The sequence below is a fragment of the Salmo trutta genome, chromosome 16, assembly GCF_901001165.1.
Source record: "Salmo trutta chromosome 16, fSalTru1.1, whole genome shotgun sequence".
NCBI classification, from domain to species: domain Eukaryota; kingdom Metazoa; phylum Chordata; class Actinopteri; order Salmoniformes; family Salmonidae; genus Salmo; species Salmo trutta.
In genome coordinates, this window is record NC_042972.1 from 9,123,947 (window position 1) to 9,266,789 (window position 142,843).

Here is a 142,843-nt window from a genome sequence, read left to right on the forward strand (position 1 = left end):
CAAACTAACCCTGATTCAGATGACCATCCTACCCATACTAGATTATGGAGACATAATTTATAGATCGGCAGGTAAGGGTGCTCTCGAGCGGCTAGATGTTCTTTACCATTCGGCCATCAGATTTGCTACCAATGCTCCTTATAGGACACATCACTGCACTCTATACTCCTCTGTTAACTGGTCATCTCTGTATACCCATCGACCCACTGGTTGACGCTTATTTATAAAACCCTCTTAGGCCTCACTCCCCCCTATCTGAGATATCTACTGCAGCCCCCATCCTCCACATACAACACCTGTTCTACCAGTCACATTTTGTTAAAGGTCCCCAAAGCACACACATCCCTGGGTTGCTCGTCTTTTCAGTTCGCTGCAGCTAGTGACTGGAACGAGCTGCAACAAACACTCAAACTGGACAGTTTTATCTCCATCTCTTCATTCAAAGACTCAATCATGGACACTCTTACTGACAGTTGTGGCTGCTTTGCGTGATGTATTGTTGTCTCTACCTTCTTGCCCTTTGTGCTGTTGTCTGTGCCCAATAATGTTTGTACCATGTTTTGTGCTGCTACCATGTTGTTGTCATGTTGTGCTGCTACCATGTTGTTGTCATGTTGTGTTGCTACCATGTTGTTGTCATGTTGTGTTGCTACCATGCTGTTGTCATGTTGTGTTGCTACCATGTTGTGTTGCTACCATGTTGTTGTCATGTTGTGTTGCTACCATGCTGTTGTCATGTTGTGTTTCTACCATGTTGTGTTGTTGTCATGTTGTGTTGCTACCATGCTGTTGTCATGTTGTGATGCTACCATGTTGTTGTCATGTTGTGTTGCTACCATGCTGTTGTCATGTTGTGTTGCTACCATGCTGTGTTTCCATGTGTTGCTGCCTGCTATGTTGTTGTCTTTAGGTCTCTCTTTATGTAGTGTTGTCTCTCTTGTCATGATGTGTGTTTTGTCCTAATTTTTATATACGACGGCCTACCAAAAGGCAAAAGGCCTCCTGCGGGGAAGGGGGCGGGGATAATTAAAAAAAAAATACATATATTTTTATCCCCGCCCCCTTCCCCGCAGGAGGCCTTTTGCCTTTTGGTAGGCCGTCATTGTAAATAAGAATGTGTTCTTAACTGACTTGTCTGGTTAAATAAAGGTTAAATAAATAAATAATAAATAAAACCAGCAAACAAAACCTTGTTGACATTGTTTCTTATCATCTATTGGGCCAATCAGCTGACATTGTCAAGCCATCTTCAACCAATGAGCTGACATCATCAAGCCATCACCAACAAATCAGATGGTGTGTTCAAGCCATCGCCAAAAAGACATGAATATTCAGATTCAAGAACACATGCTTCCAGAACGGGGAGTTTACTTTTATAGTAAACACTAGATGGTGCTAATGTAGCATTTTACAATATCACAAAGGCTGTAAGCAGTCCTACCAAAGGAACATTTCCCAAACGTTTATTTTCTATATATTACATGATACATAAATCCAAAACAGTGAAAGATGAATGAAAACTAATATGAGTTTAAAAAAACAAAATTTCGCACAAAAAGTTGTGGGAAAAAACTAGAAATCATGTTCCATTTATAAATCGAAATAACAAATCTTCTAATCTCGTCTCCAGCCATCTCCCTCTCTTTCTGTCGTAGCAATGGAGCCTGGGGACAAGGTCAGTACACTTCTAATAGAAATAACACACACAAAACTTGATGACACTCAAAGATGCGATATTACTTCATCAATAACATCGACATTTTAACGACACTGAGCCACACTTATCGCAGTGTAGCTTTCAAGTGGATAGAGACAACACTGCACGAGCAATACATCGGAGCAGCCCACATAGACCTACTGCTGATTTCTCAGACCAATGCTATGTATTGGCCATTGAGAGGTTTTGAAGCCTTCGGGATGCCATGCTGGTAATCCCCAGTAAGAGCAGTCCTCCACAGGAATGAATGGAATTCTACAGTACTTCAATTAAATGTTTCAAGGACAAAATTACATTTTAAAGTAATTTTTGTTGTTGTAGTGGGGACAGTAACATTAGTAATCTCTAAATAGTATGTTTTATTTATATATATATATTATGTTTAGCTCACATAATATAATTTATAACGAATGTAGACATTAATAAATGGATTTATATAGCTTCCCAAAAAATGTTTTACAATGGAGGAGTACCAAGATGGCTGCACATTGGCGTCATTACAATGGAGGAGGAGTACCAAGACGGAGGCACGGAGACTTCAACACAGCGCCCCCTATCAGTCATTTAGTGTATATATAAATAATTGGTTCTCCTATTCTCTGAACTTTCCTCTGTCGTGTTCATTAGGGAACGCAACGGAAAATGTTTTAAAACATCCTGCAACGGAATATGAAAATGTGTGTTTCTTATTGGACAAGTCAAGTAGTCCCTCCCTGATTCAGCCAATTTTCTTCCGTTTGATGCCTAATGAACACAACCCTGGCGAGGTCAACCCGCCAATACAGAATTTAAAACACATAGTGGCTATCTGCTTGTTTAGTCATGCGAAATACAACAAACGAGGAGGGGACAGCATTAGTTTAGTAGCCTATCCCTACAATATAAGATCTTACTATTTTTGGAAGCTAAACCCCCCCCCCCCCCCCACACACACACAAAACAGTTTTAGCTTGTGTTACTGAGTTAAGCGTTTCAAATACTTATAGGCCAAGCACAGTGTAGGCTATGGGCGATGTGTGCCAGCATGCCTGCTTGGTGATATTGTTTCCTTTCTGTAAAATAAGCTGACCTCAAGCTGACTGTGCACTAAAAACATATCCCACCATTTTGAAGCAGTGGCAATACTGTCAGGCAGAGAAGATATATAGTTCACATTTAAATGACAGAATGTCATTAACGCCACAGAAGAAATTATAGCAGCATGACTTCAAATTACATTCATATTTACAGGCCTTCACTTCTAGTTAATAGCCCAAAACAATATTAGCTGTGCTTATAATCAGATAATTCAGTGTGATATATATATAACTATAACTGAAAGCATTTTAAATACTGCCAGCCTCCCTCTGTTGTTTGGCAGTCTGGTTGCCAGATGTGCTTGTGCTTTAGCCAACCCCTTGTTTGTTACCATGCCACAGCAGCCAGAGATCAGTTTACTAAAGCAATCAGATCCGGCAACCAAACAAGTTATTTTGTTGACTTATTCTTGATTGTACGGAGGCTGGGAGTAATGGATGCCTCCAAATTATTGTGTGATTTCGAACTAAGATCAGTGTGAACTGACCAAGATGCAGAGCAGCCATTCCAACTTTACATAATACAGAATAGCTAGCATATAGCGTTTAAGTCTGCATTCAACATGTTAAATACAATATCCTAACTTCAACAGTTCCACTACGAACATTCATACTCATAATAGAGGGATATCTCCTCTATTCACTCAGATTGGATATTCTAACATTCAATGTTTCAACATTCTGAAAAGTCCCTGTAGCTGTACAGTGTTTAGTAATAGATGTGAATCATGCTTAGTTGACAAAAAAAGGAAAGCAGAGTAGATGATCAAGTCCATATCATATAATCATATAATCATAGTCAATAGATAAAACATCTAAGTAGCTTAAAGAAGTTGTTTCTTCTGATTAATTTACTTCGTGTGTGTGTTTCTAATTTGACAGCCGATGCATTCACAAGTTTCACAACACTGATGTTTTTTTTGCTTCTTCATCATGAGTTCTCTTTCTAGCCTAGTCCGACTCCCAGATCCGTTTGTGCCGTCTTTACCAAGCCAAATGCGTCAATGACTATAGAAGTCGGCAAGACAGCACAAACAGATCTGGATCCAGGCTACCTTTTTTTCCATCCTCCTTCACTTTTCTTCTTCTCTTTACTAAAGGTGTGTGTCCTCTTCCATATTATCCTCTTCCTTCCCTCCAGGTTTGTTGACCAGGACCTGCCAGCCACTGCTCCCTCCCTCCCCCCCGGCCATCCCCCCAGACCCGGTTCCAGCCGTCAGTCCGTTAGCATGATGGTAATGGTGGTGTTTCTTCTCCTGCATCTCTGGCTGCCCTCCGTCACTCGTCACGTCCAGGGTGGGGTTGTCATGGCAGCCGTTCTCCACAAAATGGAGCTCCTCACCTCGAGTCTTCGGAGAGACCAGGAGAAAAAAAAAAATGTTTTAATAACATCAATAATATAAAATGACTTAAACATGAACAAACTGGTATGCAAGTCTTTTGTTGCATTGGTAAAACTAGTCAAATCAAATCCAAATCTAATCAAAGTTAATTGGTCGAGTACACAGTTTAGCAGATGTTATAGCGGTGCAGCGAAATCCTCGTTATGCTAATAGCTCCTAACAGTGTATTCAAATGTCACACAAGTACACAAATAATCCAAAACTAGAAACGAGAAATCAAGAATGTCAGAAGGAATATCCAATTAACAAACCAAATAACACTGGCAGTAATCCAAATATAATGTATGAGTATGTACACCAACAATATGTACTAAGAATGATATGTACAGCAGGAAATATATTACAGTGAACTATATAAATATATGGTGTATTTAAATAGTGTAACAAAATGCCACGTACATTAGTAGATATATTAGAATAAACGATGTGAATAATCCACTATATGAATGCACACAGTGTGAAAAACTGTATTAAATAAATGGGAAGTGTCCAGTGTTTAATGTCTCTACGTATATACAGTACATGAGACAGGAGCGGAGCGTTGGCTGTGCAAGTGGGTTTGTGAGTATGGGAGTTTGCGTATGTGTGTGTGTTTGTGTGTGTTTTGTGTGTGTAGTATACAGCATGCACAACACACCAATAACTCCTCTACAATGCATTCCTTCCTAACAAAACAATGACTAGCACTTTCCAAGTTATCAAGCTGGTCTTACCCTAGTCTCTAGCTTAGGCAGTTATCAAGCTGGTCTTACCATAGTCTTCAGGTTAGGCAGTTATCAAGCTGGTCTTATCCTAGTCTTCAGCTTAGGCAGTCATCAGGCTGGTCTTATCCTAGTCTTCAGCTTAGGCAGTTACCAAGCTGGTCTAACCCTAGTCTCTAGTTTAGGAAGTTATCGAGCTGGTCTTACCCTAGTCTTCAGCTTAGGCAGTTATCAAGCTGGTCTTACCCTAGTCTTTAGTTTAGGCAGATATCAAGCTGGTCTTACCCTAGTCTCTAGCTTAAGCAGTTATCAAGCTGGTCTTACCCTAGTCTTTAGTTTAGGCAGATATCAAGCTGGTCTTATCCTAGTCTCTAGCTTAGGCATTTATCAAGCTGGTCTTACCCTAGTCTTCTGTTTAGGCAGTTATCAAGCTGGTCTTCCCTATAGTCTTCAGCTTTGGCAGATATCAAGCTGGTCTTACCCTAGTCTTCAGTTTAGGCAGTTATCAAGCTGGTCTTATCCTAGTCTTCAGCTTAGGCAGTTATCAAGCTGGTCTTATCCTAGTCTTCAGTTTAGGCAGTTATCAAGCTGACACGGCCTGCTACCAAAACCTGCAGGCTCTCCTTCACCGCATCCAACATGAGTAAAATATTTAAATGAGTTAACCCTCGCAAGGCTGCCGGCCCAGACGGCATACCTAACCGCGTCCTCAGAGCATGTGCAGACCAGCTGGCTGGTGTGTTTACGGACATATTCAATCAATCCCTATCCCAGTCTGCTCTTCCCACAAGCTTCAAGAGGGCCACCATTGTTCCTGTTCCCAAGAAAGCTAAGGTAACTGAACTAAATGACTATCGCCCCGTAGCACTCACTTCCTTCATCATGAAGTGCCTCAAATTTCTTACCCTAGTCTTCAGCTTAGGCAGGCGTCTCTGCCAGCAGATATAGATTAGACCAGATGCGATGATGACCAGACAGACAGAACCTATGATCACCAGGACCACAAACAGCTTCCCGTAGTCACTACGCGTCTGACTGGGTCTGGAGTGACAGGTGCTAGCACTGCTGTAGCTCTGGATGCCAATCTGGAACCAGAACCAGACATATGGAAAAGTTCAGTTTCATCCAGACAGATTCATTAGTAGCCTGGTTCAGACAGATGAATATACAGTGCCTTGCAAAAGTATTCACCCCCTTGCCGTTTTTCCTATTTTGTTGCATTACGACCTGTAATTTAAATAGATTTTTATTTGGATTTCATGTAATGGACACACAAAATTGTCCAAATTAGTGAAGTGAAATGAAAAAAAATTACTTCTTTCAAAAAATTAAAAAAATGTTTTAATGGGAAAGTGGTGAGTGCATATGTATTCACTCCCTTTGCTATGAAGCCCCTAAATAAGATATGGTGCAACGAATTACCTTCAGAAGCCACATAATTAGTTAAATAAAGTCCACCTGTGTGCAATCTAAGTGTCACATGATCTGTCACATGATCTCAGTATATATACACCTGTTCTGAAAGGCCCCAGAGTCTGCAACACCACTAAACAAGGGACACCACCAAGCAAGTGGCACCATGAAGACCAAGGAGCTCTCCAAACAGGTCAGGGACAAAGTTGTGGAGAAGTACAGATCAGGGTTGAGTTATAAATAAATATCCGAAACGTTGAACATCCCACGGAGCACCATTAAATCCATTATTAACAAATGGAAAGAATATGGCACTACAATAAACCTGCCAAGAGAGGGCCGCCCACCAAAACTCACAGACCAGGCAAAGAGGGCATTAATCAGAGAGGAAACAAAGAGACCAAAGATAACTCTGAAGGAGCTCCACAGCGGAGATTAGAGTATTTATCCATAGGACCACGTTAAGCCATACACTCCACAGAGCTGGGCTTTATGGAAGTGGCCAGAAAAAAAACATTGCTTAAAGAAAAAAATAAGCAAACACATTCGGTGTTTGCCAAAAGGCATGTGGGAGACTACCCAAACATATGGAAGAAGATACTCTGGTCAGATGAGACTAAAACTGAGCTTTTTGGCCATCAAGGAAAACGCTGTGTCTGGCACAAACCCAACACCTCTCATCACCCCGAGAACACCATATCCCCACAGTGAAGCATGGTGGTGGCAGCATCATGCCTAGTGGTTAGAGCGTTGAACTAGTAACCGAAAGGTTGCAAGATCGAATCCCTGAGCTGACAAGGTAAAAATCTGTCGCTCTGCCCCTGAACAAGGCAGTTAACCCACTGTTCCTAGGCCGTCATTGCAAATAAGAATTTGTTCATAACTGACTTGCCTAGTTAAATTAAAAAAAAACAAATGCTGTGGGGATGTTTTTCATCGTCAGGGTCTGGGAAACTGGTCAGAATTGAAGGAATGATGGCGCTAAATACAGGGAAATTCTTGAGGGAAACCTGTTTCAGTCTTCCAGAGATTTGAGACTGGGACGGAGGTTCAACTTCCAGCAGGACAATGGCCCTAAGCATACTGCTAAAGCAACACTCGAGTGGTTTAAGGGGAAACATTTAAATGTCTTGGAATGGCCTAGTCAAAGCCCAGACCTCAATCCAACCAAATGAGAATCTGTGGTATGACTTAAAGATTGCTGTACACTCCAAAAGGGTTCTTCGTCTATCCCCATTGGAGAACCCTTACTGGTTCCAGGTAGAAACCTTTTGGTTCCATGTTGTACCCTATGTGAAATGATTCTACGTGGAACCCAAAAGAGTTCTACCTGGAACCAAAATGGTTCTACATGGAACCAAAAAGGGTTCTTCAGTGTTATTTTATGGGGACAGCCGAAGAACCCTTTTTGGTTCTAGATTGTGTCTAGAATCTAAAAGGGTTCTTCGGCTGTCTCCATAGGAAAACAATTTGAAGAACCCTTTTTGTTCCAGGTAGAACCTCATGTAGAGCCCTTTTTACAGAGGGGTCTACATGGAACCCAAAAATGGTTCTACCTGGAACCAAAAAGGGTTCTCCTATGGGGACAGCTGAACTTTTGGAACCCTTTTGGAACCCTTTTTTCTAACAGTGTAGCTCCAGGAGCCGGTCCCCACTCTCCACACGGATCTCATCCTGATAACAACAACAGGAGAGGTCAAAGGTCACGGTCACAGTGAAAACAGGTGAACCAGGTAGCCTGGTTGTTGTCAGATCAGTTTGCTTTGTGCTTTTAACCAACTCCTATGAAGTTAAGGAACTAGCAGAAACAAAAACAGATCTGGGGCCTGAGGATAGGGTAGAGTAAACAGACAGACAGACAAACAGGAACCCATCCAACTTGAAGGAGCTGGAGCAGTTTTGCCTTCAAGAATGGGCAAAAATCCCAGTGGCTAGATGTGCGAAGTTTATAGAGACATATTCCAAGAGACTTGCAGCTATAATTGCTGCAAAAGGTGGCTCTACAAAGTATTGACTTTGTGGGGGTGAATAGTTATGCACGCTCAAGTTTTCAGTGTTTTTGTCTTATTTCTTGTTTGTTTTACAAGAAAAAATATTTTGCATCTTCAAAGTGGTAGGCATGTTGTGTAAATCAAATGATACAAACCCCCCAAAAATCTATTTTAATTCCAGGTTGTAAGGCAAAAATATAGGAAAAATGCCAAGGGGGGTGAATACTTTTGCAAGGCACTGTACTAGCTTGGTCCAGACAGATGAATTACTAGCCTGGTCCAGACAGATGAATTACTAGCCTGGTCCCAGAGGTGCTGTTTGTGCTCAGTCTACTCCTACTATGTGGATCAGACTAACAAACTACTATACAGCTGTAACATATATAAGGTTGTAAATTCCAAGGAACAAAAGCATCTTACCTCGTGTAAACTTTTCCTTATCTCCCCTAACATCGACAGCACATCCTTGGTGGCAATAACTCCTAAAAGACAGGTAGATTTCAGAAATAAATAAATAATATGCACAAGCCCAAGTAAGCAAGTTTTGTACTCCACTCCAGAAAAACTTGACTCAAAATTTACATTTTAGTCATTTAGCAGACACTCTTATCCAGAGCTACTTACAGTAGTGAATGCATTTCATACATGTTTTTGTTCTTTTTTTTTCATACTGGTCCCCCGTGGGAATCGAACCCACAACCCTGGCGTTGCAAACACCATGCTCTACCAACTGAGCCACACGGGACCACATTCCCTAATGATCTCCAGTAGAAACATGCTCATAAGTAGGCCTGGAACTTGAGTGAAGGGAGAAAGTGAACCAGAGCTGGGTCCTACACACAGCCATAGGTCCTACCCAATGATGTTATACAGTATGTCTGTGGACGTCCTCTTACCGTGTTCGCTGGCCAGTGTGATGAGCAGCTGGTGGTCCTGCATGGTGGGTTTAGAGAGAGAGATGAGCCAGGAGCCCTGAGGACTGTCCATCTTCCTAGAGAAGGCTGTTTCTAGTAGCTCCAGGAGCCGGTCCCCACTCTTCATACGGAACACATCCTGAGATGTCACAGGGTTAGGGCAAAGTTAGTTAGTTAGAGAAGGCTGTCTCTACACTTAAAAGCTACACTCCAAAAGGGTTCTTCGGTTGTCCCCATAGGAGAACCCTTTTTGGTTCCAGGTAGAACCCTTTTGGGTTCCATGTTGTACCCTATGTAAAATGATTCTACATGGAACCCAAAATAGTTCTACCTGGAACCAAAATGGTTCTACGTGGAACCAAAAAGGGTTCTTCAAAGTGTTATTTAATGTATGTAGGTTTAGGTTCTAGAATGTATCTAGAACCTAAAAGGGTTCTTCGGCTTTCCCCATAAGAGAACAGTTTGAAGAACCCTTTTTGTTCCAGGTAGAACCCCATGTAGAGCCCTTTTTACAGAGGGGTCTACATGGAACCCAAAAGGGTTCTCCTATGGGGACAGCTGAAGAACCCTTTTGGAACCCTTTTTTCTAACAGTGTAGCTCCAGGAGCCAGTCCCCACTCTCCACACGGATCTCATCCTGATAACAACAACAGGAGAGGTCAAAGGTCACGGTCACAGTGAAAACAGGTGAACCAGGTAGCCTGGTTGTTGTCAGATCAGTTTGCTTTGTGCTTTTAACCAACTCCTATGAAGTTAAGGAACTAGCAGAAACAAAAAAGATCTGGGGACTGAGGATAGGGTAACGTAAACAAACAGACAGACAAACAAATACACAACTGTTTAACAGTGGAGGATAAAAGAGAAGGCCAGGTGGTGATGTTGTCTGTTGTTGTCATTGCATGCATGTTTTAATAAATCAATATACTGCCAAGTATGGTGTTGAATTAATCACACTCCTGTGTAGGAGCTGCTGTTTCCAAAACAAAACATGTCGTTCTGTGGATCTGAGAGTTTCTATCTTCCTCCCTGCTGGGTACTACTGGTTACTCTGCAGCGGTTGGCGTGACAACCCAAAAGGTCACATTGATTATAATCGCATTGCTTTGTGCTGTTTCCATGGTGACCGAAGACTCTTGGGTGATGGAGGGGGTGTGACGGATGGCGAGGAGGATGTTGTGTTTAAGGACCAACTGTCAGAGGACAGAAAGGGCTGTTAGCTCCTGTTTGTCTCACAGTGAAGGACAACAATGGAGCTAATCTGAATCAATTGGCTAGCCTGGTTAAAATCAGACTGAACACTACACTCACTACAGTTTAACCAGGCTACCATCTGATGGCATCCCATCATGCCATATTGATTCAATTATAGATTCAACTAGTAGGCATGAAATTATTGTAGGGAATTGTCTAAGAAACAGCAACAATATAGTGCTGCATTACTATGGTCCTATAAAATCGGTATGATGTAAACTCAGCACAAAAAGAAACGTCCCTTTTTCAGGACCCTGTCTTTCAAAGATAATTCGTAAAAATCCAAATAACTTCACAGCATCATCGGACTGAGCTTTTTGTCATTGCAGACAATCTCAACGCTGTGCGTTACAGGGAAGACATCCTCCTCCCTCATGTGGTACCCTTCCTGCAGACTCATCCTGACATGACACTCCAGCATGACAATGCCACCAGCCATACTGCTCGTTCTGTGCGTGATTTCCTGCAAGACAGGAATGTCAGTGTTCTGCCATGGCCAGCGAAGAGCCCGGATCTCAATCCGTTTGAGCACGTCTTGGACCTGTTGGATCGGAGGGTGAGGGCCAGGGCCATTCCCCCAGAAATGTCCGGGAACTTGCAGGTGCCTTGGTGGAAGAGTGGGGTAACATCTCACAGCAAGAACTGGCAAATCTGGTGCAGTCCATGAGGAATGGATGCACTGCAGTACTTAATGCAGCTGGTGGCCACACCAGATACTGACTGTTACTTTTGATTTGACCCCCCCTTTGTTCAGGGACACAATATTTCATTTCTGTTAGTCACATGTCTGTGGAACTTGTTCAGTTTATGTCTCAGTTGTTGAATCTTGATATGGTCATACCAATATTTACACATGTTAAGTTTGCTAAAAATAAACGCAGTTGACAGTGAGAGGACGTTTATTTTTTTGCTGAGTTTAGTTAGTCACGTTATGGTCCTCAACGTTGTGGTACTCACACAGTCAACGCTGTCTGACATGTTGAGGATGATGTAGCCCTTCCCAGCCAGATCGCTCCAGTCCACACAGATCACCTTGTGGTTACACGAAGAGAGGAGTTAATATGAGCAAGTATGAGGTTGTTAAACCAATCACAACCCTCAAAATATACAGTTCAATAGTGTGACAGAGTGGGTTCAAACTAGAGTCTCCTTAGTGTTAACCCGCTGAACTAAAGCTTGGGCATTACCTTAAGGAGCTAACAGAGTCTTCAGGTCTCAGGTTACTCATCATATGATCATAGTTTACTGAACTAGATGAGAACTAGATGAGAGATACTACTGAACCGTTACCTGAACCTGAACCTGTACCTGAACCTGTACCTGAACCTGTACCCGTACCTGAACCCGTACCTGTACCTGAACCCGTACCTGTACCTGAACCCGTACCTGAACCTGAACCCGTACCCATACCTGAACCTGAACCTGTACCTGAACCCGTACCTGTACCCATACCCATACCTGAACCTGAACCCGTACCTGTACCTGAACCTGAACCCGTACCTGTACCTGAACCCGTACCTGAACCTGAACCCGTACCCAAACCCGTACCCGTACCTGAACCTGAACCTGAACCTATACCTGAACCTATACCTGAACCAGTACCTGAACCTGTACCTCAACCTGAACCTATACCTGAAACTGAACCTGTACCTGAACTTGAACCTGTACCTGAACCCATACCTGTACCCATACCTGAACCCGTACCCAAACCCGTACCTGAACCTGTACCTGAACCTATACCTATACCTGTACCTGAACCTGTACCTGAACCTATACCTATACCTGTACCTGCTGTATCTCCTGTGAGACGTGTGCACCGTGGAGGAGCTCTGTCTCTGTTAACTGCTCTGTTCCTCCATGTTTGACCTCCTGCTCCTCCTGCCTCCTCTCCTCCTCCTCCTCCTGGCCCTCCCTCCCAGGGAACACCCAGGAGTCCTCTGTGAAGCCGACTGTGGGGGCCAAAGAAGCAGAGGGGGCCGTGGTCAGGGGAGAGATGGCCCCTCCTCTCCCTCCTCTTCCCCTGTCACTCCCAGGTCCTCCAAGGACCACTGTCTCCTCTTCCTCTTCATCCTCCAACACCTCCTCCCGGTCTTCTGTATGAGTGTTGTCTGGCTGGAGGGGCCCAAAGCTGGGGAAGACACCCACCTCTGGGAGGGTGGGTCTGGAGGTGGCAATGGAGATGTCAGGCTCAGTGGTGGGACTCTCCCTCTTCATCTCCCCATCCATCTCATCTTCCTCCTCTACCTCCACTGTGTCCCCAGGAGGTGAGTCCTGGCCCCCGTGTACTGGGACATATTGTGGGTCTAAAGTGGTGGAGTCTACAGGAAACACCGGGTCAGCAACAGGGATGGTGGTGGTGGTAGACAGGCCCAGGTTCTGGGCATAGCCAAGCTCTACGGGGAGGCCGCTGGACTCTCTCTCCATCTCCCATAACTCCCGCTCCAGGTTCTCCATCGCAGTCATGAAAGGAGAAGTGTGGTTCCCCTGTCTGGGTTCCTCCATAGGAGAGGTGGAGGACTGGGAGAGGGTTTGACTGTAACCTGAGAAAATCAAGAAGAGATGGTAGTACTTGATTTTACAGTACAGAGATGACCAGGTATTTACTAGTACACACAGTAATAACCTATGAATTACTTGTTGTTTTATTTGGAATGTGGTAACAGATTAGGTTTAACTCAGAAAGGCTCTTTAACTCTGTGATGTGACATGTGTGTCAGTGTGACTGGGACAGATGTTTTATCCACAACACAGACAGGAATGTCAATCCCTATTGAAAAAGTTTGGCATGAGCCCTCAAATCCTCAAAAGAGTTATACAGCTGCACCATTGAGAGCATCTTGACTGGCTGCGTCACTACTTGGTATGGCAACTGCACCGCCTTCGATCGCATGGCGCTACAGAGGGTGGTGCGGACAGTCCAGTATATCACTGGGGCCCGAGCTACCTGTCATCCAGGCGGTGTTAAAGGAAGGCCCAGAAAATTGTTGAAGACTCCAGCCACCCAAGCAATAGACTGTTCTCTCTGCTTCCGAACGGCAAGTCTGACACCAACAGGCTCCTGAACAGCTTCTATCGCCAAGCCATAAGACTGGTGTATAGCTAACAAAAGGGATATACGGACTACATGTATTGACAATTTTTTGGGGGACACTCACAGATCTCTACACACTCATTCACACACACACACACACACACACACACTTAATTTGCTCACATATACACACACACACACACACACTCACATACAATAATTATATACGCTGCTGCTACTCTGTTTACCATATATCCTGATGCCTAGTCCCCTTACCCCTATCGACCTCCACCAGTCCAGTATCCCGTCACATTATCAGCACTGGCCCTAGAACTGAGCCTGTATACCTGCTTACTTCATTTCTCTTCTTATTTCTATTTCTCATGTGTTTTTGTTCTACTTTACTTTATATTAATAATATTTTTTTGTACTGATATTGATTACTGCATTGTTGGGAAAGAGCTTGCAAGAAAGGCATTTCACTGTACTTGCACACATAACAATAAACTTGAAACTTGAAACTAGTGTTGCTTGGATTACAATAGGCTGGGTGGCAGCCCCCCCAGAATTACAGTCAGTCAAATCAAATCAAATCAAAGTCCCATTGAAACATGATGTACATTTAGAAACGATTTGCCAGACACAGATTAAACCTGAGAGTGACAGCATGTCCCACATGGATTCCTTTGTGTCATCTGTTCAGTGATCTCTGAGTTCAGTGGGTTAAAGAGAGAGGCTTAGTACTAAGAAAGAGAGGAGGACTGAGCTAATGCTGAAAGACAACTGGCATAACAATGAGTCTGGTACTGTACAGTAGACACTGTAACTCTTCTATCTCTGTCGAGTCATTCATGTTCGTCATGACGTTGAACGAACAAAGACACAGAGGACCTAGCTAAAACACAAACAGACTCGGTTCCAAAACCATAGCCTGGTCCCAGATCTGTTTGTGCTGTCTTGCCAACTCCTATAGATTGAACCACCAGGCTAAGCTAGGCTACATAACAACAAGAGGCTACAGAGACTAAACTGCTGCTGATGCTTTCTGCCTGAAAGTCGACTCCACCCGATATCTGCAGCGTGGAATCCCATCTGTCACCGCGGTACAGACCGGGTTCAAATAGTAACTGAAATCATTCAGATATTTTAGTGTCTGCTCTAGCCTGCCTGGAGTACCATGTGGGCGGGGATTTGCCGTTTTGGGACTATTCCATTTGTCTTTTAAGATAGGCGAGTTCAATCAGGCACAGATCAAGTATTTGAAATTATTTCAAATATGATTTGAACCCAGGTCTGCCACTTTGGCCTGTGTGTGCCTGTTTGGGCAGTGAAAGATATTCCCATTCCCCCTTCTGCATAATGCAACGAATCAGACTCCACTTTCTCTGCAGTGCTCTGCCTGTGCCCAGCCTACCAAAATAAACAGTACTGAGCCTAACTATACCCATTTCAGCAATACCATTCTCACTTCTACAGCGTGTCTAGTGCTGCAGTTTGAGACACGTTACCTGCTGCCATGTATTCCCGCTATCGAGGGTGTTCCCTGTCCTTCTCCTGTCCTTGGCACGAAATAATGGATAAGATGTAGCAGGGGAACTCTGAAGTCTGACAGGAAGGATATACCACTGTCATATACATAGTCTACGTACCTCTGAGGGACTTCCTGTCTAGATCAGTGATGTTGACTTGGTCTCTGACATTGTCCCAGAGATTAACAGAGGACTGGAGAGGCTTGTTGTCTTCACCGTCCTCACTGAAGAACCCTGAGGACTCCTGGGACGTGTCCTGCTGGGAGGTCTCCCGTCCCTGTGATGTTAGGCCTGGTACCGTGGTCGGGCTGCCTGGAACTACAGAGAAAAAAATGATACTTTACTGTCTTGATTTATTATTGTCAATCCACAGACATTTGTATTTTGCTTATAGCTCAACCCCAAAGACACAAACACTCTCCTTGGACCAGTTTCTCAGGGGTTAAATACCTTGCTCAAAGCGACAACGACAGGAGATTGCATCGAGGGTACTGATGCCAGTGAGGCTCTGGTTGCCATGCCCCACCAGATTTTTCAGTCGGATATTGGAAATGAACCAGCAACCCTCTGGTTGCTGGCCCGCTTCTCTAACCTACCGGTCATCATCTCAGGCTGCTCCTCCACGTCTAGGTCCAGGTCAATGAGGGACAGAGGAGAGGGCTGGGAGGTGGACAGCAGGGTGGGTGGTCCATCACTCAACAGGGTGTCACAGGACAACAGGAACAACAGTGTGGAGCCTGGAAAGAAAGAGTGAAGGAAAGAAAGATTTCCACACAGTTCTTAGTTAATACCAGGTAAGTACCAGCTTAAATCAGCTGTGAAATAAACCAAGACAAGATTTTCCCTGTCAACCGTTTTTTGGTAAAATAAATAGCAGTCAAATAGCCTTGCTCTCTGCGATTTTTCTACAGTGTTAAATTGTGGCTACATACTGTCTTATACGGCCCGTGTGCATTTAAAGCAGCTGTCTTATACAGCCCGTGTGTATTTAAAGCAGCTGTCTTATACGACCCGTGTATTTAAAGCAGCTGTCTTATACGACCCGTGTATTTAAAGCAGCTGTCTTATACAGCCCGTGTGCATTTAAAGCAGCTGTCTTATACGGCCCGTGTGCATTTAAAGCAGCTGTCTTATACGACCCGTGTGCACTTAAAGCAGCTGTCTTATACGACCCGTGTGCATTTAAAGCAGCTGTTGTATGTGACTGGCCACAGGATAGGACACTGGCATGGCCGAGACAGATGGACATGAGGTAACTAAGCACTTAACCTGCTAAGACACTTTCTCCTGTCTAGTGCACTCTACTGCCACTTCCCTGCCTCCTTAACCCCAGTCTAGTCAACCCCAGCCTTTCCCCAGCTTATTATTAACCCCAGCCTGTCCACAGCCTATTATTAACCCCAGCCTGTCCACAGCCTGTCCCCAGCCTGTCCACAGCCTAGTCTTAACCCCAGCATTCCGCTGCCTGTCCCCAGCATAGTCTTAACCCCAGCCTGTCCCAGATGGCTTAGTAAGGCCTAGAGTCCAACCAGCTTAGTATCACACTCCACACTGTCTGAACACGCTTACTACACTACGGTGTCACACTGAGCTTAATCACTTGTGTCTCTGTCACCAGGCCAGGCCCAGGTCACTGACCACATGGCAAGAAGTGTCACCAAGAGGCAAGACAGAAATACCAATCGTGGAACATAGAACCAAATATTGTGTGCGCAGGCCAGCTACCTCGATTAAGTTAACAGTCTGTTAAGAGAGACTACCAAAACAGGTTCATTCCATATTCCCCAAACACATTTTCCATCCTAGCTGTGGCTTTCTCTAGCAGAGTCACGGAGTCTTGTAAAACAGGCTTTTTCACCACGCCAGGACACCGGCCCAGCCACATGGCAGAAAGAGTTACCAAGACAAGACAGAGGCTTATTCCTTCAAAACACATTTTCCATTTACCAAGCCGTGGCTTTTATATGCAGAGTCACAGAGGCTTGTAGTTAGATAAGGACAAGCCAGTGGAGCTGGCAGAACTTCTGTCACATTGATAAAAACTCAAACCCATCACTGTTCTCTTCCTGGTGTGGCTCTGTCTGTCTCTGCTGGCTCTTCAAACACATCACTTGTGTGTGTGTGTGTGTGTGTGTGTGTGTGTGTGTGTGTGTGTGTGTGTGTGTGTGTGTGTGTGTGTGTGTGTGTGTGTGTGTGTGTGTGTGTGTGTGTGTGTGTGTGTGTGTGTGAGAAGCAGAGGCTCCTAAGCAAAGCAAAAAATGAGGCTCATGGTACTGTATGTGCCACAAATCTTCAATCCCTCCTAGCCACAAGCTAAAAATCTTCAACCCCTACCAGCCACAAGCTAAAAATCTTCAATCCCTCCCAGCCACAAGATAAAAATCTTCAACCCCTCCTAGCCACCAGCTAAAAAGTTCAATCCCTCCCAGCCACAAGATAAAAATCTTCAACCCCTCCTAGCCACCAGCTAAAAAGTTCAACCCCTACCAGCCACAAGATAAAAATCTTCAAACCCTCCCAGCCACTAGATAAAAATCTTCATTCCTCCCAGCCACCAGCTAAAAAGTTCAATCCCTCCCAGCCACAAGATAAAAATCTTCAATTCCTCCCAGCCACCAGCTAAAAAGTTCCAATCTCTACCAGCTGCAAGCTAAAAATCTTCAATCTCTCCCAGCCACAAGCTAAAAAGCTTCAATTCCTCCCAGCCACAAGCTAAAAAGCTTCAATTCCTCACAGCCACCAGCTAAAAAGTTCCAATCTCTCCCAGCTGCAAGATAAAAAGTTCCAATCTCTCCCAGCTGCAAGATAAAAAAAAACTCCAATCCCCCCCAGCCACCAGCTAAATAGCTCCAATCCCCCCAGCTGCAAGATAAAAAGCTTCACAGAGAAGTAAACATTTAAATCCCTTCACTGATACAGCCAGAGTGGATGTTCAGAAGCAAGTGCCAAGCAGCAAGTGACTTTTCTGGGTCTCTTCCTCTCAGCAGCTAATGCATAAATAAAAGTTAGCAGAAGCGAGAAACCCCCAACCCTCCACTGGCTAACTTGCCAGTCTGCAGGGGCTAAGGGTTAGGGGTACAGGAGCTAGGGGTTTAGGGGCTAGGGGTTTATGTTGGCATCTCTGTTGGTAGGCTACATAGCATGCCTTGGTTTTAGCTCAGTGGGCTAACACTGCTGCTGTGATCAACTGGGTTTGAACCTATGTCTCCTGAACAGTCACACCATACGGCTTGTGTTAGCCCACCGAGCTAAAGGCTAGAACTCAGGGAGCTAACACAAGCCTTCAGGCAGGTCTCAGGCAACGTATGGCATCATGGAAACATGTTCCACTGAACCACATCCATTACACTGGGCTATTGGCCAACTATCATAGTACTGCTCTGGCTCTGTGCTCTCTAAGTTCCCACATGGCTTCGCCTGTGGCTAACCTTGGGTACCTTCCCAATGCCTACATAGTGGCTCTGGTCAAAAGAAGTGCACTATGCAGGGAACAGGGTGCCATTTGGAAAGCAGCTCTTCATCACCGAGGGGCTGACGTGTACAACAGTGCTGTATTCTACATTTAGCTTCAAGGACAAGACTTGAAGGTCACAGGAGAAAGACTATGGCCTAGGTCCAATCAAATCAAGCGTTAACTGGCGATAGCAGACACCCGATTAGCTGATGTTTTGGCAATGTTGGAGGTGGAACAGCGTTGGAAGCCATCTTGCGATCATTGCCACACCCGTCCCACTCACGTTACAAGTTCAGAAGGAAAAAGTGTAGGCTGTATAGAAAATAGAAAAATCATTCAACTAAATAACGAGGGTTTCTATCATTATAAAGGAGGTGTAGATTCCATCTCACATTCCAGTGTTCCTAATGGAGGTGTAGATTCCATCTCACATTCCAGTGTTCCTAATGGAGGTGTAGATTACATCTCACATTCCAGTGTTCCTAATGGAGGTAGATTACATCTCACATTCCAGTGTTCCTAATGGAGGTAGATTACATCTCACATTCCAGTGTTCCTAATGGAGGTGTAGATTCCATCTCACATTCCAGTGTTCCTAATGGAGGTGTAGATTCCATCTCACATTCCAGTGTTCCTAATGGAGGTGTAGATTCCATCTCACATTCCAGTGTTCCTAATGGAGGTAGATTACATCTCACATTCCAGTGTTCCTAATGGAGGTGTAGATTACATCTCACATTCCAGTGTTCCTAATGGAGGTAGATTACATCTCACATTCCAGTGTTCCTAATGGAGGTAGATTACATCTCACATTCCAGTGTTCCTAATGGAGGTGTAGATTACATCTCACATTCCAGTGTTCCTAATGGAGGTGTAGATTACATCTCACATTCCAGTGTTCCTAATGGAGGTGTAGATTACATCTCACATTCCAGTGTTCCTAATGGAGGTGTAGATTACATCTCACATTCCAGTGTTCCTAATGGAGGTGTAGATTACATCTCACATTCCAGTGTTCCTAATGGAGGACACTACTCATAAACAACAGCAACAACAGCAACAATTATAGTCAATGTGGATTAAATCAAATTGATACTCTTGATAATTATTTCTTTACTTGGAACAGGATTTTAGGATGATCCCTGAGTGTGCAAAATCTTTTGCTTCTTCAGTTGATCCAATTCTCTCCTGCCCCTAAATCTCTCTTTGTTGGAGTCAGATTCCCTCTGAATCTCTCTGTTGGAGTCAGATTCCCTCTAAATCTCTCTCTGTTGGAGTCAGATTCCCTCTGTTCACTGGATCAGATAGCAGCCAACTATTCTATTGTTTTATTTAACCTTTATTTAACTAGGCAAGTCAGTTAAGAACAAATTCTTATTTACAATGACGGCCTACCCCGGCCAAACCCGGACAATGCTGGGCCAATTGTGAGCCGCCCTATGGGACTCCCAATCACGGCCGGTTGTGATGCAGCTTGTATTCGAACCAGGGTGTCTGTAGTGACGCCTCAAACACTGAGATGCAGTGTCTTAGACCATTGTGCCACTCGGGAGCCCTTTGTTGCAGGGGAATCATGTGGAGTATCAAATCAAACTTACAGCAGGTATAAAAGTTGTGCGCTAGCTCCCTTAACATTATAGTAGTCAACATTACAGTAGTAGTCAACATTACAGTAGTCAACATTACAGTAGTCAACATTACAGTAGTAGTCAACATTACAGTAGTCAACATTACAGTAGTAGTCAACATTACAGTAGTAGTCAACATTACAGTAGTCAACATTACAGTAGTAGTCAACATTACAGTAGTCAACATTACAGTAGTAGTCAACATTACAGTAGTCGTCAACATTACAGTAGTCAAGATTACAGTAGTCAACATTACAGTAGTAGTCAACATTACAGTAGTCAACATTACAGTAGTCAACATTACAGTAATCAACATTACAGTAGTCAACATTACAGTACAGTAATCAACATTACACTAGTCAACATTACATTACAGTAGTCAACATTACAGTACATAGTCAACATTACAGTAGTCAATATTACAGCACAGTAGTCAACATTACAGTACAGTAATCCACATTACAGAACATAGTCAACATTACAGTAGTCAACATTACAGAACATAGTCAACATTACAGTAATCAACATTGCAGTACAGTAGTCAACATTACAGTAATCAACATTACAGTACAGTAGTCAACATTACAGTAATCAACATTACAGTACAGTAGTCAACATTATAGTACAGTAATCAACATTGCAGTACAGTAGTCAACATTACAGTAATCAACATTACAGTAATCCACATTGCAGTAGAGTAGTCAACATTACAGTAATCCACATTACAGTACAGTAGTCAACATTACAGTAGTCAACATTACAGTAAAGTAGTCAACATTATAGTACAGTAATCAACATTGCAGTACAGTAGTCAACATTACAGTAGTCAACATTACAGTAATCCACATTGCAGTAGAGTAGTCAACATTACAGTAATCCACATTGTAGTACAGTAGTCAACATTACAGTAATCAACATTACAGTAATCCACATTGCAGTAGAGTAGTCAACATTACAGTAATCCACATTACAGTACAGTAGTCAACATTACAGTAGTCAACATTACAGTACAGTAGTCAACATTATAGTACAGTAATCAACATTGCAGTACAGTAGTCAACATTACAGTAGTCAACATTACAGTAATCCACATTGCAGTAGAGTAGTCAACATTACAGTAATCCACATTGTAGTACAGTAGTCAACATTACAGTAATCCACATTGCAGTAGAGTAGTCAACATTACAGTAATCCACATTGCAGTAGAGTAGTCAACATTACAGTAATCCACATTACAGTACAGTAGTCAACATTACAGTACAGCAGTCAACATTACAGTAATCCACATTACAGTACAGTAGTCAACATTACAGTACAGCAGTCAACATTACAGTAATCCACATTGCAGTAGAGTAGTCAACATTACAGTAATCAACATTACAGTACAGTAGTCAACATTATAGTAATCAACATTACAGTAATCAACATTACAGTAGAGTAGTCAACATTACAGTAATCAACATTACAGTACAGTAGTCAACATTACAGTAATCAACATTACAGTACAGTAGTCAACATTATAGTACAGTAATCAACATTGCAGTACAGTAGTCAACATTACAGTAATCAACATTACAGTAATCCACATTGCAGTAGAGTAGTCAACATTACAGTAATCCACATTACAGTACAGTAGTCAACATTACAGTAGTCAACATTACAGTACAGTAGTCAACATTATAGTACAGTAATCAACATTGCAGTACAGTAGTCAACATTACAGTAGTCAACATTACAGTAATCCACATTGCAGTAGAGTAGTCAACATTACAGTAATCCACATTGTAGTACAGTAGTCAACATTACAGTAATCAACATTACAGTAATCCACATTGCAGTAGAGTAGTCAACATTACAGTAATCCACATTACAGTACAGTAGTCAACATTACAGTAGTCAACATTACAGTACAGTAGTCAACATTATAGTACAGTAATCAACATTGCAGTACAGTAGTCAACATTACAGTAGTCAACATTACAGTAATCCACATTGCAGTAGAGTAGTCAACATTACAGTAATCCACATTGTAGTACAGTAGTCAACATTACAGTAATCCACATTGCAGTAGAGTAGTCAACATTACAGTAATCCACATTGCAGTAGAGTAGTCAACATTACAGTAATCCACATTACAGTACAGTAGTCAACATTACAGTACAGCAGTCAACATTACAGTAATCCACATTACAGTACAGTAGTCAACATTACAGTACAGCAGTCAACATTACAGTAATCCACATTGCAGTAGAGTAGTCAACATTACAGTAATCAACATTACAGTACAGTAGTCAACATTATAGTAATCAACATTACAGTAATCAACATTACAGTAGAGTAGTCAACATTACAGTAATCAACATTACAGTACAGTAGTCAACATTATAGTAATCAACATTACAGTAATCCACATTACAGTAGTGATGTCCAGGATAGATTGTCATTTTGACTGACTCCTCTCTGCTCTCCTGATGATCTCTGTAAGGGCCATCTGGAAGTGAACCGTATCCTTCACTTTTTGGACTGTTCTCACAACCAGTGGTCCCACACTACATCCTTCACACGTGCAATCGCTGCTCTGCACCCCACTGGACAATGATTTTGTGTGTGATTCTTCATCTTTAGTTGAAGCCCACACACATGTCTTCGTGAGTGTGTGTGGTGTGTATGTGTGCCTGCATCTGTCTCTGTGTGTGTGTGTGTGTGTGTGTGTGTGTGTGTGTGTGCCTGCATCTGTCTGTCTGTGTGTGTGTGTGTGTGTGTGTGTGTGTGTGCCTGCATCTGTCTGTGTGTGTGTGTGTGTGTGTGTGTGTGTGTGTGTGTGTGTGTGTGTGTGTGTTGTAGAATGACATGTAGTAGAATGACACAGGTTCCAGCTACTTTGTTATCTGTATCACAGGATTTTCACAGGCGTTTCCCCATCATGGTGGTCAATAGCATGATAAATGAATAGTTTTCAATAGTTTCCAGGATCCTGTGTAGGTGCACTCACAATCACTGCACTGCATTGGACATCCTTCATACAGATATATTCAATCTCTCCCTATCCCAGTCTGTTGTCCCCACATGCTTCAAGATGGCCACCATTGTCCCTGTACCTAAGAAAGCAAAGGTAATTGAACTAAATTACTACCCCCCCCCCCGTAGCACTCACCTCTGTCATCATGAAGTGCTTTGTGAGACTAGTCAAGGATCATATCACCTCCACCTTAACTGACACCCTCGACCCACTTCAATTTGCTTACCGCCCCAATAGGTCCACAGACGATGCAATCGCCACCACACTGCACACTGCCCTGTCCCATCTGGACAAGAGACATACCTATGTAAGAATGCTGTTCATTGACTATAACTCAGCATTCAACACCATGGTACCCTCCAAGCTCATTATCAAGCTCGAGGCCCTGGGTCTGAACCCCGCCCTGTGCAACTGGGTCCTGGATTTCCTGACGGGTCGCCCCCCCAGGTGGTGAAGGTAGGAAACAACACCTCCTCTACGCTGATCCTCAACACTGGGGCCCCACAAGGGTGTGTTCTCAGCCCCCTCCTGTACTCCCTGTTCACCCATGACTGTGTGGCCATGCACGCCTACAACTCAATCATCAAGTTTGCAGACGACACAACAGTAGTGGGCTTGATTACCAACAACAATGACACAGCCTACAGGGAGGAGGTGAGGGCTCTGGGAGTGGTGCCAGAAAAATAACCTCTCACTCCACGTCAACAAAACTAAGGAGATGACCGTGGACTTAAGGAAACAGCAGAGGGAGCACCCCCCCATCCACATAGTCGGGACCGCAGTGGTGAAGGTGGAAAGCTTCAAGTTCCTCGGCGTACACATCACTGACAAACTAAAATGGTCCACCCACACAGATAGCTTGGTGAAGAAGGCGCAACAGCTCCTCTTCAACCTCAGGAGGCTGAAGAAATTTGGCTTAACACCTAAAACCCTCACAAACTTTTACAGATGGACAATCGAGAGCATCCTGTCAGGCTGTATCACCGCTTGGTATGGCAACTGCATCAACAACCGCAAAATTGGTGCGGTCTGCCCAACCCATCACCGGGTACAAAGTTTCTGCCCTCCATGACACCTACAGCACCCAATGCCACAGGAAGGCCAAAAAGATCATCAAGGACAACAACCACCCGAGCCACAGCCTGTTCAACCCGCTATCATCCAGAAGGCGAGGTCAATACAGGTGCATCAAAGCTGGGACCGAGAGACTGAAAAATGGCTTCTATCTCAAGGCCATCAGACTGCTAAACAGCCATCGCTAGCATATCAGAGGCAGCTGCCTATAGACATAGAGTAGGAATCACTGGCCACTTTAATAATGTTCCGTATCTTGCATTACTCATCTCATGTGTCTACACTATTCTACGGTATCTAAGTCACTTTTAAATTGTGTTTACATATTGCATCACCCATTTCATATGTATATACTGTATTGTATTCTATACTACACCACTGACTGTTAAACGGCCATCTCCAGCACATCAGAGGCTGCTACCTATAGACATAGATTAGGAATCACTGGCCACTTTAAGGAAATGAAACACTAGCCACTTGAATAATGTCTCTGTATCTGCATTACTCATCTCATATGTGTAAACTGTACTCTATACTATTCTACGGTATCTTAAAACTAAAACTAAATGCATGCTCTTCAACCAATTGGTGCCTGCACCCGCCCGCCCAACTAGCATCACTACTCTGGACGGTTCAGACTTAGAATATATGGACAACTACAAATACCTAGGTGTCTGGCTAGACTGTAAACGCTCCTTCCAGACTCATATTAAGCATCTCCAATCCAAAATGAAATCTAGAATCGGCTTCCTATTTCGCAACAAAGCCTCCTTCACTCATGCTGCCAAACATACCCTCGTAAAACTGACTATCCTACTGATCCTTGACTTCGGCGATGTCATTTACAAAATAGCCTCCAACACTCTACTCAGCAAACTGGATGTAGTCTATCACGTGCCATCCGTTTTGTCACCAAAGCCCCATATACTACTCACCACTGCGACCTGTATGCTCTTGTTGGCTGGCCCTCACTACATATTCGTCGCCAAACCCACTGGCTTCAGGTCATCTATAAGTATTTGCTAGGTAAAGCCCCACCTTATCTATTCTTGTTAGAGCCAGTTTGCGCTGTTCTATGAAGTGAGTAGTACACAGCGTTGTACGAGATCATCAGTTTCTTGCCAATTTCTCGCATGGAATAGCCATCATTTCTCAGAACAAGAATACACTGACGAGTTTCAGAAGAAAGGTCTTTGTTTCTAGACATTTGGATCCTGTATTCGAACGCACAAATGCTGATGCTCCAGATACCTAACTAGTCTAAAGGCCAGATTTATTGCTTCTTAATCAGAACAACAATTTTCAGCTGTGCTAACATAATTGCAAAAGGGTTTTCTAATGATCAATTAGTCTTTTAAAATTATAAACTTGGATTAGCTAACACAATGTGCCATTGGAACACAGGAGTGATGGTTGCTGATAATGGGCCTCTGTACGCCTATGTAGATATTCCATTAAAAATCAGACGTTTCCAGCTACAATAGTCATTTACAACATTAACAATGTCTACACTGTATTTCTGATTAATTTATGTTATTTTAATGGACAAAAAATGTGCTTTCCTTTCAGAAACAAGGACATATGAAAGTGACCCCAAACTTTTGAACGGTAGTGTATATTCTTAATCCATTACTTACTTAGATTTGTGTGTATTGAGTGTATGTTGTGAAACTGTTATATATTACATATTAGATATTACTTCACCGTCGGAGCAAGGAACACAAGCATTTCGCTACACCCGCAATAACATCTGCTCAACGAGTGTATGTGACCAATAAAATTGTATTTGATTTGATATCCTTTACAATCACTGCATCACATTGGACATCCTTCATATCCTTTACAATCACTGCATCACATTGGACATCCTTCATATCCTTTACAATCACTGCATCACATTGGACATCCTTCATATCCTTTACAATCACTGCATCACATTGGACATCCTTCATATCCTTTACAATCACTGCATCACATTGGACATCCTTCATATCCTTTACAATCACTGCATCACATTGGACATCCTTCATATCCTTTACAATCACTGCATCACATTGGACATCCTTCATATCCTTTACAAGGATGAAGTAGCGAAACCACACGGTCAGTGTCAGTGTGCATGTGAATGGTTCGGGTCATTATACTGTTATCTCCATCAGTAATCAATCAGTTATCTGTCCTAAAATGTGCATTGATGAGGGTGAATAGCATGATTAATGACTATTCTACCTGCTCTGCATGGGTTCCAGGATGCTGGCTGCTTGCTGTAGGAGGACGGCTGGGCTGCAGACAGACAGAGGCTGACTTTGCAGCACTGCGTAGGCTGCTAGGTAGCTTTAACTGTGGGTAGTAGTAAGATTTATAGTCCCTGGTCTCTTGGCATGGCTGCCAGCAGTGCACATTGCTCACAGCAGAAAACTGTGAGCTGGTGGGAAAGTGGACAGAGACTCATACACAAAGGTGCATATGAGTCTGACTCAGGATAGGTCTGATATGAGTCTGACTCAGGATAGGTCTGATATGAGTCTGACTCGGGATAGGTCAGATATGAGTCTGACTCGGGATAGGTCTGATATGAGTCTGACTCAGGATATGTCTGATATGAGTCTGACTCAGGATAGGTCAGATATCTGTCTGACTCAGAATAGGTCTGATATCTGTCTTATTCAGGATAGGTCTGATATCTGTCTTATTCAGGATAGGTCTGATATCTGTCTGCCTCAGGATAGGTCTGATATCTGTCTGACTCAGGATAGGTCTGATATCTGTCTTATTCAGGATAGGTCTGATATCTGTCTTATTCAGGATAGGTCTGATATCTGTCTTATTCAGGATAGGTCTGATATCTGTCTTATTCAGGATAGGTCTGATATCTGTCTGCCTCAGGATAGGTCTGATTTCTGTCTTATTCAGGATAGGTCTGATATCTGTCTTATTCAGGATAGGTCTGATATCTGTCTTATTCAGGATAGGTCTGATATCTGTCTTATTCAGGATAGGTCTGATATCTGTCTGACTCAGGATAGGTCTGATATCTGTCTTATTCAGGATAGGTTTGATATCTGTCTTATTCAGGATAGGTCTGATATCTGTCTTATTCAGGATAGGTGTGATATCTGTCTGGATGTCAGAGGTAGAAGAGAACCCTATCCTGGTTCCTTCTGAAGCAGTCAGTGAAATGCAGGATGGAGAAGCATAAACAGCTACACATCTCTATCAGCATAGTAAATAACCATGTAATAAGACTTAATATCTCTATCAGCACAGTAAATAACCATGTAACAAGACTTAATCTCTCTATTAGCATAGTAAATAACCATGGAATAAGGCTTAATATCTCTATCAGCATAGTAAATAACCATGGAATAAGGCTTAATATCTCTATCAGCATAGTAAATAACCATGGAATAAGGCTTAATATCTCTATCAGCATAGTAAATAACCATGGAATAAGGCTTAATATCTCTGTCCCTCCATAGCCAGCTTCTTGTATAAAAGTAGCATTCAGTCAAGGTTATTGCAATTTGGGGGAACATCGGCGTTACAGTATTTTGGATATTGAATCATTCCTCATGTTGTGAGCCAGTCAGCCAGCCAGCCAGCCAGCCAGTCAGTCAGCTAGCCAGCCAACTAGTCAGCTAGCCAGCCAGCCAGTCAGCCAGCCAGCCAGCCAGCCAACTAGTCATCTAGCCAGCCAGTCAGCCAGCCAACCAGTTAGCCAGTCAGTCAGCCAGCCAACCAGCCAGCCAGCCAACTAGTCAGCTAGCCAGCCAGTCAGCCAGCTAACCAGTTAGCCAGTCAGCCAGTCAGTCAGCCAGCCAGCCAGCCAGCCAACTAGTCAGCTAGCCAGCCAGTCAGCCAGCCAACCAGTTAGCCAGTCAGCCAGTCAGCCAGCCAGCCAGCCAGCCAGCCAACTAGTCAGCTAGCCAGCCAGTCAGCCAGCCAACCAGTTAGCCAGTCAGCCAGTCAGCCAGCCAGCCAGTGCAGAGGAAGGCAATGTGTTGAGGTAAATGCATATCACAGAGCTGGTGAAGCGAGGGAGTTGGAGAGATAGAGGCCTATACTGTACAGAAGTGCTGTCCTTGTTCTGTCTGGGCCTGTGCTAGAACCCAAATGTATTCTACAGTATGTCACAGCACTGGACCAATAGAACAACGGGGTAATATCAGTCTTAGAGAAGAAACGGGGTAATATCAGTCATAGAGAACAAGGGGGTAATATCAGTCATAGAGAACAAGGGGGTAATATCAGTCATAGAGAAGAAACGGGGTAATATCAGTCATAGAGAACAACGGGGTAATATCAGTCATAGAGAATAACGGGGTAATATCAGTCATAGAGAACAACGGGGTAATATCAGTCATAGAGAATAACAGGGTAATATCAGTCATAGAGAACAAGGGGGAAATATCAGTCATAGAGAACAAGGGGGTAATATCAGTCATAGAGAACAAGGGGGTAATATCAGTCATAGAGAACAAGGGGGTAATATCAGTCATAGAGAACAAGGGGGTAATATCAGTCATAGAGAAGAAACGGGGTAATATCAGTCATAGAGAACAACGGGGTAATATCAGTCATAGAGAATAACGGGGTAATATCAGTCATAGAGAACAACGGGGTAATATCAGTCATAGAGAATAACAGGGTAATATCAGTCATAGAGAACAAGGGGGAAATATCAGTCATAGAGAACAAGGGGGTAATATCAGTCATAGAGAACAAGGGGGTAATATCAGTCATAGAGAACAAGGGGGTAATATCAGTCATAGAGAACAAGGGGGTAATATCAGTCATAGAGAAGAAACGGGGTAATATCAGTCATAGAGAACAACGGGGTAATATCAGTCATAGAGAATAACGGGGTAATATCAGTCATAGAGAACAACGGGGTAATATCAGTCATAGAGAATAACGGGGTAATATCAGTCATAGAGAACAAGGGGGTAATATCAGTCATAGAGAACAAGGGGGTAATATCAGTCATAGAGAACAAGGGGGTAATATCAGTCATAGAGAACAACGGGGTAATATCAGTCATAGAGAATAACGGGGTAATATCAGTCATAGAGAAGAAATGGGGTAATATCAGTCATAGAGAACAACGGGGTAATATCAGTCATAGAGAACAACAGGGTAATATCAGTCATATTCTCGTTGGCTATTATGAGAATATGAGAGACAATAATACAAACTATGAAAACTATAAAATTATTCAACTGGATCTGGTGAAGGGATGTTACTTGGTCCCAGATCTGTCGTTGGCATGCCATGACTGTTTACAATGTCTGTTACCTGGTCCCAGATCTGTCGTTGGCATGCCATGACTGTTTACAATGTCTCAAGCAATACATGCCAGATGCCCAACACATTTACATGGTTGGGTGGATTACTTCCCCTTTAAGAGGCATTAGAAGAAGACAAAAAGGATCCATGAAATGCATTTGGTGTGTCATCATAGTGCTCTCTGATTGGTGGTCATCATTTGGTTTGTCATCATAGTGCTCTCTGATTTGTGGTCATCATTTGGTTTGTCATCATAGTGCTCTCTGATTGGTGGTCATCATTTGGTTTATCATCATAGTGCTCTCTGATTAGTGGTCAACATAGTGCTCTCTGATTGGTGGTCATCATTTGGTTTGTCAACATAGTGCTCTCTGATTGGTGGTCATCATTTGGTTTATCATCATAGTGCTCTCTGATTAGTGGTCAACATAGTGCTCTCTGATTGGTGGTCATCATTTGGTTTGTCATCATAGTGCTCTCTGTCTTTTTTCACAGCTGAATTGAAAGTCATTGAAAGAAATAGAAAAGGTGTCATAATGTATTTATTTCGCAAACATCCTTTCTGTAATCAACTGTAATCAGTTACTTGCCAAACCTGCACCATTAGACCTATGTGTTAAAGGGTAAGCCATTTATCTGAGGGAAACTGTGAAGATAATTTGTGTGCTCTCTATTAGTTGGCTCATCCCCAACCAGGTTTGACTGTGCTCATTAATTATGTCTGATCCATTGACCAGGCTGCAAAAGCATAGCCACAATATCAGAATGAATAGCCCTCTCTTGACCTGGACTAGTCTCTAGCACTACTTTATCAACATTAAAGCTTGCTTTCCAGTTGTCTACAGACATGCTTCATTCACAGTTTTGAACAGTAACCATTATACAAAAATATTTAAACCAATAGCGTATTTGATAGGCATACAGGTGAAGCGTGTGATGATTCTAGATTATAATCTGAAGATTGTCGTGATTCTAGATTAACATTTGAAGCATGTTTAATTTTCTTTGTTTTTAACTTGGTCAAATCAGTTAAGAACAAATTCTTATTTACAATGATGGCCTACTGCGGCCAAACCCTAAACCGGACAACGCTGGGCCAATTGTGCGCCACTCAATCACGGCTGGTTGTGATACAGCCTGGAATCGAACCAGGGTCTGTAGTGACGCCTCTAGCACTGAGATGCAGTGCCTTAGACCGCTGCGCCACTCGGGAGCCCATTATTCTAGATGATCATATGAAGCGTGTCATGATTCTAGATGATCATCTGAAGTGTGTCATGATTCTAGATGATCATATGAAGCGTGTCATGATTCTAGATGATCATATGAAGCGTGTCATGATTCTAGATGATCATATGAAGCGTGTCATGATTCTAGATGATCATATAAAGCGTGTCATGATTCTAGATGATCATATGAAGCGTGTCATGATTCTAGATTATGAAAAGGTTAAAGAACTAAATTCAAATTACGATTATTTAATGTTCTTAGAACATTATTGTAAATTCACTAAAATGACACTTCTCTTACTTGGACAGATTTAGGTTTCAAATTCAAACACAGGTCTTCTTGAATTCACTCTATTGCAACAATCTGTGCACTTATAATGAACCTCACTTCAACAAAGCAGTTTGTTGCCAATGATAGATTGAGCCTACATGGATGTTTCTTTCCTTCCATACATGCAGGCCTCTTGGGCATTAGAATGATGTTGACAGTTTTATGCGTCTGTGGATATTGCTTTGGAAAATACGGTAGCAGCCTTATTTATGATCACTATAAATCCTATATGGCAGGGTTTATTATGGCTTCTGTTGATAATCCACAGTCATCATCATGTGAGAATAAACAATTGCAATGATAATTGAAACGATAGATTCATTCAAAATCTTGTATCAGCCAATGTTTCAATAACCAAATGCAACAAATGGAAGAGTAAGACTAAATCGACCGCGTGTCCAATCATGCGACACTGAAATAGCGGAGCAGAACTGCCATAATAAAAAAACAATACTTACTGAATATAAACGTGCGATGCAGGCCAGCCATAACTGCAGCATAAACACTTCCAAAATGTTTCAATTGAGATGTCTGATTGTTGTTTTTCAGCTGCGGTAACGGACAGATGGAAGGCACGTCATAGCAAATAGTCTGGCTGGTTAGGACGTAAAGACCGCTAGGCGTGATAAACGGCTGAACTTGGATGCACCGGTTCACGATTATCTGCAACTGAGCGCTGTGGCTGCGTGGAGACAAGTTTGCTGTGACAGACGCTGCTACCACAGAGTTTCTAATCCCAGAGGCGCAGCATCGCGAGACTTCCGGGAACGCTTACAAGGCAGACCAGACCAAGCAGACCAGGCCGGGGTTTGGGAAGTCAAGGAGACAGGTGGCAAAATAAGCATCTGTCAGACAAGTATTACAAGCTAGGTTTCCATCCATTTTCCATCTTGGTAAGGGGCCGGCGTTCGCCCATTGATCAGCTCATTATAGATTAGTATAACAGAGAAATTGCACAAAAATCTGTAGCCTAATAAATTGCATACTTTCCCAAGTCGTAGTGGGAGCACCACACACCATATCATCGTGTGACTCCAAGTTAACATTGTTATGATGGTTATTATATCAATATTTCGGCATAAAGAAGATTTCACCGGCATTTCTTGCATAATACATGTTACCGACACTATAAGATCCTACCATGTCGAATTATCTGTCGGCATTTATAAACTTGTACCGAAACGTCCTGTTTCCATCACAGCTGTTAAGATTTATATATATATATATATAGTATGACTTTACTGGCATAAAAATTGTGGATGGAAACGTGGTTACAGAATGTCAACAGTGAGACTTCAGAGGGTAACCTTCTGCTCTGATTTACATGCAGACAGTAGCTAGGTTTCCATCCAATAGGCAACAGATGTTCATGCGAATATTCTTAAAACATTTTCCCACCAGGAATGTGTTTCCATCAAATAAAGTCTGTGTGTGATGAAGTAGTTCACGTAAAAAAAAATATGTACCTACTCTGAGGTGCGTTCAGTTCGCTTGAACGTTTGCTACATTATTACCGAACCGGTTGTGCTGAACGACACGTTTCCCCAAAACGTTCTTGTACATTCTTTAATAACAGACTTTGAGGTACGTTTGCTACCGTTTGGTGGGTGTGGCTTGAAGCAATGAGGGATGTATTTAAAAGGGTAGTGGCCATACTGACAGCATTCCCTAACCCACATCCAAACCCCTCACCGTTTCTCAATTGGTCGTTCAGTACAGCACTGTTTCCGTTCTATTGAATGTTCCAGAACATAAAACTTTACTGAACGCAGCCCTGGATTTGGCACGTGCCGCTGTAGGCAACTGTGCTGATAGGCTAGTCTACATGAGATTATGGAGGTGTCATAATACCCCTAAACCTAGCGGTCAAACAGGGAAATGGTTACTATTTGCCATATCTTAATTTTAAGCCTACTAGAACGTGTGTGCACTCAGGCCTGGAAGGAAGCAAAATTTATCCTGCTACCCAAGAATAGTAAAGCCCCCATTACTGTCTCAAATAGCTGACCAATCAGCCTGTTACCAACCCTTAGTAAACTTCTGGAAAAAAGGCTGCTTGACCAGATACAATGCTATTTTACAGTAAACAAATTAACAACAGACTTTCAGCATGCTTATAGGGAAGGGCATTCAACAAGCACAGCATTTACACAAATGACTGATGATTGGCTGAGAGAAATTTATGATAAAAAGATTGCGGGCGCTGTTTTGTTAGACTTCAGTGCAGCTTTTGACATGATCGATCATAGTCTCCTGCTGGAAAAACGTATGTGTTATGGCTTTACACCCCCTGCTATAATGTGGATAAAGAGCTACCTTTCTGACAGAACACAGAGGATGTTCTTTAATTGGGTGGAGGGTGTTCTTTAATTCTTTAATTCTTAAACAAAATCCAGTTAGAATTAGGAATTCCCCAGGGCAGCTGTCTAGGCCCCTTACTTTTTTCAATCTTTACTAACGACATGTCACTGCCTTTGAGTAAAGCCAGTGTGTCTATGTATGTCAGCTACTACAGTGACTGAAATGACTGCAACACTTAACAAAGAGCTGCAGTTAGTTTCAGAATGGGTGGCAAAGTTAGCTCTAAATACTTCCAAAACTAAAAGCATTGTATTTAGGACAAATCATTCACTAAACCCCAGCTAAATCTTGCAATGAATAATGTGGAAATTTAGCAAGTTGAGGTGACTAAACTGCATGGAGTTACCCTGGATTGTAAACTGTCATGGTCAAAACATATTGATAGAACAGTAGCTAAGATGGGGAGAAGTCTGTCCATAATAAAGCGCTACTCTACCTTCTTAGCATCACTATCAACAAGGTAGGTCCTACAGGCTCTAGTTTTGTCGTACCTGGACTACTGTTCAGTAGTGTGGTCAGGTGCCACAAAGATTACAATTGGCTCAGAACAGGGCAGCATAGCTGGCCCTTAAAAGTACACAAGGAGCTAATATTAATGATATGCATGTCAGTCTCTCATGGCTCAAAGTGGAAGAGAGACTGACTTCATCACTACTTGTTTTTGTAAGTGTTGACATGCTGAATGCACCGATCTGTCTGTTTAAACTATTAGCACACAGCTCAGACACCCATGCACACCCCACAAAACATGCCACCTGAGGTCTCTTCACAATCCCCAAGTCCAGAACAGACTATGGGAGGTGCACAGTACTACATAGAGCCATGACTACATGAAACTCTATTCCACATCAGGTTACTGATGCCAGCAGTAGAATCAGATTGAAAAAAAACCCAGATAAAAATACACCTTATGGAACAGCGGAGACTGGAAAGAGACACACACAAAGGTACAGACACATGCATACGAACACAAGCGCTAGCACACACGTACATTGTAATATTGTTGTATGGTGGTATTATACATTTTGTATTGTAGATCTGTAGCGGTGTAATAATGTTATATGATGTACTGTTTTATCTTTTGTTTGATATGTAATGTAAGTGCCTTAATGTGTTTGGACACCAGGAAGAGTAGCAGCTGCCAGGGGGATCTCTAATAAATACAAATAGTTTTCCACCATTCATTTTTCCAATAGGGAATTTCAGAAACACTTCAAATAAGGGCTGTGTTTCGTGTAGGCTTACGTTGGCGTGACGTTTTGATATCCATCTAAATCTCTCTCTGACAAGGTGACTTTTATCAATATATTCGGCTCTATTTACTCTCAAATTCGAAAATGCTAATTAGCATCGAAGTAGACATCATGCAAGACTACAAATCCCTGCAAGCTCCTGCACCTCATCTCCAGCTGACACCTTTGCTAACAGGTATTGTGTCAATTTAAAACTTGCACAAGACAGTTCACAGAATTGTCAATTTAAAGAAATGTAGCCAATTTATGAATTACTACATTTAGCTAACATTAGATAGTTAATCCAGAAATTCTTACATTTTCCTTGATTCGGCAGTCTCGTCCAGATCATCATGGCATTTGTAGTTCTTTATGATAGCCACATTAGCAGGTAATTAGCATTTCATAAAATACTGGTGAATATACACTGCTCAAAAAAATAAAGGGAACACTTAAACAACACAATGTAACTCCAAGTCAATCACACTTCTGTGAAATCAAACTGTCCACTTAGGAAGCAACACTGATTGACAATAAATTTCACATGGTGTTGTGCAAATGGAATAGACAACAGGTGGAAATTATAGGCAATTAGCAAGACACCCCCAATAAAGGAGTGGTTCTGCAGGTGGTAACCACAGACCACTTCTCAGTTCCTATGCTTCCTGGCTGATGTTTTGGTCACTTTTGAATGCTGGCGGTGCTTTCACTCTAGTGGTAGCATGAGACGGAGTCTACAACCCACACAAGTGGCTCAGGTAGTGCAGCTCATCCAGGATGGCACATCAATGCGAGCTGTGGCAAGAAGGTTTGCTGTGTCTGTCAGTGTAGTGTCCAGAGCATGGAGGCGCTACCAGGAGACAGGCCAGTACATCAGGAGACGTGGAGGAGGCCGTAGGAGGGCAACAACCCAGCAGCAGGACCGCTACCTCCGCTTTTGTGCAAGGAGGAGCAGGAGAAGCACTGCCAGAGCCCTGCAAAATGACCTCCAGCAGGCCACAAATTTGCATGTGTCTGCTCAAGCGGTCAGAAACAGACTACATGAGGGTGGTATGAGGGCCCGACGTCCACAGGTGGGGGTTGTGCTTACAGCCAAACACCATGCAGGACGTTTGGCATTTGCCAGAGAACACCAAGATTGGAAAATTCGCCACTGGCGCCCTGTGCTCTTCACAGATGAAAGCAGGTTCACACTGAGCACGTGACAGACGTGACAGAGTCTGGAGACGCCGTGGAGAACGTTCTGCTGCCTGCAACATCCTCCAGCATGACCGGTTTGGCGGTGGGTCAGTCAAAGTGTGGGGTGGCATTTCTTTGGGGGGCCGCACAGCCCTCCATGTGCTCGCCAGTGGTAGCCTGACTGCCATTAGGTACCGAGATGAGATCCTCAGACCCCTTGTGAGACCATATGCTGGTGCAGTTGGCCTTGGGTTCCTCTTAATGCAAGACAATGCTAGACCTCATGTGGCTGGAGTGTGTCAGCAGTTCCTGCAAGAGGAAGGCATTGATGCTATGGACTGGCCCGCCCGTTCCCCAGACCTAAATCCAATTGAGCACATCTGGGACATCATGTCTCGCTCTCAGACCTGGATGCTTTAGTCCAGGTCTGGGAGGAGATCCCTCAGGAGACCATCCGCCACCTCATCAGGAGCATGCCCATGCGTTGTAGGGAGGTCATACAGGCACGTGGAGGCCACACACACTACTGAGCCTCATTTTGACTTGTTTTAAGGACATTACATCAAAGTTGGATCAGCCTGTAGTGTGGTTTTCCACTTTAATTTTGAGTGTGACTCCAAATCCAGACCTCCATGGGTTGATAAATTAGATTTCCCTTGATTATTTTTGTGTGATTTTGTTGTCAGCACATTCAACTATGTAAAGAAAAAAGTATTTAATAAGATTATTTCTTTCATTCAGATCTAGGATGTGTTGTTTAAGTGTTCCCTTTATTTTTTTGAGCAGTATATATAAAAACTGGTGAAAATATTGATAAAAGTTGTCTTGTCCTAGAGTTTTACACGGTTATAAAATGTCACTACAGACACCCTGGTTGAATCCAGGCTGTATCACAACCGGCCGTGATTGGGAGTCCAATAGGGCGGCGCACAATTGGCCCAGCATCGTCCGGCTTTTTCCCGGTGTAGGCTGTCATTGTAAATAAGAATTTGTTCTTAACTGACTTGCCTAGTTAAATAAAGGTTAAGTAATAAAAAAAAAAAATCAGCATAAAACTTTTGGATGGAGAACTGGTTGCAGTGATTTTTAACCAGAAGAAACCGCCTTTATAAATTCTACCAATGGCGAGACTCTAGGCTATAACGATGTGTATTTATTTCTGTCACCCACACATCCATTAATGTTGATTCGCTGATAGAAGAGCTGTACACGCAGCAGGCCACTAGGACTACAGATGTTGATCCTTGCAGTGGCAGCAGGTGACAACCTGTCCACAAAGGAGGACCCAAAGTGTCCTAAGTACACTTTCTGACCATGTCTTCAGTACACATGACAAGCTTCAATAATTGTCATTTATTATCAACAACAGAAAATCCCTGAATTCTAGTCCCAGACCAGAACTGGAAAGCATGGAGGTCAGCATAAACTCATAGGTACAGATGGAGACCATATTAGAACATCAAGAAGACTGTGATAGTCTGCGATTTCAGGTTGGACTATCCACAACACCTTCTCTCACGGACAGACTACGTAAACATATACAGAAAAATATAAAATGCAACATGCAACAATTGTAATATTTTACTGAGTTACAGTTCATTTTAGGAAATACGTCAATTGAAATAAATTCATTAGGCCCTAATCTATACATTTTAGTCATTTTAGCAGACGCTCTTATCCAGAGCGACTTACAGTAGTGAATGCATACATTTTTTTCTCCGTATTGGTCCCCTGTGGGAAACGAACCCACAACCCTGGTGTTGCAAACACCATGCTCTACCAACTGAGCCACACGGGACCCTCTATGGATTTCACATGACTGGGCAGGGTTGCAGCCATGGGTGGGCAAAGGCCCACCCACTTGTTAGTCAGGCCCTCCCACTGGGGGCCAGGCACAGCCAATCAGAATGAGTTGTTTCCTAACAAAGGGGCTTTATTACAGAGATGCTCCTCAGCACCCACCAAAAGTGAAGAAGCCAGATATGGAGGTCCTAGGCTGGCAGGTTACATGTGGTCTACGGTTGTGAGGCCAGTTGGACATACTGCCATATCTCCAAAACAACATTGGAGGCAGCTTATGGTAGAGAAATTAACATTCAATAATACTCACTCTGGCAAGAGCTCTGGTGGACATTCCTGCAATCAGCATGCCAATTGCGCGCTCCTTCAAAACTTGACATCAGTAGTATTGTGGACAAAACAGCACGTTTATGGACCCAACACAAGGTGCACCTGTGTAATGATCATGCCATTTCATCAACTTTGATAATCCATCCACCTGACAGGTGTGGGCTATCTTGGCAAAGGAGAAATGCTCACTAACAGGGGAAAACACATTTTTGCACAAAATGAGATAAATTAGCTTTATGCGCATATGTAAAATTTATGCCATTTTTTTTTTTTTTCAGCTCATGAAACCAACACTTTACATGTTGCGTTTATTTCTTTGCGACATGTACACGGTGCAGTCAAAGAATGATGCAATACTTTTAGTTCTGGGTCGACTGAAATTAACCCTGAACTACTGTAGTTCATCTTTCAAAAAACTAATACAGCTAAACAATTACATTACAAAAACTCTTACATTTGATAACACACAAGCTGTGTTCCAAGATGAGAAAGTTGAAAAGTTCGTAATGAAGAAATATACAGTTTACGTTCACACAAGTCGTACATGAATCCAGACTAATTGTAACATTGATAAGAAACTGGGCCATTTTACAACTTATTAGAATTCTTCCAACAGGGTGACAAACATTTACAATTATTTACACATCCAGACTGAGATCGTGCCCCAAATGGCACCCTATGGGCCCTGGTGCAAAAGTAGTGCACTACATAGGGAATAGGGCGCATTGAGAACGTAGCAGGTAGTCTTTTTCCCCAGGCAACAGCAGATCGACAGATTTAGAACTGCTGTAGGATCAACTTCTTCTTCATGTCGTGAGAGAACTTGTTGGATCGGAACGCCTCGCTGTCATAGAACGCTGACAGGTTGTGGATGCTGATCTGTCTGGCCTGGGGAAGGAGAGAACACAACAATTCAACTATACTGAACAAAAATAAAATACAATTACAAAATATTTTACTGAGTTACAGTTCATTTAAGGAAATCAGTCAATTTAAATAAATTCATTGGGCCCCAATCTATGGATTTCACATGACTGGTAATACAGATATGCATCTGATGGTCACAGATACAACACCCTCCCACCCACCCTCCGCAAAAAAAATGGCCGACAGGCTCTCGTCACGGTATCCCTTTTCATTCAAATTGCCAGGGATAAAATGCAATTGTGTTAGTTGTCCGTAGCTTATGTCTGCCCATTCCATAACCCCAAAGCCACCAGGGGGCACTCGTTTTACAGGAAACTGCTTCCCCACACGATGCCATACATGTTGTCTACGTTGTAAGGCCAGTTGGACATACTGCCAAACTCTGAAATGACTTGAGGTGGCTTATGGTAGAGAAACGAACATTCAATTCTCTGGCTACAGCTCTGGTGGACATTCCTGCAGTCAGCATGCCAATTACACTGTCCCTCAACTTGAGACATCTGAGGCATTGTGTTGTGTGACAAAACCACACATTTTAGAGTGGCCTTTTGTCCCCAGCACAAGGTGCACCTGTGTAATGATCATGCTGTTAAATCAGCTTCTTCATATGCCACATCTTTCAGGTGGATGGATTATATTGGCAAAGAAATGCTCACTAACAGGGATGTACACAAAATTAGAAAAATACGCTTTTTGTGCGTATGGAACATTTCTGGGATCTTTTATTTTCAGCTCATGAAACATGGGACCAACAATTTACATGTTGCGTTTATAATTTTTGATCAGCGTACTGTGCATTCGGAAAGTATTCAGACCCCTCGACAAATTTTCCACATTGTTAGGTTGCCTTATTCGAAAATGGATTAAATATTTTCCCCCCTCCTCAAGCCACACACACACTACCCCATAATGACAAAATGAAAACAGGTTTAGACCGGGGAAGGGTACCAAAAAATGGTCCCCAAGCCTCCATCATTCTTAAATGGAAGAAGTTTGGAACCACCAAGACTCTTCCTAGAGCTGGCTGCTCAGCCAAACTGAGAAATCGGTGTCAGAGTAAGGCCCTAAAAATTGTCAAAGACTCCAGCCACCCTAGTCATAGACTGTTCTATCTGCTACCGCATGACAAGCGGTAACAGAGCACCAAGTCTAGGTCCAAGAGGCTTCTAATCAGCTTCCACCCCCAAGCCATAAGACTCCTGAACACCTAATCAAATGGCTACCCAGACTATTTGCATTGCCCGGCCCCCCCCATCCCCTCCTTCTTTACACCGCTGCTACTCTGTTATCATCAGGGGCGGTAGGTAGCCTAGTGGTTAGAGCATTAGACTAGTAACTGAAAGGTTGCGAGATTGAATCCCAAGCTGACAAGGTAAAAATCTGTCGTTCTGCCCCTGAGCAAGGCAGTTAACCCACTGTTCCCTGGTAGGCTGTCATTGTAAATAAGAATGTTCTTAACTGACTGGCCTAGATATATATATATTTTTTATTTATTTATCTTTTTTTTTTTAATCTATGCATAGTCACTTTAATAACTCATGTACATATTCCCTCAACTGGTGCCCCCGCATATTGTACCGGTACATAGTCTCACTATTGTTATTTTACTGCTGCTCTTTAATTACATGTTACTTTATTTATTATTCGTATTTATTTAAAACACTTAAACTGCATTGTTGGTTAGGGGCTCGTAAGTAAGCATTTCACTGTAAGATCTACACCTGTTGTACTCGACGCGTGTGACTAATACAATTTGATTCGGGGGAGAAGGGCCTAGGTCAGGGAGGTGATCAATAACCTGATGGTCACTGACAGAGCTCCAGGGTTCCTCTGTGGAGATGGGAGAAACTTCCAGAATGACAACCATCTCTCCAGCACTCCACCAATCAGGCCTTTATGGTAGAGTGGCCAGATGGAAGCCACTCCTCAGTACAAGGCACATGACAGCCCGCTTGGAGTTTGCCAAAAGGCACCTAAAGGACTCTCAGACCATGAGAAACAAGGTTCTCTGGTCTGATGAAACCAAGATTGAACTATTTGGCCTAAATGCCAAGCATTACATCTGGAGGAAACCTGGCAACATCCCTAAGGTGAAGCATGGTGGTGGCATCATCATGCTGTGGGGATGTTTTTTTAGACAGCAGTCCCTGGACAACTGGTCAGGATCGAGGGAAAGATGAACGGCGCAAAGTACAGAGATCCTTGATGAAAACCTGCTCCAGAGCGCTCAGGACCTCAGACTGGGGTGAAGGTTCACCTTACAACAGGACCCTAAGCCCACAGCCAAGACAACGCAGGAGTGGCTTCGGGAAAAGTCTCTGAATGTCCTTGAGTGGCCCAGCCAGATCCCAGACTTGAACATCTCTGGAGAGACCAGAAAAATAGCTGTGCAGTGACGCTCCCCATCCAACCTGACAGAGCTTGAGAGGATCTGCAGAGAAGAATGGGAGAAACTCCCAGAAAACAGGTGCCAAACTTGTAGCGTCATACCCAAGAAGACTCGAGGCTGATATCGCTGCCAAAGGTGCAACAATGTACTGAGTAAAGGGTCTGAATACTTATGTAAATGTGATTTAAGTTTTAGATTTTTAATAAATTTGCCAAAAAATCTAAACCGGTTTTCATTTTGTCATTATGGGGATTTGTGTGTAGATTGAGGGAAATAAGCAATTTAATCCATTTTATAATAATGCTGCAACGTAACAAAATGTGGAAATGTCAAGGGGTCTGAATACTTTCCGAATGCTCTGTATAATGATAATGCTCCGTATAATGATAATGCTCCGTATAATGATAATGCTCCGTATAATGATAATGCTCCGTATATGGGGGAAACTATTGAACTTCACAAATAGACCCAAATTATGTTTAATGATATAGAAAGTTGCATTTATATTTTTGTTCAGTGTTTTGTTCAGCATCGACAAATTTAAAACATTTTGCCCGAGGGGAAGAACAGAAATAGAAAGCAACTTCACACTACTTCTCTATACCACCTTTACTCCACACAGAGAAGCGTACAAAGTTCTCCCTCCATTTGGAAAATCTGACCATAATGCTGTCCTCCTGATTCCTGCTTACAAGCACAAGCGAAAGCACCAGCAACTCGCTCAATACGGAAGTGGTCAGATGACGCGGATGCTACAGGAGTGTTCTGCTAGCACAGACAGGAATACGTTACGGGATTCATCCAATGGCATTGAGGAGTATACGACCTCAGTCACTGGCTTCATCAATAAGTGCATCAACGACGTCGTCCCCACAGTGACTGTACGTACATATCCCAACCAGAAGCCAAGGATTACAGGAAACATCTGCACAGAGCTAAAGGCTAGAGCTGCCGCTTCCAAGGAGCGGGACACTTGTATGAAATCCCGCCATGCCCCCAGATGAACCATCAAACAGGCAAAGCTTCAATGCAGGACTAAGACAATCCTACTGCGCTGACGCTGTTAGCATCTTGCTAGAATACAATGAGGGAGAGGAGACCGAGAGGAAACCATCTCAGATTGAGATTGCACCATGGTTAGCAACTTGGTATAGTACATTACAGTAGAAATGTAAGTAATACATTTTACACCATTCATTAAGACACCACCATCATGACTAGCAGCTCATTACCTTGTCCACCAGGTCTTTCTCTGGGATCTCGATGGTGTCCTGCTGTGCTCCGTACCGGTTCCTCTGATACGCCACCTGCTCCGACACCAGCTGCTTCAGGATGAACAGCAGCAACTCATTGTTGTCTTTTCTGAACGCCAGGTAACGGGCAAACGTCTAGAGAGAGGAGGAAACGAGGGATAAGTTAGCAGACCTGCCAACCCTGTCCAATTTTTTTTAGAGTACCAGACACGTGCGGCATATTGATTCAACACGCGCCGAATTGAGATTCCCCCACACGCTCGTGCGTATGCTGTTTGTGAGTCTGATCGCAATTATAGAATTGTACCAAATCAAGTCTATAAAAAGGTTGGAATACTATCTTGGCAGCATTCCATTTACACACATGGTAAAAGTCACTAACCAGATGTAAATAGAAATAACAAAAGGCCTTTATTCGTGGAGATTACATGTACAGTGTAGAATGGAGATGATTATCTAGAACGTTTTTCTAAGCACAAGTTTAGTCTCTATAGTAGAGGAATGCTCGTCACCTCTCAAAACAGGGCCAATCAAAAGTTTTGGTTTTTTAGACACGGTTCCTAATCAACACTAAAAGCAAAATCATTTTGAAAACATAAAAAAAACATTAAAAAAACAAAATAATCGCATCGACAGACCGCAAACTGGCTACACAAAGCTTAACAAGGCTAAGCTTGTTCAGTAGGCTCCCGCAAAGGGAACCTGACCGCTGTTCAGTAGGCTACCGCAAAGGGAACCTGACCGCTGTTCAGTAGGCTCCCGCAAAGGGAACCTGACCGCTGTTCAGTAGGCTCCCGCAAAGGGAACCTGACCGCTGTTCAGTAGGCTCCCGCAAAGGGAACCTGACCGCTGTTCAGTAGGCTCCCGCAAAGGGAACCTGACCGCTGTTCAGTAGGCTACCGCAAAGGGAACCTGACCGCTGTTCAGTAGGCTACCGCAAAGGGAACCTGACCGCTGTTCAGTAGGCTACCGCAAAGGGAACCTGACCGCTGTTCAGTAGGCTACCGCAAAGGGAACCTGACCGCTGTTAAGAGTCCGGTGTTTCAGCCTATGTAAAAGGTGCCCATTGTATTTCTTTGCAGCCCATAAATCATTTCAGATTTTTGAAATTGATACAATCTCAAATCCATTGCCAAGGCATTTTAGAAGCATTGCCTCTATAGCTAATACCGGACACTCGTTCAATCTTCATCGTGCAAACTCCCCACTCCATTTAATGACAAGAGATTTAGATGTATTTTTTATTATACTTTTTGTTACATGGATCATAATTAGTTTATCAGGTTGTGTGATCCTCGTAATGTTAAGTGGAAAATACAACTAACGGGACGCAGAATTAAATGTGTATCACAATCGCACAAATACGACCAGTTATTTTTCGTATTTGCATTTAATTTCCTTCACTAGCAAATGCGAGTGAACTCCTGGTACTTTAGAGCCCACTGAATGTCTTATGTTCGCTAATGTTGAAACAATTAGTGTTTACCTTTCCACAACACACGGAGTGGAAAAGGGCTTTGTCCATGTGTTTATGTACAGCTGACAGTCATCAAACTCAGCATCACAACAACCAGGAGGGGCAGACACGGGGTAGCTACGTCCAATAATGATGTATTCATCTCCATGTCCGTTGACACAAACTCCGTACATGTCTGTGTGTGTTGCAGCTCGAGAATCGGATGTTAGATTTACTCAGTGGATTTGTTTTTTTATTAAAATGTTGTTTTTTTTAAGGAAAAAAAAAGGCATAATTCATTTCTGCATACTTTAAACTCAGCTCTAGACAGAGAATTGCATAGTTGGTGCATGTTCGCAGGTCTGCGTTAGTTTCAGAATAAAAAGCAGCAGCTTGTCGTCTCGCCTGAGCGCCAGGTAACATCTAGAGGATCAAGAACCAGTGTTTGACATACTGGATTCACTGTTGTGACACAGACAGTCCGATCCTTATACATTAATAGTGTATGACCACTAAGTGGAGACAAATCTATGTTGGGCTTTTTCCCTCCTGCACCATATTACCCTTTACAGAACTAGAAGAACACATATTACCCTTTTCCGTTGCAAAACGTTTTGCTACAATTTGCTCTAGTGAACACGACCCACGTATAGTCTAGCACATTCTCTGTGCTTACCTTCTTCATGCTCCTCATGACGCTGAACTTCTGCGTGTCGATGAAGCTCTCCAGCATGACTCTGATGGCCATGTTGACGTCATCCTCCACTACGTAATCTCTGAGGTGCATCCTGGCGTGGGCCTCCGCCATGCGGATCATCGACTCGATGTGACGCACCGTGATGGGGATGCTGCCTGTCGCCTACAGACACAGTCACTTATTGAATTATTATTGGCAGTAGACAGTTTGGACATGTGATGTCACGACACCCCTCAAGGACATAATACAGGTTGAAGTATCCGTTTCAGGTTCGGCATCAACTCAGAAAGGGAATTGAAATATAAATGAAATGTTCTGAGACATGAAATCGACCCATGCCAGCTAAGGGCCTTGCATTATCTCCCCAGGCTTTAGCTCAGCTAGCTAGCTTACAGTCTTACCGGCTGAGGGCTCGAACCACCGGTTGTGACACTCACCATGGACTCTTTGCGCAGGTCGCTGTAGATGTGAGCCACCTTATCCTGGTCCATCTGGTTGAGTTTGGGCCGGACCCTTTCCTTGGAGTACATGATGTATTTCCTCAGCAGCTCCTGGGGGATAGGAGGTACGTCTGTGGTGTTGGGCAGAACCACCTCCTCCAAGCCAGCCATGCCACCCTCCTTGTTGCTGGGATGATGCTTGATGTGGCTGCCCACCACGAAACGAGCCAGCATCTCATCCTGTAAATGGTGGACAAAGACAAGTCAGAAGGTTGCAATATTGCAAAGAACGAGTGTCAATTCATTCAGCGAACTAACAAAACATCCGGTCATATCATCACAGGGATGATGCGAGAACAACAATAGAAAGCTGAGAAGTTGGCCAATAGTCTTTACCTGCACTGGGTCCACAGTATCTCTGACCACACACAGGATGTCAAAACGAGACACGATGGGCTCGGTCAGATCCACGTTCTCAGAGAAGGTCAGAGACGGGTCGTAACGACCACCGATAGGGTTGGCAGCAGCGATGATAGTACAGCGTGCCTGGAGCGAGGTGACGATGCCAGCCTTGGAGATGGAGATGCTCTGTTGTTCCATGGCCTCATGGATACTGGTCCTGTCTGCATCGTTCATCTGGAGAGAAGAGACATGTTCAGCACTGCAGTCTACAGGAGTGTCACAGACAGGAAAAACTACACTTGTTATTCCATGTTATTGTTAGGTCTTCCTGACCTGAAAATACTCATGGCCCTGCACAAGGCACTGAACAGTTTTACATGAACAAATCCTTTACTTTGAATGTTGCTGGGAATATACTATACTTGGTCTCCCTAGTTTAACCTACACCTTAACAACCTCCTCCTCCCCCACACACCTTAACAACCACCCCCCCACACCTTAACAACCCCCTCCCCCCCACACACCTTAACAACCACCCCCCCACACCTTAACAACCCCCTCCCCCCCACACCTTAACAACCCCCCCCTAACAACCCCCCACACCTTAACAACCCCCCCCTAACAACCCCCCACACCTTAACAACCCCCCCCTAACAACCCCACACACCTTAACAACCCCCTTTCCCAACAACCCCCTTTCCCACCCACACCTTAAAGTCGATGAGACAGACCCCTCTGTCCACTAACACCAAGGTCCTAGCCTCTAGTCCACTCCCTTAGTCTAACCCCTCTCTCCCATCATATCAACCCTTTCCCCCTCTCACCTTGTCAAACTCGTCAATAAGACAGACCCCTCTGTCCGCTAAGACCAGTGCTCCAGCCTCTAGAGTCCACTCCCTGGTGACCGGGTGTCTCTGTACGTAGGCGGTCAGGCCCACGGCGGAGGCTCCCTGGCCGGTGGTGAACACCGCTCTGCTGGCCACCTTCTCAACATACTTCAAGAACTGGGACTTGGCCGTACCGGGGTCACCGCACAGGAGCACGTTGAGGTCACCTCGCACCTTGTGCTTCCCACCTGGAGAAAAGAGGGAAAGGTAAGAACCCAGGACAGAAGGAAGGCCAGACGCGACAGAACAGAAGGAAGGCCAGACGCGACAGAACAGAAGGAAGGCCAGACGCGACAGAACAGAAGGAAGGCCAGACGCGACAGAACAGAAGGAAGGCCAGACGCGACAGAACAGAGGAAGGCCAGACGATAGAAGCATCATAACAGAGGACTGTGTAGCCCTCATTCAAGAAAATTACTGAAAATTAATTTTATCAAACAGCCAACTCAGTTTAAAGGAAGGTTGTTCTCCAGAAGGAGCGTTGGCTACCGCTGATGTTGAATGGGTCACCAACCTGGGTTCTTGGGCTCTCCACCAAACAGAGCCAGAGCCAAGCCTCTCTTGATGTCTTCATGGCCGTAGATGGAGGGGCCGATACTGGCAAAGACCTGCAGAGAGAAAGGAGACAGCCCAAGGGATGAACAGGGTGTACCGGTGGGGGGGGACGAACAGGGTGTACCGGTGGGGGGGACGAACAGGGTGTACCGGTGGGGGGGGACGAACAGGGTGTACCGGTGGGGGACGAACAGGGTGTACAGGTGGGGATGAACAGACGAAAGAAAATATGACTAAAAGCCAATCTACGGATATTGACAATTAACATTTGCTATAGACACTGACCAGGTGAAAGCTATGATCCCTTATTGATGTCACCTATCAGTGTAGATGAAGGGGAGGAGACAGGTTAAAGAAGGATTTTTAAGTCTTGAGAGATGAATTGTGTATGTGTCCCATTCAGAGGGTGAATGGACAAAACTAAATATTTAAGTGCATTTCAACAGGGCATGGTAGTAGTTACAACGGTTTGTGACAAGAACTGAAACGCTGCTGGGTTTCACACTCAACAGTTCCCCATGTGTATCAAGAATCGCCCACCACACAAAGGACATGAAGCCAACTTGACAACTGTGGGAAGCATTGGAGTCAAAGTGGGCCAGCATCCCTGTGGAACGCTTTAAACACCATGCCCCGATGAATTGAGGCTGTTCTGAGGGCCAAAAGGAAGAGGGTGCAAATGAATATTAGGAAGGTGTTCCTAATGTTTTGTACATTCAGTCTATATTGTGCCACAAGCCATTAATAATTGTTTCCACAGTACGTCAATGGGCTTGTATCTGTTATTAAATAAACCATACATAAAAGACAGAAAGACTTGTGACCACAGGGTCCTCCGACCGTATCAGCAGGGTCCCTCCTAATTCACCCCCTCTCTGATGTGCTCGTGGTCTGACAGTTTACCAGTAGGTGTTACTAACTCACCCTCTCTGATGTGCTCGTGGTCTGACAGTTTACCAGTAGGTGCTACTAACTCACCCTCTCTCTGATGTGCTCGTGGTCTGACAGTTTACCAGTAGGTGTTACTAATTCACCCTCTCTCTGATGTGCTCGTGGTCTGACAGTTTACCAGTAGGTGCTACTAACTCACCCTCTCTCTGATGTGCTCGTGGTCTGACAGTTTACCAGTAGGTGTTACTAACTCACCCTCTCTGATGTGTACGTGGTCTGACAGTTTACCAGCAGGTGCTACTAACTCACCCTCTCTCCGATGCGCTCGTCCTTGGACAAAGCCACGATGGCCTTGATGTCCTCGTCAGTGAGCTCAGCCACGGCCACTTTGTTGTCTCTACGAGCGATATGATTGGCCATGATGACCGTAGCGAACACTGGGAAGCCGTTGGCCATGTTCAGAGAGCCGTCATAGTTGTTGTTGTAGATCCCTGTCAGTTCCTGGAGGGAAAGAGCAGTTATTATGACTAGGTAGCTAGGTTATTAACAAGTCAACATTCTCTTTGACAACTCCAGACATGTTGCTGGGATGAGAAAATAAAAACAAGTAAAAAAACATGGATGTTCAGAATGGCCTCGTCTTCATCAAGTACCTACTAAAAATCATACTTGATGGAATGACACGTGTCTTTCGTCTCACAGCCCTGTACATCCCACTAGCAGACTATGTCAGTGCCCTACAGTGTTGAGAATTAGAGAGATTAGTTATGTTATGAGTCAAACTCACTATTTCGTCTCCAGGTTTGCATTGGTCCACCAGGTCAGCCAACAGGATGGCATCTTTGGAGCGTGGGAGGCGGCCAGCGGCCATCTTCCCGGGGCTCTCCTGGATGGTGATTCGCTGGTAGTTCTGGTACACAGTCTGACAAAAAAAAAAAAACATGTCTTATTTCTTGCCTTTATCTATTAGTCAGCCCCTCAGCCTTCACACTCTGGTGAAGAATCAGTCCTGGCGCTGAGGGCAGAAGCCTGGCTTCCCTTCCTGGTTCAACCTTATTAGATAGTATTTTTATTGATCTACTCATTTCTATTGGTCGACTGACTCACCAACTCCATATTAATGTCGAAGGGGCCGAAAGACTGGCACTCAGGGCAGGACCCTGGCTTCACTTCCTGGTTCTGGGACTGGAAGAAGGGCCCCTGGATGAAGTTACACTTGTTACAGTTGTACTTGACCATGCCCAGCTGAGGTAGAACACCTGTACAGCAGGTCACCACTCCACTGGTACGGATCAACTGGTTCAGGTGGAGTTGTCTGGAGAGGAGAAAATTAGCATGTTATTGTAAAAGCAATCATATTAATCCTGTGATGCAAGAGGCTCAGTATCAGCCTGTGTGCATGGGAGTTCCCTCAACTCTACTGCAATGTTGTAGCTCTGTGATAACTGTAGAGGAGACTAGCCTCTCGCTCTGTTGTTATTGCAAAAGTTGGCCTGATCTAATGCTAAATTTGTATCGCTGAGTCTACTTTTAAATCATGGAAGGCATGTGATCAGTATTTACCGGAGGGATCTCAGCTCCTCGACGAGGGGCAGGTTGCAGATCCTGACGTGGATCTCGTGAGCGATGCGGTCGTATTTTGGGTACATGGCCAGGACTACCTCCTTGGCTGCCTCGTCAAATATCTTCAGCATCTCAGTAGGCGCCTCCGGCAGGAAGTAGGCCAAGACATGCTCCCTGGCTGCTAGGTCCTCGTAGTTCACCACCAGACTCTCCTTGTTCTCTGGACGGGGTTGGTTTAAATACATCAGTAATAGTCTTTCTTCAAGACCGTGAACCTTTAGACACAGTCAAGGTCAACCCATTTCAAAGATCAGTTCAAGTAAAGCCAGGAGCAGAATCCCTAATGTTGTAGTTCATATAGTTTGTTCTCTATCCTCTTTTTAAATAGTGAGCCAACGTGGTTTTCAGCACTTCCCTGACTGATCAAAACAAGTTCTCGGGCCTCCCGGGTGGCGCAGTGGTCTAATGCACTGCATCGCAGCTGTGCCACCAGAGACTCTGAGTTCGAGCCCAGGTTCTGTCGCAGCCGGGAGGCCCATGGGGCGGCGCACAATTGGCCCAGCGTCGTCCGGGTTAGGGATATCCTTGTCTCATCGTGCACTAGCGACTCCTGTGGCAGTGCACGCTGACCAGGTCGCCGGGTGTACGGTGTTTCCTCCGACACATTGGTGCGGCTGGCTTCCGGGTTGGATGCGTGCTGTGTTAAAAAGCAGTGCGGCTTGGTTGGCTTTCGACCTTCGCCTCTCCTGAGTCCATACGGGAGTTGTAGCGATGAGACAAGACAGCAACTACTAACAATTGGATACCTCGAAATTGGGGGGAAAAAAAGGGGGTAAAAAATAAAAAAATAAATCTATATATTAAAAAAAAAACACTACGTATTATGATATCGTATAGTGAGGTCCCTGGCAATTCCCAGCCCTACTATAGATAGTGAAAATGACAAATCACCTTGTGACTCTGCAGTCCAACTTCAGAACAGACCTAACAAAACTCCTGATACAAATACACTACATGTGGACACCTGCTCGTCGAACATCTCATTCCGACATCATGGACATTAATATGGAGTTGGTCCCCCCTTTGCTGCTCTTCTGGGAAGGCTTTCCACTAGATGTTGGAACATTGCTGAGGGGACTTGCTTCCATTCAGCCACAAGAGCATTAGTGAGGTTGGGCAATGTGGCCTGGCTCGCAGTCGGCGTTCCAATTCATACCAAAGGTGTTTGATTGGGTTGAGGTCAGGGCTCTTTGCAGGCCAGTCAAGTTCTTTCACACTGATCTCAGGAAACCATTTTTGTATGGACCTCACTTTGTGCACGGGGGCATTGTTATGCTGAAACAGGAAAGGGCTTTCTCCAAACTGTTGCCACAAAGTTGGAAACACAGAATCGTCTAGAATGCCATTGTATTTCCCTTCACTGGAACTAAGGGGCCTAGCCCGAACCATAAAAAAATAAAAAAAGACCCAGACCATTATTCCTCCTCCACCAAACTTTACAGTTGGCACTATGCATTCGGGCAGGTGGCGTTCTCCTTGCATCCACCAAACCCAGATTCGTCTGTCAGACTGCCAGATGTGCGTCCACCAAGTGTGATTCATCACTCCAGTGAACGCATTTCCTCTGCTCCAGAGTCCAATGGAAGCGAGATTTACACCATTCCAGTAGACGCTTGGCATTGCACATGGTGATCTTAGGCTTGTGTGCAGCTGCTCGGTCATAGAAACCCATTTCATGACGTTCCCGACAAACCTTTCATGTGCTGACATTGTGTCCAGAGGCAGTTTGGAACTCAGTAGTGAGTATTGCAAGCAAGGACAGACAAATTTTACACACCTCAGCACTCCCGTTCTGTGAGATTGTGCGGCCTACCACTTAGCGGCTGAGCCGTTGTTGCTCCTAGACATTTCCACTTCACAATAACACTTACAGTTGACCGGGGCAGCTCTAGCAGGGAAGCGATTTGACTGACTTGTTGGAAAGGTTGCATCCTATGACGGTGCCACCTTGAAAGTCACTGAGCTCTTCAGTAAGGCCATTCTACTGCCAATTTTTGTCTATGGAGATTGCATGGCTGTGTGCTCGATTTTATACACCTGTCAGCAACGGGTGTGGCTGAAAAAGTCGAATCAACTAATTTGAAGGGGTGTCCACATATTTTTGTATATATAGAGTACCTTTGCACATGTCGCTGATCTTCTCCTTGAAGACATTGTGGCCGTTCTCATCTACGTGGGTGCGCAGGAAGTTCTTGAAGCGGTGGTAGATCTCCAGACGTGGCGCGGCCATGACCACCCACTCCCTGACAGAGTGGCCCTGCAACCAATCCATCCATCAATACATCCACCAACCAATCAACCGTTTGTTTAGCACATGTTGTACAAGGTAAAAATACAATGCGCTTCACAGAAAAATAAAAGCAATAATATGAATGAATATGATAAATATTTTATTACCTTCATGTCCTCCAGGTTCTCGATGCTCTCGATCATTTCCTCGTCGTCCGCCCCGGTGCCCTCTGCAGCCCGCTCCGCTAGGCGACGCCTCCGGGCCGGGCGCTCTTCATCCTCATCCTCACTGTCTGTTAGAAGGAAGAGGAAGGTGATGAGTTTCTTAAACTGACCATTGTGTGTCGTTTCAATCCCACTATGTAAGAGTAGAACAACTAATCTTATGGTCAGAAAATATTTAAAACAGACTATGACAAAGAACTTCTCACCATACAGTAGTCCTCTCCTCAGCCTGCCTCCCTGCTCCCTGTCTCTCCTCCTCATGGCATCCTCAGCAGCAGCCCTGGCTCCAGGAGACAGCTCCGACAGCTCCTCATCAAGATCCAAACCCTCCACTTCATACCTGTCCAGCTCAGGAATGGCTCGGTAGTCTCTGCATGGGGAGGGATGGGAAGAATGGATAAGCAAATCATATTGTATTATAAACCTATATCATTTGTGGTATAAGTGCTTAGTAAACATAGTATAACATAGCTATAACCTGAAAACACTACATGTAAAGCACAACGGTACAAGACTACAGGGTCTGAACACCTCCCTCCCTCTCCCCCCTTGTTCACCTCTCCATTGCATCTCCAATCAGTTCCTCCCCATCTCCCTCCTCCTCAGGCAGAGTTCCTTCCCCCAGGAGCCCCTCAGACTCATCCTCGAAGGGGGGCAAGTCTCTCCCGGGGCTGGAGGTCAGTTCCCCCCGCCTGGAGCCTCTGCTGGGGCTGGTTACCATGTGATATGACTCAGATGAATCCTGACAACGGGAAAACACAAAAGCAGTCAAGTCAGATGTATTTTGCATTGTTAAATTTGCTACAGACGTTGCATTTCATATATTACAGAGTCCATGTATTGTCTCAACAGACATAGTTTAGTGCTAGCTAGCATGCTAGCTGAGATTAATATACCTATTCTTTAACATGGTGAACAAAGGCTCAAACTGTGGAAAGCAGTTTACTAGCCAGCTAGCTAACGTTAACTCGGTAACAGTCATTTACTGCTGCATTTAAAATGAGTCATTTAGCAGCTAACTTTCATAGTGACAATGTGGCTAGCTATGATGGCTGACAAACTGGCGAACTGTTGCTAGCTAGATAATAGAAGCCACGCAGATCAAATGTTTTGTGTAATTTAGTTAGTTAACTACATGGCAATGAACACGCTAATTTACCTTTATAATATAAACGTTTAACTACAGATTTTAGATCAGTTTGATGTCTGACTAACTAGCGAACTAATGAAGATTAATAAAATCACGGATGTAACGTTAACCAGCACATTATATGTCTTTCACAGACAACGTGAGTCGATTCCTGACACTTTCTCAACTTTGACTGGCGAGCAAAAGACACCACGAACAACACAAATCCACCACGAACACAAATCCTCAGATAATTAATCAAGGAACATAAACAACTTTCAATGTAATGGGCTTTATTGGCATGGGAAACATGTTCACATTGCCAGAGCAAGTGGAATAGATAAACGTGAAATAAACAATTAACTATCTGTCAAATAAGAAATATGTTGAAACATATAAAGTGAATTTATTGCCGAGTTTGATGATAATCACTCACCGCCATTATTCCGTGCTTGCTCGTCTCTACTGCTGCCACGCAAATGTATTTTTTACCGCTTGCTTTTCCCGCCAAATCGTCACGTGATATACAAAGCGCGCGAAATATCATGAATATGTAATATTGGAACCAAAGAGCAGCATTATGATTGGTCGGAGCACCTACTCTCTGATAGGTCAATCTAATGTAAGGCAGGGTTCTTTGGATGCACTCGATTTGTTTCCCTCAGAAAGCCGGGTCGCTGATTATCAGTTTTACTGAAGACGTGAGAAACAGAATTGTGCCGTGTTCTCACATATTGACCATCTTTTCTTGGTGAAATAGACATGATATATTACGCTCATTTTTACAGGAATTATAAATTATTTTTGCACTAATGTTTAGAACCATTTACATTAAAAAGAAGATAAAATATTTGACAATGTATTACATTTTAATAGACAGTACTATAATTCAAATATTTTACAATGTATTACATTTGCTTTTAATCTAGATACAGCACTCAAATTATTTTAGCTTCACACTCAATATATACAGTATTGATTTAACATCAGTGCATGGTTCATTTTGCCTGTAGTAAAAACAAACAGCAATCACAATATTAATTTGTAATTATTTCTTTGTAAATCAAGATGGACCCTGTAAGATTAATATCACTCTTACAGTACATAACATTAGTCAAACACCTCTAAAGAGAATATACAGTGCTGGAACAGTGACAGCAAGCGCACCGTAAGCCAGAACAGTGTTGTACATGGTAGTCTGGCTTATTGAGGCCTCAAGTCTTTTCTCTGTCTGGTCAAGACCTTGCATGACACTCTTAGTGTCGCAAACAAACATCTGGGAATCTTGCTGACTTATAACTACTGACGGCTTTTCTTCCCTGTGATAAGTCTCAATCAAGTTTTGAACAGCCAGAAGTTCTGATTCCACCTTCCCAACACTCTGTTCAAGCTGACCTAACTGTGGCTGGATGCCTTCTATAAGACTCTGTGCTTTCTGACTATAGAACAATATCTCTTTCAGAACTGCCTCGGAGGCACTCGGAGAAGGCTGGGGTGGAACCACGATGGGTTCCGGAACCCGAACAGCCACCGGCTTCTTCACATCCTTCTCAGCTACCAGCTGAGCTGCTCTATGCTGCAGTGTAACCCTCAGGGTTTCTATAAGGCCTCTCAGCTCCTGTTGTTGAGACTTATGCATACCGGCCTGGACTTTTATAGCCTCCTGTAGACTAACAGGTCCTTTCTGAGCCTCCAGTAGTAAGGTCTTCAGCTCCTGTAGGCGTACTCTGTTGATATAGGTTGACCCCATGACCCCTATCAAAGCTCCGAGCACTGAGCCTATCACAGACCAGTTCTTTGTGCGCTCCGCCCGAGTCCGCTCTTTTTCGTGGCTCTCACGCACACCAGCTGAGAATAAGGCAAACTTCTCTCGTTCTGCACCCTCTGCATTCTCGTAGGCTGTCCGCAGGCGACGCTCCTCCTACAAAATGGTGAGAATGCCTTATTTTTTTTATAAAAATGTATACAACAACTAAAGTCGGCAATGTGGGTCTCCTCAACTCAAGCACAACAAACTGCTTTTCAGCTGACACTGTGTGTGTGCGTCTGTGTGTATTTTTATGGGATTGGGCAATGTGACAGCAAAAAGATACATTCATATTCAACAATGGATTGTACATCTGATTATGTCTCTTGACAGTATTACCTGCAGCAGCTTGTGCTCCAACGTGGCCAGCTCCAGGTAGTGGGCCTCCTCTCGTGAGACCCGATCCAGTCGGTCTCTCACCTCCTTCAGCCTGACCTGTAGGGCCTCCAGGCTGCAATGGGCCTCGCGCACCATGCCTCTGGCCACCATGAAGGCCCTCTCTGCCTAAATATACAGATGATTAGAAATTTAGGGAAAGTATATGATCTGACTGGAAAAACCTCTGAGGCCTTAGTTATAGGCTATGGGTCTTGAGCTGTTCAGATTACAAGTTTAGGAAGCTGTGTGAGGAATAGAAACGTGAGTTTCCCTGACCACTTGACCTGAGCGGGAAGAACTCTGGGCACTAGTTATAGGTCTCCAGACAACATCTATACACAGGACCCAGAGTTTTTCCCCTTGTAAGGTCATGTGGTCAGGAAAAACTAAGCCTCAAGTGATGAAATAGCGAGATAGAGAAACATACCACAACCTTCAGTTTCCTGACTTGGACTTACCTCTGTGACTTGAGACTGAGCATCTCTGACTTCATTCAGGCCGACAAACTCCTCGTACCTCTCCCACCAGTAGTTAACTGTGTTTGACGCAGTGCTCACAGACTTCTGTCCCCACTGCTTCCCCAAGTCAGTCAGATTCTGTATTGTAGCCACAGCACGCTCTTGAATAGGAACAACAGGTTTGTCTGCTCCGTCATCTTTTGGAGATGGTGGCGGTTGCTGTTGTGTGCTGTAGGCCCTGCTGAAAGACACTGTCCCTCTAACCGTGCCAGTGATGTGGAAACGGTAGAGACATGATGTTCCATGGCACCATGGTATGAGCTGTTTACCTCTGTACCTCATTGAGAAACCAGTGGGTTATATTCACTATGATGCTAAAGCACAAGACATTGGAGCTGCCACCTGTGTAAAATAAAAAATAATAAAAAATAATAATAAACAAGACAGTACAGTACAGTCAAAGCCTGTTGATGTTAGAGGTATCAATGAATGTTTATCAATGTTTTATAATGTTTCGACGTAGCTATCAAAAATGATTGAATAACTCTAGTTAGTAACGTTACAGTCTTAGTTACTGTACTTGTATCCCACTGGCATTTCCTGTATCACCCCTGCTTCAAATATGCTGGGCTATCTGGAGGATAATATCTACATTTCTGCAACACTGCAGAAGCTCCTCGGTTGACCTCTACAATGCTGGTGTTAATGGTTTCATTGAAAATCTATGGCCATTTTGGAAGTCATCCATGATGCAGTGGCTTAGACGCCCAATAGATAGCGGCCTAGCTAGCGTAGCTACCTAGCTAGCTAGCAGCTGACAGTTTTCAAACTTGCTTTAGGCAACCCAGGGCTAAATACACATCATGTATCCTGGCTATTGATCTCTGATTTGTTTGTTTTTTTGTACCTAATCAGAATAATTCACGTACCGGTTGTCTTCAAGTACTGAGCAAATTATCAGCTGGCTACAAAACGTACATAGTAATTTTATCATAAAATGTTTATGATCAGGCACATCACAAATATTCTGCATCCGGTTTAGAGTGGAAGTAAGGTCCTAACAGCGCCGATTAGAAACAAAGATTGTCTAATATATTGTCAAGATAGTCAAGTGACCGCTCTAACAATGAAAATACGCGTTTTCAAATATGTAAGCAAAGATTATGGATATACTGACAAGATACACGTCTCTGCCCTAACAGTGGTAGTCGTTGTCCACAAAACGTCTGTCTAGCTCCCGCCTATCCTTTCTTTGGATTGGTGGATACATCTCATGTTTGTCATAGTTTTTTGAATATTTGATGAGGGTTGTTGACGTCAATAGCCTGTATTCGATGAAGAGAGACGCTATATTTTTATTTAACTAGGCAAGTCAGTTAAGAACAAATTCTAATTTACAATGACAGCCTACACCAGCCAAACCCTGACGATGCTGGGATAATTATGCGCTGCCCCCTATGGGACTCCCAATCACAGCCGGTTGTGATACAGCTTGGAATCGAACCAGGGTCTGTAGTGACACCTCCAGCACCGAGATGCAGTGCCTTAGACTGCTGCGCCACTCGCGAGCCCTATTTTATGAATATGCATAGCAATCTCAAGACAACTCCAATATAAAGTGTTTTTTCTCAAAGTTTCCGGAATGTTACGTGTCCTACTTATATCAGTACAGTCATAACAAGTTCAGCATTATGAAACTTCTATTCGATCAAATAAACCTCACAGAGCAAATAAGCCATTACATTTTTTTGGTTGACCAAATTTGTCACTCTCTCATTGACCTCCGTTTGAAAACCCCATGCTTGGTGAGCGAAACAAACGAAAATAGCCACCTGCTGGTGGGAGACAGATTTTCCACCGAGTTGGTCCTCTTCCTCTCTGATATAAAGCATGCAGGAAGAGACCAGATCAGGTGGGACCATTCTAGTCAATGAGAGAGTAAACAAGCATGCGATCAACAGGTCAAAGAGACAGATATAGCTAGGACTCATCCTTGTATCTGTGCCATTATAGTGTCTATGACAGCATGGGCAGCGTCATTGAGGCTATCTCAATTTTAAAGCAGTCCATTTTTATTTTTATTCATTGGCAGATTGCTCCCAGCTCAGGAATCCCCACCCAGTTAACTCCTTTAAAATGGTGGAAGCCCTCATTAGCAATGTCCCCGCTATAACAGGTTACATCCACGATGACTGGGTCAGTGGTCTAACACACTGCATCTCAGTGCAAGAGATGTCACTGCAGTCCCTGGTTTGAATCCAGGCTGTATCACATCTGGCTGTGATTGGGAGTTCCATAGGGGAGCATACAATTGGCTGGGGTAGGCTGTCATTGTAAATAAGAATTTGTTCTTAACTGACTAGTTAAATAAAAAATGGTACTCTATTTCTCTCTATAGTAACAGTCATAGCTCTGATATAAAGAGCGTGTTTGTAAATTCAATCTGGAGTGCCAGAGTGTGCTCTGGGGTTCATAAATTCAGAGCGCTTCGCTCTCGGAGCGTTCAGAGTGCACACTGGATGCTCTGGCCAAGGAGTAGGGTTGATGCAAGTGTTCTGACCTCAGTCAAGCACCAAAGCTAACTGGCTAACTTGTTAGCTACTTCCAGACTCAAATGAGAGAACCTCACTGACCATTTTACTCGCCCTAGTAGACCTGGTTAGGCTGTTTTCATGTTATCCAGAGCGTTGATGACTGTAACTGTGCTGCTGGCAACAATTGAATTACATTTTTTGATGACGTTTACTGACACCGGCCATATTCAATGGTTGTTGAGCGTTTGTAAATTCATCAGTTATTCTGCGCTCTGGCACACTCAGACGAGAGTGCTCTGAAATCGGAGTAGATAGCCAAGAGTGAGAAAAGCTGCCATCAAGGCAAAGGGTGGCTACTTTGAAAAATCTCAAATATAAAATATATTTTGATTTGTTTAACACTTTTTTGGTTACTACATGATTCAATATGTGTTATTTCATAGTTTTGATGTCTTCACTATTATTCTAAAATGTAGAAAATAGTAAAAACAAAGAAAAACCCTGGAATGAGTAGGTATGTCTAAACCTTTGACTGGTACTGAATATTGTTTTTTTTCGTTGTTTGTGTGGATTTTTGTTCAGTATATTTTCCCGATAGTGGAATGACTTTTCTTTAGTGAAGTTTTTCACCCCCGTCCAGTTGATGGCGACAATACACCTTTTTTTGTGTGTATTTCGCTAATAAACCAGAAGAAGAAGAAGCTTATTTTCGTGGACAGACTTTTGGCGGAGTAGAATTTCTCGCTTAGCCTCTTCCTCTCTGTTAGAAAGCAACTGCGAACACGCTTGCTCAATTGTTTTATTTAGATTTTATTGAAACACTCGCAAATATGTCCGGAAGAGAAGGTGAGATTCACATTTACATATTTGACATACACCTCGATATTTATTTTAAGGTGTAAAGTAATAATGTCCAGTCTAGCTCGCTAGCAACGTAATGTATGTATCTAGCTAGCTGGAATAGCTGGCGCCTGGCAAATCTTGCTACTAATTTAGGCTAGAAAGATGAATATTTTTACTGTGATGGCATTTCCTATGTACCATATAGGCCCATACATTGCTGATTGCTCAAACCATCTTACTAACTGCTCCTAGGTAATACATATATCAACGTTATTGTAGATGGTTAGCTGTGTAATGTGTGAAACTGTCCCTCATGTCATGATCAGTTTAGCTAACTAGCTTCCTACCTTCTGAACGCTTCTGTGTGACGCGCTTATGCGCTATTCATTCATTCACGATACATTGATTCATATCGATTGATTGATTTGGGATATGTTCTTGTCTCATAGGTGGTAAAAAGAAGCCCTTAAAAGCTGCCAAGAAAGCGACTAAGGAGATGGATGATGTGAGTTTGTCATTGTTTGCCACGATGTTATATGTAGCCTGTATCATTTAATATAAACTTCTAATGAGGGAACACTCAAGTGTTTTTCTAAATGCTGGAATTAAAATGTAGCCTAGTGTATTTCCAATGTAATCCTGATTTACATTTGCTTTATGTCATCCAGGATGAAATGGCCTTCAAACAGAAGCAGAAAGAAGACCAGAAAGCCTTGGATGCATTGAAGACGAAAGCAGCAGGAAAGGGACCATTAAGTAACAATTTATTTTGTTTTTGTTGACGATCAGAATCTAATCAGGATTCCTATGTTTTTTCTGATTTACTGAACAGCCCAAAGTAATCAAAAGGTGGACTTTCAATTCGCCCCAAATTTACCCAACAACCCATACACTGACTCCACATATGCAGAGTTATTTTCCCTTGCCAATGTTTGTAACTGTTTTATACTGCAGCGGATAACGCCCATTAGCCCAAAGAAAAAGCATTGCAAGTCAACGCTGAGCTGAGGAGAATAGGTCTAGTGATTCTGATGTCGCTAGGTGGCAGTGTTGGCTTTCTGGGTTTTCTTGCCTTGTCATTCAATGTACTATGCTTGCCACCGCTGTTTTAGTAGTCCCTCTGTCTACTTGCATTTTCTAGAGAAAGTTAACCATGCAAAATATGTTTTTCTCATTCTCTTGATTTTCCTTTTCTTTCAGCTGGTGGAGGAATCAAGAAGTCTGGAAAGAAGTGATTATACATTTTGAAGACCATGTACTCATTTGTTGTTAAATCGCAGCCCCCTGTCAAATCCAACCCCTGCTAACCCCCCCCCCCCCTTTATTTTTTTCATTTGGGTCCATTGTAGAAAGCGGAAAAACATGTAATGACCTTTTTGAATAATTTCCCATGTGTTCTTGTCAAGAAAGTTCTGAAATAAACTATTGTAACTACTGCAGTACTTTCACTCAATCTATATTGAGATTCTGTCAAACACATCAGTATTAGCTACACTAGACATGCATACACTACTAATATGACTAGTATTGTGGTAAGACTTCATCACAGTTCAATGTAACTTTTCCCAAGCTTGATCATCTATCTTCAGCACCAGTTTCTCTAAATTCAGCTTCTCTGGTTGGATGAAGGCTTCCTCTCAAGCTCCATCACCTCCTTCACTCCCTCTGTCCATGTACAGGGTTCTATTTCCCAGTCCGCAAACCTGAAGATGAGTGAATCTTACTTTTTTTGGTGCATTTTTCTGCAGTTTTTTTGTGTGTGGAGTGATATTTATAAAGATGTTGCTGTTTTGTTCTGTGTTTAATACCCTGTTTTGACAATTTTCTTTAAGAGGAAAGTTTGGGAGATTCAGAATAAAGATCAATGATGCTGCTTACTCTGTTCTGTTGGTGTTGATCTTTTCAGCTCTACCTCCACAGGGTAATGGTCGCTCACCTTCAGGGCCTAATAAAGCACAGTAGTCACATGTTGAGACATGAGCCAGACGGCTCAACTTTGACATGTACTGTATTTCTAGGACAGGTTGTCACAATGTAGGCTACTAACACGTTCATTTCATCTAGTGCATTTGGAAAGTATTCAAAGCCCTTGATTTCCCCCCCCCACATTTTGTTACGTTAACCTTATACTAAAATTGATCAAATGTTTTTCCTCTAACCCATAATAATGAAGCAAAAACTGATTTTTACTTTTTTTGCAAGTGTTACAAATAAACACCTTATATTAGTATTCAGACCCCTTTATGAGACTTGAAATTGATCTCAGGTGCATCCTGTTTCCATTGATCCTTGATGTTTCTACAACTTGATTGTCCACCTGTGGTAAATTCAATTGATTGGACATGATTTGGAAAGGCACACACCTGTCTATATAAGGTCCCACGGTTGACAGTGCACGTCAGAGTAAAAACCAAGCCATGAGGTCGAAGGAATTGTCCGTAGAGCGCAGAGACAGGATTGTGTCGAGGCACAGTTCTGGGGAAGGGTACCAAAAAAATGTCTGCAGCATTGAAGGCCCCCAAGAACACAGTGGCCTCCATTCTTAAATGGAAGAAGTTTTGAACCACCAAGACTTCCTAGAGCTGGCTGCACGGCCAAACTGAGCAATCGGTGGAGAAGGGCCTTGGTCAGGGAGGTGACCAAGAACCCGATGGTCACTCTCTGATAGAGCACTAGAGTTCCTCTGTGGAGATGGTTGTACTCTTGGAAGGTTCTCCCATCTCTGCAGCACTCCACCAATCAGACCTTTATGGTGGAGTGGTCAGACGAAAGCCACTCCTCAGTAAAAAGCACATTGACAGCCCGCCTGGAGTTTGCCAAAAGGCACCTAAAGAACTCTCAGACCATGAGAAAAAAGATTCTCTGGTCTGATGAAACCAAGATTTTATTAAATCTAGACTAACAGGGGGTTTCCTTTACATAGACACAGAGACAACCATTGCAATTGGATAATAGAACTCACTGGGATGAGCTTGCTTTATGCAGGTTTGTATCGTGTAGGCCTACGCAACTGTAAGTAAAAAGTAACACAGTCAAACTACTGTATGTAATCAGTATTGTGTTGTTTGATTCATTTCAGTTCATCATTTTGGATTGAAAAGGTCAAGGTAGTCTAGCCAGCCAGCCCAAGTTTGAATATAGCCTAAAGTAAATGTAATCACATTTTCTCCTAACACAAGTAAATGGGCTACATAACATTACCACTTAATTTACCCTGGCCAGAAGAATAGCCGCAGGAAGTAGTTTGGGAGTGGTGTTGCTACGATTTTGGATGGGGGGAGGGGGATGCTGTGTTGGAGATGTCTATGTTGGGTCCTCTAATACAGGACTGGTGGGGGGAGGGGGATGCTGTGTTGGAGATGTCTATGATGGGTCCTCTAATACAGGACTGGTAAAGGCCCAGTAGACTACTTTGGTGAAAATATTTAAACAATATTTATTTGAGTGTTTACCAGCATTTGTAACTAGTCTGATAATTATCTGTACAAAACTGTTAATCTGATAATACTTGTGGAATATAAAATGCTTGCTTGATATGTTTTCCAGTTTCTTGAAATACTTTGCAAATGCAAATGATTTCAAAACTGAAATGGTCTATTCATTCTTTTTTAGTAGACACTCTTACCCAGAGCAATTTACAGTAGTGAGGGCATTCAGGTCCCCTGTATGAATAATAGAATTTCAAGTGCCCTGCTCTACCAATTGAGCCACATCACATCATCACAAACCACTTGATGTCTTAGTGTACTCATTACTGTATTGTGCATTGTTTATCGTCATGGTGATAGAAAGTCTACAGGTACGAACCTAGATGACCAGCCTATGTACAATACAGTAATATACATTTACAAGTGGTTTGAAATGATGGGAAATTAATACTGCACAAAAAGTGGTTGTTTTTACATTTTATTTTATCAAGAAAAATATTTTATTTGATGTGGATGTTTTGTATCTTGGCCCATAACTTTGCACCTTTTTATGTAAATGTTTGAGGACAGGGTTTTGTTCTTTCTGGATTTCTGGAAGTTACAGGGCAACAACTCTTATATTTCCAACTATTGAATCCTGCAAGATTCTGTTCTTAATTATACAACTACCTTTTTTGCCAAAGCAGTTATGTTGAAAAAATGTTTCAGCCCCATTACAGACGTCTATATCGGTTTTTATTAATATTTGGTTTTAGTTCAGATTTTTCAAGGGTGCTCAGTACCCCTACTTCCCACAGCTAGGGTAAGAGGGTACAGTGGTACCCCTACTTCCCACAGCTAGGGTAAGAGGGTACAGTGGTACCCCTACTTCCCACAGCTAGGGTAAGAGGGTACAGTGGTACCCCTACTTCCCACAGCTAGGGTAAGAGGGTACAGTGGTACTTTACTTCCCACAGCTAGGGTAAGAGGGTACAGTGGTACTTTACTTCCCACAGCTAGGGTAAGAGGGCACAGTGGTACCCCTACTTCCCACAGCTAGGGTAAGAGGGTACAGTGGTACTTTACTTCCCACAGCTAGGGTAAGAGGGTACAGTGGTACCCCTACTTCCCACAGCTAGGGTAAGAGGGTACAGTGGTACCCCTACTTCCCACAGCTAGGGTAAGAGGGTACAGTGGTACCCCTACTTCCCACAGCTAGGGTAAGAGGGCACAGTGGTACTTTACTTCCCACAGCTAGGGTAAGAGGGTACAGTGGTACCCCTACTTCCCACAGCTAGGGTAAGAGGGTACAGTGGTACCCCTACTTCCCACAGCTAGGGTAAGAGGGCACAGTGGCATTGGCTGTAGGCTGTAGGCTGTGGTTGTTATCAGTAGCCAAGTTGAGCAGACTGAAAAATCATCGCATTTTCTTCCCCTACAGTTTAGGTGTAGGCTGCTGCAACATTTCTGTGAAGAGTTCCCTACTTGTGTCTGTCGGGAGTGATATGTTATCACGTTTGTTAAATACATGCCGGAGGAAAGTGGAGAGCGTCACACGCTTTGCTAGATTACATGCTTTGTGCCGGGCCTTCACAATTTGTGATTTCTGTGAATCTGATTTGCCAAGACACATAACAGAAAGCACAGAACCTGCACCTCTTCGAAATAAAGGACAGATAGGCCTACATTGTGCGACTAGAGTAGTACTCCAGTCCAAGTAACACGACTCGAGTCCACATCTTTGTTATTTGCTCAATGAAATTGCATTTGGATGGATTTTAATTATAGCGCTCAGGTTTCTGCTTACCAGTGTTGAGACATTTTAAAGCAGAGAATGTAAGGCTCCCTGGCTAACAGACGAGAGCTGATTTGCAGAGTGTAGTGTTGCTTCTTATTGGCCCTGTAATGACACACCTGTAATGAGTGATACTTATCATGTAGGGCCAGGAGTTTCCCAGTTGTATATTTTATAGCGTCACATGAGCGAAATCACTTGACTTACTTATTTAATTCCTCCAGGAACTTTTTCACTGAAGTGCCTCTCTTGTCCACCACCTCCAGAATCACTATGATGTCATAGCGAGACACAATCTGATAGGACGAATGGAAGGAAAAGGAGAAAACGTTCATTAGTTTATCTGTTTATATGTAGGATAACATCCTTGTTTTGAGGATAGTTTGACAAATGTTTATCTGAGGGAATTATAAGATCACGAATACAAGCATATACTCTTGAAGTGGGACGTTTACATACACCTTAGCCAAATACATTTAAACTCTGTTTTTCACAATTCCTGACATTTAATCCGAGTAGAAATTCCCTGTCTTAGGTCAATTAGGATCACCACTTTATTTTAAGAATGTGAAATGTCAGAATAATAGTTGTGAGTGATTTATTTCAGCTTTTATTTCTTTCATCACATTCCCAGCGGGTCAGAAGTTTACATACACACAATTAGTATTTGGTACCATTGCCTTTACTTGGGTGAAACGTTTTGGGAAGCCTTCCACAAGATTCCCACAATAAGTTGGGTGAATTTTGGCCCATTCCTCCTGACAGAGCTCGTGTAACTGAGTCAGGTTTGTAGGCCTCCTTGCTCGCACACGCCTTTTCAGTTTACCCACAAATTTTCAATAGGATTGAAGTCAAGGCTTTGTGATGGCCACTACAATACCTTGACTTTGTTGTCCTTATCCCATTTTTTCCAAAACTTTGGAAGCATGCTTGGGGTCATTGTCCATTTGGAAGACCCATTTGCGACCAAGCTTTAACTTCCTGACTGATGTCTTGAGATGTTGCTTCAATATATCCACATAATTTTCCTGGCTCATTACGCCATCTATTTTGTGAAGTGCACCAGTCCCTCCTGGAGCAAAGCACCCCCACAACATGATGCTGCCACCCCCGTGCTTCATGGTTGGGATGATGTTCTTCGGCTTGCAAGCCTCCCCTTTTTCCTCCAAACATAACGATGGTCATTATGGCCAAACAGTTCCATTGTTGTTTCATCAGACCAGAGGACATTTCTCCAAGAAGTACGATCTTTGTCCCCATGTGCAGTTGCAAACCATAGTCTGGCTTTATTATGGCGGTTTTGGAGCAGTGGCTTCTTCCTTGCTGAGTGGCCTTTCAGGTTATGTCGATATAGGACTTGTTTTACTGTGGATATAGATACTTTTGTACCTGTTTCCTCCAGCATCTTCACATAATCCTTTGCTGTTGTTCTGGGATTGATTTGCACTTATCGCACCAAAGTACGTTCATCTCTAGGAGACAGAACGCGTCTCCTTCCTGAGCGGTATGACGGCTGCGTGGTCCCATGGTGTTTATACTTGCGTACTATTGTTTGTATAGATGAACGTGGTACGTTCAGGTGTTTGGAAATTGCTCCCAAGGATGAACCAGACTTGTGGAGGTCTCCAAATTTTTTTCTGAGGTCTTAGATGATTTTTTTGGTGTTTCCAAGCTGTTTAAAGGCACAGTCAACTTAATGTATGCAAACTTCTAAACCATTGGAATTGTGATACAGTGAATTATAAGTGAAATAATCTGTCTGTAAACAATTGTTGGAAAAATTACTTGTGTCATGCACAGAGTAGATGTCCTAACCGACTTGCCAAAACTATAGTTTGTTAACAAGACATTTGTGGAGTGGTTAAAAATTAGTTTTAATGACTCCAAACTAAGTGTATGTAAACTTCTGACTTCAACTGTACCTTCACAAGGGTATCAAGGGTGTTTGGGTTTGATAGCTTACGCTTCCCAAATTTCTGGATGTTGAAAGATGCAACCTTCATGACTGCTGCTGGAAAAAGAGATAAATAAAATCACATCCATGTAAAACTATAATGAACTGCTAGTTGATCAAACAAGCAACGATTCCAGAGAAAGGATGTAATTACCTAAACCAAAACAAGTTTAATAGTCCATGTGTTTATTGCCCTCTGTGTGGGTTTTTATGATAGTGCACAACCAATGTGTATCGTCTGCTTCCAACTCACACTCTCATACACATATAGATCCCCTGAACGCAGCTCACTCACCTGAATTCTGATCAGCTGTTCACACACTTGTATGTCATTTACACACACTATTTAGTTCATTCTTTGCACCCCATCATTGTGTATGTGTTTAGTTCATTCTTTGCACCCCATCATTGTGATGTATTGTTTGTTTTGATACACATTCTATTCGAAGCTCTGTTTATTTCCATATTATTCCTCCCGTGTATCATAGTGTTGGCCATCCTCACTAACGATGCTTTTTGCCTGTTCCCTGCCTGTACTTTTGCCTATCAGATTTCCTGTTGTCAACCTCTTTCCTGATCTCCCGGACTACGTTATTAGCCTTTTCCCTGCCAGTACTGTTACCTTTTTGGAGTCCCTGTGTATGACCTTCTGCCTGCCCCTGGACCTGGGACCCAGCTACCTGCTTCCTCCTGTAGTCCTTTACTAATAAACACCTGCTGCGCTCTGCGCTTGAAACCATCTCTCTGTCTCCCATCATATTCATTACACAATACCTCATAAATGGCTCAACACAAGGAAAACATGCGTCAGGACATGCATTAGGATGTACTCAGTCCATCTGGCTAGATTCTTGTTAAAATTCCTGATGCAAATGTAGTGTTTCTATTGGCATGGTCACATGATGAAACTATTTTAGTGAAAGGGTTGGAAAGCATGTCTCTGACTACACTTATTTAGAACCCTTAAAAAAGGGTTCTTCGGCTTGACCCTGTAGAACCATTTATAGTTCCAGAACCTTTTCACCAAACAAAGAACCCTTTTAGAGACCTTTATTATGTACAGAAGGTCCCTGTAAATAGAACTCTTTCTAAGAGTGCAGTCATGCACCTTGTTCAGTGGCCCTGTGAGATCTATAACAACCCTCCATTATCTTCAATGGCAGAAGATCTCCTCATGGTGTGAAAAAACAGGACTATTTCAGCGCTACACGTGAATCTGCTGGAGAACATAATAGTAGTTTACAAACTATGTAATATGACGGTCATTACATTGTAAATTGAATAAAGACCTTAGTCTCCTTCAAAAAAAGATATATTTATATCAATGGATTAAGCTAAAATATCCCTTCATTGTGTTAGGTTAAAGGTCCTCTGTTTGATATCCAGAGTACTTGTCATATCAACGGTCTCTCACGGTTGGGTGGAGGTGAAACCAGCTGAGGATTTCAAATTCAAATGCTTCAAGATGAGTTGATCTGCTGACAACAGAATGGAGGGCTATTTCCCTATGGAACACGTTGCAACATCGCAGATCCACAGTCTGTGTTTGCAACTCTAATACAGTAATACAACTGTGAGCCAGCAGTTGTACCATTATTTAAATGTATCCTTTATGTAACCAGGAAGTGCTGTTAGATGAGAATGTATTTCTGAGGGAGACCTGGCCAAAGCAGCATTTCCGTACAGTACTTTCAACAAAGTTGTCAGAGGTGTAGGCTTAGTCACTCCAGATGTGTAATTCCTCACCAGATGTGAAATTCCTAGTTGTGAGGAATTCCACCAAGCAGGACAGAAAAAAAAATGCATGAAGTCACTTTAGTCCTACAGTGACTCAGCCTACGGACTAGGAGTAGGTTACTGTAGCAACAGCGTGTAACTGATTCTAACTTCTCTTTGTTGTGCAATAAACAGGGTTTCTTCTCACAGAACAGTAGTTCTGGATGACTGGCTGGAACAGAATTATGAATTCAATGTCATGTAGGTAGCATGCAAAAACAATCCAGCATATTTCAGGCAAATTAAACCACTAGAGTTGTAAAAGGATGTAACATGATCTCTGTTGACAAGCTCCAACATGCTCAGACATTACCTGTGGTATATTGTGTGGGGAGGGGCTTACAATAATGTTCTATCTGGTTTCTTTCACTGACAAACTTGCAAAAACAAATGAGATATTTTACCATCATACCTCCAAACCCTAATTGCACCATAATAACAGAAGGCTTAGAACAGTGTGCATTTGTATTGTAGCCCTGGACAAGATCACCTGATTCAAATTGTCAACTAATCATCAAGCCCTCGATGAATTAAATCAGCGATGTTTGTCCTGGGCTACAACAAAAAGGTGTGCTGTTGGGGGAACTGGAAGACTGGAGTTGGTAAAAACCTGCTTAGAGAGGATTATCTCTGTAGAATTGGCTACATTTCCAACATTTCACAATTCCTCTAGTCTTTTTTAGCAAATCATAACAATAATCAAGAAAATCATTGAAAACATTACAAGTATTTCAAATAGTTTGCGCAAATGAAGGAATACCTAATATATGTAAATCCAGTTTGACTTCACTTACCTGAAGGGATGATTTACGATGTCGTGGTGTAGTACAAAATGAGGTATCTTCTTTATCAATAAACAACTGTAACTTTCCGGGGCTTGGCCTTCTAATTGAGATCATCTATTAGAATGATCTATGAATCCTTGCCCTCCTGCTCCTGACTCCTGCACCTACCTCTTCTTAGGAGGCACCTAACAATGGCTATATAGAGGGAGTAGAAAATAACATGGCTATATAGAGGGAGTAGAAAATAACATGGCTATATAGAGGGAGTAGAAAATAACATGGCTATATAGAGGGAGTAGAAAATAACATGGCTATCCAATGTGGTCTTGTAAATAATAAAGTATTGTAACTACTGCAGGATTTTCACTCCATCATCTTTATTTGAGATTCTGTCAAGATACACATCAGTTTTAGATCAGTAACTACACTAGACATACAAATATGATATACAGTATTAATATGACAAGTATTGAGGTAAGATTTAATCACAACGTAACTTTTCCTAAGCTTGACCATCCGCATCTTCAGCAACAGTAACTCTAAATTCAGATTCCACGGTTGGAGAAGGCTTCTTCTCCAGATCCATCACCTCTTCACTCACTTCCTCTGTCCTCCTGTCCATGTACAGGGTTCTATTTCCCAGTCGCAGAGCCTGAAAATCAGATTTGTTTTGTTATATCTACAATTATTTTTCTGTGTCGGGTCATATGTGCGTCTGTGTATGGATTGATATGTGAATGTATGTGTGGAATGATTTGTCTGTAAAGATGACGCTGTTTCGTTTTTTTGTCTTTACCCCGTTTTGACAATTTTCTTTAAGAGGAAAGTTTGGGAGATTCAGAATAAAGATCAATGATGCTGCTTACTCTGTTCTGTTGGTGTTGATCTTTTCAGCTCTACCTCCACAGGGTAATGGTCGCTCACCTTCAGGGCCTAATAAAGCACAGTAGTCACATGTTGAGACATGAGCCAGATGGCTCAACTTTGACATGTACTGTATTTCTAGGACAGATTGTCACAACGTAGGCTACTAACATGTTCATTTCATCTACTTATATTATTGTAATCAAACCATCTACCAGGAAGGAATTTCTCTGTAACCTGCATACTTACATCTTCTTCAGAAAGCCCATATGCAATCTGGAAGTTGAATGGTTTGGCAGAGTTTGGCACGATGGCGTCAAGCATGTCCTCCCCATAGATCACAATCCTAGATGTTGATCAGAAAAGGAAGTCAGCAGTCATTCCATATTACACACAAATAAATTAGTTTTATAATAGCTCTTATGACATTTTAACCTGTTAGGGCTAGGGGGCAGTATTTACACGGCCGGATAAAAAACGTACCCGATTTAATCTGGTTACTACTCCTACTCAGTAACTAGAATATGCATATAATTATTGGCTTTGGATAGAAAACACCCTAAAGTTTATAAAACTGTTTGAATGGTGTCTGTGTATAACAGAACTCATATGGCAGGCAAAAACCTGAGAAGATTCTGAACAGGAAGTGGCCTGTCTAAAAGATCTTGTTTTTCTTGTCTCTGTTTATTGAAGACTGAGGATCTTTGCTGTAACGTGACACTTCCTACGGCTCCCATAGGCTCTCAGAGCCCGGGAAAAAGCTGAATGATGTCATTCCAGCCCCAGGCTGAAACACATCTGCGCTTTTGGCAAGTGGCCGATAAGAGGATAATGGGCTTAGGCGCGTGCACGGGTCGATCCTGTGCTTTATTTTCTGTCGTCTATTTACCTAAACGCAGATTCCCGGTCGGAATATTATCGCTTTTTTTACGAGAAAAATGGCATAAAAATGGATTTTAAACAGCGGTTGACATGCTTCGAAGTACGGTAATGGAATATTTCGATTTTTTTTGTCACGAAATGCGCCGTGCTCGTAACCCTTATTTACCATTCGGATAGTGTCTTGAACGCACGAACAAAACGCCGCTGTTTGAACATAACTATGGATTATTTGGGACCAAACCAACATTTGTTATTGAAGTAGAAGTCCTGGGAGTGCATTCTGACGAAGAACACCAAAGGTAATCTGTCACGGTTGTCGTCTTCGTCTTCCGACGATAGTGCGAAATCGTCATCAGAAAAGGTAGACCAATATGCAGCAGGTACGTGAATGCTCATCTTGACTTTTATTTACTATAAGAATGAACATACAAAATAACAAAATACGAAGACGAACAAATAACAGTCTGGCAAAGCATAGGGCTTTACACAGAACAATCACCCACAAATCACAAACACAAACACACCCTTATATATGAGACTCTCAATCAAAGGCAGATAGACAACACCTGCCTTCAACTGAGAGTCCCAATCCCAATTAACCAACATAGAAACACACTCACCAGACTAGACATAGAAATACATAAACAGACTATAAGCCAAAACCCCGGAAATACTAAATCAAACACCCTTAATCAAACACACCACCCTGAACCACATAAAACAAATACCCTCTGTCACGCCCTGACCAAACTACAAAACAATTAACCTTATATACTGGCCAGGACGTGACAGTACCCCCCCCTTAAAGGTGCTACCCCAGAAGCACCTTAACAAAAAAATAAATACCCCCAAACAATACCCAAAAGAAAAATTCCCCCTTTCTAAAGGGAGGGAAGGGAGGGTGGCTGCCGTCAACGACGGCACTGTGCTACACCCCCCCTCCCCAACCCACCTATTTTTGGAGGTGGCTCCGGCTCAGGCCGTTCCAGGCTGTCTGGGCAGTCTGGCAGCTCGGGACAGTCTGGGCAGTCTGGCAGCTCGGGACAGTCTGGGCAGTCTGGGCAGTCTGGCAGCTCGGGACAGTCTGGGCAGTCTGGCAGCTCGGGACAGTCTGGGCAGTCTGGCAACTCGGGACAGTCTGGGCAGTCTGGCAACTCGGGACAGTCTGGGCAGTCTGGCAACTCGGGACAGTCTGGGCAGTCTGGCAACTCGGGACAGTCTGGGCAGTCTGGCAACTCGGGACAGTCTGGGCAGTCTGGCCACTCCGGCAGTTCAGGGCAGTCTGGCCACTCCGGCAGTTCAGGGCAGTCTGGCCACTCCGGCAGTTCAGGGCAGTCTGGCCACTCCGGCAGTTCAGGGCAGTCTGGCCACTCCGGCAGTTCAGGGCAGTCTGGCCACTCCGGCAGTTCAGGGCAGTCTGGCCACTCCGGCAGTTCAGCGCAGTCTGGCCACTCCGGCAGTTCAGCGCAGTCTGGCCACTCCGGCAGTTCAGCGCAGTCTGGCCACTCCGGCAGTTCAGCGCAGTCTGGCCACTCCGGCAGTTCAGCGCAGTCTGACCACTCCGACGACTGTTGACTGGCGGGCAGCTCCGACGACTGTTGACTGGCGGGCAGCTCCGACGACTGTTGACTGGCGGGCAGCTCCGACGACTGTTGACTGACGGGCAGCTCCGACGACTGTTGACTGGCGGGCAGCTCCGACGACTGTTGACTGGCGGGCAGCTCCGACGACTGTTGACTGGCGGGCAGCTCCGACGACTGTTGACTGACGGGCAGCTCCGACGACTGTTGACTGGCGGGCAGCTCCGACGACTGTTGACTGGCGGGCAGCTCCGACGACTGTTGACCGGCGAGGCTGGGTTTACGCACTTGCCGTTTAGTGCGGGGAGCGGGAACAGGACGAGTCGGACTGGGTGGACGCACTTCCGGGTCCGCACGAGAGACAGGAGCTGGAAACCCAGGGCTATGGAGGCGCACAGCCGGTCTAGATCTTACCTCCTGCACAACCCGCCTTGGCTCGATGGAACTAGTAGCCCTGCACGAGCGGAGTGCTCGTACAGGGCAGACTGGGCTGTGCAGGGGCTTGATGGTAGCCGTGCGTAGAGCGGGAGTTGGGTAGCCTGGTCCTCGGAGGCGTACCGGCGACCAGATGCGCTGCGCAGGCATCCTCCTACCAGGCTGGATGCCCGCTCTAGCACGGCACCTGCGAGGGGCTGGAATAACTCGCACCGGACTGTGCGTGCGTATGGGTGAGATAGTGCGCTTCTCAGCAAAACATGGCGCTCCCCACCTCATACGCTCCTCCATATAACCACGGGTAGCTGGCTTCCGGCTCTTCCTTCGCCTAGCCAAACTACCCGTGTGCCCCCCCAAAAAAATTTCTTGGGGGTGCCTCTCGTGCTTCTCCCTCAGCGCGTCTCTGGCCTCGTACCATCGCCTCTCCGCCTTGGCCGCCTCAATTTCCCACTGCGGGCGCTGATAATCCCCAGCCTGATGCCAAGGTCCGGCCCCGTCCAGAATTTCTTCCCAAGTCCACTTCTCCCGCCAGTCCAACTCGAACGCCGTCTGCTCCTTCCTCTGCTGCTTGGTCCTTTGGTGGTGGGTGATTCTGTCACGGTTGTCGTCTTCGTCTTCCGACGATAGTGCGAAATCGTCATCAGAAAAGGTAGACCAATATGCAGCAGGTACGTGAATGCTCATCTTGACTTTTATTTACTATAAGAATGAACATACAAAATAACAAAATACGAAGACGAACAAATAACAGTCTGGCAAAGCATAGGGCTTTACACAGAACAATCACCCACAAATCACAAACACACCCTTATATATGAGACTCTCAATCAAAGGCAGATAGACAACACCTGCCTTCAACTGAGAGTCCCAATCCCAATTAACCAACATAGAAACACACTCACCAGACTAGACATAGAAATACATAAACAGACTATAAACCAAAACCCCGGAAATACTAAATCAAACACCCTTAATCAAACACACCACCCTGAACCACATAAAACAAATACCCTCTGTCACGCCCTGACCAAACTACAAAACAATTAACCTTATATACTGGCCAGGACGTGACATAATCAAACTTTTCTAATAGTAAATCGGAGTTTGGTGAAGGCTAAACTTGCTGGGTGTCTAAATAGCTAGCCCTGTGATGCCGGGCTATCTACTTAGAATATTGCAAAATGTGCTTTCACCAAAAAGCTATTTTAAAATCGGACATATCGAGTGCATAGAGGAGTTCTGTATCTATAACTCTTAAAATAATTGTTATGCTTTTTGTGAACGTTTATCGTGAGTAATTTAGTAAATTCGCCGGAAGTTTGCGGGGGGTATGCTAGTTCTGAACGTCACATGCTAATGTAAAAAGCTGGTTTTTGATATAAATATGAACTTGATTGAACAAAACATGCATGCATTGTATAACATAATGTCCTAGGTGTGTCATCTGATGAAGATCATCAAAGGTTAGTGCTGCATTTAGCTGTGGTTTGGGTTTATGTGACATTATATGCTAGCTTGAAAAATGGGTGTCTGATTATTTCTGGCTGGGTACTCTGCTGACATAATCTAATGTTTTGCTTTCGTTGTAAAGCCTTTTTGAAATCGGACAGTGTGGTTAGATTAACGAGAGTCTTGTCTTTAAAATGCTGTAAAATAGTCATATGTTTGAGAAATTGAAGTAATAGCATTTCTAAGGTATTGGAATAACGCGCCACAGGATTCCACTGGCTGTTACGTAGGTGGGATGATTTGGTGCCACCTACCCTAGAGAGGTTAACCACCTTTAAACAATACCAAAGAAATGTCAAATTAACTCCATAGGTTATTATCTGTTTCATACATGAGGCGTTCATTAATTAATTTCACAAATCAAAGTGTGCCACCTGTCATAAGTGTTATCGTTGCCTGTGTTTGCTGTGGTGTCCACGTCATCTTTAATCAGCCAGTGGAAATTTTTGTCACTGCGGATACGGATGGCTTTCATGCCCTTTTTAGAAAGGTAGGAACCGTCTGCATTGAAGTCACCTAGGATCATGACGTTCTGGTACAGAGAGAAACATTCAACAACAACAGTTATTGTCATCCAAAATAAGGACACTGTTTTTAGGAGAGCATACATAGTTATCTTAAAATCATCATGTGGCTGGTTTTGTATTTTACTTGTCAAAGTCTCATATATACAGTTTAGTGACAAGTGCACTTTCTAAACCCAAGGGAGGTGTTAAGCTCTGTCAATGGCTTAGCTCAGAGCTTACATCAGTCTTCCATTTCTTTGTCACTTCCAGGAAGACATCATAAAGCTCATCCAGCTCCTTCCCTGAATCCTCAGGCTTGGTGTGCACTGGGATCAGTACCAAGTCCTCAAGCACTGAGAAACACGGGAAGAGATGAGATATATATATTACAGCTGTTTATGAATGGGCTTTTATTCTCTGCTGCAATATCCAGCTGTCTGTCTGTTTGCCATTCACGCTCATATTATTTGCTAAATCAAATGCCATATGGATGGATCATGCTTAATTCTAGCATTCCTGTGCCCCTTACCAGAGTTGAGACATTTGAAGCGAAGAATGTAAGGCTCCCTGGCGAAGGCGTCCACATCTCCAGCCTGGTTGTCCTCATATTGCCAGGTGTCAACCAAGTCCACCAAATCATCCCTTTCAGAACAAACAATACACCGCGTTTAATAGCATTAGTCATGCATTACATTTTTTTTTTTTTATCAGATCACAATGTGAAAAAATGAATGGCATCAGATAGAGGTTTATGAAGGTAAAGTTGACCATGTGTTTGAATTGTACCTGTACAGAAACATGAACTGCTCCTTGTATCTGTCTCTTCCCAGACGAGAGCTGATTTGCAGAGTGTAGTGTTGCTTTTTATTAGCCCTGGAATGACACACCTGTAATGAGTGATACTTATCATGTAGGGCCAGGAGTTTCCCAGTTGTATATTTTATAGCGTCACATGAGGGAAATCACTTGACTTACTTATTTAATTCCTCCAGGAACTTTTTCACTGAAGTGCCTCTCTTGTCCACCACCTCCAGAATCACTATGATGTCATAGCGAGACACAATCTGATAGGACGAATGGAAGGAAAAGGAGAAAACGTTCAGTAGTTTATCTGTTTATATGTAGGATAACATCCTAGTTTTGAGGATAGTTTGACAAATGTTCATCTGAGGGAATTATAAGATCACGAATACAATCATATACTGTTGAAGTGGGAAGTTTACATACACCTTAGCCAAATACATTTAAACTCTGTTTTTCACAATTCCTGATATTTAATCCGAGTCGAAATTCCCTGTCTTAGGTCAGTTAGGATCACCACTTTATTTTAAGAATGTGAAATGTCAGAATAATAGTTGTGAGTGATTTATTTCAGCTTTTATTTCTTTCATCACATTCCCAGCGGGTCAGAAGTTTACATACACACAATTAGTATTTGGTACCATTGCCTTTACTTGGGTCAAACGTTTTGGGAAGCCTTCCACAAGATTCCCACAATAAGTTGGGTGAATTTTGGCCCATTCCTCCTGACAGAGCTGGTGTAACTGAGTCAGGTTTGTAGGCCTCCTTGCTCGCACACGCCTTTTCAGTTTACCCACAAATTTTCTATAGGATTGAAGTGAAGGCTTTGTGATGGCCACTACAATACCTTGACTTTGTTGTCCTTATCCCATTTTTTCCAAAACTTTGGAAGCATGCTTGGGGTCATTGTCCATTTGGAAGACCCATTTGCGACCAAGCTTTAACTTCCTGACTGATGTCTTGAGATGTTGCTTCAATATATCCACATAATTTTCCTGCCTCATTACGCCATCTATTTTGTGAAGTGCACCAGTCCCTCCTGGAGCAAAGCACCCCCACAACATGATGCTGCCACCCCCGTGCTTCATGGTTGGGATGGTGTTCTTCGGCTTGCAAGCCTCCCCTTTTTCCTCCAAACATAACGATGGTCATTATGGCCAAACAGTTCCATTTTTGTTTCATCAGACCAGAGGACATTTCTCCAAGAAGTACGATCTTTGACCTCATGTGCAGTTGCAAACCATAGTCTGGCTTTTTTATGGCGGTTTTGGAGCAGTGGCTTCTTCCTTGCTGAGTGGCCTTTCAGGTTATGTCGATATAGGACTTGTTTTACTGTGGATATAGATACTTTTGTACCTGTTTCCTCCAGCATCTTCACAAGATCCTTTGCTGTTGTTCTGGGATTGATTTGCACTTTTCGCACCAAAGTACGTTCATCTCTAGGAGCGGTATGATGGCTGCGTGGTCCCATGGTGTTTATACTTGCGTACTATTGTTTGTATAGATGAACGTGGTACCTTCAGGTGTTTGGAAATTGCTCCCAAGGATGAACCAGACTTGTGGAGGTCTCCAAAATTTTTCTAAGGTCTTAGCTGATTTCTTTTGATGTTTCCATGATGTCAAGCAAAGAGGCACTGAGTTTGAAGGTAGGACTTGAAATACATCCACAGGTACACCTCCAATTGACTCAAATTAGGTCAATTAGCCTATCAGAAGCTTCTAAAGCCACGACATCCTTTTCTGAAAATGTCCAAGCTGTTTAAAGGCACAGTCAACTTAATGTATGCGAACTTCTAACCCACTGGAATTGTGATACAGTGAATTATAAGTGAAATAATCTGTCTGTAAACAATTGTTGGAAAAATTACTTGTGTCATGCACAGAGTAGATGTCCTAACCGACTTGCAAAAAATATAGTTTGTTAACAAGACATTTGTGGAGTGGTTGAAAAACGCATTTTAATGACTCCAAACTAAGTGTATGTAAACTTCTGACTTCAACTGTAACTGTACCTTCACAAGGGTATCAAGGGTGTTTGGGTTTGATAGCTTACGCTTCCCAAATTTCTGGATGTTGAAAGATGCAACCTTCATGACTGCTGCTGGAAAAAGAGATAAATAAAATCACATCCATGTAAAACTATAATGAACTGCTAGTTGATCAAACAAGCAACGATTCCAGAGAAAGGATGTAATTACCTAAACCAAAACAAGTTTAATAGTCCATGTGTTTATTGCCCTCTGTGTGGGTTTTTATGATAGTGCACAACCAATGTGTATCGTCTGCTTCCAACTCACACTCTCATACACATATAGATCCCCTGAACGCAGCTCACTCACCTGAATTCTGATCAGCTGTTCACACACTTGTATGTCATTTACACACACTATTTAGTTCATTCTTTGCACCCCATCATTGTGATGTATTGTTTGTTTTGATACACATTCTATTCGAAGCTCTGTTTATTTCCATAATCTTCCTCCCGTGTATCATAGTGTTGGCCATCCTCACTAACGATGCTTTTTGCCTGTTCCCTGCCTGTACTTTTGCCTATCAGATTTCCTGTTGTCAACCTCTTTCCTGATCTCCCGGACTACGTTATTAGCCTTTTCCCTGCCTGTACTGTTACCTTTTTGGAGTCCCTGTGTATGACCTTCTGCCTGCCCCTGGACCTGGAACCCAGCTACCTGCTTCCTCCTGTGGTCCTTTACTAATAAACACCTGCTGCGCTCTGCGCTTGAAACCAGCTCTCTGTCTCCCATCATATTCATTACACAATGTCTCATAAATGGCTCAACACAAGAAAAACATGCGTCTGGATATGCATTAGGATGTACTCAGTCCATCTGGCTAGATTCTTGTTAAAATTCCTGATGCAAATGTAGTGTTTCTATTGGCATGGTCACATGATGAAACTATTTTAGTGAAAGGGTTGGAAAGCATGTCTCTGACTACACTTATTTAGAACCCTTAAAAAAGGGTTCTTCGGGTTGACCCTGTAGAACCATTTATGGTTCCAGAACCTTTTCACCAAACAAAGAACCCTTTTAGAGACCTTTATTATGTACAGAAGGTCCTTGTAAATAGAACTCTTTCTAAGAGTGCAGTCATGCACCTTGTTCTGTGGCCCTGTGAGATCTATAACAACCCTCCATTATCTTCAATGGCAGAAGATCTCCTCATGGTGTGAAAAAACAGGACTATTTCAGCGCTACACGTGAATCTGCTAGAGAACATAATAGTAGTTTACAAACTATGTAATATGACGGTCATAACATTGTAAATTGAATAGAGACCTTAGTCTCCTTCAAAAAAAGATATATTTATATCAATGGATTAAGCTAAAATATCCCTTCATTGTGTTAGGTTAAAGGTCCTCTGTTTGATATCCAGAGTACTTGTCATATCAACGGTCTCTCACGGTTGGGTGGAGGTGAAACCAGTTGATCAAGGTAGGATGGAGCTGGATTAACTGGAGCTGAGGAGTTCAAATTCAAATGCTTCAAGATGAGTTGATCTGCTGACAACAGAATGGAGGGCTATTTCCCTATGGAACACGTTGCAACATCGCAGATCCACAGTCTGTGGTTGCAACTCTAATACAGTAATACAACTGTGAGCCAGCAGTTGTACCATTATTTAAATGTATCCTTTATGTAACCAGGAAGTGCTGTTAGATGAGAATGTATTTCTGAGGGAGACCTGGCCAAAGCAGCATTTCCGTACAGTACTTTCAACAAAGTTTTCAGAGGTGTAGGCTTAGTCACTCCAGATGTGTAATTCCTCACCAGATGTGAAATTCCTAGTTGTGAGGAATTCCACCAAGCAGGACAGAAAAAAAAATGCATGAAGTCACTTTAGTCCTACAGTGACTCAGCCTACGGACTAGGAGTAGGTTACTGTAGCAACAGCGTGTAACTGATTCTAACTTCTCTTTGTTGTGCAATAAACAGGGTTTCTTCTCACAGAACAGTAGTTCTGGATGACTGGCTGGAACAGAATTATGAATTCAATGTCATGTAGGTAGCATGCAAAAACAATCCAGCATATTTCAGGCAAATTAAACCACTAGAGTTGTAAAAGGATGTAACATGATCTCTGTTGACAAGCTCCAACATGCTCAGACATTACCTGTGGTATATTGTGTGGGAAGGGGCTTACAATAATGTTCTATCTGGTTTCTTTCACTGACAAACTTGCAAAAACAAATGAGATATTTTACCATCAGTTCAAATACCTCCAAACCCTAATTGCACCATAATAACAGAAGGCTTAGAACAGTGTTCATTTGTATTGTAGCCCTGGACAAGATCACCTGATTCAAATTGTCAACTAATCATCAAGCCCTCGATGAATTAAATCAGCGATGTTTGTCCTGGGCTACAACAAAAAGGTGTGCTGTTGGGGAAACTGGAAGACTGGAGTTGGTTAAAACCTGCGTAGAGAGGATTATCTCTGTGGAATTGGCTACATTTCCCACATTTCACAATTCCTCTAGTCTTTTTTAGCAAATCATAACAATAATCAAGAAAATCATTGAAAACATTACAAGTATTTCAAATAGTTTGTGCAAATGAAGGAATACCTAATATATGTAAATTCCAGTTTGACTTCACTTACCTGAAGGGATGATTTACGATGTCGTGGTGCAGTACAAAATGAGGTATCTTGTTAATCAATGAACAACTATACCTTTCTGTGGCTTGACCTTCTTATAGAGATCACCTGATTGGCTGAAACTGGTTGGGTGGGAGGCCCTATAGACTGGCCCCAGCTGAACCTGCCAGTTCAGGATAACCATAACATCAACACACCAGTCCGCTTTGCACACCACAACATTCCTGCCCACACACTTATCTCTGAGATCCTCCACAACAACATCTGGAAGTGGCTTAGCTTTCTCTTGGAGGATATAGAAGTATTTTAAACCGGGTAGTTCGAGCCCTGGATGTTGATAGGCTGAGACAATATACAAATCAAAATCAAATCAAATCAAATTTATTTATATAGCCCTTCGTATATCAGCTGAAATCTCAAAGTGCTGTACAGAAACCCAGCCTAAAACTCCAAACAGCAAGCAATGCATGTGAAAGAAGCACGGTGGCTAGGAAAAACTCCCTAGAAAAAACTCCCTAGAAAGGCCAAAAACCTAGGAAGAAACCTAGAGAGGAACCAGGCTATGAGGGGTGGCCAGTCCTCTTCTGGCTGTGCCGGGTGGATATTATAACAGAACATGGTCAAGATGTTAAAATGTTCATAAATGACCAGCATGGTCAAATAATAATAATCATAGTAGTTGTCGAGGGTGCAACAAGCACGTCCGGTGAACAGGTCAGGGTTCCGTAGCCGCAGGCAGAACAGTTGAAACTGGAGCAGCAGCATGGCCAGGTGGACTGGGGACAGCAAGGAGTCATCATGCCAGGTAGTCCCGAGGCATGGTCCTAGGGCTCAGGTCCTCCGAGAGAAAGAAAGAAAGAGAGAAAGAGAGAATTAGAGAGAGCATATTTAAATTCACACATGACACCGGATAAGACAAGAGAATACTCCAGATGTAACAGACTGACCCTAGCCCCCCGACACATAAACTACTGCAGCATAAATACTGGAGGCTGAGACAGGAGGGATCAGAAGACACTGTGGCCCCATCCGATGATACCCCCGGACAGGGCCAAACAGGTATTACAGAAAGATACCACAGGTATTACAGAAAGATACTTGTTTACTGTTCTATTTATATTAGTAACCTGTTTATAATAGCAATAAGGCAACTCAGGGGTTTGTGGTATAGCATATCAAATTAAAATCTAATTGTATTTGTCACATGCTTAGTAGACAACAGGTGTAGACTAACAGTGAAATGCTTACTGACGGGTCCATTTCCACCAATGCAGAGTTAAAGACAAAATATGAAATAGTGACACAATGAATAATGATTAAAAATAACAAGTAGAAATAACATGGCTATATATAGGGAGTAGAAAATAACATGGCCATATAGAGGGAGTACCAGTACCAAGTCGATGTGCAGGGGTACGATGTAATTGAGGTAGATACAGTACCAGTCAAAAGTTTGGACACAAACTTTTTCTTTATTTTTAATATTTTCTACATTGTATAATAATAGTGACCAAAAAAGTGTCGAACAAATCAAAATGTATTTTGTATTTTAGATTCTTCAAAGTAGCCACCCTTTTCCTTGATGACAGCTTTGCACACCCTTGGCATTCTCTCAACCAGCTTCATGAGGTGGTCACCTGGAATGCATTTAAATTAACAGGTGTGCCTTGTTAAAAGTTAATTTGTAGAATTTCTTTCCTTCTTAATGTGCTTGAGCCAATTAGTTGTTTTGTGACAAGGTAAAGGTTGTATACAGAAGATAGCCCTATTTGGTAAAAGGCCAAGTTCATATTATGGTAAGAACAGCTCAAATAAACAAAGAGAAATGACAGTCCATCATTACTTTAAGACATGAAGGTCAGTCAATCCGGAGAATGTCAACAACTTTGAATGATTCTTCAAGTGCAGTCGCAGAAACCATAAGTTCATAAGAGTTAACCAGCCTCTGAAATTGAAGCCCAAATAAATGCTTCACAGAGTTCAAGTAACAGACACATCTCAACATCAACTTTTCAGAGGAGACTGCGTGAATCAGGCCTTCATGGTCGAATTGCTGCAAAGAAAACACTACTAAAGGACACTAATAAGAAGAAGAGACTAGCTTGGGCCAAGAAACAGAAGCAATTGACATTAGACCGGTGGAAATCTGTCCTTTGGTCTGATGAGTCCAAATTTGAGATAGGTGAACAGATGATCTCTGAATGTGTGGTTCCCACCGTGAAGCAAGGAAGAGGAGGTGTGATGGTGTGGGGTTGCTTTGCTGGTGACACTGTCTGTGATTTATTTAGAATTGAAGGTACACTTAACCAGCATGGCTACCATAGCATTCTGCAGCGATAAGCGATCCCATCTGGTTTGCGTTCAGTCGGACTATCATTTGTTTTTCAACAGGACAATGACCCAAAACACACCTCCAGGCTGTGTAAAGGCTATTTGACCAATGAGAGTGATGGAGTGCTGCATCAGATGACCTGGCCTCCACAATCACCCGACTTCAACCCAATTGAGATGGTTTGGGATGAGTTGGACCGCAGGGTGAAGGAAAAGCAGCCAACAAGTGCTCAGCATATGTGGGAACTCCTTCAAGACTGTTGGAAAAGCATTATTCATGAAGCTGGTGTGCAAAGCCGTCATCAAGGCAAAGGGTGGCTACTTTGTAGAATCTAAAATCTAAAATATATTTTGATTTGTTATACACTTTTTTGCTAACTACATGATTCCATATGTGCTATTTTTGATGTCTTCGCTATTACTCTGCAATATAGAAAATAGTAAAAATAAAGGTGTGTCCAAACTTTTGACTGGTACTGTATATGCAGAGCAAGCGAACTAAAGATGGGTGCATGTTTTGTGGAACAACACACGCAAGAGCCAAATGCCCAGCGTATGGTGGAAAAAAAATACCATTTTGCTAAAGTGTGCAGACAAAGACAAAGTAAGCCTGTTAATCTGCTAGAACAGGATACATGCAGTGATCACAATGATGATGAAGAATGATAAAATGCTATACATGACAGATGTCAATTCTGTTCAAAGTGACAAAGATAAATTGTTCAAAAACTTAAAGCCCCACTGACATGGGATAACTGGGACTATGATCCAAGCAGCACTCAAACGCCAGCTAGACAGTGGCTCAACTGTTAATATACTTGGCTACAGAGACTTTATGCAAGTAATGCAGGATGGAGATGCAAAGCTACAACCAAGCAAGGCAAGGCTAAGGCTGTACGATGGCTCCGTAATTACACCAGTAGGGGAGTGTGAACTACAAGCAAATCATGATGAGGAAACACGAGCTTCAATGCCGTACAACTCTCCTTCCGTGGCCTCCAACTGCTCTTAAATGCAAGTAAAACTAAATGCATGCTCTTCAACCGATCGCTGCCCACACCTGCCCGCCCGACTAGCATCACTACTCTGGACGCTTCTGACGAAGAATATGTGGACAACTACAAATACCTAGGTGTCTGGTTAGACTGTGAACTCTCCTTCCAGACTCACATTAAGCATCTCCAATCCAAAATGTAATCTAGAATTGGCTTCCTATTTCACTCATGCTGCCAAACACACCCCCGTAAAACTGACCAACCTACCGATCCTCGACTTCGGCGATGTCATTTACAAAATAGCCTCCAACACTCTACTCATCAAACTGGATGCAGTCTATCACAGTGCCATCCGTTTTGTAACCAAAGCCCCATATACTACCCACCACTGCGACCTGTACACTCTCGTTGGCTGGCCCTCGCTTCATACTCGTCGCCAAACCCACTGGCTCCAGGTCATCTATAAGTCTATGCTAGGTAAAGCCCCGCCTTATCTCAGCTCACTGGTCACCATAGCAGCACCCTCCCGTAGCACGCGCTCCAGCAGGTATATCTCACTGGTCATCCCTAAAGCCAATTATTTATTTGGCCGCCTCTCCTTCCAGTTCTCCGCTGCCAATGACTGGAACGAATTGCAAAAATCACTGAAGCTGGAGACTCATAGCTTTAAGCACCAGCTGTCAGAGCAGCTCACAGATCACTGCACCTGTACATAGCCCATCTGTAAATAGCCCATCTAACTACCCCATCCCCATACTGTATTTATTTATTTATCTTGCTCCTTTGCACTCCAGTATCTCTACTTGCACATTCATCTTCTGCACATCTATCACTCCAGTGTTTAATTGCTATATTGTAATTATTTCGCCACTATGGCCTATTTATTGCCTTATGTCCCTTATCCTACCTCATTTGCACACACTGTATATAGATTGTCCTACTGTATTATTGACTGTATGTTGTTTATTCCATGTGTAACTCTGTGTTGTTGTTTTTGTCGTACTGCTTTGCTTTATCTTGGCCAGGTCGCAATTGTAAGTGAGAACTTGTTCTCAACTGGCCTACCTGGTTATATAAAGGTTAAATTAAATGAAATTAAATGTGCAAACATTCCAGGTGGCGGAAGCCTTGCAAAAGCCTCTCCTTCCAGCAGAAACGTGTGAAAAGCTCAACCTGCTACAGCTCAACCAACCAGCATGTCGTTCATCATGTCGGCACCAAAGAAACAACACCTCAGAGGCAATACTGAAACAGTTTGAGGATGTTTTTGAAGGGATGGGTCCCAGTTCAGCACCACCTGGTTGGGGATGAGTCTGTCAGACCAGTTCAACAGCTTTCCCGCCAAATCCCCATTCCACTGAAAGAAAATATACTAAAGTCTGTTGATTCAATGGAGGAACATGGTGTCATTACCAAACCTACTAAGTGTATAAGCAACATGGTTGTGGTGGAAACACTTGTCAAAATACGAGTCTAAGAGCCCTGAACAAAGCCCTATGTAGGGCACATTACCAAATGCCTACCATTGAGGAGATACTGACAAGCCTGGATGCAAAAAAATGGATACTGGTAGGTACGTTTAGATGAAGAAAGCAGTTACTTCACCCCATTTTGGACCCCCAAGGGGAGATAACGGTGGACAAGGTTACCTTTTGGAGTGAAACCAGCTGCAGAGGAATATCAGCGAAGGCAACACGATGCACTTCAGGGACTGCCGGGAATAAGCGTCATAGATGAGGACATCACGGCTGTGGTGCCACAACGGAAGAAGCAGTACAGGACCATGACCACAACCTGACTCAGCTCTTACAAAGAGCAAAGGGAGATGAATTTAAAGGTGAATAAAGACAAAAGTTAAGCTCAGGCTCACAAGTATTAAATATATGGGACATCTCTTGACAGCTAAAATACACTTACGTATTTGGTTTTAAATATACTTAATTATCAAAAGTAAAAGTATTTGCTGAAATACACTTAAATATCAAAAGTAAAAGTAAAAAGTATTCAACATTTCAAATTCCTTATATTAAGCAAACCAGATGGCCTCATTTTCTTTTTCTTTTTTTTATGTACAGATAGCCAGTGGCACAGTCCAACACCCAGACATCATTTACAAACGAAGCATGTAAGTGTGTCAGCCAGATCAGAGGCAGTAGGGATGACCAGGGCCCTGTTTCATAAAGCAGGTTTAACAAAAGCTGAGTTTAAACCTGAACTCTGGGTAGACTAACTCTGCTTTCAGAACAGGTGATAACAATTAGTTAAATCAACTCTGAATTAAGTTATCCCTGAGTAAAGCACGTGGATGAGGAGATAAAAAGCCCTCATCAATGGAACGCAGATAACATGATTCATCATGGCAACAGGAGAAAAAAGGGCTTGAACCTCCTACTTCTCCCCAGTGGAGTTAGAAATATTAATGAATGCAGAATATGAGTTTGTATTTCAGAAAAAAAGCAATACAGTAGCTGCAGCAATAAAACGTGAGCTGGCGTGGCAGAAAATTGCTGACCGATTCAATGTGTGAGTATATTTATGCAGGTGCAAACCAACAGGCACAAAACGTACTTGGCAGCAACTGAAGATGAAATATAAAAATATACTTCAAATAGGTAAGGTATAATTTCATTACAAGCAATTGTGATGTTGTTTAGCCTACCCTACCTAATTAAACAGCATTCAGTGGCTTCATTCAGCATGTGATATATTTAAGTAGTTAGTGAAATTTAATAAGCAAAAAAGAAACATTTTCAGCCATCCCAACACTGCCAGTATTTAATATTGTCTATTTGAAAGTAACACCTAAAATCCTTTATACATACAAGTCTCCAAATTTGTGTTTACTGGACAAGTTCAAATTTGACCTCCATTATTAGCCAATAGAAAAAAGGCTGAGGGCCGAAATGATGGTGTAATCTGTCTGGTGGAGCCTTCTACCAGTTACTGATGGTGTAATCTGTCTGTTGGAGCCTTCTACCAGTTACTGATGTTGTAGTCTGTCTGGTGGGGCCTTCTACCAGTTACTGATGTTGTAGTCTGTCTGGTGGGGCCTTCTACCAGTTACTGATGTTGTAGTCTGTCTGGTGGGGCCTTCTACCAGTTACTGATGTTGTAGTCTGTCTGGTGGAGCCTTCTACCAGTTACTGATGGTGTAATCTGTCTGGTGGGGCCTTCTACCAGTTACTGATTGTGTAATCTGTCTGGTGGGGCCTTCTACCAGTTACTGATGTTGTAGTCTGTCTGGTGGGGCCTTCTACCAGTTACTGATGTTGTAGTCTGTCTGGTGGGGCCTTCTACCAGTTACTGATGTTGTAGTCTGTCTGGTGGGGCCTTCTACCAGTTACTGATGTTGTAGTCTGTCTGGTGGGGCCTTCTACCAGTTACTGATGTTGTAGTCTGTCTGGTGGGGCCTTCTACCAGTTACTGATGTTGTAGTCTGTCTGGTGGGGCCTTCTACCAGTTACTGATGTTGTAGTCTGTCTGGTGGGGCCTTCTACCAGTTACTGATGTTGTAGTCTGTCTGGTGGGGCCTTCTACCAGTTACTGATGTTGTAGTCTGTCTGGTGGAGCCTTCTACCAGTTACTGATGTTGTAGTCTGTCTGGTGGGGCCTTCTACCAGTTACTGATGTTGTAGTCTGTCTGGTGGGGCCTTCTACCAGTTACTGATGTTGTAGTCTGTCTGGTGGGGCCTTCTACCAGTTACTGATGTTGTAGTCTGTCTGGTGGAGCCTTCTACCAGTTACTGATGTTGTAGTCTGTCTGGTGGGGCCTTCTACCAGTTACTGATGTTGTAGTCTGTCTGGTGGAACCTTCTACCAGTTACTGATGGTGTAATCTGTCTGGTGGGGCCTTCTACCAGTTACTGATGGTGTAATCTGTCTGGTGGGGCCTTCTACCAGTTACTGATGTTGTAGTCTGTCTGGTGGGGCCTTCTACCAGTTACTGATGTTGTAGTCTGTCTGGTGGGGCCTTCTACCAGTTACTGATGTTGTAGTCTGTCTGGTGGGGCCTTCTACCAGTTACTGATGTTGTAGTCTGTCTGGTGGGGCCTTCTACCAGTTGCTGATGTTGTAGTCTGTCTGGTGGGGCCTTCTACCAGTTACTGATGTTGTAGTCTGTCTGGTGGGGCCTTCTACCAGTTACTGATGTTGTAGTCTGTCTGGTGGGGCCTTCTACCAGTTACTGATGTTGTAGTCTGTCTGGTGGGGCCTTCTACCAGTTACTGATGTTGTAGTCTGTCTGGTGGGGCCTTCTACCAGTTACTGATGGTGTAGTCTGTCTGGTGGGGCCTTCTACCAGTTACTGATGGTGTAATCTGTCTGGTGGGGCCTTCTACCAGTTACTGATGTTGTAGTCTGTCTGGTGGGGCCTTCTACCAGTTACTGATGTTGTAGTCTGTCTGGTGGGGCCTTCTACCAGTTACTGATGTTGTAGTCTGTCTGGTGGGGCCTTCTGCCATAACAGACCTCCATGCAGTTGTAAATACTCTTAATACTCCACTGATTATTCATAATGGGTTGGAGTAGAACACCAATGTTGTTCATTTTCATTACAGGAGAATGATGAAGACACCTGTCAGCTGCCACAGAGAGGGAAGATGCAGAGAGGGACGATACAGAGAGGGACGATACAGAGAGGGACGATACAGAGGGACGATACAGAGGGACGATACAGAGAGGGAAGATGCAGAGAGGGATGATACAGAGAGGGATGATACAGAGAGGGACGATACAGAGGGACGATACAGAGGGACGATACAGAGAGGGAAGATACAGAGAGGGATGATACAGAGAGGGATGATACAGAGAGGGAAGATGCAGAGAGGGACGATGCAGAGAGGGACGATGCAGAGAGGGACGATGCAGAGAGGGACGATGCAGAGAGGGACGATGCAGAGAGGGACGATGCAGAGAGGGACGATGCAGAGAGGGACGATGCAGAGAGGGAAGATGCAGAGAGGGACGATACAGAGAGGGACGATACAGAGAGGGACGATGCACAGAGGGAAGATGCAGAGAGGGACGATACAGAGAGGGACGATGCAGAGAGGGACGATGCAGAGAGGGACGATGCAGAGAGGGACGATGCAGAGAGGGACGATGCAGAGAGGGACGATGCAGAGAGGGACGATGCAGAGAGGGACGATGCAGAGAGGGACGATGCAGAGAGGGACGATGCAGAGAGGGACGATGCAGAGAGGGACGATACAGAGAGGGACGATACAGAGAGGCCTATTGAGGTTTACACCTTAAAAATCACATCTAACAGTTGATAGTGTTGTACCATAATAAAACTAGCACCTTATTTTTCTCTAACAGAGCAATGCTGGAAATGAGGAAGAGGGTCCATCCAATTTACCTCAGCACAACTTACCTCAGTAAAATGTTGTTCAGCATTGGCCCATGACTTACAATGAAACTAAGTAGACATGGCATTGTGAAATTCAATGTTATTTGTTTGTGTTCCTATAGCTCCCTGTGAAACAGCTGTACAATGTGTACTTAAAGAAACAAATTGAAAAATGTAATTTAGAAATTGACCACATAAGGCTGCAGATGCAAAAGATAAAACTAGAAATACAACTGCTGGAACATCAGTTAAAGGTGGGTGAGGAGCCCACAGGTGGTACATCAGTTAAAGGTGGGTGAGGAGTCCACAGGTGGTACATCAGGGTGGGTGAGGAGCCCACAGGTGGTACATCAGTTAAAGGTGGGTGAGGAGTCCACAGGTGGTACATCAGTTAAAGGTGGGTGAGGAGTCCACAGGTGGTACATCAGTTAAAGGTGGGTGAGGAGCCCACAGGTGGTACATCAGTTAAAGGTGGGTGAGGAGTCCACAGGTGGTACATCAGTTAAAGGTGGGTGAGGAGCCCACAGGTGGTACATCAGTTAAAGGTGGGTGAGGAGCCCACAGGTGGTACATCAGTTAAAGGTGGGTGAGGAGTCCACAGGTGGTACATCAGTTAAAGGTGGGTGAGGTGCCCACAGGTGGATGATTTTACCTTGTTTGAACAACATAAAAAAATATGAACTACTGTACTGCATTTGTACTTGCAGGAAATAAAGAATACTTCATAAAAAGAAAGGCATATTATTTTTAATTGACACTGAGGAGGGGATGGGTCAATCAGAAATGATGGTAGCATATTGTGTCTCTTCCATCTGGTGCCTCAGCGGGGTGGTCAGGATCGTTATCAGGATCGTTATCAGGATCGTTCACTGGTTGAGGAGGACATTGTTCTCCTCTAATTGTGGCAGTGTTGTGGAGAATCACACATGCCACAGTAATGTCACATGCCGTTCTGGGGTGACCCTGAGCCTACGAAGGCACTGGAACCAGGCCTTGAGCATCCCAAAGGTCACCTCTACCCTGGCTCGTGTCCTGCAGTGAGCCAAGTTATAACGTTGCTGTCACGACTCCTGCCGAGGGTGACTCCTCTCCCTGTTCGGGTGGCGCTCGGCGGTCGTCGTCACCGGCCTACTAGCTGCCACCGATCCCTTTTCTGTTGATTTTGTCTTGATTGTTTGCACCTGTGTATGATTAGTGTTTAGTTTAGTATTTAAACCCGTTTCCCCACCTGTTCTGTGTGCGGGCTTACTTTCTGTTGTCCACTGTTGTTCATGCAGTGGTACGTGTTATCGGATCCTTGTGTTTGTTGGATCACACCCAGTTGTGTTTTCGTGGCTGTACTTTTCTTTTACGGTGCAATTCATTAAAAGCCCGTTAGCAAGTACTCCTGTTTCCTGCGCCTGACTCCACACCCACTACTGCAATCGTTACAGTTGCTGAGGGCCGGGCTCAGGATCAGGGTAAGGAGTCAGCAAATAGGGCTGGCAGTGGTACCCTCTGTCACCGAGCAGGTAACCATCAAACTCTCCTATGATATTGATACAGTTTAAATTTTCAGTTGCAATATGAGGAATCAAAATATTGATTATAATAGCATATAGTAGCTATATATACACTGTATAAACTCACCACTGGCAAATCTAGCGCTCAGTGGACACTCACCAACAATGTGTGAGTCATGCACAGACACAGGCCACTTTGCTTCCACGTTGCTGATGATGTGGGCTGTATCACTACTGATCTAAACACTGCAAAACAGTAATTCGCTGCAGTAGCTGTATTGAGAAGTCTCTTTCATTTGAAATGCTAAAGACTACTATTTAGGCCCATCTATGCAGCCAATCACACCTGGAAACCCTAAAATATATCAAATGAACTGATTAGTGCTTCATGTTAAATAAATAAATTATTGCTTAGACTGATGCCTGCAATTCTGTGGAATTCTTTGATGAGTCTTGTGGGTCTGTGACTTGGGAACACCACAAAAGTCTACAGTAAACGTTTCAGTGCAAGAGTCACATTCTTGACAGCCCGACAGACGGTTGCCTTGGAAATATGCTCATCGTCACTGATGTTATATAGAAAACTCCCGTTGGCAAAAAAACAAAGTGCAACACAAAGAATTTATTCCCGAACTGAGAGCATGCCCACGATGTGTCAAATGAACGATATGAGGGCTGAGAATGTTGTTCAGATGAATGATCGATTGTGCAGAAAAACAGAAACGCTCAAATAGCCTGTGGCAAAAATGAGGGGACATGGACAACAGGTATAGGCCAATCAAAAGGTTCTTTATTATAAAACAAAAAACTATTAACTTTAACCAAAGAAAAAGGAATGAGGTGTGGAAATGTCATAATGTAGTGTGTATGTAAAGTGCAGGGATGCATGAATCTGTGTGTGGGAACATGACTGAATGGAAACTAAGTAAACCTACAAAGGAACAAACAAAACAGGATCATACCTGGAGGAGCAGGGAGAGAGAGAGAGGTTAGTGAAGCAGCAGGTTTAAATACCCTGAGCCAAGGTGGCTCCAATCACTAACGACCCTCCTCTGCCTGCAGGAGGAACCGTCCCTGCACTGCAGAGGGGCCGTGACATCAGGGAACGATAAATCATCCAAGCGGGGTCTGATCACCCTCTTCCCGAGGGAGATTTCTGCGGAGTGTTTGTGCTTCAATATCAACTGTCTCTTCAAGAAAAGGACACGCCATATCTGTCACCTCCTTAGTTCCATTCCCCAGGCAGTATTGACTATGTGTTTCTTCTCTGTATACTACGCTTGTATCGGTCCATGTACCGTTTCTTATTAAACTCACCACCTGTACTTGCTTCCTGGCTCCCAGCTTCCACATTATAATAAGTGTGGGAATTAGAGCATTTTCATGTCCTGCTGTGAATTTAAATGTAATGAGTACTTTTGGGTGTCAGGGAAAATGTATGGAGTAAAAAGTACATAATTTTCTTTAGGAATGTAGTGAAGTAAAAGTAAAAGTTGTCAAAAAAATAAATAGTAAAGTAAAGTACAGATACCCCCCAAAAAACGACTTAATAGTACTTTCAAGTATTTTTACTTAAGTGATTTACACCACTGGAGGTTGGCTACTTAACTTGAAGCAGCAAATTCTGAAGGTGTGAATAATGCGACAAATAAGTGATTATAATACAATAGGTAGGTCTAGGCTAACGCATACAAAAACAGAAAGTAGAAAGTCTCCAAATAATCTGTAGGACAACAAACATATTTATCTCCCAAAGTTGTCTGTTTTCACAACAGCTCCCAACCGCAGCATGAAAAATGCCGACCTCTGTCCAGACCAGCAGGTCCCGCAGGCATTCTGCAGAAATGCAGCCCTCTGCCCCAGGGCTACCCTGCCAGAGTTGATATCTCTAGACGCTCAAAGGTCTGGTATGCGCTAATAGTGTATAGACACGGTAAACGTCAGGATAAGCCTAGATTTTTCCGACACTAACATCACAACAAAACTTACTCTAACAATACAAAATAATCACGTTTTAGGGTTTGATGACGTAGCTATCATGTCAAGACGTTTATTGTTTTTAATTGCATGGAATGCCATCCTGGTCATGACATGTTGGAACTTGCCCTGATGAGGGGCTAAAATAAATAGGGGCCCTGTGGAACTCTCAGGTGTGCCGCGAAACTATTCCTAATCTTGATCATTGTTTTTTGAACACTCACTGTGACCTGTGGAATGCACATGGAATTTTGACTTGGAAGCACTACTGGCGGTCAGATGAAACATCAAAGGGCACATGGTTACATCTGTAACACTGTTTCAAGTCCAGTGTGCTCAGGCTGTTGTATCATTCGATGTGCACGCATCACCAGCAAAGGCATTTATCATTTTATTTTGTCTGTGACAACCATTACAACAGGCAAGTCTGATTAGGCTTCGCCAGTCATTTATTTCTTAATATATGGCTCTGGTCTGACCTAAAACACAGCCTCTACCATAGAAACAAACGGAGCATGGCTTTGTGTGATGTATTGTTGTCTCTACCTTTTTAACCTTTGTGCTGTTGTCTGTGCCCAATAGTGTTTGAACCATGTTTTTGTGTTGCTACCATGTTGTTGTCATGTTGTGTTGCTACCATGCTGTGTTGTCATGTGTTGCTGCCTTTCTATGTTCTTGTCTTATGTCTCTCTTTATATAGTATTATGTTGTCTCTCTTGTCGTGATGTGTGTTTTGTCCTATATTTATATTTTATTTGTATTTTTAATCAAAGCCCCCATCCCCGCAGGAGGCCTTTTGCCTTGTGGTAGGGTGTCATTTTAAATGATCATTTGTTCTTAACTAGTTAAATAAAGGTTCAATTAAAATTTTAAATTAAAAATAACAATGCAGAAAACCGCTCATCTGTAGCCCAAACCGTTCAAAATGGAAGACAAATTTGACATATTTTTACTTCTGTCCAGGCTCGCTGGAATAATAGTAAATTGGTACACACAAATTAACCATCATGAGTAAGGAACTATCAAAACAATGAAAATATTTCAAATACACCCGATTTAATACACACTGCTCAAAAAAATAAAGGGAACACTAAAATAACACATCCTAGATCTGAATGAAAGAAATAATCTCATTAAATACTTTTTTCATTACATAGTTGAATGTGCTGACAACAAAATCACACAAAAATAATCAATGGAAATCCAATTTATCAACCCATGGAGGTCTGGATTTGGAGTCACACTCAAAATTAAAGTGGAAAACCACACTACAGGCTGATCCAACTTTGATGTAATGTCCTTAAAACAAGTCAAAATGAGGCTCAGTAGTGTGTGTGTGTGGCCTCCACGTGCCTGTATGACTTCCCTACAACGCCTGGGCATGCTCCTGATGAGGTGGCGGATGGTCTCCTGAGGGATCTCCTCCCAGACCTGGACTAAAGCATCCGCCAACTCCTGGACAGTCTGTGGTGCAACGTGGCGTTGGTGGATGGAGCGAGACATGATGTCCCAGATGTGCTCAATTGGATTCAGGTCTGGGGAACGGGCGGGCCAGTCCATAGCATCAATGCCTTCCTCTTGCAGGAACTGCTGACACACTCCAGCCACATGAGGTCTAGCATTGTCTTGCATTAGGAGGAACCCAGGGCCAACCGCACCAGCATATGGTCTCACAAGGGGTCTGAGGATCTCATCTCGGTACCTAATGGCAGTCAGGCTACCTCTGGCGAGCACATGGAGGGCTGTGCGGCCCCCCAAAGAAATGCCACCCCACACCATGACTGACCCACTGCCAAACCGGTCATGCTGGAGGATGTTGCAGGCAGCAGAACGTTCTCCACGGCGTCTCCAGACTCTGTCACGTCTGTCACGTGCTCAGTGTGAACCTGCTTTCATCTCTGAAGAGCACAGGGCACCAGTGGCGAATTTGCCAATCTTGGTGTTCTCTGGCAAATGCCAAACGTCCTGCACGGTGTTGGGCTGTAAGCACAACCCACACCTGTGGACGTCGGGCCCTCATACCACCCTCGTGGAGTCTGTTTCTGACCGTTTGAGCAGACACATGCACATTTGTGGCCTGCTGGAGGTCATTTTGCAGGGCTCTGGCAGTGCTCCTCCTGCTCCTCCTTGCACAAAGGCGGAGGTAGCGGTCCTGCTGCTGGGTTGTTGCTCTCCTACGGCCTCCTCGACGTCTCCTGATGTACTGGCCTGTCTCCTGGTAGCGCCTCCATGCTCTGGACACTACGCTGACAGACACAGCAAAACTTCTTGCCACAGCTCGCATTGATGTGCCATACTGGATGAACTGCATTACCTGAGCCATTTGTGTGGGTTGTAGACTCCGTCTCATGCTACCACTAGAGTGAAAGCACCGTCAGTATTCAAAAGTGACCAAAACATCAGCCAGGAAGCATAGGAACTGAGAAGTGGTCTGTGCAGAACCACTCCTTTATTGGGGGTGTCTTGCTAATTGCCTATAATTTCCACCTGTTGTCTATTCCATTTGCACAACAGCATGTGAAATTTATTGTCAATCAGTGTTGCTTCCTAAGTGGACAGTTTGATTTCACAGAAGTGTGATTGACTTGGAGTTACATTGTTTTGTTTAAGTGTTCCCTTTATTTTTTTGAGCAGTATACATATATACTGTATACAGTACTAGTCAAAAGTTTGGACACCCCTACTCATTCAAGGGTTTTTCTTTATTTTTACTATTTTCTATTTTGTAGAATAATAGTGAAGATATCAAAACTATGAAATAACACATATGGAATCATGTAGTAACCAAAAAAGTGTTAACCTCTATGGGCTAGGTGGGACGCTACTCAACAGCCAGTGGAATCCCGTGGCGCGTTATTCAAATACCTTAGAAATGCTATTACTTCAATTTCTCAAACATATGACTATTTTACACCATTTTAAAGACAAGACTCTCGTTAATCTAACCACACTGTCTGATTTCAAAGGCTTTACAACGAAAGCAAAACATTAGATTATGTCAGCAGAGTACGCAGCCAGAAATAATCAGACACCCATTTTTCAAGCTAGCATATAATGTCACATAAACCCAAACCACAGCTAAATGCAGCACTAACCTTTGATGATCTTCATCAGATGACAATCTTAGGACATTATGTTATACAATACATGCATGTTTTGTTCAATCAAGTTCATATTTATATCAAAAACCAGCTTTTTACATTAGCATGTGACTAGCATGTAACTAGCATTCCCACCGAACACTTCCGGTGAATTTACTAAATTACTCACGATAAACGTTCACAAAAAACATAACAATTATTTTAAGAATTATAGATACAGAACTCCTCTATGCACTCGCTATGTCCGATTTTAAAATAGTTTTTCTTTGAAAGCACATTTTGCAATATTCTAAGTAGATAGCCCAGCCATCACAGGCTAGCTATTTTGACACCAACCAAGTGTGGTACTCACCAAACTCCGATTTACTATTAGAAAAGTTTGATTACCTTTGGTGTTCTTCGTCAGAATGCACTCCCAGGTCTTCTACTTCAATAACAAATGTTGGTTTGGTCCCAAATAATCCATAGTTATATCCAAATAGCAGCGTTTTGTTCGTGCGTTCAAGACACTATCCGATGGGTAAATAAGGGTCACGCGCCTGACGCGTTTCGTGACAAAAGATTTCTAAATATTCCATTACCGTACTTCGAAGCATGTCAACCGCTGTTTAAAATCCATTTTTATGCATTTTTCTCGTAAAAAAAAACATAATATTCCGACCGGTAGTGGTTGTTTTCGTTCAAAGAGAGAGAAAGTAAACATGGTGTCAGCTCGGGCACGCGCCTCCAGTCTCATTGTCCTCAGATCGACCACTATCAAAATGCGCTACTGTTTTTCAGCCATGGCCTGCAAAGCCACGATTCAGCTTTCTGGCGCCTTCTGAGAGCCTATGGGACCGTTAGAAAATGTCACGTCATGCCAGAGATCCCCTGTTTTTGTTAGAGATGATCAATAAGGCCATGAAATGGTCAGAGAGAGCTCTTCCTGTTTGGAATCTTCTCAGGTTTTGGCCTGCCAAATGAGTTCTGTTATAATCACAGACACCATTCAAACAGTTTTAGAAACTTTAGGGAGTTTTCTATCCAAATCAAACAATTATATGCATATTCTAGTTACTGGGCAGGTGTAGTAACCAGATTAAATCGGGTACGTTTTTTATGCAAATACTGCCCCCTAGCCCCAACAGGTTAAACAAATCAAAATATATTTTGGCTTTTAGATTCTTCGAAGTAGCCACCTTTTGCCTTGATGACAGCTTTGCATACTCTTGGCATTCTCTTAACCAGCTTCACCCGGAATGCTTTTCCAACAGTCATGTAGGATTTCCCACATATGCTGAGCACTTGTTGGCTGCTTTTCCTTCACTCTGCGGCCCAACTCATCCCAAATCAATTGTGGTGAGGTCGGGCGATTGTGGAGGCCAGGTCATCTGACGCAGCACTCCATCACTATCCTTCTTGGTCAAATAGGGCTCCTGAGTGGCGCAGCGGTCTAAGGTACTGCATCTCAGTGCAAGAGTCATCACTGCAGTCCCTGGTTAAAATCCAGGCTGCATCACTGATAAAATAATTTGTATGTGTTAATATAATGGCTAAAGTGTTCCACTCCGAAATTGTATAATAGTGTGAAATGTTTGAGAATCATGAGAAGATAAAACAAGGATTTGTGTAGATCTGTAGGAATTTTAATGCTAGGGTATTATATTCTTTAGTAGGGATGTAAGCAGAGTGAAGTTGTAGAGTAGATAATAGAAAATCATTAGATGGTTTCAAACCAGGAGGGTCTCAACGGGGGAGGGGAGGTGAAAGGCTTGAAGAATGTGACAAAATGTATGGTTCTTTGTGGTTAGTGGAAAAGTACTGGTTGTTTGAGCAGGGAGTGGTCTAAAGATAGGAATGTGTGTGTGTATTATAAAAGGACTGAGTCCTCATTTTTGACTTTAGAGCTCTCATGAATAAAGATCTGTGAACCTTTTTTATAAAATCTGAGACTTTGCCCAATTATTTGTGAATCCAGGGTCTTACAAACCTCGTTGAATTGGTTAAAGATTAAATGCGTTATTGGGATTGAAAATTCCCCTAACAATCACATCTGGCTGTGATTGGGAGTCCCATATGGTGGCCGATGTCCATGTTTGACTGGGGTAGGCCGTCATTGTAAATAAAAATGTGTTCTTAACTGACTTGCCGAGTGAAATATATATTTTTTAAATAAATAAAAATAGCTCTTACACAGCCTGGAGGTGTGTTGGGTCATTGTCCTGTTGAAAAAAAAGGATAGTTCCACTAAGAGCAAAACAGATGCTGGTTAAGTGTGCCTTGAATTTGAAATAAATCACAGACAGTGTCACCAGCAAAGCACCCCCACACCATACCACCTCCTCAGTGCTTCACGGTGGGAGACACACATGCGTAGATCAGCCGTTCAGCTACTCTGCGTCTCACAAAAACACAGAGGTTGGAAGCACAAATCTCAAATTTGGACTCATCAGACCAAAGGACAGATTTCCACCGGTTTAATGTCCATTGCTCGTGTTTCTTAGCCCAAGCAAGTCTCTTCTTCTTATTGGTGTCCTTTAGTAGTGGTTTCTATGCAGCAATTCAACCATGAATGCTTGATGCAGTCTTCTCTGAACAGTTGATGTTGAGATGCGTCTGTTACTTGAACTCTGTGAAGCATTAATTTGGGCTGCAATTTCTGCGGTGCAGTTAAATCTAATGAACTTTTCCTCTGCAGCAGAGGTAACTAAGAATCTCTAATATAAAATATATTTTGATTTGTTTAACACTTTTTTGGTTACTACATGATTATTTCATAGTTGTGATGTCTTTACTATTATTCTACAATATAGAAAATAGTAAAAATAAAGAAAAACTCTTGAATGAGTAGGCGTGTCCAAACTTTTGACTGATACTGTATTTAGCATGGTTATATCAATGTCTAGATTTTTCCCTTTTGTTCAGCTGGTGGAACAATCAAGAAGTCTGGAAAGAAGGTATTTGGCATTTGAAGACCATGCACTCATATGTTGCTGAATCACAGCCCCCTGTGAAATCCAGCCCCCCTCCCTCTCTCTCCCTCAGTTTTTTTCTTTCATTTCGATCAATAGTAAAAAGAGGAAAACATGAAATGACCTTTTTGAATTATAATTTACAATGTGGTCTTGTAAATAATAAAGTATTGTAACTACTGCAGGATTTTCACTCCATCATCTTTATTTGAGATTCGGTCAAGATACACATCAGTTTTAGATCAGTAGCTACACTAGACATACAAATATGATATACAGTATTAATATGACTAGTATTGAGGTAAGATTTAATCACAGTTCAATGTAACTTTTCCTAAGCTTGACCATCCTTATAAGCCTTCTTCTCCAGATCCATCACCTCTTCACTCACTTCCTCTGTCCTCCTGTCCATGTACAGGGTTCTATTTCCCAGTCGCAGAGCCTGAAAATCAGATTTGTTTTGTTATATCTATAATTATTTTTCTGTGTCGGGTCATATGTGCATCTGTGTATGGATTGATATGTGAATGTGTGTGTGGAATGATTTGTCTGTAAAGATGACTCTGTTTAGTTTTTTGTCTTTACCCCGTTTTGACAATTTTCTTTAAGAGGAAAGTTTGGGAGATTCAGAATAAAGATCAATGATGCTGCTTACTCTGTTTTGTTGGTGTTGATCTTTTCAGCTCTACCTCCACAGGGTAATGGTCGCTCACCTTCAGGGCCTAATAAAGCACAGTAGTCACATGTTGAGACATGAGCCAGACGGCTCAACTTTGGCATGTACTGTATTTCTAGGACAGGTTGTCACAATGTAGGCTACTAACATGTTCATTTCATCTACTTATATTATTGTAATCAAACCATCGACCAGGATGGAATTTGTCTGTAACCTGCATACTTACATCTTCTTCAGAAAGCCCATATGCAATCTGGAAGTTGAATGGTTTGGCAGAGTTTGGCACGATGGCGTCAAGCATGTCATCCCCATAGATCACAATCCTAGATGTTGATCAGAAAAGGAAGTCAGCAGTCATTCCATATTACACACAAGTAAATTAGTTTTATAATAGCTTTTATGACAGCTCTTATGACATTTTAACTCCTTTAAACAATACCAAAGAAATGTCAAATTAACTCCATAGGTGATTATCTGTTTCATACATGAGGCGTTCATTAATTAATTTCACAAATCACACTGAGCCACCTGTCATAAGTGTTATCGTTGCCTGTGTTTGCTGTGGTGTCCACGTCATCTTTAATCAGCCAGTGGAAATTTTTGTCACTGCGGATACGGATGGCTTTCATGCCCTTTTTAGAAAGGTAGGAACCGTCTGCATTGAAGTCACCTAGGATCATGACGTTCTGGTACAGAGAGAAACATTCAACAACAACAATTATTGTCATCCAGAATAAGGACACTGTTTTTAGGAGAGCATACATAGTTATCTTAAAATCATCATGTGGCTGGTTTTGTATTTTACTTGTCAAAGTCCCATATATACAGTTTAGTGACAAGTGCACTTTCTAAACCCAAGGGAGGTGTTAAGCTCTGTCAATGGCTTAGCTCAGAGCTTACATCAGTCTTCCATTTCTTTGTCACTTCCAGGAAGACATCATAAAGCTCATCCAGCTCCTTCCCTGAATCCTCAGGCTTGGTGTGCACTGGGATCAGTACCAAGTCCTCAAGCACTGAGAAACACAGGAAGAGATGAGATATATATATTACAGCTGTTTATGAATGGGCTTTTATTCTCTGCTGCAATATCCAGCTGTCTGTCTGTTTGCCATTCACGCTCATATTATTTGCTAAATCAAATGCCATATGGATGGATCATGCTTAATTCTAGCACTCCTGTGCCCCTTACCAGAGTTGAGACATTTGAAGCGAAGAATGTAAGGCTCCCTGGCGAAGGCGTCCACATCTCCAGCCTGGTTGTCCTCATATTGCCAGGAGCCAACCAAGTCCACCAAATCATCCCTTTCAGAACATACAATACAACACGTTTAATAGCATTAGTCCTGCATTATATATATATATTTTTATCAGATCACAATGTAAAAAAATGAATGGCATCAGATAGAGGTTTATGAAGGTAAAGTTGACCATGTGTTTGAATTGTACCTGTACAGAAACATAAACTGCTCCTTGTATTTGTCTCTTCCCAGACGAGTGCTGATTTGCAGAGTATATTGTTGCTTTTTATTAGCCCTGGAATGACACACCTGTAATGACTGATACTTATCATGTAGGGCCAGGAGTTTCCCTAGTTGTATATTTTATAGCGTCACATGAGGGAAATCACTTGACTTACTTATTTAATTCCTCCAGGAACTTTTTCACTGAAGTGCCTCTCTCGTCCACCACCTCCAGAATCACTATGATGTCATAGCGAGACACAATCTGATAGGACGAATGGAAGGAAAAGGAGAAAACATTCATTAGTTTATCTGTTTATATGTAGGATAACATCCTTGTTTTGAGGATAGTTTGACAAATGTTTCTCTGAGGGAATTATAAGATCACGAATACAATCATGTAGCTGTACCTTCACAAGGGTAGCAAGGGTGTTTGGGTTTGATAGCTTACGCTTCCCAAATTTCTGGATGTTGAAAGATGCAACCTTCATGACTGCTGCTGGAAAAAGAGATAAATAAAATCACATCCATGTAAAACTATAATGAACTGCTAGTTGATCAAACAAGCAACGATTCCAGAGAAAGGATGTAATTACCTAAACCAAAACAAGTTTAATAGTCCATGTGTTTATTGCCCTCTGTGTGGGTTTTATGATAATGCACAACAGCAATGTCTCTTAAATGGCTCAACACAAGGAAAACATGCTTCAGGACATACATTAGGTTAAACTCAGTACATCTGGCTAGATTCTTGTTAAAATTCCTGATGCAAATGTAGTGTTTCTATTGGCATGGTCACATGATGAAACTATTTTAGTGAAAGGGTTGGAAAGCATGTCTCTGACTACACTTATTTAGAACCTTTAAAAAAGGGTTCTTCGGCTTGACCCTGTAGAACCATTTATGGTTCCAGAACCTTTTCACCAAACAAAGAACCCTTTTAGAGACCTTTATTATGTACAGAAGGTCCCTGTAAATAAAACTCTTTCTAAGAGTGCAGTCATGCACCTTGTTCTGTGGCCCTGTGAGATCTATAACAACCCTCCATTATCTTCAATGGCAGAAGATCTCCTCATGGTGTGAAAAAACAGGACTATTTCAGCGCTACACGTGATTCTGCTAGAGAACATAATAGTAGTTTACAAACTATGTAATATGACGGTCATTACATTGTACATTTAATACTGAAAATCTAATTTGGACTAGAGTCTCCTTCAAAAAATGAATTATTTATATCAAGGGATTAAGCTAAAAATGTCCTTTCATTGTGTTAGGTTAAAGGTCCTCTGTTTGATATCCAGAGTACTTGTCATATCAGCGGTCACTCACGGTTGGGTGGAGGTGAAACCAGTTGATCAAGGTAGGATGGAGCTGGATTAACTGGAGCTGAGGAGTTCAAACTCAAATGCTTCAAGATGAGTTGATCTGCTGACAACAGAATGGACGGCTATTTCCCTATGGAACACGTTGCAACATCACAGCTCCACAGTCTGTGGTTGCAACTCTAATACAGTAATACAACTGTGAGCCAGCAGTTGTACCACTATTTAAATGTATCCTTTATTTAACCAGGAAGTGCTTTTAGATGAGAATGTATTTCTGAGGGAGACCTGGCCAAAGCAGCATTTCCTTACAGTACTTTCAATAAAGTTTTCAGAGGTGTAGGCTTAGTCACTCCAGATGTGTAATTCCTCACCAGATGTGAAATTCCTAGTTGTGAGGAATTCCACCAAGCAGGACAGATAAAAAAATGCATGAAGTCACTTTAGTCCTACAGTGACTCAGCCTACGGACTAGGAGTAGGTTACTGTAGCAACAGCATGTGACTGATTCTAACTTCTCTTTGTTGTGCAATAAACAGGGTTTCTTCTCACAGAACAGTAGTTCTGGATGACTGGCTGGAACATAATTATGAATTCAATGTCATGTAGGTAGCATGCAAAAACAATCCAGCATATTTCAGTCAAATTAAACCACTAGAGTTGTAAAAGGATGTAACATGATCTCTGTTGACAAGGTCCAACATGCTCAGACATTACCTGTGGTATATTGTGTGGGAAGGGGCTTACAGGAATGTTCTATCTGGTTTCTTTCACTGACAAACTTGCAAAAACAAATGAGATATTTTACCATCAGTTCAAATACCTCCAAACCCTAATTGCACCATAATAACAGAAGGCTTAGAACAGTGTTTCCCAACTCCAGTCCTCAAGTACCCCCAACAGTGTGCATTTGTATTGTAGCCCTGGACAAGGTCACCTGATTCAACTTGTCAATTAATCATCAAGTTCTCAATGAATTAAAGCAAAACAAGAAAATCATTGAAAATATTCCAAGTATTTAAAATTCTTTGTGCTGGAGTCTGCATACAAATGTAGGAAAACCTCATATCTGTAAATTCCATTTCGACTTCACTTACCTGAAGGGATGATCGGCTCTATGATGATGTGGTGCAGTATCTTGTTTAGCAATGAACAACTGTAACTCTCTTTCAGGGGCTTGGCCTTCTTATAGCAAGCATATGTCACTTGATTGGCTGAAACTTGTGTGTGAGCCAAGCCCAGCCCCTAGTTGATAGAGCGGCCCCAGCTGAACCAGTCAGTAAAGGATAACCAAAACATTAACATCCTGCCCACACACTTTTCTAACAGATCACCTGCAACTACACCTGCAACCTTCTCTTAAAAGGAAGATACTGAAGTAATATTCATTAGAAACACTCCTACACTGGTTTAAGAGGGTTCGGCCAACACGCTATCTATAGATACAGTAGCAATGTATTTCTGTAGGTACAGTGCCATGTACAAGTATTTATCCACCTTGGCGTTTTTCCTGTTTTGTTGCATTACAACCTGTAATTTAAATGGATTTGTATTTGGATTTCATGTAATGGACTTACACAAAATACTCCAAATTGGTGAAGCGAAATGAAAAAAATAACTTGTTTCATAAAATGCGAAAAAATAAATAATGGAAAAGTTGTGCGTGCATACTGTATGTACTCACCCCCTTTGCTATGAAGCCCCTAAATAAGATCTGGTGCAACCAATTACCTTCAGAAGTCACATAATTAGTTAAATAAAGTCCACCTGTGTGCAATCTAAGTGTTACATGATCTGTCACATGATCTCAGTATATATACACCTGTTCTGAAAGGCCCCAGAGTCTGCAACACCACTAAGCAAGGGACACCACCAAGCAAGTGGCACCATGAAGACCAAGGAGCTCTCCAAACAGGTCAGGGACAAAGTTGTGGAGAAGTACAGATCAGGGTTGGGTTATAAAAAATATCCAAAACACTGAACATCCCACGGAGCACCATTAAATCCATTATAAAAAAATGGAAAGAATATGGCATCACAACATACCTTCCAAGAGAGGCTCGCCCACCAAAACTCACAGACTAGGCAAGGAGGGCATTAATCAGAGAAGCAACAAAGAGACCAAAGATAACCCTGATGGAGCTGCAAAGTTCCACAGCGGAGATTGGAGTATCTGTCCATAGGACCACTTTAAGCCGTACACTCCACAGAGCTGGGCTTTATGGAAGAGTGGCCAGAAAAAAAGCCATTGCTTAAAGAAAAATATAAGCAAACACGTTTGGTGTTCGCCAAAAGGCATGTGGGAGACTCCCCAAACATATGGAAGATGAGACTAAAATTGAGCTTTTTGGCCATCAAGGTAAATGATATGTCTGGCGCAAACCCAACACCTTTCATCACCCCGAGAACACCATCCCGCCATGGTGGTGGCAGCATCATGCCGTGGGGATGTTTTTCATCGGCAGGGACTGGGAAACTGGTCATAATTGAAGGAATGATGGATGGTGCTAAATACAGAGAAATTCTTGAGGAAACCTGTTTCAGTCTTCCAGAGATTTGAGACTGGGACGGAGGTTCACCTTCCAGCAGGACAATGACCCTAAGCATACTGCTAAAGCAACACTCGAGTGGTTTAAGGGGAAACATTTAAATGTCTTGGAATGGCCTAGTCAAAGCCCAAATTGTGTGACATTAACCAGTTCTTTGAGTTTATAGAAAAGTAAACAATTGTTAACAAAAAAAATACATCTTAAGCTACCCCACCCAGCTGGCAAGAGATCAAGATACATCCTGGTTACCACCAGCACCAGATTTACAAAGCCTTCAGAGCTTCTCATAGTTTAAAAGAAAATGTTTTATTATTTTTATTATGTATTTTGTGGGGGGGCTCGGATGGTTGAGGGGCAGCTCTCAGTGACTGTGGGGGTCTTTGATGGTTGGCAGCCTGGCGGTTGAGAGCTTGGGCCGGTGGCCGATAGGTTGCTGGTTCGGGTCCCTGTTTTGACTTGACTTGGTGGGAGATTTGTCGACATGCCCTTGGGTAGGGCGGTTGACCCAGATTGCTCCAGTGGGTTGCTCTGGACTGGAGAAGGTTAGATGACTGAATGTAATGTAAATGTTGAACGGCTTCACTGCAGGTAGATTGTATGTTTTAATTTTCAATAATACAAAATAAATTTTAAAAAGGCAACAGAGCATCTTTCGGCTCCTGGGTACATCACCATAACACGCTACCAACTTGGAATAAAGAAACAGTTATAATATCGACTAAATTGAGTATTTAAGACAACTTATCAATTAACTTTAGTCAATCATCTTCTTTGTTAATGTCATATCATTTTTTTTTAATAATATCATATTTTGTACCAAAAAGCCAAAAGCATAGAGAAAGTTAACCTGAGAAACGTTTGTATAATATTTAATGTTTATGTTCTTCGTGTGAGAAAAAGCTGCGGCTGATTTGTTTTCACAGGAAGTAACGACTGGCTGCACAGGAAGTAACCCTGTTTTGAGGCTTCCGCTCTTTTTGAGGTTAGACAGTCTGCAAGGCTAGTGTTCTGCTTTCTGTATGTCAGACACAGGAGGTTGGTGGCACCCTAATTGGGGAGGACAGGCTCATGGGAATGGCTGGAGCGGAAGGAGTAGAATGGTATAAAATACATGGAACACATGGTTTCCATGATTTCTATGGTTTCCATGGTTTCCATGTGTTTGATGCCATTCCATTCCAGCTCCTTAACAACAGCTTCAACCTCCAAACCATAAGACCGCTGAACAATTAATCAAATGGCCACCGGATTATTTACAATGACACCGCCCCACCCTCCATTTTTGTACACTGCTGCTACTTGCTGTTTATTATCTGTGCATAGTCACTTCACCCTTACCTACATGTACAAGTTACCTCAACTAACCTGTACCCCTGCACATTGACTCGGTACCGCTACCCTCTGTATATAGACTCGTTATTGTTATTTTATTGTGTTACTTTTTTATCATTTTTGACTTTAGTTTATTTGGTAAATATTTTCCTAACTCTTTCTTGAACTGCACTGTTGGTTAAGGGCTTGTAAGTAAGCATTTCACGGTAAGGTCTACACATGTTGTATTCGGCACATGTGAAAAATAAAGTTTGATTTGATTACTATGATCCATTATTATGAGCCGTCCTCCCCTCAACAGCCTCCACTGATGTCAGATATGGGAAAAGTCTGGTTATTTTGTGCCCCTGTGCAATTTCAGGAAAGGATGAATGACAACCAGGCAAGATTCACAATGAACAATATTTTGGGGGGAAAAGGTAGGAAGCATCTCATAAAAAATAGGGGCAATGTCTCTTTAAAAGTCTCTTCTCAAAAATATCAGTTCCTTTTAAAGCATAAACATGACATACATTGTGGTAAGACTTCATCACAGTTCAATGTAACTTTTCCCAAGCTTGGCCATCTGCATCTTCAGCACCTGTTTCTCTAAATGTAGCTTCTCTGGTTGGAGGAGGAGAAGGTTTCCTGTCTTCAGTTCCATCACCTCTTCACACAATCCCTCTGTCCTCTTGTCCATGTACAGGGTTCTGCATCTTCAGCACCTGTATCTCTAAATGTAGCTTCTCTGTTTGGAGGAGGAGAAGGTTTCCTGTCTTCAGTTCCATCACCTCTTCACACAATCCCTCTGTCCTCTTGTCCATGTACAGGGTTCTGCATCTTCAGCACCTGTATCTCTAAATGTAGCTTCTCTGGTTGGAGGAGGAGAAGGTTTCCTCTCTTCAGTTCCACCACCTCTGTCCTCTTGTCTGTGTCCCCATGTATAGGCTATTATTTTTATTATTATCTCATTATCTGAAAATACAGTATATATATTTTTTTTAATGTTGTTGCAGATTTTGAATGTGTGTAGGATATGTGCAGGTGTGTAGAGTGATATGTGCAGGTGTGTGTAGAGTGATATGTGCAGGTGTGTGTAGAGTGATATGTGCAGGTGTGTGTAGAGTGATATGTGCAGGTGTGTGTAGAGTGATATGTGCAGGTGTGTGTAGAGTGATATGTGCAGGTGTGTGTAGAGTGATATGTGCAGGTGTGTGTAGAGTGATATGTGCAGGTGTGTGTAGAGTGATGTGTGCAGGTGTGTGTAGAGTGATATGTGCAGGTGTGTGTAGAGTGATATGTGCAGGTGTGTGTAGAGTGATATGTGCAGGTGTGTGTAGAGTGATATGTGCAGGTGTGTGTAGAGTGATATGTGCAGGTGTGTGTAGAGTGACATGTGCAGGTGTGTGTAGAGTGACATGTGCAGGTGTGTGTAGAGTGATATGTGCAGGTGTGTGTAGAGTGACATGTGCAGGTGTGTGTAGAGTGACATGTGCAGGTGTGTGTAGAGTGATATGTGCAGGTGTGTGTAGAGTGACATGTGCAGGTGTGTGTAGAGTGATATGTGCAGGTGTGTGTGTGTAGAGTGATATGTGCAGGTGTGTGTGGAGATGTACAGTATGTGAATGTTACTCTGTTCTGTTGATCTTTTCAGCTCCTCCACAGGGTAATGGTCGCTCACCTTCAGGGCCTAATAAAGCACAGTAGTCACATGTTGAGACATGAGCCAGACGGCTCAACTTTGACATGTACTGTATTTCTAGGACAGGTTGTCACAATGTAGGCTACTAACATGTTCATTTCATCTACTTATATTATTGTAATCAAACCATCTACCAGGATGAAACTTGTCTGTAATGTGCATATTAACATCTTCAGAAAGCCCAGTGGTGGAAAAAGTACACAATTGTCATACTTGAGTAAAAGTAAAGATACCTTAATAGAAAATGACAAGTAAATGTGAAAGTCCCCCGGTAAGATACTACTTGAGTAAAAGTCTAAAAGTATTTGGTTTTAAATACACCTAAGTATCAAAAGAAAAGTATAAATAATTTCAAATTCTTTATATTAGGCAAACCAGACAGCATTATTTTCTTGTTTTTTATTTATTTACGGATAGCAAGGGGCAGACTCCAACACTCAGACATCATTTGCAAATGAACATTTGTGTTTAGTGAGTCCGCCAGATCAGAGGCAGTAGGGATGACCAGGGATGTTCTCTTGATAAGTGTGTGAATTGGACCATTTTCTTGTCATGCTAAGAATTCAACGAGTACGTTTGAGTGTCAGGGAAAATGTATGGAGGTAAAAGTACATTATTTTCTTTCGGAATGTAGTGAAGTAAAAGTAAAAGTAGTCAAAAATATACACTACCGTTCAAAAGTTTGGGCTCACTTAGAAATGTTCTTGTTTTCCAAGAAAACATACATGAAAGGAGTTGCAAAATGAATAGAAAATATAGTCAAGACGTTGACAAAGTTATAAATAATGATTTTTAATTGAAATAATAATTGTGTCCTTCAAACTTTGCTTCCGTCAAAGAATCCTCCATTTGCAGCAATTACAGCCTTGCAGATCTTTGGCATTCTAGTTATCAATTTGTTGAGGTAATCAGAAGAGATTTCCCCCCATGCTTCCTGAAGCAAACAAGTTGGATTGGCTTGATGGGCACCTCTTACGCACCATACGGTCAAGCTGCTCCCACAACAGCTCAATAGGGTTGAGTTCTGGTGACTGTGCTGGCCCCTCCTCTGTCCAGTGTTTGTGTTCTTTTGCCCATCTTAATATTTTATTTTTATTGGCCAGTCTGAGATATGGCTTTTTCTTTGCAACTCTGCCCAGAAGGTCAGCATCCCGGAGTCGCCTCTTCACTGTTGACGTTGAGACGGGTGTTTTTACGGGTACTATTTAAAGAAGCTGCCAGTTGAGGACTTGTGAGGCGTCTGTTTCTCAAACTAGACACTCTAATGTACTTGTCCTCTTGCTCAGTTGTGCACCGGGGCCTCCCACTCGTCTTTATCTTTTGGTTAGAGCCAGTTTGCGCTGTTCTGTGAAGGGAGTAGTACACAGCGTTGTACGAGATCTTCAGTTTCTTTGCAATTTCTTGCATGGAATAGCCTTAATTTCTCAGAACAAGAATAGACTGACGAGTTTCAGAAGAAAGTTATTTGTTTCTGGCCATTTTGAGCCTGTAATCGAAACCACAAATGCTGATGCTCCAGGTACTCAACTAGTCTAAAGAAGGTCAGTTTTATTGCTTCTTTAATCAGGACAACCGTTTTCAGCTGTGCTAACATAATTGCAAAAGGTTTTTCTAATGATCAATTAGCCTTTTAAAATGATAAACTTGGATTAGCTAACACAACGTGCCATTGGAACACAGAAGTGATGGTTGCTGATAATGGGCCTCTGTACACCTATGTAGATATTCCATAAACAAATCTGCCATTTCCAGCTACAATAGTCATTTACAACATTAACAATGTCTACACTGTATTTCTGATCAATTTGATGTATGCGGAGGATGAGGGCTTAAGCAGGTATCTCAGATAGGAGGGAGTGAGACCTAAGAGGTTTTTATAAATAAGCACATTTAGCAATTTAGCCTAGTAGCCTGTTTCAAGTGAGAATTAGGCAGGTCTGATGCTGAAAAATAAATGATATTCTTGACTACACCCATATTTAATTTTTGTAAAAAACAAAAGTAGTATTTAGTTCCAGTAGTTAGCTACACCGCTACATGGTAAAACAGTAGTGTGTAGTTCCAGTAGTTAGCTACACTGCTACATGGTAAAACAGTAGTGTGTAGTTCCAGTAGTTAGCTACACCTCTACATGGTAAAACAGTAGTGTGTAGTTCCAGTAGTTAGCTACACCGCTACATGGTAAAACAGTAGTGTGTAGTTCCAGTAGTTAGCTACACCTCTACATGGCATGAAAAGTCATTAACTACTGAAAACACTACCAACATTTTTATTTAGTTCAAGTACCACCAAGCTACTGTAAAATGTAGTTAAATTACTGCTCCCTAACACTGTATGTCAACACATGTATTGTTTTTATCTTCATGGAATGCCATTCCAGTCACTGCGTGTTGGAACTTGCCCTGATGATCAGAGGGGCCAAAATAAATAGGGGCCCTGTAGTCTAGGTTGGTCTAGCAGTCTAAGCCTGTGCAACACTGGCCTGCTGGAGCAACACTGGAGCAACACTGGCCTGCTGGAGCAACACTGGAGCAACACTGGCCTGCTGGAGCAACACTGGAGCAACACTGGCCTGCTGGAGCATGGGGTTTGAATCCAGCCCACGACTATTTCAGAACTCTCTCCTCTCTTTCTATCCTGTCCAATAAACATGAACAAAATATATATGGAAGTAGTGGGACTGCCCCAGTCTTTAAAGGCCTAGTGCACTCAAAAACAAGATTTCCTGTGTTATATATATATATACTGCTCAAAAAAATAAAGGGAACACTTAAACAACACATCCTAGATCTGAATGAAAGAAATAATCTTATTAAATACGTTTTTCTTTACATATTTGAATGTGCAGACAACAAAATCACACAAAAATAATCAATGGAAATCCAATTTATCAACCCATGGAGGTCTGGATTTGGAGTCACACTCAAAATTAAAGTGGAAAACCACACTACAGGCTGATCCAACTTTGATGTAATGTCCTTAAAACAAGTCAAAATGAGGCTCAGTAGTGTGTGTGGCCTCCACGTGCCTGTATGACCTCCCTACAACGCCTGGGCATGCTCCTGATGAGATGGCGGATGGTCTCTTGAGGGATCTCCTCCCAGACCTGGACTAAAGCATCCGCCAACTCCTGGACAGTCTGTGGTGCAACGTGGCGTTGGTGGATGGAGCGAGACATGATGTCCCAGATGTGCTCAATTGGATTCAGGTCTGGGGAACGGGCGGGCCAGTCCATAGCATCAATGCCTTCCTCTTGCAGGAACTGCTGACACACTCCAGCCACATGAGGTCTAGCATTGTCTTGCATTAGGAGGAACCCAGGGCCAACTGCACCAGCATATGGTCTCACAAGGGGTCTGAGGATCTCATCTCGGTACCTAATGGCAGTCAGGCTACCTCTGGCGAGCACATGGAGGGCTGTGCGGCCCCCCAAAGAAATGCCACCCCACACCATGACTGACCCACCGCCAAACCGGTCATGCTGGAGGATGTTGCAGGCAGCAGAACGTTCTCCACGGTGTCTCCAGACTCTGTCACGTCTGTCACGTGCTCAGTGTGAACCTGCTTTCATCTGTGAAGAGCACAGTGGCGAATTTGCCAATCTTGGTGTTCTCTGGCAAATGCCAAATGTTCTGCACGGTGTTGGGCTGTAAGCACAACCCCCAACTGTGGACGTCAGGCCCTCATACCACCCTCATGGAGTCTGTTTCTGACCGTTTGAGCAGACACATGCACATTTGTGGCCTGCTGGAGGTCATTTTGCAGGGCTCTGGCAGTGCTTCTCCTGCTCCTCCTTGCACAAAGGCGAACGTAGCGGTCCTGCTGCTGGGTTGTTGCCCTCCAACGGCCTCCTCCACGTCTCCTGATGTACTGGCCTGTCTCCTGGTAGCGCCTCCATGCTCTGGACACTACGCTGACAGACACAGCAAACCTTCTTGCCACAGCTCGCATTGATGTGCCATCCTGGATGAGCTGCACTACCTGAGCCACTTGTGTGGGTTGTAGACTCCGTCTCATGCTACCACTAGAGTGAAAGCACCGCCAGCATTCAAAAGTGACCAAAACATCAGCCAGGAAGCATAGGAACTGAGAAGTGGTCTGTGGTCCCCACCTGCAGAACCACTCCTTTATTGGGGGTGTCTTGCTAATTGCCTATAATTTCCACCTGTTGTCTATTCCATTTGCACAACAGCATGTGAAATTTATTGTCAATCAGTGTTGCTTCCTAAGTGGACAGTTTGATTTCACAGAAGTGTGATTGACTTGGAGTTACATTGTGTTGTTTAAGTGTTCCCTTTATTTTTTTTAGCAGTGTATATACTGTATTTCCACACTATGAGGTTGGAATAATACTGTGAAATTGTGAAAATTATGGTAATGACTTTTTAGTGTAAGAGCTGTTTGAAAAGACTGGAATTTCAGCCTGTTTTGGTGGGATGGAGTTTTGGCCTTCCAAGGTGACATCACCATGCGGTAAATATGTAAATAGAACAATAAGACAGAGAGTTTTCAGTTTCCCCTCCCCGCTCAGACCACTCCCAAACAGATATTCTTGTTTCTTTTTGACCATTTTCATTTAAAACAATCACAGTAAGGTACTTAATAGGTAACCAGAAAATTGATATTAAGATGAATAAATAAAAGAAAACAGCTGCATTGGACCGTAATGGATAGTAATTAGCTTTTTATGCATTTTTCTCTCTACGGTTATTCTGGTCTTCAACTTAATCATGAGAATAGCATGTTGTTCACCCGCTAGTCGTTTTGTGTGGAGATCAAAGAAATGAAGGTGTGGTGGAGGTGTGTCTACATATACACCGTATTAATGAAGGTGTGGTGGAGGTGTGTCTACAGATACACCGTATTAATGAAGGTGTGGTGGAGGTGTGTCTACAGATACACCGTATTAATGAAGGTGTGGTGGAGGTGTCTACAGATACACTGTATTAATGAAGGTGTGGTGGAGGTGTCTACAGATACACCGTATTAATGAAGGTGTGGTGGAGGTGTGTCTACATATACACCGTATTAATGAAGGTGTGGTGGAGGTGTGTCTATAGATACACCGTATTAATGAAGGTGTGGTGGAGGTGTCTACAGATACACCGTATTAATGAAGGTGTGGTGGAGGTGTGTCTATAGATACACCGTATTAATGAAGGTGTGGTGGAGGTGTGTCTACAGATACACCGTATTAATGAAGGTGTGGTGGAGGTGTGTCTATAGATACATCGTATTAATGAAGGTGTGGTGGAGGTGTGTCTACAGATACACCGTATTAATGAAGGTGTGGTGGAGGTGTCTATAGATACACCGTATTAATGAAGGTGTGGTGGAGGTGTGTCTACAGATACACCGTATTAATGAAGGTGTGGTGAAGGTGTGTCTACAGATACACCGTATTAATGAAGGTGTGGTGGAGGTGTCTATAGATACACCGTATTAATGAAGGTGTGGTGGAGGTGTGTCTATAGATACACCGTATTAATGAAGGTGTGGTGGAGGTGTGTCTATAGATACACCGTATTAATGAAGGTGTGGTGGAGGTGTCTACAGATACACCGTATTAATGAAGGTGTGGTGGAGGTGTGTCTACAGATACACTGTATTAATGAAGGTGTATCAGTGTATCTGTGTATTTGTCCTGACCTTGCCTTAATTCCATCATAATTCCACATCTTTACGAGCGATGAAACCATGAATAAGGTCGAGCAACCTGTCGGTTCCAAGTGGAACAACGACATTTCATGTTGATGTTCTTCGTGTGAGAAACAGCTGTGAGACTGTACAGGAAGTAATTGCATGCATGTGTTAGACGTTTTGAGGCTTCCGCTCTTCTTGAGGTCAGACAGGCTGTACGGCTGGTGGTCTGCGTTCTGTCTTTAAAGCCTTTTTGTCTGTACTGGTATCTATTAACAATTTACTGGTGAATTGAATGACCAGGACTGAATCCAACTCCAATGAACACGTTGTGGGGACTAAAATAGCTAATTATTTCTACCCGATTATTTCTTCCATAAAACATCAGGAAGTCTAGCCTCTTTTTATATGGTAAAGAATGGAAGCATATACTGCATTAAATCAATGTTTGATTAAGTAAAAATGAGTGTGAAATAACAGGTTTATTAACAAGTCATCTTGACAAACATGTTACATCCAAATACAAGCATTGTGGATACAGACTGTATAAACACTAGACTCTATGCCTAGTACTAAGATGTATAATAACTGTTATGTTACCTGAAGCAATAAGTAAGGTGGCATCATTTAACGTCAGAAGATGGGGCCCAAGCAAAGTGGCCAATAAGAAAGTCCTGAAATATCTCTATTATTCTGTTCTATCCCATATGTCCAGATTGTTCACATGATATATTTAACGTATTATTCGGTTTTATCCCATATGTCCAGATTGTTCTCATATAAATCAAATACAACATAGACCTTTTTCAAAAAGGTTATCCAACATAACCCTACGGAACTAATGAAATATTTTTGTTTCCTTTGTAACCTATCAGGATTGTGATGTCTGCGGATGACATGTTTTAGGCGATAGTCCCCAACTCAGCCAAGGACCTTCAACTACCACAAAGCCTTTCACCTATCTGAAGCCAGGGTACATCATAGTTCATATTTTAGCTATTTGTTGGAATCTTTCAGGGATTAAAATCCTTTTCAATTGAGATTCTCCATTGAGTTGGATTTTTAGTCGTGACCACTACCCTATAGAGGTGGAGCTGAAGACCTAAAAACACAGAAGAAGAAAAGACTGGGAGAAAGACATACCAAAACATGATCTGTAAATCTGTTTCTGTTTCAAATGCTCTCAAATGTTTCAAATTCTTCATTTAACAAAAGACTTGCATTACAAAATGATATTTTTCAAAAAAGAAATGTCACCAAATATACCAACTGGTTCACAGCAGGTAGTGGAAACTACTGCAGCTACAGGGCTTGAAACTGTTGATCCACTAGACTAGAGCGTTTACTAACCCCACTTCTGTTGGTTCACAGTGTTGCTCAGATAGCCACAGCAGACACTGTACAGCAGGCTGGAGAGAGATGACACTGTGTCTCTCTCCCAGGAGTCACTAAAGAATGGGTGTGTCCCCAAAGGATGGACCTGGGGACACGCTCAGCTCAGAAAGACTATCTGGGTGTGGTGGTGATATAATCCTTAAAACCTTTACTGCAGTCAGATATAGTGTATTACATTTTGAAATGTATTACATTTTGACTTTGCATCCCAAAATTACACTTTATTTACATCACAGAAGACTGTAATATAATAATTTGACATAGAAACACCGGAGAGAGAGAGCGACAGAAAGAGAGAGGGGGATGTGCCGTGTGGGGCCAGGGAGAGGACAGTGGTGAGTGAATAAGGTGTCTAACTGGTTCTTCAGCCAAACTTGCACAGAAATTAACTTAAACAATTCATAACTTAAACAGTTAACACAAAATAAGCAAGTACTATTCTGTATTCTACTGCACAGCTTGGAGAGAGAGGGGAGGGTGAGCGAGAGAGAAAGAGAGAGAGAGAGAGAGAGAAGAGAGAGAGAGAGAGGAGTCAGAGAGAGAGAGAGAGAGAGAGAGAGACAGAGAGTGAGAGAGACAGAGAGAGAGAGAGGAGAGAGAGAGAGAGGAGTCAGAGAGAGAGAGAGAGAGAGAGAGAGGAGAGAGAGGAGTTGGAGAGAGAGAGAGAGAGACAGTGAGAGAGCCAGTGTGGGGCCAGGGAGAGGAGAAAGGAAAGGTGTGAGTGAATAAGACATCTAACTGGTTTTGTGGCTAGAGAATAAGAGAACTAGAGAACCACCTCCACCCTGAGGGAGGGGAGTTTAAAAGGAGGGCTGAACGCCTGAGACACCTCACTGAGGTCAGACAGCCCTGCTGCTATCCTGTCCTGGCTTGTCCATGAGCATCACTCTGATTCTCCCTCCTCTCCATCTTTCCCTCTCTGATTCTCCCTCCTCTCCATCTCTCCCTCTCTGACCCACACTCCTCTCCATCTCTTCCTCTCCAAATCACTGTCTCCAACTCTACCTCCACCTCCCCCCTCTCCGTCTCCCCTTCCATCATGAGCCTGAGGTCCAAGCATATCTCCAGCTCCAGTGACCAGCACAGCAGCCCTCTCCACTCTGTCTCAGTCAACATGAGCCTGCTGGCCCCCCTCAATCTGGAGATCGACCCCGACCTGCAGGTCGCCCGCATCCATGAGAAGGACCAAATCAAGGGCCTCAACAACCGCTTCGCCTCCTTCATCGACAAGGTCTGTGTGGTTGTCGCTTATGATTATGAAGGTCTCTTTTTTTGTTTAATCAGGATAGTCCACCCAGTAGCAATAATTGCCACTGTTTTCCAAGGAGTCTTATGTCTCTGATGGTGTTCCTCTGTCTGAATCAGCTGCTAATGGACTGAAAGATAACTTGGTTTAGCCATTGATTGGAAAAAGGGAGAACAAACAGTGATTGCCATCTCTGTATTTTTTTCATTACAACCTTGAAGTAACTGAATCTATGACAAATCAAATTCAAATGTATTTATAAAGCCGTTTTTTACATCAGCTGATGTCACAAAGTGCTGTACAGAAACCCAGCCTAAAACCCCAAACAGCAAGCAATGCAGGTGTAGAAGCACGGTGGCTAGGAAAAACTCCCTAGAAAGGCCAGAACCTAGGAAGAAACCAGACTCTGGCTGTGCTGGGTAGAGATTATAAGAGTACATGACCATTAAGGCCAGATTGTTCTGCAAGATGTTCAAATGTTCATAGATGGCCAGCACTGTCAAAGAATAATCACAGTGGTTATACCCCAAAGAGGTCAGTACCTCAGGAGCAAAGATGATGAAAGCAAAGGATTTTTTTTGTTTGTTTGTTGTTCTGTATTTCTGTTGACTTTGTATATCAGTTTCACTCGCGCTAACCCATGAAAACAAAGTCACCTGCTCTTTCACAGCCGTGGTCACTGATACGCCACTTAGCTTACATCATATCTGACGTTTCTCACGGAATGGGTAGCAGAGTTACAATAGAGGCTTTGTGTCTGTTCTACGCTACGGATCACCAGCCTAGTGCACAGCTCTAAGCTTCCTGCAATAACAAACTCTTATTTGTCTCAGGAGTTAACCTCAACACCAGACATTTTGAGACAAACCAAGCCCTAATGGTGCAGGGAATTTGGGATGCAAAGCCCATTTAAAGATGTCTAATAACAAGTAAAAGATATTTAAAGCGCCATCCATGTCTCATTTCTCTCAGCTCATTCAGCTCGCTGGTAACCTAATAAAAACAGGTCAGACGTGGTATGGTCTTTCAAGAGTGGAAAATTCCCTAGTGTTTAGGGAGGAAGCTTTTGTGTTGATCGCAGACAAACAATGGGAATAAAATACAGTTGCCTTGGGTGTGAAATAGAACCTTGAGGATCTCAGTAGGACTGACTGACTAGTCGTTATAACCACAATAGTCTCAGTACTGTTATCTATTTAGTATCTACTTTTATCTATTATTTAGTATCTCTGTCAATCACCGTATTCTTATCGGCAGACTCAACAGCCTTGGTTTCTCAAATGGCTGCCTCACCTGGTTCACCAACTACCTCTCAGATAGAGTTCAGTGTGTCAAATCGGAGGGCCTGTTGTCCGGACCTCTGGCAGTCTCTATGGGGGTACCACAGGGTTAAATTCTCGGGCCGACTCTTTTCTCTGTATAAATCAACGATGTCGCTCTTGCTACGGGTGATTCCCTGACCCACCTCTACGCAGACAACAGCATTCTGTATACGTCTGGCCCTTCTTTGGACACTGTGTTTACTAACCTCCAAACGAGCTTCAATGCCATACAACACTCCTTCCGTGGCCTCCAACTGCTCTTAAACGCTAGTAAAACCAAATGCATGCTCTTCAACCGTTCACTGCCCGCACCCACTAGCATCACTACTCTGGACGGTTCTGACTTAGAATATGTGGACAACTACAAATACCTAGGTGTCTGGCTAGACTGTAAACTCTCCTTCTAGACTCATATTAAACATCTCCAATCCAAAATGAAATCTAGAATCGGCTTCCTATTTCGCAACAAAGCCTCCTTCACTCACGTCGTCAAACATACCCTTGTAAAACTGCCTTCCCTGTAGCTCAGTTGGTAGAGCATGGTGTTTGCAACACCAGGGTTGTGGGTTCGATTCCCACGGGGGGCCAGCACAGGAAAAAAAAAAATGTATGAAATTGTATGAAATGTATGCATTCACTACTGTAAGTTACTCTGGATAAGAGCGTCTGCTAAATGACTAAATGTAAATGTAAAACTGACTATCCTACCGATCCTCGACTTCGGCGATGTCATTTACAAAATAGCTTCCAACACTCTACTCAGAAAACTGGATGCAGTCTATCACAGTGCCATCCGTTTTGAAACCAAAGCCCCTTATACCACCCACCACTGCAACCTGTATGCTTTAGTCGGCTGGCCCTCGCTACATATTCGTTGCCAGACCCACTGGCTCCAGGTCATCTATAAGTCTATGCTAGGTAAAGCTCCACCTTATCTCAGCTCACTGGTCACGATAACAACATCCACCCGTAGCACGCGCTCCAGCAGGTATATCTCACTGGTCACCCAAAAAGCCAACACCTCCTTTGGCCGCCTTTCCTTCCAGTTCTCTGCTGCCAATGACTGGAACGAATTGCAAAAATCGCTGAAGCTGGAGACATATTTCCCTCACTAACTTTAAACATCAGCTATCTGAGCAGCTAACCAATCGCTGCAGCTGTACATAGCCCATCTGTAAATAGCCCACCCAATCTACCTACCTCATCCCCATATTGTTTTTATTTACTTTTGCACACCAGTATTTCTACTTGCACATCACCATCTGCTCATCTATCACTCCAGTGTTAATTTGCTAAATTGTAATTACTTCGCTACTATGGCCTATTTATTGCCTTACCTCCTCATGCCATTTGCACACACTTTATATAGACTTTCTTTTTTTCTATTGTGTTATTGACTGTACGCTTGTTTATTCCATGTGTAACTCTGAGTTGTTGTTTGTGTCACACTGCTTAGCTTTATCTTGGCCAGGTCGCAGTTGTAAATGAGAACTTGTTCTCAACTAGCTTACCTGGTTAAATAAAGGTGAAATTAAAAATAAAAATTCTATTGAGTATCTACTGTTATCTATAGAGTATCCACTGTTATCTATAGAGTATATACTGTTATCTATAGAGTATCCACTGTTATCTATAGAGTATCCACTGTTATCTATAGAGTATCCACTGTTATCTATGGAGTATCCACTGTTATCTATAGAGTATCCACTGTTATCTATAGAGTATCCACTGTTATCTATGGAGTATCCACTGTTATCTATAGAGTATATACTGTTATCTATGGAGTATCCACTGTTATCTACCGATCATTTACATAAAACATCTGATTTTATATAAACTTCATGAAGGTCATGACAAAGTTAAAGAGAAATTCCAAGGTGACCAAAATGTGGTGTCTTTGAATGAAAGAGAAATGCCTCTCTTCAGGGCCACTAAAGACTAACCATTACTATGTGCTATAGCCTCCATTACTATGTGCTATATCCTCCATTACTATGTGCTATATCCTCCATTACTATGTGCTATATCCTCAATTATTGGAGTCTCTTTTCTCCCTGTAGGTGCGTTTCCTGGAGCAGCAGAACAAGATGTTAGAGACTAAGTTTGATCTGCTGCACGGTAAGCAGACGGGCCGCTCCAACATCGAGCCGCTGTTCGAGGCCTATATGGCCAACCTCCGCCGCCAGATGAATGTGGTGAACAACGACAAGACCAAGCTGGATGGAGAGCTGAGGAACATGCAAGGTCTGGTGGAGGACTTCAAACACAAGTAGGAGTCTCTATCTATCTATCTATCTATCTATCTATCTATCTATCTATCTATCTATCTATCTATCTATCTATCTATCTATCTATCTACAGTTGAAGTCAGAAGTTTACATACACTTAGGTTGGAGTCATTAAAACTCGTTTTTCAACCACTCCACAAATTTCTTGTTAACAAAGTATAGTTTTGGCAAGTCTGTTACGAAATCTACTTTGTGCAAAACACAAGTATTTTTTCCAACAACTGTTTACAGACAGATTATTTCACTTATAACTCACTGTATCATAATTCCAGCGGGTCAGAAGTTTACATACACTAAGTTGACTGTGCCTTTAAACAACTTGGAAAATTCCAGAAAATTATGTCATGGCTTTACAAGCTTCTGATAGGCTAATTGACATCATTTGAGTCAATTGGAGGTGTACCTGTGGATGTATTTCAAGGCCTACCTTCAAACTCAGTGCCTCTTTGCTTGACATCATGGGAAAATCAAAAGAAATCAGCCAAGACCTCAGAAAAATAATTGTAGACCTCCACAAGTCTGGTTCATCCTTGGAAGCAATTTCCAAATGCCTGAAGGTACCACATTCATCTGTACAAACAATAGTACGCAAGTATAAACACCATGGGACCACGCAGCCGTCATACCGCTCAGGAAGGAGATGCGTTCTGTCTCATAGAGATGAACATACTTTGGTGCGAAAAGTGCAAATCAATCCCAGAAGAACAGCAAAGGACCTTGTGAAGACGCTGGAGGAAACGGGTACAAAAGTATCTATATCCACAGTAAAAAAGTCCTATATCGACATAACCTGAAAGGCCGCAGCCACTGCTCCAAAACTGCCATAAAAAAAGTCAGACTACGGTTTGCAACTGCACATGGGGACAAAGATCGTACTTCTTGGAGAAATGTCCTCTGGTCTGATGAAACAAAAATATAGCTGTTTGGTCATAATGACCATCGTTATGTTTGGAGGAAAAGGGGGGAGGCTTGCAACCAGAAGAACACCATCCCAAACGTGAAGCACGGGGTTGGCAGCACCATGTTGTGGGGGTGCTTTGCTGCAGGAGGGACTGGTGCACTTCACAAAATAGATGGCATCATGAGGTAGGAAAATTATGTGGATATATTGAAGCAACATCTCAAGACATCAGTCAGGAAGTTAAAGCTTGGTCGCAAATGGGTCTTCCAAATGGACAATGACCCCAAGCATACTTTCAAAGTTGTGGCAAAATGGCTTAAGGACAACAAAGTCAAGGTGTTGGAGTGGCCATCACGAAGCCCTGACCTCAAATCCTATAGAACATTTGTGAGCAGAACTGAAAAAGTGTGTGCAAGCGAGGAGACCTACACCAGCTCTGTCAGGAGGAATGGGCCAAAATTCACCCAACTTATTGTGGGAAGCTTGTGGAAGGCTACCCAAAACACTTGACCCAAGTTAAACAATTTAAAGTTAATGCTACAAAATACTATTTGAGTGTATGTAAACTTCTGATCCACTGGAAATGTGATATGAACACTGAAATAAATCATTATCTCTACTATTATTCTGACATTTCACATTCTTAAAACAAAGTGCTGTTCCTAACTCACCTAAAACAGGGAATTTTTACTCGGATTAAATGTCAGGAATTGTGAAAATCTGAGTTTAAATGTATTTGGCTAAGGTGTATGTAAACTTCTGATTTCAACTCTGTCTGTCTGTCTGTCTGTCTGTCTGTCTGTCTGTCTGTCTGTCTGTCTGTCTGTCTGTCTGTCTGTTTTGCTCACCTGAAGTAGAGTATATTGTGATAAATTGCAGGCCACACTACTTGCCTAGAGAGTTTTCAGCTATACTTTTTGTGGCTGTTTATTTACCACCACAGACAGATGCTGGCACTAAGACCGCACTCAGTCAGCTGTATAAGGAAATAAGCAAACAGGAAACCACTCACCCAGAGGCGGCGTTTCTAGTGGCCGAAGACTTTAATGCAGGGAAACTTAAATCAGTTCTACCAAATTTCTATCAACATGTTAAATATGCAACCAGAGGGAAAAAAATTCTAGATCACCTGTACTCCACACACAGAGACGCGTACAAAGCTCTCCCTCGCCCTCCATTTGGTAAATCTGACCACAACTCTATCCTCCTGATTCCTGCTTAGAAGCAAAAATTAAAGCAGGAAGCACCAGTGACTCGGTCTATAAAAAAGTGGTCAGATGAGGCAGATACTAAACTACAGGACTGTTTTGCAAGTACAGACTGGAACATGTACTGGGATTCTTCTGATGGCATTGAGGAGTACACCACATCAGTCACTGGCTTTATCGATAAGTGCATCAAGGACGTCGTCCCCACAGTGACTGTACATACATACATTTACATTTACATTTAAGTCATTTAGCAGACGCTCTTATCCAGAGCGACTTACAAATTGGTGCATTCACCTATAATATCCAGTAGAACAACCACTTTACAATAGTGCATCTAAATATTTTAAAGGGGGGGGGGGGGTTAGAAGGATTACTTTATCCTATCCCAGGTATTCCTTAAAGAGGTGGGGTTTCAGGTGTCTCCGGAAGGTGGTGATTGACTCCGCTGTCCTGGCATCGTGAGGGAGCTTGTTCCACCATTGGGGTGCCAGAGCGGCGAACAGTTTTGACTGGGCTGAGCGGGAACTGTGCTTCCTCAGAGGTAGGGAGGCGAGCAGGCCAGAGGTGGATGAACGCAGTGCCCTTGTTTGGGTGTAGGGCCTGATCAGAGCCTGAAGGTACGGAGGTGCCGTTCCCCTCACAGCTCCGTAGGCAAGCACCATGGTCTTGTAGCGGATGCGAGCTTCAACTGGAAGCCAGTGGAGAGAGCGGAGGAGCGGGGTGACGTGAGAGAACTTGGGAAGGTTGAACACCAGACGGGCTGCGGCGTTCTGGATGAGTTGTAGGGGTTTGATGGCACAGGCAGGGAGCCCAGCCAACAGCGAGTTGCAGTAATCCAGACGGGAGATGACAAGTGCCTGGATTAGGACCTGCGACGCTTCCTGTGTGAGGCAGGGTCGTACTCTGCGAATGTTGTAGAGCATGAACCTACAGGATCGGGTCACCGCCTTGATGTTAGTGGAGAACGACAGGGTGTTGTCCAGGATCACGCCAAGGTTCTTAGCACTCTGGGAGGAGGACACAAGGGAGTTGTCAACCGTGATGGCGAGATCATGGAACGGGCAGTCCTTCCCCGGGAGGAAGAGCAGCTCTGTCTTGCCGAGGTTCAGCTTGAGGTGGTGATCCGTCATCCACACTGATATGTCTGCCAGACATGCAGAGATGCGATTCGCCACCTGGTTGTCAGAAGGGGGAAAGGAGAAGATTAATTGTGTGTCGTCTGCATAGCAATGATAGGAGAGACCGTGTGAGGATATGACAGAGCCAAGTGACTTGGTGTATAGCGAGAATAGGAGAGGGCCTAGAACAGAGCCCTGGGGGACACCAGTGGTGAGAGCACGTGGTGCGGAGACAGATTCTCGCCACGCCACCTGGTAGGAGCGACCTGTCAGGTAGGACGCAATCCAAGCGTGGGCCGCGCCGGAGATGCCCAGCTCGGAGAGGGTGGAGAGGAGGATCTGATGGTTCACAGTATCAAAGGCAGCAGATAGGTCTAGAAGGATGAGAGCAGAGGAGAGAGAGCTAGCTTTAGCAGTGCGGAGAGCCTCCGTGACACAGAGAAGAGCAGTCTCAGTTGAATGCCCAGTCTTGAAACCTGACTGATTAGGATCAAGAAGGTCGTTCTGAGAGAGATAGCAGGAGAGCTGGCCAAGGACGGCACGTTCAAGAGTTTTGGAGAGAAAAGAAAGAAGGGATACTGGTCTGTAGTTGTTGACATCGGAGGGATCGAGTGTATGAAGGGGTGCAACTCTCGCTCTCTTGAAGACGGAAGGGACGTAGCCAGCGGTCAAGGATGAGTTGATGAGCGAGGTGAGGTAGGGGAGAAGGTCTCCGGAAATGGTCTGGAGAAGAGAGGAGGGGATAGGGTCAAGTGGGCAGGTTGTTGGGCGGCCGGCCGTCACAAGACGCGAGATTTCATCTGGAGAGAGAGGGGAGAAAGACGTCAAAGCACAGGGTAGGGCAGTGTGAGCAGGACCAGCGGTGTCGCTTGACTTAGCAAACGAGGATCGGATGTCGTCAACCTTCTTTTCAAAATGGTTGACGAAGTCATCCGCAGTGAGGGAGGAGGGGGGGGGAGGGGGAGGAGGATTCAGGAGGGAGGAGAAGGTAGCAAAAAGCTTCCTAGGGTTAGAGGCAGATGCTTGGAATTTAGAGTGGTAGAAAGTGGCTTTAGCAGCAGAGACAGAAGAGGAAAATGTAGAGAGGAGGGAGTGAAAGGATGCGAGGTCCGCAGGGAGGCGAGTTTTCCTCCATTTCCGCTCGGCTGCCCGGAGCCCTGTTCTGTGAGCTCGCAGTGAGTCGTCGAGCCACGGAGCAGGAGGGGAGGACCGAGCCGGCCTGGAGGATAGGGGACAGAGAAAATCAAAGGATGCAGAGAGGGAGGAGAGGAGGGTTGAGGAGGCAAAATCAGGAGATAGGTTGGAGAAGGTTTGAGCAGAGGGAAGAGATGATAGGATGGAAGAGGAGAGAGTAGCAGGAGAGAGAGCGAAGGTTGGGACGGCGCAATACCATCCGAGTAGGGGCAGAGTGAGAAGTGTTGGATGAGAGCGAGAGGGAAAAGGATACAAGGTAGTGGTCGGAGACTTGGAGGGGAGTTGCAATGAGATTAGTGGAAGAACAGCATCTAGTAAAGATGAGGTCAAGCGTATTGCCTGCCTTGTGAGTAGGGGGGGAAGGTGAGAGGGTGAGGTCAAAAGAGGAGAGGAGTGGAAAGAAGGAGGCAGAGAGGAATGAGTCGAAGGTAGACGTGGGGAGGTTAAAGTCACCCAGAACTGTGAGAGGTGAGCCATCCTCAGGGAAGGAACTTATCAAGGCGTCAAGCTCATTGATGAACTCTCCAAGGGAACCTGGAGGGCGATAAATGATGAGGATGTTAAGCTTGAAAGGGCTGGTAACTGTGACAGCATGGAATTCAAATGAGGAGATAGACAGATGGGTCAGGGGAGAAAGAGAGAATGTCCACTTGGGAGAGATGAGGATTCCAGTGCCACCACCCCGCTGGCTCGATGCTCTAGGGGTATGCGAGAACACGTGGGCAGACGAGGAGAGAGCAGTAGGAGTAGCAGTGTTATCTGTGGTGATCCATGTTTCCGTCAGCGCCAGGAAGTCTAGGGACCGGGAGGGTAGCATAGGCTGAGATGAACTCAGCCTTGTTGGCCGCAGACCGGCAGTTCCAGAGGCTGCCGGAGGCCTGGAACTCCACGTGGGTCGTGCGCGCTGGGACCACCAGGTTAGAGTGGCAGCGGCCACGCGGTGTGAAGCGTTTGTATGGCCTGTGCAGAGGGGAGAGAACAGGGATAGACAGACACATAGTTGACAAGCTACAGAAGAGGCTACGCTAATGCAAAGGAGATTGGAATGACAAGTGGACTACACGTCTCGAATGTTCAGAAAGTTAAGCTTACGTTGCAAAAAATCTTATTGACTAAAATGACGAAAATGATACAGTACTGCTGGCTGGTGGAGTAGGCTAGCTAGCAGTGGCTGCGTTGTTGACTTTGTTTGACCGTGTAGCTGGCTAGGTGTAGCTGGCTAGGTGACCTCGATAGTTTCAGTACTACACCTTGTCATGATACAAAAGCAACTTTGTAGCTAGCTAACATAACACTAATCAAGACGTTCCTTTGTAATGTATTTAGTTTCTACAGTGTTACTAGTTGGCTGGGTTTGGAAAAAATGGCGTCGCGGGGGACGGCAATAGCTGGCTAGCTAACCTCGGTAATTACTAAACTACACAATTATCAAGCTATGACAAAGACAACTATGTAGCTAGCTAGCCAACACTGCACTAGTCAAATCGTACCGTTGTAAAGTATTGGTATCTACAGCACTGCTAGTCGGTAACGGTTGGCTAGCTGTTGGCTAGCTAGCTAGCAGTGGGTTAATGATGACTAGGTGTGTTGACTACGTCTGGCGTCGCGGCTGGCTAGTTACTAATAATTACTCTAAACTACACAATTATCTTAGATGCAAAGACAGCAGAGACAACTATGTAGCTGGCTCACTAACACTACACTAATCAAGTCGTTCCGTTGTAAAGTATTAGTGTCTAGAGCGCTGCTAGTCGGTAACGGTTGGCTAGCTAGCTAGCAGTGGGTTAATGAAGACTAGGTGTGTTGACTAAGTCTGGCGTCGCGGCTGGCTAGTTACTAATAATTACTCTAAACTACACAATTATCTTAGATGCAAAGACAACTATGTAGCTGGCTCACTAACACTACACTAGTCAAGTCGTTCCGTTGTAATGTAATAGATTCTACAGTGCTGCTAGTCGGTGGAAGTTGGCTGGTTGGCTAGCTAGCAGTGTTGACTAGCTAGCTAGCAGTGATGACTACGTTAGGAGGACGAAGATAGCTAACTTCGATAATTACTCTAAGCTACACGATTATCTTTGATACAAAGACGGCTATGTAGCTAGCTAAGAAAAGAATTGCTCGGATCAAACAAATCAAACCGTTGTAATGTAGTGAAGTGTAATATTACCTGTGGAGTGAAGCGTAGTGCGACTGCTCGCTCCAAACCGGAAGTTGTAAATACTCCAACCAGAAGCCATCGATTACAGGCAACATTCACACTGAGCTAAAGGGTAGAGCTGCCGCTTTCAAGGTGCGGGACTCTAACCCGGAAGCTTACTAGAAATCCTGCTATGCCCTGCGACAAACCATCAAACAGGCAAAGCGTCAATACAGGGCTAAGATTAAATCATACTACACCGGCTCCGACGCTCATTTATGTGGTAGGGCTTGCAAACTCTTACAGACTACAAAAGGGAAGCACAGCCGCGAGCTGCCCAGAGACACAAGCCTACCAGACGAGATAAATCACTTCTATGCTCGCTTCGAGGCAAGCAACACTGAGGCATGTATGAGAGCGTCAGCTGTTCCGGATGACTGTGTGATCACGCTCTCCATAGCCGACGTGAGTAAGACCTTTAAACAGATCAACATACACAAGGCTGCGGGGCCAGACATATTACCAGGACGTGTGCTCCGGGCATGTGCTGACCAACTGGCAGGTGTCTTCACTGACATTTTCAACATGTCCCTGATTGAGTTTGTAATACCAACATGTTTCAAGCAGACCACCATAGTCCCTGTGCCCAAGAACACAAAGGCAATCTGCCTAAATGACTACCGGCCCGTAGCACTCACGTCTGTAGCCATGAAGGGCTTTGAAAGGCTGGTCACGGCTCACGTCAACACCATTATCCCAGAAACCCTAGACCCACTCCAATTTGCATACCGCCCAAACAGATCCACAGATGATGCAATCTCTATTGCACTCCACACTGCCCTTTCCCACCTGGACAAAAGGAACACTTATGTGAGAATGCTATTCATTGACTACAGCTCAGCGTTCAACACCATAGTACCGTCAAAGCTCATCACTAAGCTGGGACTAAACACCTCCCTCTGCAACTGGATCCTGGACTTCCTGATGGGCCGCCCCCAAGTGGTGAGGGTAGGTAGAAACACATCTGCCACGCTGATCCTCAACACTGGAGCTCCCCAGGGGTGCGTGCTCAGTCCCCTCCTGTACTCCCTGTTGACCCATGACTGCATGGCCAGGCACGACTCCAACACCATCATTAAGTTTGCAGATGACACAACAGTGGTAGGCCTGATCACCGACAACGACGAGACAGCCTATAGGGAGGAGGTCAGAGACCTGGCCAGGTGGTGCCAGAATAACAACCTATCCCTCAACGTAACCAAGACTAAGGAGATGATTGTGGACTACAGGAAAAGGATTACCGAGCACGCCCCCATTCTCATCGACGGGGCTGTAGTGGAGCAGGTTGAGAGCTTCAAGTTCCTTGGTGTTCACATCAACAACAAACTAGAATGGTCCAAACACACCAAGACAGTCGTGAAGAGGGCACGACAATGCCTATTCCCCCTCAGGAAACTAAAAAGATTTGGCATGGGTCCTGAGATCCTCAAAAGGTTCTACAGCTGCAACATCGAGAGCATCCTGACTGGTTGCATCACTGCCTGGTCAGCCTCTGACCGCAAGTCACTACAGAGGGTAGTGCGTACGGCCCAGTACATCACTGGGGCTAAGTTGCCTGTCATCCAGGACCTCTACAACAGGCGGTGTCAGAGGAAGGCCCTAAAAATTGTCAAATACCCCAGCCACCCCAGTCATAGACTGTTCTCTCTACTATCGAATGACAAGCAGTACCGAAGTGCCAAGTCTAGGACAAAAAGGCTTCTCAACAGTTTTTACCCCCAAGCCATAAGACTCCTGAACAGGTAATCAAATGGCGACCTGGACTATTTGCATTGTGTGCCCCCCCAACCCCCCCAACCCCTCTTTTTACCCTGCTGCTACTCTCTGTTTATCATATATGCAGAGTCACTTTAACTATACATTCGTGTACATACTACCTCAATTGGGCCGTCCAACCAGTGCTCCCACACATTGGCTAACCAGGCTATCTGCATTGTGTCCCACCCACCACCCGCCAGCCCCTCTTTTACGCTACTGCTACTCCCTGTTCATCATATATGCATAGTCACTTTAACCATATCTACATGTACATACTACCTCAATCAGTCTGACTAACCGGTGTCTGTATGTAGCCTCTCTACTGCTACTCTCTGTTCATCATATATACATAGTCACTTTAACCATATCTACATGTACATACTACCTCAATCAGTCTGACTAGCCGGTGTCTGTATGTAGCCTCGCTACTTTTATAGCCTCACTACTGTATATAGCCTGTCTTTTTACTGTTGTTTTATTTCTTTACCTACCTATTGTTCACCTAACACCTTTTTTGCACTATTGGTTAGAGCCTGTAAGTAAGCATTTCACTCTAAGGTCTACACCTGTTGTATTTGGCGCACGTGGCAAATACACTTTGATTTGTCTGTCTGTCTGTCTGTCTGTCTGCCTGCCTGTCTGCCTGCCTGCCTGCCTGCCTGCCTGCCTGCCTGCCTGTCTGTCTGTCTGTCTGTCTGTCTGTCTGTCTGTCTGTCTGTCTGTCTGTCTGTCTGTCTGTCTGTCTGTCTGTCTGTCTGTCTGTGTCTGTCTGTCTGTCTGTCTGTCTGTCTATCTATCTGTATCTGTCTGGATGGAGAGCTGAGGAACATGCAGTGTCTGGTGGATGACTTCAAACACAAGTAGGGACACCTAGTTATTGCCAGGAATGTTGGTTGAGTTCTCTTTTGTTCTCTTTTATCTGACAATGACCAGGGGGAAGAGCTGCCAGCGACAGGAGTTTAGTCTGCAGGTTCATGGAGAAACTCCATGATCATGGACTAATATATTATCTGGTGTCATTTTAACACTGACCAATAACAAAGTGTGACCCGAAGACGATCAAAGCCAGTCTCTTGTCATTCTGTTTTTACCTAGATACGAAGACGAGATCAACAAGAGACAAAATATGGAGAACGAATTTGTGAATCTGAAAAAGGTGAGAACATCATATTTCCCCAGTGATACCTGAATTGTGTTTTAATGGTGCAGTCTCAGAAGTATAACATTGATGCTTTAAGACTACTTTATGGACACAATACCATACTATAACATCAACTTGATGTTGTATTCAGTGATACAGTGCTGCACCATGAGAGTGATGTTAAGTTAGACAAACACTGCAAATGAAAAGGCCCAGAGAGACAGAGACAACAATAGCTAGTATGAGCAAACCTGCCCCATCTTCTGCGAGATTAAAAAAAAACATAAGCTTGTAAGGTATCATTTCACCACTGAAACAAAAATGAAAGAAATGGACCTGGGTTGTGTAGGGGAGACAGAGAAAATATCAAACCACCATGTCAAAACCAATTTCAACCTAACTAGTTGCCTTGCAATGAAACAATCAGTCTTCAATAAATTGCACCTGGTATGTTTGGACAAGGTACTTGGTGGCCTACTGTTGTTCTTTCAAGGTATTAGGTTTTACAAAACAGTAGTAGTCGAAGGGACTAGAGAGGGTAACTAAAGTATGTTGTCCAATCAGGAAGTGGACTCAGCACACATGGTGAAGGCAGACCTGGGAGACAAGGTGGGAGCTCTGACTGATGAGATCAACTTCCTCAGGTTCATCTATGAAGAGGTATGATCATTACTGTACTAAGAAACTGCAATCCACAAATGTCCTGTATGGCTCAGGCAGTTGGTGAGAGTGAGTGGCTATCAATGCCAAGGTTGTGAGTTCAAGTACTGTAATGATCACAGTCTAAAGAATTCCTGGGAGCTCACGTTACCGTAAGATCCTTTGCGGTGTTAGAATGTTTGTTTGTTTGTTTGTTTGTTCACCTCTCCGTACATCCAGGAGCTGCGTGAGCTGCAAGCCAGCATCAGGGACACCTCTGTGGTGGTACAGATAGACAACAGTCGTGACCTCAACATGGACCAGATAGTGGCTGACGTCAAGGCTCAGTATGAGGACATCGCTGTTAAGAGCCGAGAGGAGGCTGAGATGTGGTACAAGTCCAAGGTGAATAACAGCTGGCTATACTAGGATTGAAGTGGTTAAGAGGGATTTTGTTGGATTGAAGTGGATAAGAGGGATTTTGTTGGATTGAAGTGGTTTAAGAGGGATTTTGTTGGATTTTGTTGGATTGAAGTGGTTGAGAGGGATTTTGTTTTACTACATGGAAATCAATACCCATTTCACACATACTGAGCCGAGCCGTACTGCTCTGGCCTGGTTACACATCTACCATAGCAGCTGGAACCAGGCTGGAAGGACAATGTTAACCTGTCTGGGCGAGGTGGGACATTTGTGTCCCACCCTAGTCAACAGCCAGTGGAATCTCGTGGCGGAAATACAAATACCTCAAAAATGCTATAACTTCCATTTCTCAAACATATGACTATTTTACACCATTTTAAAGATAAGACTCTCGTTAATCTAACCACACTGTCCGATTTCAAAAAGGCTTTACAGTGAAAGCAAAACATTAGATTATGTTAGGAGAGTACCCTGCCAAAAATAATCACACAGCCATTTTCAAAGCAAGCATATGTCACAAAAACCAAAACCACAGCTAAATGCAGCACTAACCTTTGATTATCTTCATCAGATGACACTCCTAGGACATTATGTTATACAATACATGCATGTTTTGTTCAATCAAGTTCATATTTATATCAAAAACCAGCTTTTTACATTAGCATGTGATGTTCAGAACTAGCATACCCACCGCAAACTTCCGGTGAATTTACTAAATTACACATGAATAACGTTCACAAAATACATAACAATTATTTTAAGAATTATAGATACAGAACTCCTTTATGCAATTGCGGTGTCAGATTTTAAAATAGCTTTTCGGCGAAAGCACATTTTGCAATATTCTGAGTACATAGCCCGGCCATCACGGCTAGCTAATTTGACACCCACCAAGTTTGGCCCACACCAAACTCAGATTTACTATAAGAAAAATTGGATTACCTTTGCTGTTCTTCGTCAGAATGCACTCCCAGGACTTCTACTTCAACAACAAATGTTGTTTTGGTTCCAAATAATCCATAGTTATATTCAAATAGCTCCGTTTTGTTCGTGCGTTCAGGTCAGTATCCGAAGGGTGACGCGCGAGCGCATTTCGTGACAAAAAATGTCAAAATATTCCATTACCGTACTTCGAAGCATGTCAAACGCTGTTTAAAATCAATTTTTATGCTATTTTTCTCGTAAAATAGCGATAATATTCCAACCGGGCGACGTTGTATTCATTCAAAGGCTGAAAGAAAAAAATGGAGAATTCTCATGAACGCGCTTCTCGGTCTCACTGTTCCCAGCCTGACCACTCACAAACAGAGCTGCTGTACTTCGCCCAGAGACTGCAGACACCCCATTACACTTTCTGGCGCCTTCTGAGAGCTAATGGAAGCCTTAGAAAATGTCACGTTACAGCAGAGATGCTGTATTTTCGATAGAGATGCCACAGAAGGAGAACAAATTGTCATACAGGGCACTTCCTGTATGGAATCTTCTCAGGTTTTGGCCTGCCATATGAGTTCTGTTATACTCACACACACCATTCAAACAGTTTTAGAAGTGTTTTAGAGTGTTTTCTATCCAAATCTACTAATTATATGCATATTCTCGTTTCTGGGCAAGAGTAGTAACCAGTTTAAATCGGGTACGTTTTTTATCCGGCCGTGCAAATACTGCCCCCTAGCCCCAACATGTTAAAGGAAAATATCAGACCAAAAAGTGTGGTTTGGCAGATAGTGTGAAAAAGGTCAAAGAGAACTCTGTGCCTCTCAGAGTTGGAATGCTGATCTAGGAACAGTTTAGTGAATAACATTACTTCAACCTGATCCTAGACCAGCAGTCCAACTGATTCGGGGCCTTTACGTAATGCAAGTTGTGTTTTAATTTCAGTTGGACCAGATGGCCATCGAGGCCACGCAGTATGGAGACGAGCTGAGGAACACCAAGGGAGAGATAGCTGAAATCAACCGCTTGATCGTCCGTCTGCAGAGTGAGATAGAGGCTGTCAAACAACAGGTAGTTCACTTATTATATAATGCTATATAGTTTAACTGCTTTGAGGCACAGTAATATCAAACAAAACCATGTATGCAATACACACCCTGTCAGATGGGATCTACTTTATCGGATATAAGATTCAGCAGCCGTGCCATGGAGTGTGGCGCTAAGGCTGTAAGTGCCACTTGGTATGACGCAAACAAATGCCATGAAATCGATGCAACCTTAACCCTGCTGTTGATGTCCCGTGGCGTGCCAACCTGGAGAACCAGATAGCCAAGCCGAAGGGCCGCGGGGAGCTGGCTGTGAAGGAGGCTAAGTCTCTAACCTAACCCTAACTATACCTATCTCTCACGTAGCGTGCCAACCAGCCGAAGGGCCGTGGGGAGCTGGCTGTGAAGGAGGCTAAGTCTCTAACCTAACCCTAACTATACCTATCTCTCACGTAGCGTGCCAACCTGGAGAACCAGATCGTTGATGCTGAGGGCCGTGGGGAGCTGGCTGTGAAGGAGGCCAAGTCCAAGATCAGAGATCTGGAGGATGCTCTGCAGGGGGCCAAGCAAGACATGGTCAGGCAGCTCAGAGAGTACCAGGACCTGATGAACATCAAGCTGGCCCTGGACATAGAGATAGCTACCTACAGAAAACTACTGGAGGGAGAGGAGAGCAGGTATGGGGGGGGGACAGGTGTGGAGGGAGAGGACAGATATGGAGGGAGAGGAGGACAGGTATGGAGGGAGAGGAGGACAGGCATGGAGGGAGAGGAGGGCAGGTATGGAGGGAGAAGAGGACAGGTAGGAGGGAGAAGAGGACAGGTAGGAGGGAGAGGAGGACAGGTATGGAGGGAGAGGACAGGTATGGAGGGAGAGGAGGACAGGTATGGAGGGAGAGGAGGACAGGTATGGTGGGAGAGGAGGACAGGTATGGAGGGAGAAGAGGACAGGTAGGAGGGAGAAGAGGACAGGTAGGAGGGAGAGGAGGACAGGTATGGAGGGAGAGGAGGACAGGTATGGAGGGAAAGGAGGACAGGTATGGAGGGAGAGGAGGACAGGTATAGAGGGAGAGGAGGACAGGCATGGAGGGAGAGGACAGGTATGGAGGGAGAGGAGGACAGGTATGGAGGGAAAGGAGGACAGGTATGGAGGGAGAGGAGGACAGGTATGGAGGGAAAGGAGGACAGGTATGGAGGGAGAGGAGGACAGGTGTGGTGAGAGAGGAGGACAGATACGGAGAGAGAGGAGGACAGATACGGAGGGAGATGACAGGTAAACCTGGGACATGATTCAGTATGACCATTTTCTATGGGTTGAGGTTCTAAACAAGTACTGGACAATGTTTTAAAAGTATTTCAGAAACTGAAGTGGCACTATCTATTTTTCTTCTAGGATTGGACATCAATCTATTGTCAATATCCAGTCGGTGTCCAGCTACAGTAAGTAGCCTATGTACTACTAAAAAAATACATCAGAAAAAGTACTCTATTTAATGTTATCATCCACTGACTAGAATCACACAAAATTCAGAGCATTTATGTTTAGGCTCCAACCCATAGAGATCATATTAAATTACTAAGTTCCAGAATGGATTGAAAATGGCAGCCAATATAGATTTTATATCAGCAATTGTGTAATAGAATTATTGTCAACCTAAAATATTGTCATATACAGTGCATTTGGAATCAGACCACTTGAGTTTTTCCACGTTTTGTTACGTTACAGCCTTATTCTAAAATGTATTAAATATTGTTTTCCCTCATCAATCTACACACAAAACCCCATGATGACAAAGTGAAAACAAGTTTTTAGAATTTATTTGTAAATGTATTAAAATTTTAAAGAGAAATACCTTATTTACATAAGTATTCAGATCCTTTGCTATGAGACTCGAAACTGAGCTCAGGTGCATCCTGTTTCCATTGATCATCCTTGAGATGTTTCTACAACTTGATTGGAGTCCACCTGTGGTAAATTCAATTGATTGGACATGATTTCAAAAGGCACACATCTGTCTATATAAGGTCCCACAGTTGACAGTGCATGTCAGAGTAAAAACCAAACCATGAGGTCGAAGGAATTGTCCGTAGAGCTCCGATACAGGATTGTGTCGAGACACAGATCTGGGGAAGGGTACCAAAACATTTCTGCAGCATTGAAGGTCCCCAAGAACACAGTGGCCTCCATCATTCTTAAATGGAAGAAGCTTGGAACCACCAAGACTCTTCCTAGAGCTGGCCGCCCGGCCAAACTGAGCAATCAGGGGAGAAGGGCCTTGGTCAGGGATGTGACCAACAAAATGATGGTCACTCTGACAGAGCTCCAGAGTTCCTCTGTGGAGATGGGAGAACCTTCCAGAAGGACAACCATCAAATCAAATCAAAGTTTATTTGTCACGTGCGCTGAATACAACAGGTGTAGCCCTTACAGTAAAATGCTTACTTACAGGCTCTAACCAATAGTGCAAAAAAGGTGTTACGTGAACAATAGGTAGGTAAAGAAATAAAACAACAGTAAAAAGACAGGCTATATACAGTAGCGAGGCTATAGAAGTAGCGAGGCTACATACAGACACCGGTTAGTCAGGCTCTCTGCAGCACTCCACCAATCAGGTCAGACGGAAGCCACTCCTCAGTAAAAGGCACATGACAGCCTGCTTGGAGTTTGCCAAAAGGTACCTAAAGGACTCTCAGACCATGAGAAACAAGATTCGCTGATCTGATGAAACCAAGATTGAACTCTTTGGCCTGAATGCCAAGCTTCACGTCTGGAAGAAACCTGGCACCATCCCTACGGTGAAGCATGGTGGTGGCAGCATCATGGTGTGGGGATGTTTTTCAGCGGCAGGGACTGGAAGACTAGTCAGGATCGATGGAAAGATGAATGGAGCAAAGTACAGAGAGAACCTGCTCCAGAGCGCTCAGGACCTCAGACTGGGGCAAAGGTTCACCTTCCAACAGGACAATGGCCCTAAGTACACAGCCAAGACAACGCAGGAGTGGCTTCAGGACAAGTCTCTGTATGTCCTTGAGTGGCACAGCCAGAGCCCGGTCGAACATCCCTGGAGAGACCGGAAAATAGCTGTGCAGTGACACTCCCCATCCAACCTAACAGAGCTTTAGAGGATCTGCAGAGAACAATGGGAGAAACTCCCCAAATACAGGTCTGCCAAGCTGTAGCGTGATACCCAAGACAAGAGGCTGTAATTGCTGCCAAAGGTGCTTCAACAAAGTACTAAGTAAAGAAAGGGTGTGAATACTTATGTAAATCTAATATTTTCATTTGTTTTATTTATTTTTTGCAACATTTTCTAAAAACCCATTTTTGCTTTGTCATTATGGGGTATTGTGTGTAGATTGAGGGAATCTTTTTTTAAAGACATTTTAGAATAAGGCTGTAACGTAACAAAATGTGTAAAAAGTCAAGGTCTGAATACTTTCCAAATACACTGTAACTATAAATACAGTCTATAGAGGTTTTAAACAAATGTTCTGTATAGCCTCTAAAATATGTAAATAGACCATCAACCTAAATGTTTGTTTTCTTGGAAAGCTGTGAGTGCTATTATGATACAGTATCAGTACATTTAGTCCGTCATTGTAAATAATAATTTGTTCTCAACTGACTTGCCTAGTTAAATAAAGGTTAAATAAAAAATAAAAAAGTACCTGTTGCATTGACATGTAACTGGCTAGCTAAACGGACTGGCTAGCTAATCAAAATAAAGTAATAGCAAACTATTGTAGACCAACTCCCTTATCTTTATACCATCATAAGAAGGTTCCTGTCCATCCTAGCATTCTAATTCCTAATTCTATGCTCTAACCATTAGACTGGTGTGTTCTGTTCAGGTTCTATGAGTAGCAGTAACAAATACCACAGCAGCTTCAGCTCCTCAACACCCAAGCTGCTGATTAAAACGATTGAACAAAAAGGCAGCTCCAGATTCAGCTCTCACTGAAGAGCCCTCAGATCCTTCTGGCTGTGGATGAAGAACCATTTCCGGTATATAAGAGTTTATATCACATCTCTTTCCCATGTATTGCTTCTTTTGTTTATGTGCATGGAGAGTATTACCATAAGATTATGATTCACGATCTAATAGTTTTGATTTTTGTTGCTAGTTGTTTGTCGCTAGATGGATACAAACTTTTGCTTGTTCTTTCTGTAATGAAAACACAAAGACAAACTTGCAGTTTCAACTGGTCATTTCATGTTAATGTAAAATGTTATTTTTTTTTTAAACACAGCTCGTGCTACTTGCTGTAGAAGTTTGTAAATAAAGAACAAGAGAGTACTCAAGGCCTATAATGTAAACACGAAAAGCATCATCCTCAGGCAGTGAGAGAATGGTTGTCATGGTGTCCCGTGGTTTTTGACCTCACCTGCTTCTTTTCTATTCATTTAATATGAACTTTTTTGCACTATTGGTTAGAGATCCCTGAAGGAAGGGGGTCATGTTATTTGAAGAGATATGATGCTTTGGACTAGTAAATTCATGGGCTTTATTAATTCTTATTTATTTAAAACATTCCCAAAAATAAAAGATTAAATTAATTTCTCATACATACACACACACAATGGTTCATTCATAATTGTTTGCCAAAACATATACACTATTAAGAAGAAAATAGAGTAAGATCAGTTAAATGCATAGCTGAAAGCATTCACTAGGTATGGTGTTATTACAAGTAGTAACAGAGTATTATTGCCTCCTAGTGTTCAATCAACATACTGGTCCTTCACTGCACATACATATTTCCTTAGGACCTTGTCACTTCATTGTCGTGGAAGACATTTTCAAATGTTTTCAGAGTACTCCTTTAAGACAATCATCATAACATATACGCAAGTCCAGTCATTTTATCTACTGGGATAAATGTAGGTCTACCGTCTCTCTTCTCCTAAAGAGGAGCAGTCTACGATCCCAGCTGGTACTACCGAAACACTGCATCAGTGCCATCCCACAGTGTTTCTCTAAGTGTTCCCTGGCTTGTTCTGCCACATCTCCTCTGATCTTTAACTCCTTGAAGTGGTCAAAGTCAGACCGCCCTAGCTTCCTCAGCCTCCGGGCAGCCGAGCGGTAGCACTTCCAGGGCTGGGCCTCCAGGAGGAGATGTTGGCTGACGGAGGCCAGCCGGGAGAGGAGCCCCAGCAGGGCAGCGTCTCCGTGGTTCAGGTGGACCCACATGGTAACAGCCAGGCACAGGGAGAGGTGGAAGCGGAAGCCGCCATGTTGTCTCAGGTAGTCCTGTAGCTGGGTCTGGCTAGCAGCATCCTCAGTGATGTCTAAGGGAATGAAAGAGATGTTCTGAGGAAAAGGGTTGGTCTGTTGGGCCCGGAGGATCAGGGTTTCGTCCAGATCGAAGCCGAGGAGTTGGAGATCAGAGTCGGGTGGTGTTGTAGAGTCTTCAGACAAGACTCTCGGTTGGAGGTGTCTGTACAATGCCACCGTCAGGTCCTGTTATATATTACACATGGATAGATACGAGAAAATACTTCACTAGTGACAGACGACTGACTCAAAGTATTCAATCACCGATCATGAAACTCCGTGATTGTTGTCTTAATGTGTGTGGGTGGTGGATCAGTTTGTAAAGGATGGTTAACATGATTAAATCTCTTACTGTGGCTAACGTTAGCTGGCTATTTTAGCTAGCTTTAGCTTACCCCTGAATTGCAACCGACATCCAGCATCAATATGGTTTCACTGCTGTCTTTGCCACACCCCAAATCCTGAATAAGTGTGGTCGGGATGAGGCTTAGACGGTTCTCTGGTGGGTTAAATGTGTAATAGTTTATAAAATTTCCGTAAGGTGCTGCACCGGGATCATCTTTTTCATCCAGAACTTCACTCTTTGCTCCACATGTTGCCATCGCTGTTCCCACGTGTGCAGCATCAAAATAGGTCCGACCTAGGAAACATCTACAGAACTTCTATACCGCTCCTCCCGCTACGGATTACTCAAGAACCGAACGACTTTTGACCCTCACAAGTCTCCGTTGCTTTCAGTTACGGAAGAAGTTAGCTAGCTAGGTGTGTTGACATTGAGAAGGGTATCAATAATCTGACTACCATTATATTTTACAAGGTAAGCGACAATGCAATTTACATAGATATAATTTCAAACGGGAAAAAGCACAATTTGTATTTAATGTGTTGATAAAAGCTTGCTAACCTTGATAGCTAGCTAAATTCCATCAGATACCCTGTCTAACTTCTGATGTTATACTTTGTTGTTGAAATGTTGGCATTTTGTTATCTGTGATAACCATTGTTAAACACTAGTAAACAAGGAAATGTACGTTATGTAGCTACCCTTAGTTGTACTACAACTTGTCGTTGCTGGATATAACCTCCTCAGAGACCCACATGTATTTGGTTCCGCCAGGAACACCATCACCATGTTGACCACCGCAAAGCGACTCGCCGACTTCGGATACCGGGGGTTTTCCGCCTCCATGATGCTGTTGACACTCTACGGGGGATACCTGTGCACCATGCGGGGATACCGCTACATGAACAAGCAAAAAGAGCTGCAGGTAGCGGCAGAAAACCAAGACGTGGAGGTCCTCAAGCCATAGAGGACTGGAACTGAATAGTTTGTCCACAAAATCATGGACATTTCTGTTCCTCCCATGGGACTTTTATGTGATAACTATTTGGGTGTGGAAGTTTTGTGTGCACAGACGAGTAAAGGAGAATCTACTCTTCATTTACTGTCAACTTCATCATTTGTCTGCTAAAAGGAGAAGGAGCAGAGGACTGGAGCTGACTGAAAAATGTGTTGACTCCTTCCAGCTTAAACTAAATGTCAAATCAGTGTCTTATCATAACTTGCTCAGGACACACTGAAGCATAGTTTGTGTGGTGGGATCTTTAAAGTTATGTACCAACTGTTAATATGAATAAAAACATCTTACACAAATAAACATCTATTTTTGTGTCTGTACTCAACACTCACATTATTAGCCCTAATACACACCACATCTATGAATGATCTCCACTGAAGAGGATTCTGTTGGCTTCTTCACATTTAAATTCGTATGCATTTTTTTTAACCAAAGACATTTTAAAAATGTTAAACATTCAATAAACATTGGTCTCATATTAATAATATAGAAACAGTCAACAGAACTGACCAGAAACAAAGTAACTGAACAATTACTTAAAATATACAGTAGTAACTCAAGTTCACCTGACCAATAAAAAGGAGAGAATAGATCATCTCCAGCAAACTGCAGCATCACATTAAACAAATGTTCTATGTTCATAAGGTACTGCAAATATCTACAGACCCATTCACTTGACATCAGGGAATGCACATTTTTTTTCTTCATTTCATCAGTTTTGATTCTATGGGTCACAGTAGTGTGTCTATTCATCCATCGTATGCTGTCATTGTTAGTTCTGAAGAAGAAAAATTAATTAAGAGTCAGATGAATGAAGAAACAGAGTTAAACGGTCCAGGGAACTGGATGAGGCTGGACAAGCGCTTCAAGATGTAATCTAGGATAGGATGAACTGGTAGTGGAAAGGCCTCACAGATATGCCTAATTCTCACTATAGGGCCAACCCGAATAGTACTGGCTTTGATATTGTCCTTTCCAGAACAGTTCCGACAAATAGTGGATGCGCAGTGTAACCAGGCCAGACATATTTGACCTGGCTCGGCCCTATAGTGTGAATCAGATGGCAGACTCCTCTATCACCTGCTGCTGGTGCGTATCTGTGGCCAGCTTTTAGTGGTGATGGCGTGGCCGTTGGTGCCATTGGTGCCGTTCTCTGCCTTTGGAGAGAAAGCCATTTTAACCCCCCTGTCGTTGGTCCCGTTGGTGTCAGCCTCCTCCTCCGAGCTGCTCTCCACGTCACTGCGGTCATCCTTAGACACCTGACAGACAGAGAAATACAAAGTTACAATTCAAAGTGGATGACGTGCTTGACATCCTGGAAACATGGTTGCCAGGTCTGAATGAATAATGCACCTTATTTTCATAGGTAAATTACACATAAATTAATAACATGATCTCTTCATATGTAACCCATTGCAGGTCAAAATGTCACAGACTGCCTTCATTAATTCTAACTCAAACTGAACATGCTGGAGTTTAGGAGCAACTGTGAGAAATACCTAATATTCCTAAAGATGACAACCACATTGTTTGGGGGGAAAAGTAAATGAAGTCATAAATAGAATACTTACTGCAGATGACATGATGACATTTCCACTCCTGAGGTTCTCATGTCTGGGCCTGTATTCACAACAGTCTCTGTATTCACAACAGTCTCCAAATGTCTGGGCCTGTATTCACAATAGTCTCCAAATGTCTGGGCCTGTATTCACAACAGTCTCTGAAAATCTGGGCCTGTATTCACAACAGTCTCCAAATGTCTGGGCCTGTATTCACAACAGTCTCCAAAAGTCTGGGCCTGTATTCACAACAGTCTCCCGAAAGTCTGGGCCTGTATTCACAACAGTCTCTCGAAAGTCTGGGCCTGAATTCACAACAGTCTCTGAAAATCTGGGCCTGTATTCACAACAGACTCTGAAAGTCTGGGCCTGTATTCACAACAGTCTCCCAGTAACATTGCTGATATAGCATCAGCTGTGTCTTTTAGATCATAATGAATACGATTACATGAACAGGAAGGACCTGATCCTAGATCAGCACTTCTATTCTAAGACACTGTCCTCATACAGGCTCTGTTCTCATACAGGCCCTGACCTCATACAGGCCCTGACCTCATACAGGCACTGACCTCATACAGGCACTGACCTCATACAGGCTCTGTTCTCATACAGGCCCTGACCTCATACAGGCCCTGACCTCATACAGGCTCTGTTCTCATACAGGCCCTGACCTCATACAGGCCCTGACCTCATACAGGCCCTGACCTCATACAGGCACTGACCTCATACAGGCCCTGACCTCATACAGGCCCTGACCTCATACAGGCCCTGACCTCATACAGGCCCTGACCTCATACAGGCCCTGACCTCATACAGGCTCTGACCTCATACAGGCTCTGACCTCATACAGGCTCTGACCTCACAGGCCCTGACCTCATACAGGCCCTGACCTCATACAGGCCCTCACCTCATACAGGCCCTGACTAGAACCCAAATTGTCCCTAATCTTGAGAAGCCAGAGCTGTACTACAACTCCCACTCACCTTTCTACATCTAACCTGTACCAGTCCTACATCCCACTCACCTTTCCTCGGACCAAGGCCTTGTAGGCTATCCCGGCTATGAGGTAGGACCAGATGACGTGCAGCACCTGTAGCACCAGCAGTAGGGAGTTGAAGAGCCACCAGGAAGGGTATGGTCCAATGATCTCCCAGCTCTCAAACAACGTTGTGTTCAGGATCCTGGAACAAAGGAAGGATCACATCATGAATTAAGAGGTGCACTGAAAGTATGTAAGCGCGCTCACACACACACACACACACACACACACACACACACACACAAAGCCATATTTAATCCAACCCCTACGAATGACACACATACATGTTTTTTTGGAGAGGTACAGGGGGCTGGCACACAGGCCAGCTCACTTCTTGACAGATTTTATCCGTCTGACCGGGGATTCAAACTGGCAACCAGTTGTTGCCTCGCCTCTCAAACCGCTAGGCTACCTGCCTACTTTATCTGCTTGGATAAAATAAAAAAACAGAAATACCTTATTTACATAAGTATTCAGACCCTTTGCTATGAGACTCCAAATTGAGCTCAGGTGCCTCCTGTTTCCATTGATCATTCTTGAGATGTTTCTACAACTTGATTAGTCTTCCTAGACCTGGACGCCCGGCCAAACTGAGCAATCGGGGGAGAAGGGCCTTGGTCAGGGAGGTGACCAAGAACCTGATGGTCGCTCTGACAGAGCTTCAGAGTTCCTATGTGGAGAAGGACAACCATTTCTGCAGCACTCCACCAATCAGACCTTTATGGTAGAGTGGCCAGACGGAAGCCACTCCTCAGTAAAAGGCACATGACAGCCCGCTTGGAGTTTGCCAAAAGGCACCTAGAGGACTCTCAGAACATGAGAAACAAGATTCTCTGGTCTGATGAAACCAATATTGAACTCTTTGGCCTGAATGCCAAGGGTCACATCTGGAGGAAACCTGGCACCATCCCATCGGTGAAGCATGGTGGTGGCAGCATCATGCTGTGGGAATGTTTTTCAGCAGCAGGGACTGGGAGACTAGTCAGGATCGAGGGAAAGATGAACGGAGCAAAGTACAGAGAGATCTTTGATGAAAACCTGCTCCAGAGCGCTCAAGACCTCAGACTGGGGCGAAGGTTCACCTTCCAACAGGACAACAACCCTAAGCACACAGCCAAGACAAGTCTCAATGTCTTTGAGTGGCCCAACCAGAGCCCAGACTTCAACCCGATCGAACATCTCTGGAGAGATCTGAAAATATCTGTTGCAGCGACGCTCCCCATTAAACCTGACAGAGCGGAGGATTTGCAGAGAAGAATGGGAGGAACTCCCCAAACAATCATTTCGCTACACTTGCAATAACATCTGCTAACCATGTGCATGTGATCATTAAAATTTGATTTGAAATACAGGTGTGCCAAGCTTGTAGCGTCATACCCAAGAAGATTTGAGGCTATAATCACTGCCAAAGGTGCTTCAACTAAGTACTGAGTAAAGGGTCTGAATACTTATGCCAATGTCATATATCAGTTTTTTTTAATTTTGAAATAAATTTGCTAACATTTCTAAAAACCTGTTTTTGCTTTGTCATGAAACATCTATTGAACTGACATTAGAATAGGGCCGTAATGTAACAAAATGTGAAAAAAGTAAAGAGGTCTGAATACTTTTCCCGAATGCACTGTAGTTCTGCTGAATGTTATTTCACCTTTAGTTAACCAGGAAGTCCCATTACCCAGGAAGTTTCCCAAGGGAGACCTGGCAGACAGACAGAGACTAACCATAGAGGGTAGATGGATAACCGTAGAGGGTAGACGGATAACCATAGAGGGTAGATGGATAACCATAGAGGGTAGATGGATCACCATAGAGTTTCACTAACCATAGAGGGTAGATGGATAACCATAGAGGGTAGATGGATAACCATAGAGGGTAGATGGATAACCATAGAGGGTAGATGGTAACCATAGAGTTTCACTAACCGTAGAGGGTAGATGACGAGCATAG

The 142,843-nt window shown here is 43.3% G+C and overlaps 9 protein-coding genes and 1 long non-coding RNA gene across 31 annotated transcripts in view; 3 read left to right on the top strand and 7 right to left on the bottom strand.

The window, feature by feature from the left end:
- Positions 1–3,849: 3,849 nt before the first annotated feature.
- On the bottom strand, positions 3,850–31,805 carry LOC115150038 (podocalyxin-like protein 2). Its single transcript, XM_029692911.1, has 9 exons — positions 31,506–31,805; positions 15,623–15,763; positions 15,147–15,344; positions 12,255–13,006; positions 11,424–11,498; positions 9,198–9,354; positions 8,722–8,783; positions 5,803–5,982; positions 3,850–4,142 (listed from the first exon to the last, which is right to left on the bottom strand). The coding sequence occupies exons 1-9, from the start codon at positions 31,534–31,536 to the stop codon at positions 3,888–3,890; spliced, it is 1,851 nt and encodes a 616-aa protein (XP_029548771.1). The 5' UTR covers positions 31,537–31,805; the 3' UTR covers positions 3,850–3,887.
- Positions 31,806–38,196: 6,391 nt separating this feature from the next.
- LOC115150039 (DNA replication licensing factor mcm2) lies at positions 38,197–53,813 on the bottom strand. Its single transcript, XM_029692912.1, has 16 exons — positions 53,489–53,813; positions 52,481–52,665; positions 52,130–52,293; positions 51,867–51,991; positions 51,588–51,726; positions 49,410–49,629; positions 48,954–49,161; positions 48,634–48,768; positions 48,156–48,347; positions 46,915–47,008; positions 46,338–46,588; positions 45,508–45,747; positions 45,109–45,351; positions 44,651–44,833; positions 42,498–42,653; positions 38,197–38,837 (listed from the first exon to the last, which is right to left on the bottom strand). The coding sequence occupies exons 1-16, from the start codon at positions 53,597–53,599 to the stop codon at positions 38,727–38,729; spliced, it is 2,757 nt and encodes a 918-aa protein (XP_029548772.1). The 5' UTR covers positions 53,600–53,813; the 3' UTR covers positions 38,197–38,726.
- An 89-nt stretch (positions 53,814–53,902) lies between these two features.
- On the bottom strand, positions 53,903–56,775 carry ccdc51 (coiled-coil domain containing 51). 2 transcript variants are annotated; one of them, XM_029692915.1, is made up of 4 exons: positions 56,603–56,775; positions 55,696–56,097; positions 55,199–55,363; positions 53,903–54,973 (listed from the first exon to the last, which is right to left on the bottom strand). In XM_029692915.1, the coding sequence occupies exons 2-4, from the start codon at positions 56,035–56,037 to the stop codon at positions 54,167–54,169; spliced, it is 1,314 nt and encodes a 437-aa protein (XP_029548775.1). In that variant the 5' UTR covers positions 56,038–56,097; positions 56,603–56,775; the 3' UTR covers positions 53,903–54,166. The 2 variants fall into 2 exon arrangements, with proteins under 2 accessions (XP_029548775.1, XP_029548774.1); XM_029692914.1 differs by having other exon boundaries at positions 56,625–56,771.
- Positions 56,776–58,924: 2,149 nt separating this feature from the next.
- Positions 58,925–60,949, top strand: LOC115150041 (translation machinery-associated protein 7). The gene is made up of 4 exons (XM_029692916.1): positions 58,925–59,075; positions 59,522–59,577; positions 59,741–59,828; positions 60,273–60,949. Exons 1-4 carry the CDS (start codon positions 59,060–59,062, stop codon positions 60,305–60,307), a joined length of 195 nt encoding a protein of 64 aa, XP_029548776.1. The 5' UTR covers positions 58,925–59,059; the 3' UTR covers positions 60,308–60,949.
- A 3,531-nt stretch (positions 60,950–64,480) lies between these two features.
- LOC115150042 (uncharacterized) lies at positions 64,481–68,835 on the bottom strand. Of its 3 annotated transcripts, none has more exons than XR_003867039.1 (3): positions 68,799–68,835; positions 66,197–66,285; positions 64,481–64,570 (listed from the first exon to the last, which is right to left on the bottom strand). It is a non-coding gene; the product is annotated as an uncharacterized LOC115150042 (long non-coding RNA). The 3 variants fall into 3 exon arrangements; XR_003867038.1 differs by having other exon boundaries at positions 66,197–66,282; positions 68,799–68,827; XR_003867040.1 differs by lacking the exon at positions 68,799–68,835 and adding an exon at positions 67,643–67,677.
- Positions 68,836–69,146: 311 nt separating this feature from the next.
- LOC115150045 (deoxyribonuclease gamma) lies at positions 69,147–80,131 on the bottom strand. Of its 4 annotated transcripts, none has more exons than XM_029692932.1 (10): positions 79,987–80,131; positions 77,379–77,464; positions 75,541–75,629; positions 75,352–75,438; positions 75,095–75,207; positions 74,806–74,918; positions 74,434–74,591; positions 69,903–69,999; positions 69,656–69,722; positions 69,147–69,441 (listed from the first exon to the last, which is right to left on the bottom strand). In XM_029692932.1, the coding sequence occupies exons 2-10, from the start codon at positions 77,457–77,459 to the stop codon at positions 69,422–69,424; spliced, it is 825 nt and encodes a 274-aa protein (XP_029548792.1). In that variant the 5' UTR covers positions 77,460–77,464; positions 79,987–80,131; the 3' UTR covers positions 69,147–69,421. The 4 variants fall into 4 exon arrangements, with proteins under 4 accessions (XP_029548792.1, XP_029548793.1, XP_029548790.1 ...); XM_029692933.1 differs by having other exon boundaries at positions 77,379–77,467; positions 79,987–80,063; XM_029692930.1 differs by lacking the exon at positions 79,987–80,131 and adding an exon at positions 78,788–78,887 and having other exon boundaries at positions 77,379–77,467.
- Positions 80,132–98,374: 18,243 nt separating this feature from the next.
- Positions 98,375–102,809, bottom strand: LOC115150043 (deoxyribonuclease gamma). 12 transcript variants are annotated; one of them, XM_029692927.1, is made up of 11 exons: positions 102,746–102,809; positions 101,656–101,712; positions 100,737–100,822; positions 100,503–100,591; positions 100,313–100,399; positions 100,056–100,168; positions 99,767–99,879; positions 99,395–99,552; positions 99,093–99,189; positions 98,846–98,912; positions 98,375–98,632 (listed from the first exon to the last, which is right to left on the bottom strand). In XM_029692927.1, exons 3-11 carry the CDS (start codon positions 100,815–100,817, stop codon positions 98,613–98,615), a joined length of 825 nt encoding a protein of 274 aa, XP_029548787.1. In that variant the 5' UTR covers positions 100,818–100,822; positions 101,656–101,712; positions 102,746–102,809; the 3' UTR covers positions 98,375–98,612. The 12 variants fall into 12 exon arrangements, with proteins under 12 accessions (XP_029548787.1, XP_029548786.1, XP_029548782.1 ...); XM_029692926.1 differs by having other exon boundaries at positions 100,737–100,825; XM_029692922.1 differs by having other exon boundaries at positions 101,656–101,751; positions 102,746–102,801.
- A 12,126-nt stretch (positions 102,810–114,935) lies between these two features.
- LOC115150048 (keratin, type II cytoskeletal 8-like) lies at positions 114,936–136,233 on the top strand. The gene is made up of 9 exons (XM_029692940.1): positions 114,936–115,476; positions 118,874–119,082; positions 128,579–128,639; positions 129,189–129,284; positions 129,504–129,668; positions 131,565–131,690; positions 132,122–132,342; positions 133,058–133,104; positions 135,517–136,233. Exons 1-9 carry the CDS (start codon positions 115,285–115,287, stop codon positions 135,624–135,626), a joined length of 1,227 nt encoding a protein of 408 aa, XP_029548800.1. The 5' UTR covers positions 114,936–115,284; the 3' UTR covers positions 135,627–136,233.
- A 779-nt stretch (positions 136,234–137,012) lies between these two features.
- cers5 (ceramide synthase 5) overlaps positions 137,013–142,843 on the bottom strand; it is a 43,685-nt gene continuing 37,854 nt past the window's right edge. For 3 of the 5 annotated variants that reach the window (XM_029692934.1, XM_029692939.1, XM_029692938.1), the window contains 3 exons: positions 140,882–141,038; positions 139,379–139,557; positions 138,586–139,076 (listed from right to left, as the gene is read on the bottom strand). In XM_029692934.1, the coding sequence (XP_029548794.1) occupies positions 138,641–139,076; positions 139,379–139,557; positions 140,882–141,038 (772 nt within the window). In that variant the 3' untranslated portion in view covers positions 138,586–138,640. Of the gene's footprint in view, positions 137,127–138,585; positions 139,558–140,881; positions 141,039–142,843 lie in introns of those variants that run through there. The other 2 variants (XM_029692936.1, XM_029692937.1) reach the window with 2 other exon arrangements.
- cox14 (cytochrome c oxidase assembly factor COX14) lies at positions 138,051–138,594 on the top strand. Its single transcript, XM_029692942.1, has one exon. It carries the CDS (start codon positions 138,071–138,073, stop codon positions 138,248–138,250), a length of 180 nt encoding a protein of 59 aa, XP_029548802.1. The 5' UTR covers positions 138,051–138,070; the 3' UTR covers positions 138,251–138,594.

Coding starts and splice junctions, on each gene's coding strand:
- LOC115150038 (XM_029692911.1), bottom strand. CDS start 31,536: ATGGCTGGCCTGCATCGCACGTTTATATTCA. Junction 15,345..15,622: donor GCAGCCTGAGATGATGACCG/GTAGGTTAGAGA, acceptor TTTTCTCTGTAG/TTCCAGGCAGCCCGACCACG. Junction 11,499..12,254: donor TCTCACAGGAGATACAGCAG/GTACAGGTATAG, acceptor TGTAACCACAAG/GTGATCTGTGTGGACTGGAG.
- LOC115150039 (XM_029692912.1), bottom strand. CDS start 53,599: ATGATATTTCGCGCGCTTTGTATATCACGTGACGATTTGGCGGGAAAA. Junction 44,834..45,108: donor ACCTGCGCAAAGAGTCCATG/GTGAGTGTCACA, acceptor CTGTGTCTGTAG/GCGACAGGCAGCATCCCCAT. Junction 42,654..44,650: donor TCATGAGGAGCATGAAGAAG/GTAAGCACAGAG, acceptor TCCTCTCTCTAG/ACGTTTGCCCGTTACCTGGC.
- ccdc51 (XM_029692915.1), bottom strand. CDS start 56,037: ATGAGGTACAGAGGTAAACAGCTCATACCATGGTGCCATGGAACATCA. Junction 55,364..55,695: donor CTCAGTCTCAAGTCACAGAG/GTAAGTCCAAGT, acceptor CTGTATATTTAG/GCAGAGAGGGCCTTCATGGT. Junction 54,974..55,198: donor TGGAGCACAAGCTGCTGCAG/GTAATACTGTCA, acceptor ACCATTTTGTAG/GAGGAGCGTCGCCTGCGGAC.
- LOC115150041 (XM_029692916.1), top strand. Junction 59,578..59,740: donor CGACTAAGGAGATGGATGAT/GTGAGTTTGTCA, acceptor TATGTCATCCAG/GATGAAATGGCCTTCAAACA. Junction 59,829..60,272: donor AGCAGGAAAGGGACCATTAA/GTAACAATTTAT, acceptor CTTTTCTTTCAG/CTGGTGGAGGAATCAAGAAG.
- LOC115150045 (XM_029692932.1), bottom strand. CDS start 77,459: ATGAAGGTTGCATCTTTCAACATCCAGAAATTTGGGAAGCGTAAGCTA. Junction 75,439..75,540: donor TTCCTGGAGGAATTAAATAA/GTAAGTCAAGTG, acceptor GTGTCATTCCAG/GGCTAATAAAAAGCAACACT. Junction 69,723..69,902: donor ATGGGCTTTCTGAAGAAGAT/GTAAGTATGCAG, acceptor GTGCTTTATTAG/GCCCTGAAGGTGAGCGACCA.
- LOC115150043 (XM_029692917.1), bottom strand. CDS start 102,459: ATGGTAAAATATCTCATTTGTTTTTGCAAGTTTGTCAGTGAAAGAAAC. Junction 100,169..100,312: donor CAGTTTATGTTTCTGTACAG/GTACAATTCAAA, acceptor ATGTTCTGAAAG/GGATGATTTGGTGGACTTGG. Junction 99,880..100,055: donor CTTCAAATGTCTCAACTCTG/GTAAGGGGCACA, acceptor TGTGTTTCTCAG/TGCTTGAGGACTTGGTACTG.
- LOC115150048 (XM_029692940.1), top strand. CDS start 115,285: ATGAGCCTGAGGTCCAAGCATATCTCCAGCTCCAGTGACCAGCACAGC. Junction 131,691..132,121: donor TAGAGGCTGTCAAACAACAG/GTAGTTCACTTA, acceptor TCTCTCACGTAG/CGTGCCAACCTGGAGAACCA. Junction 133,105..135,516: donor CCAGTCGGTGTCCAGCTACA/GTAAGTAGCCTA, acceptor TGTTCTGTTCAG/GTTCTATGAGTAGCAGTAAC.
- cox14 (XM_029692942.1), top strand. CDS start 138,071: ATGTTGACCACCGCAAAGCGACTCGCCGACTTCGGATACCGGGGGTTT.